The 105,606-nt window shown below is 49.7% G+C and overlaps 8 protein-coding genes and 1 long non-coding RNA gene across 21 annotated transcripts; 3 read left to right on the forward strand and 6 right to left on the reverse strand.

Moving 5' to 3' along the window:
* Positions 1-1,209: 1,209 nt before the first annotated feature.
* On the reverse strand, positions 1,210-13,635 carry ESS2 (ess-2 splicing factor homolog). The gene is made up of 11 exons (XM_035340797.1): positions 13,468-13,635; positions 13,154-13,322; positions 12,019-12,114; positions 11,255-11,421; positions 9,261-9,378; positions 8,526-8,659; positions 8,272-8,374; positions 6,822-6,931; positions 5,769-5,884; positions 1,738-5,308; positions 1,210-1,692 (listed from the first exon to the last, which is right to left on the reverse strand). Exons 1-10 carry the CDS (start codon positions 13,585-13,587, stop codon positions 5,023-5,025), a joined length of 1,419 nt encoding a protein of 472 aa, XP_035196688.1. The 5' UTR covers positions 13,588-13,635; the 3' UTR covers positions 1,210-1,692; positions 1,738-5,022.
* TSSK2 (testis specific serine kinase 2) lies at positions 3,105-4,073 on the forward strand. The gene has a single exon (XM_035340908.1). It carries the CDS (start codon positions 3,105-3,107, stop codon positions 4,071-4,073), a length of 969 nt encoding a protein of 322 aa, XP_035196799.1.
* Positions 13,636-13,688: 53 nt separating the features above from the next.
* GSC2 (goosecoid homeobox 2) lies at positions 13,689-16,597 on the reverse strand. Its single transcript, XM_035340798.1, has 3 exons — positions 15,391-16,597; positions 14,329-14,576; positions 13,689-13,897 (listed from the first exon to the last, which is right to left on the reverse strand). The coding sequence occupies exons 1-3, from the start codon at positions 15,686-15,688 to the stop codon at positions 13,703-13,705; spliced, it is 741 nt and encodes a 246-aa protein (XP_035196689.1). The 5' UTR covers positions 15,689-16,597; the 3' UTR covers positions 13,689-13,702.
* Positions 16,598-18,909: 2,312 nt separating this feature from the next.
* LOC118175053 lies at positions 18,910-21,086 on the reverse strand. Its single transcript, XR_004754858.1, has 2 exons — positions 20,956-21,086; positions 18,910-20,225 (listed from the first exon to the last, which is right to left on the reverse strand). It is a non-coding gene; the product is annotated as an uncharacterized LOC118175053 (long non-coding RNA).
* On the forward strand, positions 20,504-31,955 carry LOC118175052 (thyroid adenoma-associated protein homolog). 5 transcript variants are annotated; one of them, XM_035340917.1, is made up of 31 exons: positions 20,504-20,625; positions 20,925-21,102; positions 21,227-21,313; positions 21,637-21,664; positions 21,759-21,907; positions 22,023-22,145; positions 22,347-22,467; positions 22,720-22,871; positions 23,153-23,237; positions 23,440-23,576; positions 23,738-23,935; positions 24,055-24,736; positions 24,822-24,974; positions 25,061-25,170; positions 25,248-25,408; positions 25,609-25,775; positions 25,919-26,095; positions 26,287-26,432; positions 26,992-27,135; positions 27,273-27,377; positions 27,534-27,734; positions 27,956-28,106; positions 28,369-28,594; positions 28,696-28,932; positions 29,015-29,240; positions 29,388-29,594; positions 29,825-30,063; positions 30,243-30,425; positions 30,550-30,810; positions 30,951-31,156; positions 31,282-31,955. In XM_035340917.1, the coding sequence occupies exons 1-31, from the start codon at positions 20,513-20,515 to the stop codon at positions 31,551-31,553; spliced, it is 5,625 nt and encodes a 1,874-aa protein (XP_035196808.1). In that variant the 5' UTR covers positions 20,504-20,512; the 3' UTR covers positions 31,554-31,955. The 5 variants fall into 5 exon arrangements, 4 of the variants coding, with proteins under 4 accessions (XP_035196808.1, XP_035196809.1, XP_035196810.1 ...); XR_004754857.1 differs by lacking the exons at positions 30,550-30,810; positions 30,951-31,156; positions 31,282-31,955 and having other exon boundaries at positions 29,908-30,063; positions 30,243-30,382; XM_035340918.1 differs by lacking the exons at positions 20,504-20,625; positions 20,925-21,102; positions 21,227-21,313; positions 21,637-21,664 and having other exon boundaries at positions 21,816-21,942; positions 21,994-22,145.
* Positions 31,956-32,191: 236 nt separating this feature from the next.
* Positions 32,192-34,366, forward strand: LOC118174668 (vegetative cell wall protein gp1-like). 2 transcript variants are annotated; one of them, XM_035340140.1, is made up of 2 exons: positions 32,192-33,309; positions 33,943-34,366. In XM_035340140.1, the coding sequence occupies exons 1-2, from the start codon at positions 32,485-32,487 to the stop codon at positions 34,243-34,245; spliced, it is 1,128 nt and encodes a 375-aa protein (XP_035196031.1). In that variant the 5' UTR covers positions 32,192-32,484; the 3' UTR covers positions 34,246-34,366. The 2 variants fall into 2 exon arrangements, with proteins under 2 accessions (XP_035196031.1, XP_035196032.1); XM_035340141.1 differs by having other exon boundaries at positions 32,201-33,304; positions 33,943-34,279.
* Positions 34,367-34,583: 217 nt separating this feature from the next.
* Positions 34,584-37,099, reverse strand: LOC118174671 (somatomedin-B and thrombospondin type-1 domain-containing protein-like). The gene is made up of 6 exons (XM_035340144.1): positions 36,901-37,099; positions 35,976-36,158; positions 35,791-35,881; positions 35,259-35,432; positions 35,020-35,140; positions 34,584-34,941 (listed from the first exon to the last, which is right to left on the reverse strand). The coding sequence occupies exons 1-5, from the start codon at positions 37,097-37,099 to the stop codon at positions 35,035-35,037; spliced, it is 753 nt and encodes a 250-aa protein (XP_035196035.1). The 3' UTR covers positions 34,584-34,941; positions 35,020-35,034.
* A 681-nt stretch (positions 37,100-37,780) lies between these two features.
* Positions 37,781-49,376, reverse strand: SLC25A1 (solute carrier family 25 member 1). Its single transcript, XM_035340143.1, has 9 exons — positions 49,217-49,376; positions 40,815-40,922; positions 40,600-40,699; positions 40,312-40,450; positions 40,132-40,216; positions 39,833-39,937; positions 39,462-39,577; positions 39,240-39,313; positions 37,781-39,052 (listed from the first exon to the last, which is right to left on the reverse strand). Exons 1-9 carry the CDS (start codon positions 49,305-49,307, stop codon positions 38,938-38,940), a joined length of 933 nt encoding a protein of 310 aa, XP_035196034.1. The 5' UTR covers positions 49,308-49,376; the 3' UTR covers positions 37,781-38,937.
* Positions 49,377-56,348: 6,972 nt separating this feature from the next.
* On the reverse strand, positions 56,349-94,123 carry CLTCL1 (clathrin heavy chain like 1). 8 transcript variants are annotated; one of them, XM_035340137.1, is made up of 34 exons: positions 93,896-94,122; positions 85,069-85,276; positions 80,629-80,897; positions 80,219-80,380; positions 79,256-79,369; positions 77,693-77,866; positions 77,172-77,369; positions 76,595-76,795; positions 76,319-76,471; positions 75,555-75,677; positions 74,665-74,802; positions 74,264-74,428; positions 73,669-73,849; positions 73,126-73,289; positions 72,257-72,382; positions 71,792-71,934; positions 70,949-71,183; positions 68,966-69,088; positions 68,390-68,535; positions 67,810-67,993; positions 67,035-67,227; positions 66,393-66,550; positions 66,136-66,300; positions 65,625-65,732; positions 65,128-65,295; positions 64,897-65,046; positions 63,936-64,067; positions 63,456-63,566; positions 62,685-62,855; positions 61,660-61,881; positions 60,926-60,946; positions 58,713-58,788; positions 58,213-58,299; positions 56,349-57,680 (listed from the first exon to the last, which is right to left on the reverse strand). In XM_035340137.1, the coding sequence occupies exons 1-34, from the start codon at positions 93,935-93,937 to the stop codon at positions 57,565-57,567; spliced, it is 5,127 nt and encodes a 1,708-aa protein (XP_035196028.1). In that variant the 5' UTR covers positions 93,938-94,122; the 3' UTR covers positions 56,349-57,564. The 8 variants fall into 8 exon arrangements, with proteins under 8 accessions (XP_035196028.1, XP_035196021.1, XP_035196027.1 ...); XM_035340130.1 differs by lacking the exon at positions 58,213-58,299 and adding an exon at positions 84,412-84,414 and having other exon boundaries at positions 93,896-94,121; XM_035340134.1 differs by lacking the exon at positions 56,349-57,680 and adding an exon at positions 84,412-84,414 and having other exon boundaries at positions 57,748-58,345; positions 93,896-94,123.
* Positions 94,124-105,606: the final 11,483 nt, after the last annotated feature.

Raw genomic sequence — 105,606 nt, forward strand, 5'->3', positions numbered from 1 at the left:
AGCAGAGCTGTGGGGCCAGGCTGCGGCCCCTGCCAGCCCCATGCCACCCCTGTGCTGCTTTCAGGCATGGGGCCTGCCTCCTGCCTCCAGCAAGTCATCCTGATCCTCGCTGGCTCTTCAGTAATGGTTCTCGTAACTTTCTCTAACAATTACAACTTGCCTTTGCCAAAACCAACACTGCTAAAGAGACAGAATGCCCCAGTTTTTCTTCCCACTTATGCAAAACAAGAAGCCCTTGTGCAGGGATCCCTCACCAGCTCCTTCCCCGCAGGGAGCCGAGCCCCGGGCTGCCCGTTCCCACACGGACCCGGTAACATCAGCACTGCCATTACAGCCCCACCTCAAGCCACGGCCCCAGCTCCACGGGGGCCACCGCGATTCCTTGCACGCCAGCAGCGGCCCCTCGCAGCGTCGCTCACTGCCGACAGCCCCCATGGTGCTGCAAGTGCTCTGCCGCTGATTTCAGCTGATTTAGGAAGCGTGCTTGGGCCTCGCACATAAGAAGGTGAAAAATAACACTCAGAAAAAAAAGAAGTTATCAATAACAAGCTGGTTTTTTCACTTTTGATTTGGCCATGTAAAGCACATTATCTGCTAGTGCTACAGTACCAAAAAAATCTGGCAACAAAGAGCCCACTGATGCCTTAATTACAGATAACAGGGTGCTCGCGACGGCAGCAGGAAGCAGAGACAAGACATCAAAGAGAGTGTTACAGGAATAGCCCATCTGAAGAGCACTCCATAGCCTTCAAGAGATCCAGTTTTATAGCGGTTCACTGAAAATAAATTACAGTTCGAGCAAATACATAAAGGCCCTTCAATCTGGCAGAACCAAGCCTAGGATGTTAGTAAGGTTGTGTAGGTTAATTCACTCCAGGGAAGACAGAACCAACACTGTCCCACAAAATATCTACTGCAATCTGCTTTTAAGCATGAATTGCACGATACAAAACAAACAATTCTTGGATACCCTGTGTCTACATGTCATTCTGTGAGCTGGCAACATCCTGGTATGAGCACAACTAGCCTGAAATACTAGGAAGCGTTCAGCCAAGGCATTTCTGAGTAAAGAAATGCCTGTGAGCGTCAGCTGTAACTAGGGACACTGATTGTCAGAACACTGCGAAATAAATACAAATGTTATCTAAGAACTTCAGTTATTTACCCAGTTCGGTCCTTAAGGGTCACTGAAAACAAGGACACAGTAAATAGATGCTCTTTACATTCATTTGTGAACATCTGAGAAGAGTTTTTGTTTGTTTACCCGAAGAAAAAACTCAGCCCTCAGTTATTTCCAAATTCAAGAAACCAAAAACTATTCATTTCATGCAGTCACAAACCCTAGCAAAGCCGTACTGATCAGTTCCTCTTTACAAGGTGCACTATAAAAAGTCTGTTCACTTGGAAGGGTTTCCTGTTCAGGGATGTGAGTTTTGGAAGTGGCAGCGGAAACCGCGCGAGAGGAAGCTCTCCACCAGGACAAGGCAAACATGCCTGACCTTACAGAGGTCCGCAGGCACTGCTCAAAGAGCTGCCTAAAAATTTCCACAGATATTCCCTGGGTAAAACGTCACCTGATTATAGCTAACGTCAAGACTGCCAAGTGTTACACAGGCTGTCTTGTACTCAGGCGTGGTGCAAGAAGGGCACACATGTGGCTACGCCTGCTTCCTGCTCAAAAGGCGCTCAGGGCTTCTCCAGGCTCGACCGCACAGCAGAAGTGGTGGTCTCACGGACATCAGCTCTTACTAGAACACGCACAGCTCCAAATGGTTAGAACTGCTCTTCATCCTTCTGGTTAATTATAAGGATTAGCCAGAAGTTTCCCAGAAAGGGAGGAAAAAAAAGTTTTTAAAAGCCCCAGAAGTACTGTTTCAGTTCTTCAGGATGATGTTATCCATGCGGAGGGACTGCACGGTTGTCCCTAGCCCTGTGTTGTTCCCATCGCCATCAAGTCTTTGAAGTCAGACACATGGAAGCTGAAAAAGCAAGTTTGAAAAAGCTGAAATCAACACAAAGCCCCAGAGGCTGATGTCAGTAAAGCAATCAACACACAAAACAACAAGAATCCTCCGGTCAGCTCTGAAGAAGGTGCTGTTGGGAGCCTTTCTCAAGAATACCAGAAGCTAGAAGTCAGAACCTCCCAATGAGTAAGGGTTTAAGAAAAAGCCAGATGCAAAGCCCACAAAAAGCAGAAAATCATGACCTACGGAATGGAGGGGCTGAATGAAAACTAAGGATATGAAGTTAAGGGATGGCACATCCTGCCCTTCCAAGCCCCAAGCAAACAAAAAACCCACCACAATTCTTGAACACAACCATTGCAAAGACAAAAACCGGTCCATTGTGGAATGGAAGCATTTAAGAAACTTAACAACCAATCTTTTGTAAACTCAAAAGAACCAAAAGAATTGCTAAGATTTCCATCTGTTAAGTAAGAAAGGAAACCTTCAGCAGTGGAAATATTTTAAGAGTTCTACTTCACTAAATTAAGTTACTTAAGACATTTTTTCAATAGTTGTATGCTTTTTTCTGAACATCATTATGAAAAATTCCTTCGTATTACCCTGGGGAGGAGGGCAAGGGGAGGAAGCTGGCAAACCGAAGACTGAAGAGGAAGATACCCCTAAAGTTCACCCCGTGTGTTTACATTCATCTTCCCATTTAAATGCCACAGATAAATTCCCCACACCCAAATGTGTCTACCAAATTATTTACTGCACAGCTGAGCGCCTGGTTAACACGGTGTTAGATGTAAAAAGATGTAGGTACATTTCAGAAAAAAAAAAACATTTAAGCTGCTTCGACCCTATCAGCAAAACTGAACACAAAGACTGTTCTGTGAAGAAGGTAGAGGACAACCGCTGCCTCCCAGACTCGCCTCCACATTTTACCTCGGATGAGGTCACCCAGGGGCTCTGCAGGACTGGAAGCACCGTTCGGACCGCGGGAGCTGTCTGTGACATCACACAGCGCCCGGTGCCGGGCCGGCCGGCCGCTCGCCAGCAGCTCGGGCAGCCACCATGGTGCGTGGCCACACCACCTGCCACCGCGCATGATGCTCACCAGCACCAGCTCACACGGCTCCCCCCAGCTCTCCCACCATGGATGATGCTGCGGTGCTTGAAAGGAAAGGTTACAGCCTGAGTGTCACGCTGGGAGAAGGCTCGTACGGCAAGGTGAAGTCAGCCTACTGCAACAAGCTGAAATGCAACGTGGCCGTAAAGATAATTGACAAGAGGAAAACTCCTCGGGACTTCCTGGAAAGATTTCTTCCCAGGGAAATAGCTGCTTTGAAACGCTTGCACCACCCGTCGATCATCAAAACCTATGAGATCTTCGAGACATCAAATGGGAGAGTGTACATCATCATGGAGCTGGGGGTAAAGGGAGACCTCCTGGACTACATCAAGATCACAGGAGCCATGAAGGAGGACTTTGCTCGTTTGAAGTTCCAGCAGTTGGCTTCTGCCATCAAGTACTGCCATGACTCAGACCTTGCTCACAGGGACCTGAAATGTGAGAATATCCTTCTCGACAAAGACCTAAATGTCAAGTTATCAGACTTTGGCTTTTCCAAATCCTTGTCTCGGGATGAAAATGGGAGAACTATTCTCAGTAAAACCTTCTGTGGGTCTGCTGCATATGCAGCCCCTGAAGTGCTGCAGGGCATTCCTTGCGACCCCAAGATTTCGGACATATGGAGCCTGGGTGTCATCCTGTATACAATGGTCTACGCGCTAATGCCCTTTGATGATTCTAATGTTAGAAACATGATCTATATTCAGAAACAACACAGGATTCCCTTCCCCAAATCAAAATACCTGACTACAGAGTGCAAGGACCTTATTTACCACTTGCTCCAGCCCGATGCATCACAGAGGCTGTGTATAGATGAAGTTTTGAGACACTCATGGTTGCAGACTCCAAAATCCCAAACCCCTACCTCTCCGCCAGCTGCAGAAATCGGTGAGTGTTCCCAAAGCCTGCATGAGGAAAAGCCTAAGCACAACCAGGAAGCCAAAACCAATTCAGCAGAACAGGAAGGAGAGAAGGCAAATGGATTCTTTTAAAAATCGGTCTAACTTGTGGACTGCTGGTTTTCAACTTGAGCTTCTCTGAACCCTTTAAGAAATAGTCCTCGTCTTTTGCTTTACAAAGTACAGAAACATAAAATACAGTGCATCTGCTGAGCTGAACGAACGCTGCTGTTCTAAAAGACCTGTCTCTGATAAGGTTTGCAGGGACCAGAAGTTACGGTCAAAAGCACATCGGCAAACTTTCAGGTCACAGTGCTGCTGACTGACACACCTCTCACACGTTTCTCAAGTTTCTGATTGTACCAGCTGCAGAATTCAGTAAGTAACAGTGCAGGTTATTAGGAAGTGTGAACTGATGTCTAGAACCGCATGCATACTTTTTTCACAACGTAACAATTCTCTTGACAGGTCCACTGTACACTCAGGAGCATCAGTTTGAACTCCACTTACATTAAACAGAAGCCCTCTAAAATTCTGGGTCGTGTCTCAATATATACATGGTTATATCCTCTCTTCTGCAAAGCACAAGACCAGAGAAGTTTGACAAGCAGGAGGAAAGTCCAGTCCAACCTTTTAGGAAGGCTTACCATGTTTTATAAATAGATATATCTGTACAGAAATGTATTTAAACGCATGGCCATCTTAAAAAAGAGAAATATATCTTTAAAAAATTATCGCTGTTTTCTAAGAGTCCAGACTCTTCTCTGCCAGTGCAGGAAGCATCCTTACGATACAGCAGCCCCGTGTAACACATCCGTGCAGTTCAGAGGGAAGTTATACCACAGCAGAAGATATTTTGCCTCCAAAAAGCACATCACAAAGCTACTTCAGCCACATAGTCTAGACCTGCTCCCAGATCTAGTAACTGCTGCTTTCTGCTCTGGCAGCTGTACCTAGACACCCCTTCTACTGATGGCTCACAACATCCAGCTTGCAGCCAGCTGAGCACAGCTTGCTACGGCCTTGCTGATGACTGGAATATTTACAAGAAATCAGATGCCTTCCTTCTCTTAGGAAGCTGCAGTAAATTGTCTGTGATCGATGTAGAGTCTTGAGAGACTGGTGTCTGAGACACTGTCCTAGACTGCGGGGTGCCTGTGGGTGTCTGAGGCCCGCTTGCTGGGGTCTTGTAACCAGGCGTTCCCGTGTGGGCTGGGGAAGGAGTATAGCTGGCTCGCAGGGCTTTGTCAGTGTATTTACTTGCAGTCCTGTTTACTAGTCGCTGCAAAGCCGGTGACATAGATGGGCTTAGTCCTTTTGGAGTAAGGCTGCAATAGAAAAGACAGTTTTAAAAGATTTTACAGTAAAAATTTGTCATTTATCAGGAATATTATCGATGCTTCCACAGGAGAGTTTGGTGTCCACTCCCTCCACTGACCAGACCCACTGGCTGCAGAAGTCCTGCCTGCAGGTAAATGCAGCCTGTCTCTCTAGAGAGAGACCCAGCCAGGCAAACCGTGTCACACCTCCTCTTAGGGCAGTGAGGCGAGGCACTGATCGGGTGCGCTGCCTGGGTGGCGTGGGGCAGAACCGTAACACTCACCAGAGGGAGTACCAGGAACAACCACCACACACCTTGGGAATTAAGTTCCTTCTTAAAGCTTTTGACTTGACTGCACCTCTGTTCTCCCACCACTCTTCTCATTCCTCCCTTTCTGCGTATGTTGATTTAAACCTTAAAACTTTAAATACCCTTTCCCGATTCCACTGTCAGAACAGAAGTCTCACCTGGCCAAGTTTTCTGTGACTTTTCGAAGAGCCTCTTGCTTCTTTGCTCGGTTTTTAGCTGCCACTTCATTGGCCATCTTGAGTCCTAACCTCTCGCGACGCCCAGGCTCCAGGATCTGTAAATACATCACGTGGTTTATTTACCAAGGCACTAGTATGAGTGCTGTATAAGGGAGACAAAGCACCTCCACGGCTGGATTGCAGCTGACAAGGACCTAAACTGGGGAGGAGTGGAATCAGCCCGCTCTTCTCTGCTGCTACATAAAAGCCAGAGAGGACACAGAGACCTTCAACCTGACTTTGCAAGTAACAAAAATGGTAGAACCAGTTCAGTCAAGGAAGCAGCCATTACCTCTGGCATTTCCTCCCTCCTGCTGTCTCTTGTAGACAAACAATGTCACCTGTGTCTTGCCTAGCCTGGCCCATAGCCAGCCGGCTCTCAGGCAAACACAGCCATAGCTAAACACAGCAGGAAAACCAGTCAAGGACTTTGACGTCTGACAAAACGGAGGTGCACACAGAAAATTACACCTTTCTTAAAACTAAGAATCTCAGACAACTCACATTCAATGACACCAGCAGCAGACAGGTGGCATGCAGGGTCAGGTGCCTTTCGCAAAGCCAGAGTACCTTCCCTACCCTCAAATGATACAGCTGCCTCAGACCGTGACAGAAGTAAATCTTACCATTTCTGCCCATTCGTACATTAAAATCAGAGAAACCAGGCCCCTCTCCAGGTTCCTCCAAAAGCCCCTTCATCTGGGCCCATCACTGAACTTCGAGTTTCACTCTCTTGCCAACTGTGTGTTCCACCTCAGGTACCTTCACTAACTAGCTTTCATGTGGATCCATGGCCACCTCCACCCTCCAAGCAGAACCTAGGTTATTAGTCTCAAGGACTGGAACACAGCCCGGAGATGTGTCACACATCCCACAAGGTTAATCTGTTAGTTACTTGCTTGTCTTTCTCTTCTTAGTCCACCCGCCCCCCCCCCCCCCCCCCCCCCCCAAAAAAAAAAAAAAAAGGACATCTTGACTCCTGACATGAAATACCTTGAAAGCTGGTCCAGGTGTTCGGTCCACATATGGCGTTTCCGACCCATCCAGACGCAAAGGGGTGGTTTCGATTTCACCCCACGTCATGAAAGGAGACTCATTCACACCTAAAAACAAATTTGTAAAGTCATATTCACACAGGACATTTGACTATTTGGCCAGTACACACACACACACGCAAAAAAAAAACATCCGGAGAGCCAAATTATGAAATGCAGCAAATTTATCAAGACACAAATGAGCCCTTCTACTGCTGAGGAAATCACAGCCCACTTGAACAGTGACATGTTGTTCCCATTAAAAAGGCATGACCTTAAACTCCCAGGACTACTTGTGGCTGTGACACCCTCTAGGTTACAACACCCAAGCTGGTCTTTCCATGTGTTTATTTTTCTTTTTGGTATGCTTTTGCTTAGTGAAACTTTTTTTTTTTATGGTATGAGAGCTCCTTTAACTTGGGGAGCTATTTAAAAATAGGGAAATGAGCAATGCTTGTAATAAGCCAAATGTACTCACAATTCACCTGGAGGTTAGCCTGTGCCAACCAGTGACAGCATCTTGCCTAACAGAACCTACGCTGTAGTTGTAGCTAAGAGCCCAGCTAAGTCACGGGCTAGAAAATCCGGCTGTCCAGCATTTAGGCCAGGCATTTACACTGAGGAAAGGAAGCACGCTCCGTATGCCACCTACAGGCTTCTCAGAGGAAACGCCTCACTGTGCTCACCTTCTAGCACAGCGATAAAAGGCAGGGAAACCCACACTGGTGAGGAACAGCTCAAAAGGTGGATATCGTATCTGAAGTAGAAGAAAATAACCAGTATATCCTAACCAAAAGTATCCCAAAGCTAATGTATCCAAACAAACTCAGTCTGTTCCACACAAACGTATTGAGATGAAGAGAAGAAATAGGAAGGAGGAAAATACCACGTTACACTGTGAAGCCAGTGAGATACAATATATCCCTATAAGCTGGGCCAAATCACCGCTCAAACTACAGGACACATGAACAGCAATGCCCCCGACTTTGTAAAAGGGCCAACTAAACTTGTTGGAAGTTTAATGTTTGAATTTCTATCTTTAAGCACTAGAGAAGCCTCACCCAGAGATTAAAAGAAAATAATAGCAGCCACTGAATGCCAGGTGCAGGTTGCCTAGGATGGCTCACCCCTCTAGAGGATACCTGTGCAATGGCAGAGCAGCTTGCTCAGAGCCTCTGGTACTGCGTGACTTTTAATCACTGCATCAAACTGGCACACACGGTACACAAGTCACCAGCACATGAGACATATACAGCCTTACCTCATCTAAACAAAAACAATACTCCAGGGCTGAACAAACAAGTGCAGCAGCAGTCCTCTTAAACCAGGGGAGAAAAAAACAAACAAACAAACAAAAAATGAAATAAAAATCCACCACCACCAAAGACCCAGCAACAACGAACTCTTACCAGGGGCAGGAGAGGGAGTAGCCACGAATCCGTATCCGTTCACTTTTGGAGACTCCTGGGGTATCAGCTCCTTCCCATCTGGTCCCACTTTGCCCTGTTTGTACTGAAACAATAAAAGACAATGTCATTCATCTGCCTGTAGAGAAAGGTGCCAGTCAGCTGTATCAAGCACACACACAGTTCTCCTGGTTGACAAACAACATCAAGAGTGCAGTTCTAAAAGGCTTAGGTGAGAAGCAGTAAAATTATCCAACCTGAGCATTGAGGGCTGCAGCTTGCTGGAGCTGGGATTTGCTCACGGCTTGGCTAAAAGGGTCCTTCACAAACCGAGTGTTTCGATGGACAACTTCCCTGGGCTTCTTAAATGTATTCTCCTCATCAGGTACACCTGGAAAAGCAGGAAGTCTTTTATAGGAGGGCTCAGGTACCACCAGGATACGATTTGTAACACAAAAAAAGATAAGTTAAGATCAGGGGTTTTTTAGTTTGGTTGGTTGTGTTTTTGTTTTGTTTTTATTAAAGAAAACAGTCAGCTATACTTTATTTTCTCTACTTCCCTTTTTTGCAGAAATTATCAGTTGTATATTTATAGCCAGAAAGGAAGCTACAAAATGAGGTAGTTTTCTATAATAACCAAGGGACCAAGAAACAAAAGGAGCATTCTTTGAGAAGCAATGAATGAATAAAGATGACAAAAAAATGCTTATAAGATAAACCAAACTGGAAATGTCTATGGCTCCTGTAAACAAGCACTTCTGTAATATGTTCAGTGATCATGTTCAATGACAGAACGTGCTCAAGCTTTGCAATCAGAGGCAATTAAGCAAGATCCCAAGAACAGGGTGGGGCACAGAAGACTAAGGACTGCACGTTTCTGAGCTCCACAGACTAAATAGTGGAAAGAGCTGGTCCGTCATCTACAGAAGTGCTATAAACACTGCTTGGAGTCAACCCACCTAGACCAATGCATCTCCTGAGAGATGCCTCACCTGTTGGATAATACATGAGGGTGTTTCGAGCAGTGTACTCCCAGGTCTCCAACCCAGCTTTCACATTCTCCAGGGCTTGCTGCTCCGCTGAAGGAAGTGCCAGGTTTTCATTTCGTCGCTGAAAGGATGTAAAAAAAAATAAAAATAAAAAAATCAGGTATGAAACAGATTCCTGCTATCTTTTAATCAGGCATATACACCACTTGGAGAGCTCAATCACCAGCTCAGCTACATGTCCTAACAAACTTCGCACCTGCATGGCACGAGCTCCCTCTCTCTAGCAACTGGCACTTGAGAAAACATCCTGTCCCCCCAGTGAGCTTTGCAAACAAAAACTCCGTATGAAGTTCTGGTATAAAATCAAGTGAAGATTAAAGATTTCTCAGAAAGATTATGACAACTACATCTTGCAACAACACTTAGAATGGTTCAAGCTTTTTCTCTAACCTAGTAATCAAAATTAAAATGAAGCCTTCATCACTAAAAAAGGGAACAGCAAGACATGCTATGTGTCTTTAATAAAGGCAGTCAACAAGGCCAAAGAGAGTAACCTTGGGAGAATCTTTGTACCATCCCAGTCTCACGCAAAATGTATTAGCTGACATAAGAAGTAAGAAAGAGCAGAAACTGCTTGAATACTCAGAGACTTGGTAACCTTTTCCACAGGAATACAGCTATGGAAGTATTTGCCATATTCACATGATTACCTGCATGCCAGTACCAGCATAGTAGCATCACTGATACAAGAAGCTAGCAGAATACAGTCAGCCACTGATGAGTTACAACACTTCTTATTTTTTCCACACTACAATTTGACAATACTACCAGAACAGATTAACTGGTATCATCCAGAGGTACCATCCATATACATTTATAAAGCAGCATCGTTGCTGAACGCATCAAATGAGGCCAAGGCGTCTGCTCCACAAGCAGGCATGCTGTGCGAGGAAGAGCAAGGTCCGAACACACAGCGCTGCCTGACAAGAAGACACGGAGCACCAGCACCAGGCTGGCTCTGACAACTTTGCCTTGACCCAAAACAATCCCCTTGGGGATGTTCTGCTGCATGCCTTTTAGTTCTGATTTAAAGCATTCTAGCCAGGAAGACACACAAGGGTCCACAGAGGGCACCGGTACTGAAGAGGCTGAGGCTTCACATCAGCTGGGATTAAAAAAAAAAAAAACAAAACCAAAAACCACAATGGCAAACCTCACTTATGTGTTAGTGCCAAACTTCATTAAAGAGGCATAACAGCTCACATCCACATTGACACACCTGGCAACAGCGTGAGCTGCTCACTACTGATCTAGAAAGACTGACACGGCAGCCCCAAACAGCTCCTGTATTAAGCTAGCTGAGGAAGGCAGCACGACCAGCCACACTCTGTGTGGTATTTCACATCAGCAGTTAAACAGATTATTACTGATAACAGACACAGAAAACTGAAATGAGAAAAACGATCTATCTGCAAATGATAAATGGCTGATGGACAAACACGAGGGGCTGTACTTCAGCTGCTTGTTTGATATTGCTGCTTCTGGAAGAGACTGCCAGGAACACTCACACGCGTACCTAGTGCTGTGCTTCCCAGGCTCAGAGCCCCAGGCAGAGAGAGATCTTCAGTGACTTATGTCACTTATGTCACTGAAGACTATCCTTGTATTACAGAAGGGAAAAACAGGACTTCAAAACGAAGCAGTCAGCTATCACAAAAGCCAGAAAACTCAGGCTTAGCTCAGCTGTAGATGTGATCCCTCCATGCACCTGCTATTCAAAATCAAGTCCTTTCTATTCTAATTCAATAATGAGTAATTCATCAGCCTAGCTCGACAGCCCCATATGCAAAACCAATGAATTCTCCTGTTATTTACATTAGGTTTTGAGAACAAATTAAGATACTACACTATTTAATCAATCAAGAAATACAGAAAAATGGCATTTCCGTGTTGTGCCATTTTGGAAGAGCAGAGATACACGTGAGCCATATCCTTACCTGGGTGTACTCCTCTTCTGCATTGTACAGCCAAGCATGCTTGACTTTCTCCTTCTCTTTGGCCACTTCCATGATCTGCTCAAATGAAGCATTATCTTCACTCGTGTGTTTTGCTAAGAAGCTGTCCAAACTGGGAAGTGCATCTTTATCGTCTTTTTCTGCTTCTCCTGACAAGAGGAGGGAAAAAGCCTGAGAAAGGTTAATACCTCCCTTTCTATAAGGGACCTACACATAACTCGTAATCCCTTCTGAGAGCTAGCCTTCTACTGACCCACTAATAATTAGACCTAGTGAAAAAAGTATACACATGCAGAGTGGTACAATATTAATTTTTTGGAAGACATAACCAATTTTCACGTAAAGGCTTTTACAGCATTTATAGCTATTTGTGTTAAAAGGAAAATGTACAAGTGGACAGCTGCTAGCAGACATTGGTAGTACGCTATACAAATATCTCTACCCCTGCCATCGTTGCTTATTGACCCTAATTTCAGGTGACACAGGAAAAAATTACTACTTTCAAAGAAATCAACTGAATTAAGAATTTACACTACCCTAAAGAGACCCATAACTGATAATTCACACACCTGATACGAAACACTGCATCAAGCCCAACTTCCAAGTTATCCTTCTCACTTATTTAGAAGGTTAAAAGAAACTGCTTAAACATCAGCTAAGTACCCAAAACCTTCCCAGGAGACTGAGCTCACAAACATATCTTCCTGCTGCTGAAGAATTCAGCTACAGGAACATCATTCTCCTACCTTCCTCTGTAGCTTTGATGCCAGCTTTGGATTTATTCCCCAGTGGAAGACCACCTGGATGCATTTCTGGGGTTTCAAATGTGGCTGGAGTAACATCTGAGACAGAAACAAGAAGGTTCACATGGTTACCAGAGCACAGAACTGGACATTTGCTGTGATGTCTTGCCCCACAGTATGGGTCACATACAAAATACTGAACAAGATTTTGCTCTAAGGCTTTTTTTTTTTTTTTTCCCTGCTGAGAAAAATACACAGGAGAGCCAAGGCCCCATGTATTTGCCATCCTATGTACAGCTTTCATCAGAAGCAGCAGCGTGAGCTTGTTAACAAACGTAACCCAGGTGCTGCTGGCACCTATGGTAGGGATAGAAAGGAAGCCACTTGGTGACGTGTGTTCTTTTGCCATGAAAAGGCTAGTTACCTAAACTGTGCAGCTAGAGCTCATCCAGGCTTTAGCATAAAACATAGCTGAACTCAAAGTGAAAGCAAACATACAACAAGGCATCAGATGACAGTCACGAACTTTCAACAACTTCCATCCTAAATATATGAAAATCTTCTTTACCCCTAAATATATGAAAATCTTCTTTACCTACATTTGCAACAAAAAAAAACCTAAAGCTATAATAATGACTGAGAACATACCCTAGAGCTTCTGATACTGTCATATTGCAAGTCAGAACATGTAACTTTCCCTGGAGCACACGAGCTTGACAAAAGGTGGCTCTGAGTTATGGGTACCCTGCAGCTGTTTCTGCCCCACTCCCCCAACAGCACTCCTTCTAAAAGGCATTACTAAACACCATGAAATAGAAATTCAGCACCAGTCATCAGATGCTGGCTGCTGCTGCCCGCGGTATGCTAAAGAATCAAGACTGACGTTACATGGCACTTCAGATAACCACTGCCAGCACAAAGTTAGGTAAAAGAGTAATAATATTAAATATAAAACCTTTCACCTTAAAGCTAATAAATAATAATAATAACAATAAAATAAAATCCCGAACAGTTATACAGACTTTTTTCTTTCTTGCATAGTCCACAGCATAAAAAGACAAAGCGCAAGGTTTTTTTTGTAGAAGGCACCTATGCTCTCAGCTTAAACATTAGGCCGGCCCCGGTGCGCGGTTCTTACACGGCACAGGGGTGTCCCTCGACGATCTGCCCAGCGAGGAGCCAAACTTAATAGCGATTTGCCTCATCTTCTCCAAGTCACCGTTTTCCTCAGCCTCCAGATATTCCTTCTGCGCTCGCAGCTTCTCCACGTCGGGAAAGAAGTCCCGCTGGATGATCTTCTCTAAACTCTGCAAGCAGGGAGAAAAAAAAACACACATAAACAAACCGCGGGGACCCCGGGGGCGGCCGCGCACGGGCGCACGGGCCGGGCCCAGGCTAGGCCGCGAGCACCCGGGGAAGCAGCGAGCTGGGCCGGCCGCGCCCGCCGCCCACCTCGATGTACGCCTCCTCGTCCAGGATCTTCTTGGGGGCCGGCCGGGCCGCCGCCGCCTCCCTCTCGGCCGCCACGGGCACCAAGGCCCCGGCGGAGGCCGCGGGAGCCGCCGCCATCATGGCGCCTCCTCAGCCGCCGTAGCCGCCGCGCGGTGACGTCACGGCGCCCCCTGGCGGCCCGTTGCCGTGGCAACGGCGCGGCCTGGCCCTAACGCCCCCCCCTCCGGCCTGCGGCCTACCCGGGGCGCCCGCCGAGCGCCGTGCCCCGAGCCGGGGCCGGGAAGGGCCGTGCCGCCTCGCCGCCGTCCTCTCGGCTGCCCCGACCGCAGGGGACTCCGGCTGGGGGGTCCTTGGTGCCCTGCAGGCCCAGCGCCGCGGCGGACGCCCTTTTCTGGTGCCGCCACTTGGCCCGGCGGTTCTTAAACCAGACCTGGAAGTGTGAAACAAGAAGTGAACACCCGCTGCGATCAGTGCGATTCCCCACATCAACCTTCCCCTACAATAAATGTAACACAAAGTGTAATCAGCGCTCCCCGAGGGATGGCATACATAAGGGACACAGGCTCAGGTGGGGGCCAGGAGCAGGACCGGGCACATCCATGTTGGTATGGGTGATTCTGTCACAGACAGGGTGCATTTATGGCACCAAAAGCCAGAATAAATAACCCAGCCGAGCAGTTTTGTACTCTTCCATTACTTGCCAAACCTAAACTGTGTTTTATAAAATACCCAAGAAAGGTTTTACAGCGAAGCCCTGCAAAAAAAGACAGCAAAATGCCTCAGTCTGTGTTCTCCCAGGGTGACAGCAGGCAGAGAGGCACAACGCTCCTCCTGGCACCTCTCAGGGCTGCAGGACCTCACCTCCACCCTCTCCTCCTTCAGCTGGATGCGGTTCGCCAGGTGCTCTCTGGTGATGACGTCCGGGTACTGGTTCTGGTGGAAAAGTGTTTCCAGGGCCTGCAGCTGGTCCTCGGTGAATATGGTGCGATGGCGGCGCGTGCGGCGCTGGATCTGCTGGAAAGCCTGCAGCTCGCTCGGGCTGCCCTGGGGACTCCTGCAGGCTCTGGCTGCCGAGTGAAGCAGCCGCATGGGCCAGGGGAACCTGGCGTCTGCAAGGAGAGGGATGGATGGTCAGCGCCATGGGGACAAGGGGCTAAAACGCAGCCCTGGGTCAAGGCAGGTCAGGCACAGACTGCATCCACCCCTGTGAGGTGGAAGGAACACAGCCAGCCAGCTGGCATGGATGAAAAGCTGCACGATCATGATGCATGGGTGAGAAGGGCTTAGGGTGGCACTCAGGGAAAAGTGTACAGGCAGGGAGCACTGGTGATGTTTTCCTTGTTTACTTGCCAATTACACAGTGGCCAGCTCCAGAAAATGACTGGAAACTTACAGAGTGGATAGAAGTTGTGACTCCATCATGACTTGGGGGATTTCTGAAATTCAGGATATTTTTGAACCACATGCTTGAGGTTTTCTACTCTTTTTTTTTTTTTTTTTTTTTTTTTTTTTCTCTCCAGATGCAGCAGTTTTACTAGATGTAACCAAAAATATCTTTCCCTTAAAGGATAAGTGAGGTTTCCGAGGGTGGGCTGCATCATGAAAATCAGGCACAGCTCTGTGCACAGGCAGCATGACCATGGGGCCCCACACTCCCTGAAGAACTTCCACCCCTGGAAAGATCAGACTCTCTGTGTGTTTTACAATAACACAGACATACCTGGTGATAAATAACACCTGTTGTTTTTAAAACCCTGGCAGCATTGCAGGTAAGGTGCCTGCTCTCACCAGCCACAATGAGAACAGATCCGGCAGGCCACGTAGTACTGTGCTGTCACGCAATGCCCAGCATTCCCCCCCTACCCAGTGTCAGCACCAGCCCCTCCACAAGCTTTGCACAGCACATCAACCCCAACCACTCACCCAGCCAACTCGGAGAGTCCTGCAGGGGCCTGGCACTCGTGTGGGAGCAGCAGCAGCAGTTGCAACCCGCACCTTCCAGCTCTTCCTCCTCCTCCTCCTCTTCCTGCAGGTTGCTGGCGGTGATGGCCTCCAGCTGGCACAGTCCTTTGGGTGTGCAGTCCAAGATGCCCTGGAGGCAGAGCGGAACCAGGACCTGGGAGCTCCTCTCCACTGGGCTGGAGAGGATGTTCTCAATGCTGAACGAGCACTGCAGACCCCTCCTGCCCGAGCCGGTGTCTGGTGCTGGCTCTGCAGACATCCTCAGCCGGGAGCAGCGGCCGTGGGAACAGGAGCTCACACTGAGCAGGGTCTGCTCTCTGTGCACTGACTCTGGAGTGGGGTCTTGCAAGGAAAAAAGGCAGCTTACATAGCCTTCAAAGCAGACCAGTGAGGCTATCCAGAATCACTGCTTTGTCCCGGAGTTTCAAGTGACTGTCATTCTTGCAGCAGAGTTTTTATTTTATACACACATGCACTTTTTCTCCCTCTAACCTAACTGCTTTATGACTGAAGCCACCTAAATATATATGGAGAGATATAATCCTTTTGGAAAGAAAACCGTAAACCCCCTTGTGAATAAAATAAATTCTAACTAATCTTGGCGGCTTTGTGAAGGGTTAGTGTGGATCTAAGATTTAGCTAATCCCACAAAAATGACTCCAGAAGGAAATCTGATTTCTCCATCTCGGGTGTAGATTTGAGGCGGTTATGATCTCCATTGTGCCAGAGCCTCCAATTCAGGGCAGGGGGAGGACAGCCGTTCCCAGCCCAGAAATGGACCAGAGGATTAACTCCTTAAAAGAAGCAAATTATCCCTTTCTCTGGCCAAATGAAAGCTTTCCCATCAAAAGAGAGCTGTCATATCATACAATATGAGAGAGAATAGAGTTCAGCTTAATAAAAAGGCATTTTTAAGGATAGCATAGCCTTGGCTGCACCAGAACTCTCTGCAAAAGTTGATTTATTTTCTGCTGAGAGCAGAGAAATTGTATTTTCCCTCCTTCTTCTTTCCCCTACCTCCATTGCCCTAATCAGAGTAATAATACAGATGCTTTGCATATATCTAACATGCTCTTTGTGAGGATTCAAATCCCTTAATAAATTAGATAAGTGGCAGCTCACGGCAGCTCAGTGGCATACAGCCACCTCCATACAGCTGCCTGTGAGGGGACAGTAGAGGATCCTCCCCCTCTACTCTGCCCTGGTCAGGCCTCACCTGGAGTACTGTGTCCAATTCTGGGCTCCCCAGTACAAAAAAGTACAAAAAAGACAGGGACCTCCTGGAAAGAGTGCAGCGGAGGGCCACAAAAATGATACGGGGCCTGGAGCATCTTCCCTATGAAGAAAGGCTGAGAGACCTGGGTCTGTTCAGCCTGGAGAAGAGAAGACTGAGAGGGGATCTCATCAATGTGTATAAATACCTGAGGGGTGGGAGACAGAAGGATGTAGCTAACCTGTTCTCAGTGGTTTGTGGGGATAGAACAAGGGGCAACGGCCGCAAAATAGACCACAGGAAGTCCCGCAGCGACATGAGAAAGAACTTCATGGTGAGGGTGATGGAGCACTGGGACAGGCTGCCTAGAGAGGCTGTGGAGTCTCCTTCTCTGGAGATATTCAAGGCCCGTCTGGACGCCTACCTGGGCAGCCTGCTCTAGGGAACCTGCTTTGGCAGGGGGGTTGGACCCGATGATCTTTCGAGGTCCCTTCCAACCCCTACAGTTCTGTGATTCTGTGATTCTGTGACAGGTGGGCCCTGTACCCGCTGGGCATTTGGAGGTGATGGAAGGGAAGAGCACTGTTTCTTCACGCACGTAGGTGGCCCTGCCACAGCTCGTGGGGAAATGTGGCAATGTACCACAGCTGACATTGCAGAATACCAAGGGCAAGCCCAAAGCAGCCAGAGCCGGGCTGGCCAAGGTCAAGTGCTTACAGAAACAGAATGGCCAAGCAGGATGTGCGAAATGTCATCTGGGGCATCCCTCTTACTGAAAACCCTACTGAGGGTCAGGCCAGACACAGCTAAATACTTCTAAAACCTGGTGGCCCAGAATTTAACCACTGGTTTTATGACTGTAGTGGGGCAACAAGGCTTCTGCAAAATTTGTTGGTTCAGTTACCAACTTCTGCCAGAAACAGGACCTCTGGGGAGGTGATATTCCAAGAGTGGTCTGGGACTCATCACAGGTGAGGTTCTCATGCTGGGCCCTGTAAGAAAAACCAGCCAGGGCTGGTGGGCACAGTCTCTCCAGGAGAGGGGAGACCTTCTGCATCAGCCTAGCGTGAGACACTTCAGCATTAGAAATGTCCTGTTTCTTATGAGGGTTTAGCATTTTGTCACAGCTGCCACAGCATACATCACGGGGGAAAGAAGGGGCTTTGTAACCACGAACAGCATAGGTACCTCCAGTTAAACTAGTGGTGATGACAAAGTGCTTGGGTTCATGACTAAAACTAGTAGCTCGAGCTAAAACAGAGAACCTGTGGTTGAGCTCGGGTTGCTTTGGAAAGTTTAAACCTGAGTTTTCTTGCCCTCAGTGCTGCTTAAGCCAAGAGCTGGCGAGGCTTCGGGAACTCACCGGGGGAGCACTCCTGCTCGGTATTTCTTGGCAGGGGAGGTAAGGCACCAGTCACACTTGTGGTATGATGAGACATATGAGTGAGAGCTGTGAAACTCCTGCACTATAAACATCCCTGTGGCACCTCATGGAAATGGGAGCCTGTCCTCGGGTGGTCCCAACCTCTGGCCCCCCTTCTTTTATTTTTATTTTTATTTTTATTTTATTTTTGTCTTCCACCACCAGAAAGGGATACCAAATTGCTTTTCTACCCTCAAATCTCTTTAAAAATCTCACTTAAAACAGCATTTTTTCTCCCATCCCACTATTTTGCTTCTCTTTCAGCGGCACAGGGGATGACATGGGGAAAGGTCCTGCTCCCCACACCGTGCCACTGCGGGGCAGGCAAGCGTGGCCTGGGCAGGTGGAGGATGCGACCTGGCCTGCTCTCAGCTGTGATAATCATAGAGCCGAAGCAGATTAATTCTCATTCCCCATCCTGCACAAAGGACGTCTTTCCCTGGCCTCCTCGGCCTGGCCCTGCCTTCCCACCACACATGCACTTAGCCTATTAGTATCTCCGCTGATTGCTTTCTTTCATTTCTCCCGTACCTTTCACTTCAGAAAATGGACTGGTAATACTTCTTTTATCAAAGAATTACGGGATTTAGGACCCAGATCTTACAAAGAGACTTTTGATAGCTCCTGGTAATCAAATCCCAATCGGCAGACACTTCTCTGCACCCTGTTACCGGAGAGGAATAAAGGAAAGGGATTACTGATGTTCTGTTTACTGAGCCTCTGAGAGATAGGATCGCTGGGCTATTTCATATTAGAAAAGGCAAGGAAAATAAAACAAGAAAGAAAAAAAATGCAGACAAGGGAGGACAATATAGATATAGATAAAAAGAAAAGAAACAGGCTCTTATCATTTTCTTATTGGTTAAGGAGATTCCAAAGCCATTATAGAGGATTAGCAAAAAGGTTAATCTGCTTTAGCCGTTTGCTTGTCAAAAGTGAATTTACAGGGGTTGAAAATCCTTCCTATGGCAAAACCTGAAAAATCCTCCTCTTCCTCCCTGACCCCTGCCTTCTGCAGGCAGCACAAGGGGAAAAGGAACCACAGCCTCAGAGACCCTGAAACATGGGAGCCCCTTTCCTTGCTTGGGTGCAGGCACCATGGGCACGGGGGATCTGCTTAGGCAGCGCATTCCCTGATTCTTCACCGCAGTGCTGGAGTGGGGAAGGAGTTGGTCTGCGGGTGCAAGCATCCTCCTGTGCCGCCCTGATTTATTGGATGGAAATGCAGGGATGTTTTGCTGGTTTATAATCGCAGCAGTGAGGGCAAACCTGGCCACGTGGCTGGCTTTGGACGTCCAGGTTAATGTCTAAAGCAGAGCAGAGCTGGCAAACATTGCTGAAAACTACGGTCTGTCGGTTTCCAGATGCAGTGCTCTCCTGGGAGCCACATCTTGGCGTCCTCCAAGCTGTGCTCTCCTGGGTGGCTGATGCAGCCATCACTCTCCTTAGTGCTTCTGCAGGAAGCAAAGCAGGAAAAATCACTCCTGCAGGGTCAAAACCAGCAAGGAGCATCCCGGGGAAGCAAGCAGATGAGCTCACCCCATTCCTTGTGACGGAAGGTCCCTTCGCTGTTGACAAGATGGTGGCAGGGGGATGATGTTAGAGCTGGCATACATATCTGCTGGTGATCTGGGAACTGTGGTGAGCAGGCATGAGGCAAAATCTATGGATAATGCTACATGACCTGGTTACACTCCGAGAACCTGCTGCCCCTGACACGTGTGTCCTCCGTGGTGAGGGGCAATGGGAGAGGTGGCTGTGCCAAGCGGAGGTGTTGGGCTTGGTGCGCGGGACACCTCAGTGCCTCCTCTGGCAGCACCTCAGCCTTGCCCAGCTCCCCTCCAGTCCTCCCAGGGCTCGCTCGTCTGCCGACCATGGAAACCGCTCCAGATGTTGTTTTAAGGCTGAAAACTTGTAGGCAGGTGAAGTGAGATCACGCTTACCCTTCTGTCTCACCTCTACTTTGAAAGCAAACACACCGCTTTTTGCATGATGATGGTGTGGCTGTGGCTAAGGGACGAGGAGGCGAGGAGGCGGATTTCAGGGGGAATCGCTCCGGGAAAGCCCGGGACTGGCAGCATGGGTCCGGGAGCAGCTCCAGCACCACTCAGTGCTCACCCGTGGGACAACCCCAGGGCCTGCCGACACCAAGCGCCCGACCTGGGGACAAATAACAAAATAACAAAACAAAACAAAAAGAACAAAGGGAAAGCCAAGCCACAAACAACCCAAAGGAAACAAAGAAGACACGACACCCCACAAAAAACAAACCCAGCAGAGGAGAAGCACAGGACACGCACAACACCGAAGCGCCCGACCCGGGCACCCCCGGACCTCCCACCCCCGAAGCCCCCACCCCGGGCCGGGGAAGCCGCGGGCCCCCAGGCGGGCGCTAGGGGGGGCTGCGGCGCGGCCCAGCGGGGCCTGCTCGGGGCCTGGGCCGCGCCATGGGGGCCGAGCGGGAGGCGCGGGCCTGCGCCGCCTTCTACGGGGCGCTGGGGCACGGCGGGCCGGGGGGGTCCGCGCTCCGCTGCCTGCGCAGCCTCCGGCTCTTCGCCGGGTAAGGGGCTTCGGGGGGACACGGGGGGACACGGGGGGACACGGGGGGCAGGGTTGGGACGTGCGGCCGGGAGATGGGGATGTCCCGAGCTGGGGCACTCCCACCCCACAAGGAGACAGGGCACCCCTGCCTCGACCTCCTATAGCATCAGGGCACCCCCACCCCAACCCCCATCACCTCAGGGCACCCCCACCCCAACCCCCATCAAGCTGGGGTGCCCCCCCCACCCTCCCCCATTGCACCCCCAGCCCAAGCCGGGCCAAGCTGGGGCACCCCAACCCATCCCCGTCCCGTCGCAGGAGCACCGCCAAGAGATGCCGGGACAAGCACCTGGAGGAGGCCCTGCTGCTGGCGCGGGCGCTGAGCGAGGAGCTGCGGGCACTGGGCGAGGCGGAGGCACGGCCGCTGCTGCGCTGCGTCCTGGCTTTCCAGCTGGAGGCGAGCGGCAGCTCCAGCGCCTTCCACAAACTGGAGCAGGTCTGTAACGCAGCGCCGGGCAGAGGAACGCCGGGCTGTGGATCCACAGCAGCCAAAGCTGTCCTAAAAGCACGTCGCAGCTCGTGTGTCCGGGTGGGTGGCTGACTCGGGGGTCTCTCTGCAGATCGTGACCCAGCTGGCGGTGGGCCAGGAGGCCCTGCTGTCCCAGGAGGTGGGCGCGCTGCTGGCCAGCCTGGCGCCGCACGGAGAGGTGAGAGCACCCGGCACGTGGGGCGGCGCTGGTGCTGAGACACCCCAGATATGGGAGCATCACACATGGGGACCGGCTACCGGAGCTTTTGGGGTGTGAGGCAGCTGGGCAGGGCACGCCAGTGTCCAGGGATCAGCTGTGCTCTGCAGCACATCAGCCACGCTGCCTCAGGGTTCAGTGCCAGAACCTGCTGCTGGCCAGTTTCCTGCAGGGGAGGGACTGGGAACTGTGGGGGAGGCTTCTCCCCAAAACACCCACACTGTATACCACGGCTGCTGCCATTGTGCTGGGTGTGAAGGGTGCCTGTCCTTCTGTCCCCGCAGGTGCTGTCTCCTGAGGACCTCCAGGCAGGTCAGTCTCTGCTCCTCGTCCCCAGGAGCTTCTCCCAGCCCCTGCACCACGGTGCCAGGAGAGACAGGGACCGATGCTGTGCCCTCACCCACAGTGTGCATGTTCATCGAGGAGAGCAGCTTGGGCCGGGACCACTGGCGACAGAACCTGGCCCCGCTGCTGCAGCGCCTGGCAGCCACCTTGCGCTGGGTGCTGCAGAGCCAGCTGGCACCAAGCAGCACCTGGGGCTACCTGGCCGTCAAGGTAGGAGCCGTGTCGGGGGGAGGAGCGGTCAGGGAAGCCAGGGGGTTGCATGTTCTTCAGAGACAAGGGATGCTTGAAGCCATCCCTGCAGACCCTCTCCCTTCTGGTCCTCCAGGCCTGCCTCCAGCTCTTCCAGGCGCTGCCGAAGGACGTGGCCCCTCTGGCATGGAGTGCAGCAGCAAAGAGTGAAACCCTGCAGAGCATCCTGGGGCTGCTGCTGGAGGTGGTGGCAGGGAAGGTGCGTGTGAGCCTGGTGGCACTGGGGGACAGTGCTGTACTCCGCTGGTTCTTTCCCTGTACCTGAGGAGACACTGCAGCATCTGGGGATGCTTCGTAGTTGGCCACACGTGTCACAGGCCTGGAGGCAGGGGTTATGCAGGGTGGTTTTTTTCCCATGTGGTGTTTTGAGCCATGCCTTTCCCTCCCCTTCCGAGCCCAGGTCCCGAACAAGGACATGCAGCTGCTGGCAGGCACTGCGCTGAGCATGCTGGTGAACACAGCCCCGCAGCCCCAGAGCGGGGCCAGCGCCGCACTGACCCTCTTCCAGCTAACTGACCAAGGTGCGTGCGCCTCCCTGAGCTGGGAATCACCTCCCTGGGTGGGCAGCAGGGACAGGAGTGCTGGCCAAGAGGGATGGAGGGGACAGTGCCACTCGCCGGCAGTCAGACTGCTGCTGCATCCCCCTCCTGGGGCGCAGGAGCCCTATATGCCATGGTCACTCTGGGACAAGGCAAGCCAGCCCAGGCAGTTTGGTCATGGATAAATAATCGGGTTTAGGGTTTCCCCCAGTTAACACAGCCATTTTCAACCAGGTGTAGGGGAGCTGAGGTTTGGGGAGCTGGTGGTAGAAAACCCCAGAGTCTTGGATGCAGCTGGGCTGGAGAGGCTGGTGCTGAGCAGAGGCCTGCTGACGTGCTGCAAGGCAGACATCCTCAGCTGTCAGCTGGACAGCCTCACCCAACAGGTAGGAGAGCTCGCACCCAGCACCCTGGGGTTCGGAGCCCCTCGCCTGGCTCTGCTTTGGCAGCCACCAGTGAGGGTTTGGGGTAAACCCCCTCCTGATGTCGCAAGCCCACACCACCTCACCCAGCCCGAACCTGGGGCTGATCTCCCAGACCAGCACAGAAAACTCACACTGAGCTGCTGGAACAGCAGAGCAGTGCCGCGGTCTTCTGTCCTGCGATGGGGTTTTCTTACCCCAAAAGCCTGCACCTACCCACTCGCTGGTGGGCTGTGCTCCTGCAGGCGTGCCTGCTGCTGGACGTGCTCTTCCCCGCTGTACGTGCCCTGAACAAGGAGCAGAAGGACTGCCACTACTACTGCTTCCAAGGTAAGGGACGGTGACCCCGCCATGGCAGAAGACTGCTGCTAAGGCTGTTAACACCTGCTTCAGCCCACCGAATATGAACCTCCCTGGCTGCTGTACATCTGTGTGGGCTGGCAGGGAAGCGCTCCCCTTGTGCCCTGCTCCCCAGCCTGCGTGGGCTTTGCCACACGTGGTGGCTGCACCGTGGCTGCTTTTCTTCTTTCAGTCCTGGCGCTGTGGCTGCGGCGCCTGCAGGAGAACCTGCCTGAGCTCTGGCGCCTGCGGGGGGGCCGCATCCTGGCAGAGGACACCGAGCTGCTCCAGCAGCTCACCCAGCTGGTGTGGGACAACGCTGAGACCCCGGTAAGGCTGGGGTGTGCGCCCCCAGCACCACCATGACCAGAAACAGAGCTTTCTTCGCCTAGCTCAGCTTGTCCTGCTGCACATACGCAGCCCTGCTGAAAGCAGAGAGACAGAAGGTGGGAACCACACTGAGCTCTCTTGGTTGCTGTCCTTCCCCCCAGGTGGAGGGGGTGTCCGAGTTCATCCAGAGCTCCTTTCGACTGCTCCTGGAGATCTACGACCTCGAGTGCCAGCACTTCAAGGACCAGGAGAGACCCCTCTATCGACACATGCTGCAGAGGGCGGTCTCGATGCCGTGGCAGATCAAGGCCAGATACGTGCCCCTGTGTGCCATCGTCCCCTACGTGGGCAGCCAGCAGGTAGGGAAGGTGGAGCTCCCTGCTGTACGGAGCCTTTGGGCTGGCAGGGCAGCGTGCGGAGGTGGCAGACGGGACATCCCTCAGGTGCTCTGCTCAGCCATCGCCGGCCTTTCCCCCAGGTGCTGAACACGTACCTGGACCTGCCGCAGCACCTCCTGAACTGCTTGGCCACCAACCACCTGTGCCCCGTGGCCACCGAACTCTACAGGGTGCTGGTACAGCAGCAGCGCTCCGAGGGAGCAGGGGGCACAGAGGAGGCCCTGGCTGAGCGGTGGGCACAGCGCTGGCTGCCCCTGCTGTGCCAGGCGCTCCGCTCGCCCCTGCCCATCCTGCAGAGCAACGCTGCCAACCACCTCCTTGCCTGGACGCTGCGGCAGCTCCCGGCCACCCACGCACTGCTGGCTGCCCAATTTGATGGCCAGGATGCAGCCGCGCTCCGGGCCTGGGTGTCGCTGCTGCGGGCACAGAAAAGCATCGTGGGGACCCTGCCCCTGCAGGGCGAGGCGCTGGCACGGCTCCGCACCTGCCTGCGGGCCCGCGAGGAGGGCGTGCGGCTGGCGGCGCTGGGCCTCCTGTGCTGCAGCCCCAGCAGCGGGCAGGCCCTGTCGGGCACCGAGGAGCAGCTGCTGCGGGAGTTCCTGCCCCTCAACCTCACCGGCGACACCTCTGCCTTCCGGCAGCTGCTGCAGGCAGCCGTGAGGAAGGCGCTGGTGCGGCTGCGGGACAGCGCGCTGGCCCGGCTGCGAGGGAAGGTGACCGTGGAGCCGGGAGAGGAAGCGGGGCAGCCAGACCAGGCTGTAGGTGAGGAGGCTGCTGCTGCAGCACCTCCAAGCGGCCCCCAGGGCTTTGCAGGTGGCTGCCACAGTGCTGCACGCTCTCCCTGCAGGCTTTGTGGAGTGGCTGCTGCAGCTCAGCGTCTCCTCACTAACCCCCGGGGCCAACTACCAGAGGAAGAAGACGGCTCTGCTCCTCCTGGCTGCCATTCTGGAGACCTGCACGGACACCTGGAGCCCCGAGAGGAAGAAGGGCCAGCCCCCACGTGAGTAGGGGCAGCCTGCTTGGAGCGTCCCTGCAGGTATCGGGGTGCTCCAAGCCATCCCATCCCACCACCCGCTGTCCCCGCAGGGACCATGGCTGCGCTGCTGAGCCACGCCAGGCAGAACGGCTGCTGGGACTTCTTCTCTCGGCCCAACTTGTTGGCGCTGCTGAGCTGCCTGCAGGACAGCACCAACGAGGTGAGTGTCAGCAGCCCCCTCTCCTGCCCCGCTCCTGCCAGCCATATCCCCACTCCCTGCCTCTCCTGCCTTGGCAGATCAGAGACCTGGCCTCAGAGCTGCTCGTCCGCTACTTCCCCGCAGCGTTCCCCTCCTCTCTCACCCCAGCGCTGCTCCAGCTGGCCCAGGACGCCCTCAGCAGCCCCCGTGTGCAGGAAGCTGAAGCTGGAGCCGTGCTGATGAAGACGATCCTACAGAAGTATGAGCTGGGGGTGGGTGGTGGCATGGCAGCCCCCTGGCAGTGCCAGGGTCTTCTCAGGGCTGACCACAGCCAGCGGTGGCTTGGGTTTGAGATAGCCTTGCAGTGATGCAGCTGGGGAGGGTTGGGGTCTGCACAGCACGAGTTGGGCAGAAAACTCTTGTACTCACAGCACCGTCAGCATCCGCCTCTTCCTGCAGGTCAGATGGCAGCACCATGAAGATCCTGGCCCTGGAGACCGAAGCAGCCCAGACACCACCAAACCATGGCCTGTGCTTCGCCCAGCACCTCCTGCGGATGCTGCAGGCCCAGCACGCCGCGGCTCGGCAGGACCTGCTGCGGGCAGCAGCCGTGGCACCAATGCACGGTTCGTGCCCGGGCTGCTGGGGAAGAGAGGCCGCAGCTCGGTGCATGCCCTCCATCCAGACGTCCCATGTGGGGGAGATATTTCAGCGGGGGGAGCAGGATGGTGCTGAGCACCGCTGTAACGTGGGTTGGGCATTTGTGCAGGTGTGATCGCAGCCCTGCGGAGGTGCCTGCTGCAGGTGCCAGAGGTGGCTGCCTCCATGCGGGCGGCAGAGTCGGCGCAGAGCTGGCAGGAGTTCCTCACCGGCCTCGTGACTACCGCGAGGGACATCACCTCCCTCCTGCTGGGTGCTCTGCAGAGCCCCGGTGCTGACGAGCAAGGTAAGCAGGTCCCAGGGGAAGCAGCCCTGGGAGCCACCCACACCTTCATCGCAGCAGTCTTGCTCCAGCCCTGAGCTCCAGAGGCTCCCCCCAAAGCTGTGGCCCCAGCAGCCCTCCACACTGCGGGGGATGCCCTTGCTTTGGGCTCACTGCCTCTTCCTCACGCTGCTCGCTGCTTCTCCTCTTCGCAGCAGCCGCCCCATCGTTTGCAGACATGGGGAACGCGATCGGCTCCCTCATCACGCTGGGGAAGGGGCAGCAGGAGGAGGAGGAGGACTCAGTCCTGCTGTCAGAGGAACACAGCCTGATCCTGACCTGCTGCTGGGTGTCGGTGAAGGTAGGAGCACCTCTGCGTGGCAGCACCCACTGCACAGCCTGACCCACCAGCTGGGCTTGTCCCCTCCCTGGGGGCAGGCAGGACAAGCACTGCCCTTACCTGGGGGCTGCTGCAGCCCCCCTGCTCCAAAAGCAGCCTCCTCCCTGCCTGCCCTTATGTAGCCCAGCTGCTTTCCCAGCGCCGATGGACCCCAGCTGTGCCGGAGTTGGGCTGCCCCTGCTCGCAGCCCTGTGGCTGCCTTTGGCTGCTCTGAGAGCTGCCCATCACAGCTCCTTTCCGACAGCCGCCCATCACAGCCTCTCCCCCAGAGCCTACCTGGTGGCTGGCTGCTAAAAGGACATCCCTGCCACGCAGGGCTTGCAGCAGGCTGAGGAAACGCCGTGCGGCAGAGGCTGCGTGCTCAGAGTCAGCTCAGCAGTCGTGGGTTGAGCTGACGGCACCGTGAGCCCTGCGGTGGCAGCAGCGCTTGCCAGGCACCCCTGCCACAGCGAACGTGGGGCAGGACAGCAGTGCTGGGCAGCCCCACTGCCTTTCCTCCAACCTCTCGCCTCTTCCCCAGGAAATTGGGCTGCTGCTGGGAGGCCTGGCCGAGCTGCTGCTGCTGCCGGTGCTGCCCAGCGGAGTGGGGCCCCTCCTGACGCTTGCCAGCTTACAGACGGCCGCGAGGGTGTTCCAGGAGATCCTGCTGAGGTGCCGGCACTGGGTAAGAGCGTGTCCCACCTGGGGGGGGCTCAGCCCCTCTCCTGCCCCTCCAGATCCATCCAGCAGCCCCGTGGAGAGGTTTCAGTGGGTCTGTGAGAGGGTGGGAGCACAGGGAGTCCTGACACTGCTCTGCCCTAGGGAGCAGTGGAGGGCTGCAGCATGGGCTTCACCAAGTTTTGTGCTGCTCTGCTGAACCACCCCGACACGGAGCTGCGGGCGATCCCACAGACCATGCTGGACCAGGTGCTGTGCTTGTTCTTCCCCACGTTCCCTCGTCCCCAGGGCTATGTCTGTGTCCCTGCAGTCCTGGTGTTGGCTGCTGGTCCCCTCCCCGGCGGGGCAGCTGCAGGCTCCAGCTTGCAGGTTTGCAGCGGGGTCTGGATGGGTTTTGTTTCTCAGGGGTTAGAAGCACTGAGCGGACCCCGGAGCAGCTCGATAACGCGCCGTGCTGCCGGCTTCCCCATGCTCTTCCTCTGCATCGTCAGTGGGGAAAACCCAGCCCAGGCCCGGCCGCTCCTGACCCGCTGCATCCAGACCCTGCTGGCCTTGGCCTCCACGGCCCTGCCCCAGGACTGGGACCAGACCCTCGACCTCCCACAGGTAAGTGCAGCAGGCACCGAACCTCGCCATTAGAGCTGGCCTGGGGACAGGGTGATCTGCAGGAGGCTCCCCAAAAGGATCTGTGCTGGGTACCCCAGCACGAGGCTGCATTCGCACAGAGACCTCAGGGTGAGCCAGAGCTCCCTGCTCTCTTCCAAGCACCTCTGTTTTGCGTCCTGGTGCCCAGCGCAGCACAGCTGAGCTCCGTGTGCTCTCCACAGGTGTGTGCCCTGCACGTGCTGCAGACGCTGGTTCGTGGAGCAGGGCTGGGCAGTGCACTGCTGCGGCACGCCACGCCGATGGTGGCCCTGGCGCTGCAGGGCCTGGGGTCGCCTTGCTGGGCCATGAGGAACGCGGCCATCCAGCTCTTCAGTGAGTAGCTGAGCTATGCTCTGCACCTTCTGCCCCTGCTAGCTAAAAGGGCAGCTCCAGCAGTGGGGGTTGGTCCCTGCAGAAATACCCATGGGGGAACGGGGGCCAGATCTGCGCCCCACAGCGCAGTGGGGACATGCTGGTGCCCGGTGCTGCAGCTTGACACTGCCTTTCAGGGATGTTTAATCAGCCCTCAGCGATCCGGTGCCGAGGGCAGGCAGGGGAACGGGGCCTGACTCTGCTTTCTGCCCTGTCCCCGCAGGCGCTCTCACCAGCCGGCTGCTGGGCCAGAAGCGGAGCCGTGCCGAGGGCTGCCCCGCGGAGGGGCTGAGCCTGCCCGCCTTCCTCGGGCAGCACCCGCAGCTGGGTGCCGTGCTGCTGGCCGAGCTGGGGGCGGCCACAACGGGGGGGCCCTGCCTGCGCCCCGCGCTCCACGCTGTCCTCACGCTGCTGGCCCAGCTGCAGCCTGGCCCCGATGGCCCTGACAGGTAGGACGGAGCAGACAGGGGTGGCAGCAAGGATGCTCTGCTCCAGAGCGAGGGCTCACCGTGAGGGTGCATCACCACGCTGTGCACTTTCTGCTTCACAGCCCCTCTGCTCGCTTCCTGGAGCCTCTGCTGGGGCTGGCGGCGAGCCCCATCTACGCTGTGCGAGCCATGGCCGCCAAGGCACTGGTGCCCGTTGTCCCACCGCCCCAGCGCCCGGCGCTCCTCCTGCGGCTGGCCCAGCAGCTCCCCGTGCCCGGAGGGGTCTGCTCGCACAACGCCCTGCACGGGCACCTGCTGCAGATGCGGGCTCTGCTGGCCCCCACCACAGGATCCGATGGGTGAGCGGCCCTGCGCCATCCCTGCGGCCCCAGCACCTTTTTGGCCGGGCCCCGTGCTGAGGCATGCTTGTCCCCCCCGCAGGCTGCCCGCCGAGGCGCTGCGCCCCGTGGCTCTGCAGCTGGAGGCCCGGGGCTGGCTGCTCACCCCCGCCCAGCGCTGCCCGCTCGTCCGCGCTGCCTTCCTGCAGGTCCTCGCCCTCCTGCCCGCCTCCCTCAGCCCTGGCTTCATGCAGAGCATCCGAGAAGCCATCAGCGCCGAGCTGGGCAGCCTCACGCTGGGGAAGGAGCCGCGGTGTGCCGAGCTGCAGGTACTGCTCCCTGCCGGGGATGTCACGGCTGTGCCCTTCTGTGGAGCTGGGGCATGGGACTGGGGACCCGTCCTGCTCGCTCCATGCCCACAGACACGCACCCCGCTCGAGGCTGAGTGCTGGAAGTGGAGCCTGGTTTCCCTGCAGGTGGGCTCAGCTGTCCTTCACCAAACCATGGCCCGCTTCACGTGCAGCGAGGCCGCACGGCTGGCCGACAGCGAGAGGATCGGCGCTGTTTGCTCGCTTCTCCGGCAGCCGAATCCCGACGTCCAGCTTGCCGTCCTCAGCTGGGTGGTCGAAGGGGAGGGAGAAAAGTGCAAGGGGCTGGAGAAGGCTCTCCGGCTGACGCTGCTGGTAAGATGAGGCTCAGAAGTGGGGCACTGATGCGCAGCACCACACAGATGGGTGCTCACTGAGTGGTCCCCAGTGCTCCTGTCCCTCAGTGCCATCTCTGGGAGGAGGCACAGGTCCAGAGCACGTTGCTCAGGCTGACGTGCAGCCTTCCTGATGGATTTGCAGGTGGCTGCATGGTCCCGTGCTCCCAGGGGCACTAACCGTGTACCTTCTTTCCTGTTGTTGACTAGGAGAACTTACAGTCTGTGCTGCGAGACAGAAGGAACAAAGAGTTCCTGAAATTGTACCTTGAGGCTTTGATGCATCTTTGCAGAAACCCCTCATCTTGGTCCCAGGAAGCTTCCCCTAAGCTCCAGGGCTCCTCCTCAGCATGCGTGGAAATGCTGCTCCTCATGATGGAGACGGAGCATCCTGGCCCAGACCTCCTCTTCCAGGCTCTGTGTGCCGCCAGCCTGCTGCTCGCCCTCGGGTAGGTCTGTGCTGCATCCGGAGCATCGAGGAGATTTTTCTTAGCCCTCGGTGGAAACAGAGCCATGGCTCATGACTGCTGTGTGCCTGGCTCCTACGATCTTGGGGCAGTCAGCAGGCTTTGGTGCCCCCGATGGGGCTGGGAGGTGTGCTTGACCTCGCTCTCCTGCCCCCGGACAGGTTTGGGGATGAGGACAGCCCGCTGGTGTGGCGGTGGGTCGCGGCGCTGGAGGCGTGCAGCCGGTCGGTGTCAGCCGAGGTGCTGCGGCTGGCGGCCGCGCGCTCCCTGCAGACGGCGGGCATGGAAGTGCTGCGGCGGTCCCTGGGGGCTGCCCACCCCTGGCTCGTCCCTGTGGCGCTGCGGTAGGTCCTGAGCTGCGCCGGGTGGCCAGGCTCATGGGGGCACCACTGCTTGTGGGCGCTGTGCCTTCCCCGCAGTGTGGGCTGGTTGTGCAGGGCCATTTATTTCCCTCCCTTCCCTTCCCAGGGTGATAAGTGTGGGCATTCACCTCCTGCAAGATGAGGAGCAAGAAGTCCAGCACGAGGCCTCGGGTTTCGCCAGCCTCGTGCAGCACAGCACAGGGGAGCCGGGCGGAGACGGCTGCGTGCAGGGCAACGTGGGGCTGCTGGGCCTCCTGCAGCTCCTCCCGCGGGAGTTCGGGCATCACCCAGAGACCTTCGGCTCTCTGCTGCAGCACCTGCCTGTCCTCAACCTCAGGGGCATCGTGGAGGAGCTGGAGAACAACAAGTGAGTGCACAGATGAAGGGCCAAAAGGGTGGCGGGCAGAGACACACCCTGAGGGTCAGGGAGAGGCAGCGTGGGTGCCTGGGCATCGGGAGCACTAGGTGGCCCCCAAGGCTTCCCTTGTGCCTCGGCTTCCCTCCCAGAGCCCCCAGCCTGTACAAGGAGGACGAACCCAACGTTTTTGCGGAGCCGGCCGTCCTGGCGCAGCAGCTGCTCCCCTTCCTGCTGCAGCTCCTGGAGAAGGTGCCTGATGCCAGCCCACTCCACGCCTCAGCTCTGCGCTGGCTGGAGGCTGCGGGCCCTGGAGTCCTGCAGGACCTGCGGTACTGCAAGCACCTCTGGAGCCAAGGTACAGCGGGCTGGGGAGCGTTGGGATGCCCTTGGGATAGGAAACCTGGTGTCCTCACCCCCAGAGCTGCCCTGCCTGGTGGAGTCCAGCCGTGCTCACCATGCCTTTACCCTCTCTCTCTGCAGAGGCCGTCTCACGCTGGTGGATGAAGGCTCTGGGCTGTGCCAAGCTGCGGGCGGCCCTGGACGTGCTGCTGGTGAGGGCCAGGCTGGCGGCCCACGCGCTGCGAGTGCTGGGCGAGAGCCACGGGGCCGGGCTGGGGCTGGGCTGCAGTGCCCAGGAGCTGGAGCAGGAGCTGGCGCTGGTGCAGGGGCTGCTGGCACAGCACGGGCTGGCCCCCGCACCCAGCCAGGGCGATGCGCCGAGGGAGCCGGGATCGCCGCCTGGGAACGACTGATGGCTCCGGGCATGGAGCAGCGTCACACTAAGCCTCTGGCTCTCGCTGCTGAGTCCCCACGTTTTTTGGGTGCTCTCCACAGCCAGGCAGCAGGTTCAGTGGTGGAACTCAGGGAGCCCCACTCGCCGTGCGGGACGTGCTCGCTTTGGATGCAGCAGCACGTGCTGGTGGCAGGAGCAGGGCAGGTGTTGGCTCTTCGGTTCACACGGGCCGGTAGCTCTGCATCCCGGTGGCACAGCATCACCGCACCGTGCCTGCTCCCTGCAGCATTCCCTGCCCTCGGGCCGGGCCGGGAGGACAGGACACACACAACCTGGTCCCATCCTGGACATCCACCGCCTATTTTCAGCCAGGCTTTTAGCTCTTTTTTTTGGTGATTTTTATCCCAAATAAAGAAGCCCAAAACCACCCCGGTGTCAGAGTCTTTCCGTGGCCCCACGGGGGGGAGCCGGGCGGGGCTGGAGACCGCCGGAGGGCGGCAGCCACCGGGGGAACAGCGGCGGGGTGCGGCCCGAGGACGGAGCGGAGGGGCCGGGGCCGGGGCCAGTGCCGGTGCCCAGCCCCGCGATCCCCGGGGGCAGCGCGCAGCGGGGGCGGCCCCGGGCCCTGCGGGGCTCTGCGGGGCTCCCGCTGCCGCCGCTCCGCCCCGGTACCGGCCCCGCCCCGGCGCGGAACAGGATGCGGCCACATCCGCTTCCCGCGGCGCTCGGCGCGGCCCCGGAGGAAGGTGAGCGGCGGGGGCGGCCGGGGGCGGCCCCGGGCACGGCCACGGCCACGGCTCGGGCGGCTCCGGCCGGGTGACTGGGCGGCCCCGCTGGGTGCCCCCCGGCGGCTACCCGCAGCGGGGGGGCCGGGGTCGGGGTCAGCGCGGCCCCCCCGAGCCCCCCGGAGCCCCCCGAGCCGCCCCCTTCTCGCCCGGCGCGGGGGCAGCATGAGCGCGGCCAAGCCCAAGCGCATCAAGTTCTCCGAGGAGGAGAAATTCCTCATCCTGGAGGAGTTCAGCCTGCGCAAGGACATCCTGATCCCCAAGAGCGGCCGCTACAAGAACACGCTGGACCGGCAGCGGGCCTGGGAGGAGATCGCGGCCGCCGTCAACTCGCTGAGCCCCCTGGTGCAGCGCACGCCTGACGAGATCCGCAAGAAGTGGCACAACATGGTCATCGACGCCCGCAAGGAGCTGGCCATGGAGAAGCACCCGCTGCTCCGCCAGCGGCCCCAGGAGAAGCTCTTCCACAACATCTTCGCCCTCTTCAACAAGCCCAGCCCGCAGCTGCCGGACCCGCTGCTCTCGGGATCGTCCTTCAGGGTGACGGCAGCTGGGGTCCCGGCGGGGCCGCCCGCACCCCTCCGTGCGGCTGGGGGGATGCTGGAGGTCGCCCCGGACTTGCTGCTGCACGGCCAGAGCGGTGCCGCTGCCCCGGCCCGCAGGATGCTCGGCACCACAGGCACCCCCGGCCCTGCTCCCGATGGCTTCCTCGGCGCCCCTGGCGCAGAGCCCGACTCCAAGGAGAGCCTGCTGCCGGCAGGCCCACAGCCCAGCATGGAGAAGAGACTGCTGCCCCCCGGCATGGCAGCCCCTCGTCCTGCCTCGCCGCAGGGCACGGCCCCGGTGCTGCCACCCGGCTCCCCCGAGCCCCCCCTCATCAAGTGCCCGCTGAGCCCGGCGCTGGCATGGCCGTGCCTCGGCGTGACGGCGAGCCCAGCGGCGCAGAGCGGGGACAGCCCCGGCCCCCCGGCCTCCCAGGAGAACGGTGAGGTGCCCACCTTTCTGCATAACCTTCTGCCTCTTCCCCCGTGCACACCCGCACCGCAGGGCAGACCCTGCATGGTGTCAGCCAGCCCTGCGCTGAGGCTCCCAGCCCCGTTTCCGAAGTCTCCGCGATGCTCGGCCCCGACCCGCCGGGGTGAGCTCCCCAAGCCCACCCTGTTCTGCAGCCAGGCTGGCTGCCAGCTCCAGTCCAGGCAGGGGCTGAGCTGGTGAGCGATGCTCCAGCTGCTTGTTGGGGTCTCCTGCCTTGCCATGGCCCATCTGTCCAAAACCTGCGCCTTTTGCCAAGAGAAGGGCCCGGTCTCTCCCCCTGCCAGTGCCACCTCTGTGCCAGCACAGGGGTCTCATCCTGCCCTGCTCCCACCGGACCCGGCCGGCACTGCAGCATGCGGAGGTAGCGCAGGGACAGGCTGAATCCTGCAGGTTTGAGCTTTTGGGAGGCTCACATGGCTCCCCCGGCCTGTCCCCAGCCCACGGCTGTGTGTCCAGCCCATTGCAGACAGCCCGGCTCACCTCAGCGATGGAAACGGCACTGCAGGGGGAATAGAAAGCACGGGAGGCAGCGATTGCCCTGGCTCTGCCTCCCTCTCCTGCTCTAACTCCTTCCTTTGCTCTGTGCAGGCAGCCCCACGGCACCGGCCGAGCCCCTGCTGGGGCCGCGGGGCTGCGGCCACACAGCCCGGGAGGCGTCGGAGAAGCAGAGCCGGCTGCACACGGAGATCCTGGAGCTGCAGAAGGAGACCCTGCAGCTGCAGAAGGAGAAGATCCTGCTGGAGAAGGAGAAGCTCCTCCTGGAAATCATCAAACTCCGCAGGGAGCTGGGCACGTGAGGGTGCTGCGGGCACCGGGGCGGTGCGGGGCAGCTGTCCCCGTGGTGGGAACGGGGACGGGGACAAGCTGCTCGTCCGGCGATGGGCACTGTGATACCTTTGGCCCCTGCCTGCTACGGGCTGGGGCTGGTTCCTCCGGGAGCCCTGTCCCATGGCCACGATCCACCAGCCCGTTCTCCCGGGGGATACGGGACATTTGGGAGCACCCTGGGCGTTGGCGCGGGGCCCACCGGTCCCTGCAGGCACGCGTGGCTGAATAAAGGTGAGCTCTGCGGTACCAGTGCCCCGTGTGTAGGGCAGGGATGGGGTGGGGGTCCCGCAGGCGGGGGGACGGGAAGGGGAACGGCTGCGGGCCGGCACATGGCAGGCGGTGAGCGTGGGCAGCCCCCCGGGGACAGCGTCCTGCGCAAACAGCACCGCCGGAGCCTCGCCTTGCTTTCCATGCCTAGCTTTAATTTCGCTCCACAAACCACACACAGCAGCCGAGATGCCCTTGACGTTTCGCTGCAGTCACGTTAACGATGCCCCAAAACCACGGTGGTCCAGGTGGAAGCACGCTGCTTTCCTCCCTGCGTGCTCCCAAACGCCTGCTCGGGGGCTCGTCTCTGCTGCCGGTGTCTCAGCGGAGCAGGGCAGCGCTGCCTTGTCCCCCCACCTCCTGCTGGATTCAGCCGCCCTTCCCGTGTTAGTCACTTGGCTGAGGACTGAGCAGTTCCCTCGTTTTTTAGTAGTGGAAACCACAAAGGAGCTGCCTCCCATCGCCGCAGGCAGGCAGCGAGCTTGCGGAGGGCTGAAATTAAAGGACGGGGACGTTTCTATTTCATTTCCCCGCTTTTTCAAATCAGAAGGGAGGGGAGTTTCAGCTCACCTTCCCGGGGGGGGGCTACACAAAGACGAGCGCTGGCGAGGGGCAGGTGCAGCCGTCCTGCAGCGCCTCCCGCACCCAGGAGCCCTGACACCCCGCCACGGAGGCGGCCGCCCAGAACGTCCTGGAAGGGAAATCGGGCACACGTTGCCGTGCTGTGAAAATCACAGCGAGGTGCTGCGGGAGCTGCTCTCCGGTTTTTCGGGAGGGGACGCCCCTCGGGGAGGCATAGTGCCGCCTACCTGGCTCCTTGCAGCCCGTGCCCATCGCAGCGGGGGTGCCCGTGGAGCGCGTCCCCCCAGCACTGGACGCACACGCGCCTGTCCCGCTGCAGCCGGCGGCTCCAGGGCTGCCCCCGGCAGGCGGCCGCCACCTGCGTCAGGCGGAAAAAGCCGCAGGAGCTGGGGAGGGGGGAGCTGGCGGGGAGGGGGGAGACGGGAGAAATCAGGTTGGTTGGAGGGCACGGGGGATGCCGCGGGGTTTTCTCGGTGGGGAGGGAGGGGGTGTGTAGGGGTCGTGGTTGTGCAGGGGGTGGGAAGGGCAGTGGGGCTCGGGGGGCGGTGCAAAGGGGCTATAGGTTTTGGGGGGCTGCGAAGGGGCCATGGGGTTTTGGGGGCTGCAAAGGGGCCAAGCTTTGGGTGCAGGGAGCGTGCACAGAGGTCACAGCTCCAAGCAGGATGCATGGGGTCCGTAGCTCTGGAGAGGTTGTGCAAAGGGGCCATGGTTTGGGGAGGGGGGTGCCAAGGGGGCACCAGGACACTGCCCTGCCCCTACCTGGGTGGCTCCTCCGGCCTCTGCAGCCCAGCTCTTCTCCAGGGATCCCTGAAGTCCCGGCTGAAGGAATCCGGGAGCACCTTGGCCACCCCTGGCACAGAAGCAGGGGGGGGGTCACAGCTGCCCCGGTGTGGACAGTGGGGACAATCAAAATGGTGCGTGGGTCTGGGGGGGGTACACGTTACCTTTGGTGGCCCCGCAGGCTGGGTCATCCCCCAGGCACCCGCGGCGCTGCTTGAGGTCGGGACAGGGCTCCCCGCCGTGCCGGGGCGGGACGGTGACCTGGCGGCTGCGGTCCTGGCTGCCGACCCCGCACGGGGAGCTGCAGCTGCTCCAGGGCCCCCAGGGTCCCACCACGCAGCCCACCGCTGCGAGGCAGGGTGGAGGAGAAGAGGGGAGGCAAAAGAGAGAAAACCGAGCTTAAATAGTATAAAGGACAAAGGGGAGAAGCTGCGCACAGGCGAGAGAGGGGACCCCCCTTGGCTCATCCCCCAACCCTGCAGCATCGTGTGCCGCTTCCGGAGGCTTTTATTCTCGTGCCACTGCATCGAGCTGAGCTGGGACCCCGCTAATCTCTGCGGAGATTAGGGAGGGCTGACGGGTGCGATTGTCCCAGGGCCGTGTCCCTCGGCTCTGTGCATCCCAGCACAGCCCCAGCCCCGGGTCCTGCGTCCCCATGCAGCGGTGGCGGGCGTGCTGCTCCCACCGGTGCTGCTGTCCCCGAGGGTCGCTGTGAGCGTTGCGAGGGCAGCGCTGCCATCGCCCCGTTATTTTCGGCTGCAGACCAGACTGCAGGCTCTGTCACTGCACGGGGAGCAGTCAGAATGCCACAGTGTGGAAAAAGTGGAAAACAGGACGTTGTTCCAACAGCAAAAACCTGCCAGCACGCACAGCCACCCAGGCTGGGGGCTCCTTGCCGCTGTCCCCACCACGGGCTACCTGCTGGTAACCACTCTGCTTTCGGCCATCGTTACCAGCTGCGCTAACGAGAGGCATCGCCTGGCCCCTGGCAGCCCGGGGCCAGCCCGAGCTGCACCTGAGAATCCTGAAGGATCAGCCCCACGAGCCTGCTGCCGAGGGGCCGACCCTGATCCCCATCCCAGCACTCACCGGCGCGGCGGCACGAGGCCTGGTAGTCCTGGCAGCAGTCGCCCGTCCTCTCGCAGTAGGAGTCGCAGTAGCAGCGAGCCCGGTGGGCGCCCGGGGCCCAGCAAGCGTTGTTCCTGCCTGGGCAGCAGCGGTGCCGGCAGCTGCCCAGCACGTAGCCGGCGGCCAGCAGCCACCCCCCGCACAGCAGCAGCCCTCGCATGCCGCCCCGCAGCGTCCCTGTCCCTAGCGTGGGGCTGGCTGTCCCCCCCGGGGGGGAGCTGGGCTGCGCCGCCCCTCAGCTGGACGCGGGGATCAAGCACGTTTCGTTCTGCTCCAGCGCCCCGGCTCTGCACTGCACGGGCGGGTGCGAGGATGCCACGGCACAAGCCCCAGCCCCACCGGGGGTCGTGCAAAGCAAAGGGGAGGAAGGGCTTGCTACAGCTCCGCTCCCCTCCCGCAGCCCCCAGCCCCCAGCCACGCCGAGGTGGTGGCGCAGCCCGGGGACCATCACGCTGCCACCCCTGGGACCTCGGACACCTGCACATGCTGGGCAAGTGGTACTGGTATCCCCAGGCATCGCCCCCTCACTTGGAAAAAGCCCCCGGCAGGGTTCAGGGCTTCCCTTGGCTGGGGAGGCAGAGCAGCGATGCCCTGGGGATTTGTCTCACAGCCCAGCACACGTCCCGGTGCACCGGGTACCCCCAGGGAGGCTGGGACCCGACCAACACCGCAGACAAACCCCGTCCGTGTGGCGAGGGGCAGCCAGGCCCCGCAGGGAGCAGCCCAGGGAGGTCAGCAGCAGCCCCCAAGTACCGCAGCACCGTGGGGACAGCGCGGCGCGCATCCTGCACGCACCCACGGCGCCAGGGCTGCCCCGCACAGCGCCGCCCGCACACCAGAGGCCGCTAAAGCCAGACTGATTTTATTCAAATTGCGAATGTAAAACAGAATAATAATAATAATAATAAAAAAAACAACAACTCACTGGCTTCAAAGCAGAAAGCCCCAGGGGAATCGCTCCCAGGCTTTCCTCTTTCCTCCTTGGCCCTCCCGCGCTAGTGTTAAGGCTGTGCTCGGTGCTGACAGCACGAGGGGAGGGCAGCTCGAGCCCCGCGCCCGCTCCCCTGGGGGAAAGTTTTGGCACGATCGCGGAGGGGCCGAGCCCCGGCGCGGGGCAGGGCAAGGCTGCGGCGCGGGTGTTAGCAGCGGGTCGGGGTGAAGCTCCGAAAGCTACGGGGTCACCTACGGGGCCGCCTCGGGGAGCGGAACGCGAGGCGGCGGGAGGGCAGGGGGGGAATGTGGAAGAAGGGTTTTGCATCGGAGGTCGCCCCTGGCTGAGGGGATGTGCCAAGGGGCCAAGTCTGAGACGGGGGCTGCGCCTCCTCGCCCCGTCTCTCGCACGCGTCTCAACTGTAAACCGCAAGTGGAGGGGGCACCCGGCTCGCCCCGGTCCTGGCCCCCAGGTAAAGAAATTAAGGGCCTGGGCGACTTTGGGTGGTGCCTGCTCAGCACCCCAGGGTGAGGGGTACTTGGGGTGAGGTGCTGCACCCCCAGCAGCCTGGGAGCCCGGCGCATCCCAAGGGCAGCGCTGGGGCATTGCACGTGCACGGCTCTCAGCAGCCCCAAGCAGCCAGCAGCTTGAGGGGCTGCAGCTGCTGGCTGCCGGGGTGCTGCGGGGTGCAGAACCAGGGGCTGCGAGGAGGCAGCACCAGGCTCATCCCAACCGGGGAATGGGGCTGGTGCATCCCCCTGGGACACAACGCCACCGTCCTCCGGGCGGGCACAGCCTGGGGCACGGGGGGACAGCTGCCCCCGCCTCCCCGGCCATGCTCGTGCACAACTAATAATTTAAACTGCTCCACAGCTTGTTCCTATAAATAAAGGCTGCCGGGATGGCGGAGGGGGGGGACAGGAGGGCCGGGTGGTGATCCCGGCCCGCAGACACGTGTGGGAGACTTGGGCCCTTGGCGGCGGCGGCAGCTCCGGCCTTGGTCATCGCTCTCCAGCTGCAGCCTCGTGGTGGCGGCGGAGGCGCGCGGCCGCCCCAGCCCGCGCTGCTCAGTCTGTTTTCCACACCTTGTTGAGGAACTTGACCACCTCGTCATAGATGACAAAGACGATGGCCACGTCGAGGCAGACGCGGCCCAGGCGAGGCACCGTGCCCTTGTAGAACCTGCCGGGGATGGAGAGGGCGGTGGCTGCGGGTGGGAGTCAAGGGGATGCCCCACAAGTGCCCCCATCGCCCTTGTCCTACAGCTGGGTCACACCTCACCCCCCTCACCCTCGCCTGTCCCCCAGCTCGGGCTGACCCTGCTGCCACCCATCTCCAGCCCCGGCCCCACGCCTGCGGGAGGGCTTACGCCAGGGGTCCCTCGTATTTCATGATCTGGTAGGCGCAGTCCCAGGTGCTCTTGTACTTGTGCGCTTCCAGCCCCTGCGGGGAGGAAAAAGAAGGGTCAGATACTGGAGTTGGGGCACCCGGGGGGGGGGGATTTAGGGGTGATGCAGAGCTGGAGTGAGTCAGGATGAACTGACTGGTGGGAACAGTGATTGTGGGGCATCTTTGGGCCTTGGTGCCGTACCTGCATCCTGGTCTTCACCACGTCCAAGGGGGTGTTGCCGAAGACGCTCGCAGCTCCTGCGAGGGCTCCGAACACCCCTGTGACGAAGGGGTTGATGACTTTGTTGGGATCATCCCCTGGAGAGAAGGAGAGGTTGACAGGTGGTGACAAAGCCCAGCTCACGGAGAAGGCCACCAGGTTTGGCTGCCAGCAGGCAGGTGAGGTGGTGCTTCAGCACCAGGGCCCTTCAGCCCCTGAGAGCCAGGGCGCCCTTCCCCTGGCTTTTATCACGCCCCATCACGAGAGGCTGAGCCCTGAAAGCTGGGTGATTTGGGGGGAAAGCCCAACGCCTGCAGATGGGCTTGGGGAGCAGGGGGATGGGGACACAGTACCTTTGTACCAGTTCTTGAGGGATGTCATGACAAAGAAGCGGATGGCCTGGTTGGATCCTTGCTTGAGGACGGTTGCGGTTAAGCCCTGGTAGGTCCCCTTCAGCCCTGCGGTGAGGGAAGGTGTTAGAGGGGACTCCCAGCCTCATCCCAAACCCACCCACCCCAACGGGGTCCCATGCAGCTCTGCAGCCTCGGGCAGAGACCAGACCTTGCTGCTGACCTCCTCCAAGCCACGGGTCCCAGCCCCTGCCCATCCCCCAGCACGTGGGTGGCCAGGCTGCCGCTTCCCCGCGACTCACCCTGTTCCCGAACGATCTCCCTGACGCCATGGAAGAAGCCGCGGTATTTCGGCTTGGGGGAGCACTGGTCATGGATAAACTTCACCTGCGGGGAGACGGAGCGTTGGTGCTGGCCAAGACAAGGAGGCCAGGGGCTCCTCCAGGGAGGAGACAACAGCCGGGGCCCCCGTCTGCCCCCACCTTGATGGTCTCCATGGGGCACACCACCACCACTGCCTCGGCCACGCCGGCGCCCAGCCCGCAGACGAGGCCCCGCGTGCTGTCCAGCCGGCCCTTCTCGTCTCTCATCTGGTTGCTGAGGAACTCGAACATGCCAAACCTGCGGAGAGGCCGCGGTGACAACCCCGGGGGTGCCCACCCACCCCGCTGAGGGATGGATGCCGAGCCCAAAGCCACCCTCGCTTTGCTGCTGTGAGAATGCCACTGAGCACAGCCCGGGGACCCCCCCGCGGCGCAGGGGACACCTACCTCACGGCGGCCTTGGGGATGGAGCCGTACACAAGCGAGCTGAGGCCCCGGTACAGCCCCCGGATGCCATGGTCACGGACGGTCTGCTTCACGCAGTCCCCTGGGGCAGAGCACAGCGGTGTCACTGTCACCCAACGCGCCAAAGAAGACCGTGCTCACCCCCCCTAGACCTGCTCGCTGCCCCCCCAGGAAGCCGCCAGGCCCGCCAGCCTCACCGATGCCCTTGTAGCGGGGCGGGTTGGCCTTCTCGTCCAGCTGCAGCTGCGTCTTCACATATTCGGTGGGGAATGTAATGCAGATCTCGATCCCTCCGGCGAGACCACCTGGAAGTGAGGAGGGGAAATTTGGGCTGCAGCAGCGCTGTGCTGGCCCCAGACCTCATGGACATGAGGTCCATGGACATGGTGGCTGTCTGTCCAGGAAGGGCCAGGTTACCAAAAGCACGCAGCGAGCGAGCATTTTCCTTTGGAAACCGCCTGTTTTGGTGCTCGGTGAAACTACTGCTCCCTCACCAACCGGCTGCAGCCCGGAGGCGAGGTGCCATTTATAAATCCAACACAGCCAAACGGCATCACGCATGCCCCATCCAAACCCCTGCTCCTACTGCAAGGCACGGAGCTCACCCCACAACCTCCTCACGTCCCTCTCCAGCAGCTCAGCACCAGCGGGAGCCCACTCGCAGACAATGCGGTGCCAGCACAGAGGCACCATTATAATCAACCCCCTCCGGCTGCCCTGCCAGCAACATGCGGAGGAGGCTGCCGTGTGCTGATTACAGGGGCTGAGGATGTCATCCCCCCTGCACAGCACGGCCCAAGGCCACACCAGCACCTTGGGCACCGTCATCATCCTGTGTGCTCAGAGCTTTGGGAGCAGCAGCACCGACCCCGGGGGGTTTGCACAGGCTGAGGGGGTTTAACCCCAGTTTTGCTGCATGCTGGTGCCTGCTCCTGGCAAACAGCTCTTGCATCTCGCCTCCTCCAGCAGCACTTCGGCTCCCCAGCACGCAGCCTCACCTGCATGGCCCTGGGTGACACCGCAGGGTGTCCCCAGCGGGGACTGGCCCCTGGGGCAGGAGCAGGGTGAGGCAGGCAGTGGGTTATTCTGGTCTGCAGCAAAATACGCAGCCCCCGCGCTGCACAGCAGAACACAGCTCAACTTATCAGCACTGCAACGTGCCCAGCAAGGCGACGCTGATAGGGGACAGTGGCCGCTCCTTGGCTGTGGCAGCGCCCGGGGGTGCTGGGAAGCCCGAGCTGGCAGGATGGGAGCTCGACACCAGCACCGGGAGGGTGCCAAAGTGCTGGGCACATAGGGGTCGTGCCATGCCAGCTCCCAGCGTGGGAGCCAGAGCAGAGCAATTTCCAAAAGCAAGGCCCTGCGGTGTTTCAGTTCCTCTCCTAGCAGACAGACGCTGAAGCCAGCAGCTGCCACCACTGCAGGGTGAAACCTGCAGGGCCCTGGCACCCACAGCCCCCTCTAATCCAGCACAAACTGCCCTTGTCAGCCCCCGGCATGCCAGCAGGCAGCACCCGCAGCAGCACTGCCCTATCTCAGACTCGTCCTTCTGAAAGGAGAGGGAAACAGCCCCGCTGGGGGCCAGCCAAAAGGACTCTTCTGAGTGATGCAGGGGGCAAGAGCATCGTCCCTCGCAGGGGACATGGGGCCAGCCCCAGCACACACAGGGGCCTCTTGTTCCCCTCCGGAGCCGCCCCTGACTCCCTGTGAGCAGAGACGTGAGAGCAGCAGCCTCCGGCACGCCGAGCAATGCGCCGCTCCCCGCTGCTGCTCTGCTGCGGCTGTGAACGCTTCACGAGCTGTCAATATTTGCTCCCACTCGTTCCCCCGGCACCAGCTGCTGCCCCGGCAGCTCCCAGAGCAGGGAAGCGCCCAGAACAAACCGCAGCCCAGGAACAGCAGCACCTGAGGGCAGGGCAGACAAAGCAACCAGAGGCAGCAGGGAGGGATGCTGCTGGGAGGGCCATGCCCAGGCACCACAGAGTCTCTGCAGCACCCTGGCTACTTTGGGACAGGACATACAGCTCTGGCATGCCAGGACAGCGTGGGAACTCTGAGCTTTGGGCAGCTTTTTCCTCCTTTCCTCTGCCTGCAGAGCAGCAGAGCAACACGAGCCAGGCAGGCAGGCAAGCCAAGCAGAGGTCCTGCCCCGCTGTCTCAGCTTTGTCTCCCCACGCTGTTTTATTCCAACAGAAACCTTATTCTATGCAAATAAATCACCCCATCCCCTGCAAGCCAGCCCAGCACCGGGTCCTTCCAACACGCCCTCCCTCGCCGGGGGTGCAGAGGGCCCTGCAACCTGTTTACCCGGACTTTAACCGGCTGCTTCAGCTCTTGCAACACTGCGGAGTCAGCACCAACAGCAGCGATCGCTCAGGAGGTGAAAGAGCAAGCAGGCCAGCGAGAGCCAAGGCTCTCAGCCATTAGCTAGATGAGATGGAGAGAGGACAAGGACGTCCTTCAGGGATGCAGTGGGGGGGCTACGCCGGCACCGGGGCTTGCTCCCCGCCTGCACCAAGCCCGCAGGCGCTGCCAGCACACCCAGACCCAGTGGAAAGGCAGAGAAGGGCACCCGCTGTCAAAAACACGCTTGGCATTACTTCCCCAGAATAAATGCAATTCACTTTTTGGGTGGGCCAGGACAGAGTTGGGCCACAGCTCTTGGACACTGCCACAGGGATTTGGCAGGAAGGAAAAAAAGGGTTTTTGGGGACAGCAGGAGGGCACTGCCCCGCGGCTCGGGCACAAGCACACACAGCTCACAACCATGCCGGGGCCCCTGAACACTGTTAGCAAGCAGCCCCTCGGGGGCCCTAGGAACACCAGCAGCACTGTCACCGTCCCGTCCCACAGGGATGGGTGCTGGGGGCAGGAGGACACAGCTGGGCCTTGGGGGAAGATCCCCAGCACTGCCAGACCCCGCAAAGCCCTGGCAGGCATCCATCGCCTTTTCTGTGAGCCAGGCAGGCACCAGGGGCTGTGCTGACCTGCTTTGCTCCTTGGTCCTGCAGCACCAGCAGCAGGTGCCTGCATGGCTCTGATGAGAAGTAGGCACCTGGAGAGCAATCCCAGACTCTCCTTTTCAAGGGCAGTTTCCCACGAAGACACACAAGCACCTGATTTCCATACAAAAAGCTCCTCCTGACTTCAGCTTTCACAAGCTCCTTTCAGGATGTTACTCCTGAGGCCCTGGCAGCACAGGGCTGACCCATGCCTGGTGCAGGTGGTGCAACGTGTGGGGAACAGACGGATTTCAGCCCTGCACAGGCCCTGGTACATCGGGGAAGCCGAGCCCCATGCTCCCCCCATGGGAGGCACAGGTCTACGCTGCAAGCTGAGGGTCACGGCCCAGGCCGTGTGCCTGGTGCATGCCGTGCCCATGGTTTTTTCCCCTTGCGAGGGGACTTTGTGCCCTTCCCCTTGAGCCTGGTTAGCCTTCAGAGATGGGAAAAAAAAAAAAATCAAAGTCCAGCAGGGCGTTAAAATCAGGAATCATGACCATGGCCTGGCAGCTCATTGTGGCTCCCACAGCCCCAGCAGCAGCGAATCCCCCTGTGGCGCGCCGCCGTGCCGGCCCCTCCGCGCCATCTGATTTACACAACCGGGCTAAACCGGGTGGAGGAGAAACCCTCCGATGTGTGCCGCGGGGGAACTGGTTCAACGGGCTCCACCCTCCGCTGCTGTGAGCCACGTTGTGCAACGGCCTTGGGAAAGCTGGGCCCCGAGAGCCAGGCCCCAAAATCTGGGCCCCAGAAACAGGGCCTTGGCCAGCTCCCTCCAAGGTGATGGCTTTGGCTGGGGCGGCACCAGCACCTCATGGACCTCATGGTCCGCATTTGGCCACCTCCTCCTGCAGCACACCCCGTAAAGCAACAGCTCCACATCTGCCCCTTGGGAGCCCCATCCTTGGGGAAGGCCGAGGCTGGGCTGCTCCGCGGGTCTCAGCGGCGGCAAGAGGCAGGACTGCGCTCAGCACGGCCGCTTCCTCGAAACCAGGTTACCCGAGGACTACCCATGGTGTTGTTTGAATGGGGAAAGTGTCCTGCAACCGGTCAGCCCTTCTCAGAAAACATCCATCCGCTGCCCTGGGGGCCGGGGCCCTGGAAGGTCTCCCATCTGATACGGGCAAGGCCAGTGGGGCGCGCAGGGTTTCATCATCTGCATTGGTAAATACACACGTGGGCACTTTCGTCACCGTGACAGGCTATGGACAGGCTGGAGAAAGCCTTATAGCCCTGGGGGCACGCACAGCAGCACAAACACAAACTGCCTCCGTACCCCATGTCGGCAAACAACCCTGTGCCAACAGCGCTGCAGGCAGTGCTGGGGACTGGGATGGGGGAACCTGTCCCTGATCTTACTGGAGCTGTCGTGTTTCAACAGGCCGGCCTTTCACAACTTGCTCATTCATCTCAGCTGCTTCTGAATGGGCCAATATTGTAATAAAACATTTTATAGTGTATTTTAAGCGCCTCGGCTGTGAGCGTAATGGCAGAAGCTGTTTTCCCTGCTGACAGTCACAGCATTATCTGACTTGGCCCCTGGCTCAACCAGCCCTCACGCCGTCCCCCCCGTGCAGACCACGGTCCCAGCTCCACGCTGGTGTCACCAGCTGTGAGCGGAGTGGTGACAGCAGCACAGGGCGAACACTGGCTCCCTGCTCCACCGCCCCTCTCCAGAGGCTACCTTTAAGTGTCCAAAATCTTTCTGAAGACAGACAGCAGGGAGCTGACATCAGAGCTGGGGGCTGTTCGATGATTCCCCCACAAGCTCCAGCTGGGCACGGATAACGGAGCACTGCCGGTACCTGGGGACAGTCCCTGCTCCCCAGCTGCCAGCACAGGGAAGCTGTGCCATACCAAGCACTGGAGCATGGCAAGACAACAGCAAAATACCAGCTCCTGCTGACAGGGAGGCAACCCAGAGACCCCAGAGGCCGAGCATGGGGTCACCGCTCTCTGTCTGTGCAGGAGCGGGGGCCTCCCATTGGCATGCACCGCACAAGGCCGCCAGCGACGGGAGACACTGCAACATCCCCGAGCTGTCAGCTCGCGCTGCTGAGTGCCGCCGGGAAGACGGACGGCTCTTTCCCACCATTTACGTCAGCCCACAGAAAATGGTGCCCTGCAGAACAGCAAGCAGAGCGTCAGGCGCAGAGCACCAGGCAGGCGGACAGCTTGGTGATGCATGCTCCAAAGGCCTGGGCTGAGCCCCAGCTCACACACAGCTCACTCAGACCACAGCCTCTGAGCACCTCGAGGCGGTTTTGCAGCCCGGGGGCTGTCAGCCTCCTCCCCACCGCGGCCTTGGGGCTGCTGGCAGCTCCCGCAGCAGCTGCACTAGCAGAGGAGCTGGGAACGAGCAGGACCTGGGCAGGATGACTGCTGCCCTCCAGGAGTGCCCTGGTGGACTGGGGACACTCAGGAAGGAGCCTCCTGTAAGGAGCGGCTTTCACACCCAGTCCTGGACTCCTCTCTTCGGCAGGTATAGCACTTCCTAAGAAAGATTGCATCAAGAGATAAACAAAGAGGAAACTAAAGCTCTAGTTGCTACCTCACTCTTAACCTGCCCCTCGACTCCCTGCTGAGGTGCCCTTCCCTTCCTGCCTGCAGGAGCCCCTCTCCCTCCTGCCCCGCTCCAAGGACATGTTGCTGCCGTTTCCAGCAGCACTCGATGTTTGCAGCAAACAACAGAGCAGCAGCCGCGACCACTGCCAGCTCCTTCCAAATCAAGTGCTGCGTAGGACAGCATCCAGCAGCGCTGCTCCCCGGCGAGGCAGGATTACACGGCAGCAGGGACAGTGTGCAGAGGTACCATGCAGGCAGTCCTTCTGGGGGAGGGAACAGACCCCAGGCTTCAAAGCCAGCTAAAAACAGAGTCAGTCTGTACTTAACTCTGGGCAGGGCAGGCAAAGCCTCTCAACAGGCAGCCACTGCTAACCAGGAGCAAAGCTCTCATGAGCAGCGCAGCAGTGCGGGGCTTTGTCTGCTAACTGGGGGCTCTGACGAACCCACTGCGGGTTGGCCTTGAGCACTGCGGAGCCCAAAAAACGTGCTTGGAGAGCTCTGGGTCTGGCCCCTGCCAGCTCTGCGACCAGCTCTCAGTGAGAGGAACGGCAGTGCCTGGCACTGTGGGAGGAACAAGCAGCCCCATGGGGCTTGGAAGCTGGCAGCAATGAAACCAAAAGCTTGCTGTGAGGAGGGAGACGTGGCTGGATTCCCTGCTAGCAGCTCACCCAGCAGTACAGTGCAAGCTGGCCCTCAGACCAGCCAGAGCCCATGGGAAAACCGTGCCAGCTCCACACCAGGTAACAGCCAGCACGCGAGTTAGAAAGAAACAGCTCATGCCCACTCAGCATAAAGCCTGCACAGTTATCCATCTTTTAACCAAGCTTCAGCAAGACAAAGTCACGCCAAAGCTGTACGTCTCACTTCTGATCCGGTTCCAGGGCCCCAGAAGAGCTTTGCAATAGTGGCTCAGGGCCAGGGGGCGAGGCAGTGGCAGGGACCCACATCCTCTCAGCTCACCCCTCGCTGGCTGCACGTGCTGATGCCCACAGCACCGCTAAGGCCAAATCCAGGCAGTGCCACACAGGACGGCCAGGCTGCCTTCGTGCGTCCCGGCCACGCGGCACCAGCAGCGCTCTCAGCAGAGGTGCAGGCGCTGTGGCCTCAGCGAGGTGAACGGCTGCCCCGGCACACAGCAACCACTTGGACACAGGAGGGCCCATCTGCAAATTAATTTTTAACTTTTTGTTTGTCTGCGGTGACAATGAAGAACTCCTGGCCACAAGAGCTTCGCTGGCATCCTTTAAGAAGTGCCAGACCCATGCTGCTCGGGTCTGGGCGGTGTGAGGGAGCAGAGGGACCCATGGCAGAGGGTCTGGGCTATGCAGGGTGCAGTAGCAGATGTGCACCTGGGGCTGGAGAGCAGCAGGATGCTTAACACAGCCAGTGCAAGGCAGATGAAGCACAGCCCAGTAGGAATGGTCTTGCCTGAGCACCTCCAGCTCTCCAAAAAGCAGAGCTCTGGAGGTCACAGGCACGCATGGTACTGGCAGAGGTCAGGGAACGCCCTCGGGTCAGTGCGGGCACCCCCTGACTGCAGCGCGCCCCTGAGCAGCCCGGGATGCAGCGAGTTAACGGCGGCGCTCTGCCTCTGCTATGGTTCTGTAACACAATTAGATGCCACAGAGGCAAGGCTGGACTTCTGCCCATTAACCAATTACTCTGATTTGCTGTCTGCAAGGAGAGCACTAGCATCTCAATAGGGCCCTTCTTCCACCTCCGCAGCCTCACGTGGACCCAGGAGGGCTCCTCTGAGCACAGGCATGTGCAGCGTTGTGCTGGGCTGCACAGCCCAGCGCCTGGATGAGCCCCTGGGCCCCTTGGTTCAGAGCAGAACTGCTTCCAGGAGCCCTGGCCGGGAAGGGAAGGGCAGGCCCGCTGCAGCCTCCTCCAGCACCCGCTGCTAAGCCGCCTACAGCTGATGATCCCCGATCAGGGACGCACACAGGAGCTGCGGAAGCCTCCTGACGCATGGGTCCAGGCAGCAGTAACCCAACACACTGTGCATGGGCAGCAAGCTGCGAAAGACTGGGGTTTTTGGGTGGGAGCAAGCAGCCTGTCCTTCCCCATCCTAAACTTGGGTTAAACCCTCTTTTAAAGGCCTCCAAATAGAAGATGTAAGAGCAAGGCTGAGCTAACTCCCCACTTCAAGGGGGGTGGCAGCACAGATCCAGAGCTCGAGCTGGCAGCCTGTACCCTCACTGGGGTTTTTGCTGGACAAGGCTCCTTTGACTGCAGTTGCCCCCTGCTTGCACCCCAGTCCTCCGGCCGGGCAGGATGTGACCGGGGGAGGTTTTGGTGCCCTTTGCACGCCCCAGCGCCCTCATCCACTTGGGGCAGGGGGCAGCAGGAGGGGAGCAGTCGGAGCTGGGCTCCCGGCACCCAGCCGTGAGGGCAGCCACAGCCTCCCCGGCCAAGCCTCTGCTGCGGGAGGCCGGGGCTCGGCCTCGGCGGGGAGCTGACAGTTGGGCAGAGGAACAAAGGCACCATCGCAGGAGGGGGGAACCGGCTGGAAAACACAAAAGCGTTAGGCGTGCGGATCGGGCGAAGGCGGCGACGGCTCGTTTCACAGGGAAGGTGCTCCCCTCCTCTCCGGGCACCGTCCCACCAGAAGACGCCTGGCAGGGGAGGGACGGAGCCGCGGAGCAGCCCGCGGGCAGCACACCCAGCCTGCCGCCGCCTCGGGCTCCGTCCAGCCCGGGGCTGGGACCGGCCCCAGCGGGAGGCAGCGCCGTGACTCCCGCCGCGCTCCGAGCCCGCCCGGACCCCCCGGGGAAGGGCAGGAGAACGGGGATCAGCGCCGGGGGCACCCACACACCGGGAGGGCGTGCGAGCCCCCAGGGAGGTGCAGGGGGAGGCTCCCGGGGGCTGCCCTCGACCCCCGGCCCCGCTCCTCCGGGCGCTGCCCCGGCCCCGCGGAGGGGCGCGGATGCCCACGCTGGCACCGGCGGCTCCGGGCACGCCCCCGGCCTCTTCCCACCGCCCTTTTTCTTCCACCTGCGGCCACCGGGGACCCCCCCTCGCCCCCTTACCCGCCAGGATGGCCTTGCCGGGGTGCGTGAGCTTGGCCTTGCCGGCGGGGGCGGCAGCGGCCAGGCTGCGGTGCGCGGTGGGGGCGGGCATGGCCGCGCTGCTCCGCGGCTCCTGCGCTGCCCGGCGGCGGCCGGGGCCGGGTTTTAGGGCCTCGCCCGCCGAGGGGGCGGCCCCGGCGGCGTCACATCCTCACGGGGCGGGCCGAGCCCTGCCCAGCCCAGGCGAGCCGAGCCGGGCCCGGCCCCGCAGCCCGCGGGTGAGTCACCGGGCAGCAGGCTCGCCCCCCCCCCCCCTCCCCCCGGTGCCGCAGCCACCTCCCCCGGGGAGTTTAGGACGGGGCTGGCTGTGAAAAGCACCCCGAGCTGTAATTGCTGGGGGTTTCGCAGCGGTACGAGGTGGAGGTGGCCCCTGCTGGCCCAGGGGGTGCTGCTCTGCACCCCGCTTTGCCCCCCCCGGGCGGGGAGCAGGAGGCCAGGCCCGGGGCGGTGACCGCAGGAACGCCCAGCGAAGTCGGAAGAGAAACCCAAGAGGCTGCTCGTTGGGGGGTTGAGATAAATCCCCAAAGTGAAAAGCTAAACCACTCCTAAACAAGCAGCTTGCACGAGTGTGGTTGAGCTGCAGGCCCGGGCAGACAGCCTTCCCCTTGCCGTAGCTGAAAGTTGCCTGTACAGAAATGCCAGGGCTCTTCCCTTCCACCTGGGATGTTACAGAGAGGTGGGCGTGCTGCAGCGAGGCTCCAGAGGCAGGGAAAGTGCACTGTCCTGCTCCACAGAGCAAACGTTTTATGTAAGAAACCTCCCCCGGCCATGCAAAGTGCAAGCTCCTGTTGAGACTTGCTGCCTGTGCGCTCCATGAAATGAGTTTTTCCTCCGCAAGGCTCCGCAATCCGGCAGGATCGCGGCTGGGCCTCGGGCGAAGGTTAAGGCCACATCTCCTGAGCGCTGCGGCCGTGGCCTTGTGGGCAAACCGCCTGCAGAAAGGCTGTTCGGGAAACTGAAGCACCTTTATTCTGCTAGGATTCAGGCATGCACACGAATGCATGCTGGCACTGCCTAACTCATTCCCAGACGTGGCCGGAGGGGTGTGGGGCTTCAGAACAGCTCCGGCAGTCAGAGGCAAGCCCAGTGGGGCAGCCTCGTGGCGATGGCCACGATGCAGGCTCTGCCCGGCTGGTCTGTAGGACAGCAGCAGGCAGGGCCACTCTCATACACACCTGCACTAGGGGCCACTATTGCGGAGCAGAGAGAGGCTGCGCCCAGGGGCACAAACCCCACTCCACAGGAAGGCCATTAGCTCCAAACTCTAATGCACTTGACTGTTTCCTTTGACACGTGTGCTACTAAATTTCAAAACCCCTGACAGAAAGACCTTTGCACTTTCATCAGTACAAGCCCTGTGCCTGCCCCACAGCCTTGTTCTCTAGGTGAGTACTGACCACTGGGCACCTGTGCAAGCACAGAGCTAGGGGGCTTAACAACACCATGAGGCTCACATCTATGTCCATCTGACTTCAACTCAGCTTTGTGGATACAGTCACCCCCACTTCAAATCCAGCACTAGTGAAACAAAGGCAAAAAATTAACACGTGAAGACAGAGTGCACAGAAGGAACAAACACCCGAGAGCAGCTTACTCAGTGCTCTGGTTAGCAGCACTGGTATGGCAAAAGTAAGATAAAACCTTTCAAAGATGGTGATCAAATTGAATTGCATTCAGATTTCTGATCAATCTCTGCAACACCTCACTAACTTTCCATCAATTATCATTAACATTCATGTATGCCTATAGATGTGTACCTACTGTTGTGGGGACACGATTACCTTCAGAACAAAACACTGGCTGTTACACAGTCCCAAGTCTCTAAGGTGCACAATCCCATCCTGTCCAAGAAGATACTTCACCACATGCTTAATAGTAAGCAACCTCATTGGGATTCACAGAGGTGCTTACTTGGCTGAACAGAGAAGGGATTATTCATACTTAATCACATGGATTGCAAGCCATCTCAACTTGACCTCCAAGAAGCTGCTAACAACGCTTGTCAGCAGAAAGCCTGAAGGAAAAGAGCATCTAATAAAGATAAGCAACCTCTAAAATACTAGAGGCTGCAAAAAGCATGTTTTAAATCCTGTGACTTACATGAAAGTAAAGACTTGATGAGAATCATACGGTCAAGAGCATCTCCTAGGAGCTGGGTGGTCAAAACATAAAAGAGCTACTATTACAGACAGGGTGTTGAATCCTCTGTTTTACTGCTCTCAGTCCAGGAATTTTCACGGAAACAACCACCTGGCAATCTGAACCCATTTCCACTGCTGGTGTCTGGCACTTGTTTCTGCTGCCACAGAAACAGATAGGAGAACTGCTAAATACATGGACAGGTGCTAGAGTAGTCCACAGACCTCACAGCACTCCTCTCAGGACCCAACAATCAGAATTGAAAAGAACTGCTGAAGATGAAAGCAACATTCATTTTTTTTTTTTTTTTTTTTTTTTTTTTGAACACACAAACACTGATTGCAGACAGAGCTTTCTGGATTCCAAAAAGCAGGTAAACAATGACCACACCTGATCAGCTCCAACTTATCCCTCCCTTGCCCTCACTCACCCTACCCCAAATTACTTATTCATCACTGGCATAACTTTCATGCACACCATGGTTTTAGAGACCATATGTGACCAATAACTTTCTATTAAATGTCCTCGAACCAGAAAATTTCTTCATCTCACTGAATAAACAGCTCTATCATCAGAATTATTACAACTCAAACCACTACAAGTTTTTCCATGCATTATTAATCCACATCACTTGGGGTCTTATGGTACACTAAGAAACCTTAGTTCCTCTCAGGTTTCCTGACAGAGCAAACAATTCTTTCAGGCGGAACAGATCTTACATGTAACAGACTTCAAGGAGAAGCAATCGTGTCAGACATTTCTGAGTCAGTGTTTCACCAGCTTTTAGGTGTATGCAGAGGGAACCTGTGACTATAAGATAAAGCTTTTCCAAAACAACTTGCACGATTCCCCCTTGAGTACACCATACAAAAAGAGCTCCTGTTGATACTCAAGAGTATTTACTGAGATCACCAGGACTGATTCCCCAGCGAGCCCAACAGAACTCCCTGTGACATTTAACATTTGGAGTGGCCCTGACTCAGAAGATGAGTGAAATCCATGTAGTGCACAAAGCTTTTACAGGTTCTCATTCTCGTACCAGACTGTGGTCACACTTCCCTCTCAGCATGATATATTACTGAAAAACTACTCGAGTTGACAGGCACTGTTTGTTGTTTACTGTAGATGAGACCATTTTCCCTTCCCACCCAAACATCTCCTAACTTTCTGGCTGGATAACCAGCGCTTTGGGAACTTGTGCTCTGCATAATATTGTAGACCTCACTGCTGTGGAAAAGAACGTACCAGATGACTTGGCAATTCTTTCCTTTTATAACCATTAGGGGGGAGGAAAAGGAGAAATACATTTTTTTTAGACAAAGTGTTGTATTTTTTAAGTCTTGATTATAACCACAGCAGAGAGAGAAAAAAATATTGTTCCTTGACTCACTGAACCATGCAGAATGCATGACTGAATAAACTCCAATTTTGACTCAGAATTTTAAAATTCTGACACATAAGAGGAAGACAAGACTTACCCATCGCTGTCTGTATTTCAAGTTCATATGAACTGAATACTTAAAAGCTGGCAACATTACAGTATCTATTTTAGTTCAGAAGAAAAATTATGTTTTTTTGCTACCTTCCTGAAAGACCTAAAAGTCTCCACACTGAAAGACCTAGACTGAAATATATGTATGCTAACAATTTTGCAGCATTTTATTAGTAAAATGTGAGTCAGGATCTATCATTTCCTTTGGAAATATGCCCACAGAAAATACATAGTAAAGAAAAACAAGAAAACTATACTAGCAACAAACTCTTTGAAAGCTGAATGCTTGCTGAAGTAGAAGATGTAACAGATTAAAAAGACCCCAAGACCATTAAGCTAGACTGGTACACCTGCAGGTTGCTATAGCAAGTACTAATTTACTTTGCAGACCACAAGGTAATTACACACCAGTGTTATAAAGCACTCGGGTGTCGTTAAGCATTTTTCAGCTCTGGGTTCCATTATATTTTATCACAGATTCAAGACGTCCCAGTTTGACCTGGTGGAAACAAATGAGATCGAAGCACTCTTGGCGTATGCTGTAAAACAACAACAAAAAAATACACTCAGGTTGGAAACAGCGACAAGCCAAACCACTTACAACAGAACATGAAGGACCCAGAGATATGGGAATAAGTTCTACAGTTAAGTAATATGCCCTATCACAAAGTTTTATGCATGCTTTCCCAACTGCTCATTATGGACACCTGGTACATATAGTGCTTGCTTGTTCTAAGATTTGCAAGTTGTATAGCCTCATTTTTTTTTTCAGTACAAATTTGATCCACTGGCATACTGCTTTAATCACACTAAAAGTTTTTCAGTGGCCAGGCAGGTTCTAGCCTGCCAATTAAAATGTCACGCACACAAGCATTATCTAACTATGCAGCAGTTTAACAATCAGCTTTGCCTGAATATATCTATCATATGTGCCCAAGTGCAAAAGGTATCCACACATCTGAGCCAGTGGACATCAGACAACAAAAAATTTACTTGTCAGTTTTATAGCTGAAGGAACAGAAGCTCTTTATGCTTCTGAATAACAGTTGCTGGTTTTGCTACAGAAAAAAATAAAAATGTTTCTTATTTTATGCAACCTTACTAAGGGATCCATGTCATTCTAAGTGCCAGTTTTCAGCATTGCAGTTGCTAAAATAAATAAATAAATAAATAAATAAATAAATAAATAAATAAATAAATGTCACCAAAAAAGCTATTAAATCAAAATCAAGTTTGGACCTTACAGTCGCTATTTCTTCTATCACTCCCCAAATTAGTACCCACTTGAACAGGCTTTATCCACTCATAATTTTTATTTTTCAAGCAACAAAACCATTTGGGAGCTTTTTCTTCTGCTATGCTACCATTTAATTGTATATCCCTTAAAAGAGGGGTGATGAGTAGAAGTCTTGTAAAACACCACAACTTAATGTAGACAAGAAGCAGAACTTACCCCAGCAACATATTCCTCCTGAGCTTACAGGGTCGGCTCATCTGGCCCAACAGAGCAGACAGCAGCAGCTACACGAGCGTTCTGCTTCCAAGAGCAGCTCTTAGGCATTCTTCCTACCCTCCCCGTTCACTTGGTGTTTATACCAAAATAAACCAATAACGTTTGAAGATGTGAGGGAGCAAACAATAGTGGTAAGGAGCTCAAGCTCAGAATGAGCAGCTGCATACAGGCCCAAATTTTATGCCAAGATCAGCACGTGTCCCTGCAAACATTTGTTGAGAGGTTTGTTTCCACCTAGCTCACAAGACATTAAAGTGGCTGCACAGCAGTGCTTGTCATCTCTGATGCCAGACCTGTGGTTGTCCAGAGTTTGACAGATGGGGAAAAATCCCCCTACAGTCTGACAAATAGCAAGAACTGTTCCAAAGGAAATCCATACTTGGTTTCTTACAGGAAAATCACGAGTATGTAAGACACGCTGTGGAGGTTCTTAAGCAAGTTACTGTTTGACAGTATCACAAGCCCAGAAGTTAGTCTCCAGACACCACTCTCCGCGGTGAGTTCTGCATGAACAGTCCATTCTGCATGACAGCACTAGCCCAGTCTCACTGAAGCAGTGGGAATTAGTGAGAAGCTTAGTTTCAAAGGAGGTTTTGTGCAAACAATTTTATCCGAGTTTTTCAAACTTGGATTAATGCTACAACTTCATCAACCGTATTAAGTCTTCCACGTAACCCACTAAAAGAGGGGTTATTTCCTGCTGAGAAAGACTTAACCATTAAAGAAACAGTTAAATAATCTGGTGTGGAAGCATTGGTTCCACAGTTTAGGTACAGCCACACCATAACAGCAGGGAGTATGCTTCTGGATGCATTTTAGAGTGTAAGAATATGACAGAATTTATAAAAGCCATTTTACTTAGCAAGAGCTTAAGATTCCAGGAGAGCAACTAAAGCACAACTATTTATCAGAGCTGACAGCCTTGCCTTCCTTGAGAACTCAGTCATTCCTGTAATTAGATTTCTCGACTGAAGCAAATTAAGATCCCCAGGCTAGCTCAAATCTCTACAGATCATGAGCTGTTCTACTATTTAATCCAGCAGTTTACTGTATTTCACCATCAGCTTGTAAGTGTTGCTATCAAGTCACAGTAAATTCTCAATTTGAGGGGAAGAAAACTCCCAGTCATATTCATTGTCGAGCTTGTCTTCAGTTCCAGCTGCCTCACCCAAGTACCTGTTAACCCACAGGGAACTGGTTACAAAATGGAAGTATTATTTGCCTGGAAAATAGCATGCTACCTGGCTAATTCCTGCTAGGAAGTCTAGACAGAGTGCAGATTTGCTTGAACTCGTTAGCCGCTCAGCATTTCAAGCTGAGCCATTGAGTGCTGATCAGTACAAAACCAAGGTTAGTGTGTTACATCAGCACTCGCAGCGCTCTGGCCTTTATTAGAAAAGTAGATAGCACATCTCTTTGCCACTGCTATCACACAGTACAGCAAGCAAGGGAGACAACATACTAGTTAGAATCATGCTAAAACAGTCTTCTGTTACTGATTTCACAGCACTGTTAAGTCTCTCCTAGTTGGCACATAAAGATGTTTGCCCCATTCAAGCAGAACGCGTTATGAAAGGTGTAGCTTACCGAAGCTGCTGCTGTATTAATGTATTCCAGAGGAGCAGGCTTAGAAGACTACCTGCAGCATCTCCCCCAGCACAGGACTGAGCTTACATTTTTCCAGTCCTGTGAACGAAGGCACGTAAGCATGTGACCACCTCCTGCAGCATGACCCCTGCACATGACAACGTGTGCTGTGTTCACTGAAGAGACCGCAACTCCCTTTTACGTTGCTAAGCCCTCTACGGTATGTGCTTTGGCACAATTTTCCCTTTTCCTGTCTGGCACCCTTAGCTGTCACAGGTTAAGGAACTTGATGCTTTAAGTGGTAGGGCATTACTACTAACCAGTCCCCAAGAACTAGAAGAAGACTAGAACCACACAGTGGATACTGCAGTTTTACATTTATAGTTGGACTTTTATAATATTCAAGATTAGCACAAGATTCATAACCATAAATTATACATTGTTATCTAAGTACATAAAACGTTAATGATACATGTATTTGAAGAGTGGCACAAAGTAATAATACATCCCTGTTGGAATTCTCAAAGAAAGAGGTGGGTGGTAGACACACCATTGATACTACTGCAGCATAGCAGAACTGAGTCACTGCATCTTGTCAATTCAGATGTTGTTGACTCTGCCCACCAGACAGGGTCAGAACATGGTATGGCAAGAAGCCAATGCCAGAATCAATTAAAGGTGCAAATAAAAAAGTCAGGATGATGGCCCTCCCTACCGCCTCATTATTTTAGCAGTATGCCCCCCTCCCCAGCCCTGACGCTGTGCTCTTGCATCTTTAGTGCTTCGGCAGGCCATGCACACTCCCATGTTCACTTGCCACACATAGCTGAGGTTTCCTTTAGTACCATTTAACGTCAACAAGTAACATGCTCTCCTCTTGATAAACAAAAAGGATCTGGGAAATGTTTGCTCTCTGGCATGAGAAGATTTATTTTCTTTAAGTCTCAGATCTACTCCAGAAAATATAGAACAGACTCCAACAGCATTGAACCCCAACAGCATTATTGTCCAGAAAAGGAAGCTTTCCCAATATTCCTCTAAACATTCAGAGCACAAATACCAGAAAGCCCAATTTCTTTTGCATGTAAGACTGCAAACAAAATGGGGTAGTCAGATGTACATAAGCTTTCAACAATTCATTATTAAGGAGATGCTTCACTGAATTGTTAACAACCCTGCTACTTCAGTAGCTTCAGCTAAAGCTTTAACAACTTGGTGCCAGGCAATTTCCCAGCTGCCTTCAATGGGCTTTGCAAAAGAAAAAAAATATGCTCTTCCCCCTGGCCTCAAGCAGTTATTGCTATATGAGTTAGTGAAATAGTGCCTTAACTTCAGACAAGAGTCTCACAATGTCATTAACAAAAGCTGCCTTTCAGAGGTTGAAATGTAACCGGACAATAATCAATAAATAACAGTAACAGGCATCCCGTTGAAGTCTCCTCACTGAGCAGGGCAGCAAGTGTGTTCAGCCAACAGAAGCTCATCTGTGCCTTTAGGACCATTGTACACTTCTTGGAGAAGTTAAAAAGGGGCGGGAAGGAAGAGAACAGAGACAGCGAAGGTCTGTCAGAGAGCTAGTTACATATTGAAACCATAAACAGGTGGCTGGGTGAATCCTGGTGCTGAGTATCCATATGGGAAGTTTGCCTGGGGAGGTACTGCACTGGGGCCTGCTGTTAGCATCAACTGCTGGCCTGGAAAAGCACGAGAAAAAAAAAAGAAAAAAAGAGTTAGTTTAAGTACCCAAGGTCCCCAGATGCTAGCTGTACTATGGGACAGAATTATTAGGCTTTTAGCTAAAAATCAGCCACTGTGCAAGCACACACTAGCAAGTTACACTATTACTCAACATGCACCACACAGAGTGGGCACTTAGGCCATCTGCTCTCGCTACCAGAAAACTAAGAAAGCAAGGCAAGACTCAGATGGGAAGAGGAATATCAGCTGTTCTTGATGGCAAGATAAATGCAGCTTGTTTTGAAAAGACCACACTGAAAGCCAAACTGATTCTGTTTAAACACCATGCATGGTCAGAACTCAAAAGTAAAACAATTCAAGCAATTAGTTAGGTCTGTTAGGTCTCAGTCTGGAAAGTGCTGCAAAAGGCCTGAATGTACCTTGATAGAAGATATGTTTTCATCACTAGGAGCACACATGCCTCATGCATATATTAAATTTAAGTTAACATTTACATTAGACAGTGAACCAGTCACATCCTTCCCTTACCAGCCACTTCTAGGTGCTTGTTAGCAGAATGCCTCTTCATAGGGGCTTCTAAAATAGCAGCACACTTGGACAGCCATGGTTTTTTGGCTGCATTTGTCTTAAAATGGATGAACTAGAAAGCCAGTCTGCTTTTCTACTTGGAAGAGCAGAAAGCAGACACATTCCTCTTAGAAAGGAACAACAGGAGGAATTAGCATGCTCTTTAAGTTGTTTCTGGGGTTGTGCGCACATTGGTATCCCCTCTCCTGTTACCATACTAAAAAGCTATTCCTAAACTAGGGTTCTGAGCCATGTAAGAGGAGTAATACTTTAGCTGAAGAGTAGAAGTACTGTAAGAGTGAGATGTCACTTCAACAACTTGTGCAGTCCATCTAGCAGAGACGACCATTTTACTAGCTACTGGAAACCAGCTTACTTTGGAGACAGTCATTCAAGTAACCTCCATAAAGAGAGACCACAGTGGCAAGAGGTAATCAATTAAAACCAAGTCTTTCACCTACCAAATACTATTGGAGTGGGTTCAGTTACTTGTTCCTCTTCTTTTCTTAGGCTTTCAGAAGCATCAAGTTTATCCACCTACATTGAAGTGAACAGGAGACGTATGAAGGCCTTGCCCAGGAATTGCACTATCACATGAGGCTTTCAGTGCCTGGTACCTTAGCTATCAAGGGTTCCTTACTGTAGTCCATTTTGGAGACTATGGCTGGCAACATGCAGACTGAAAGTCTGTAAACCTGTCTTCCTAATTGCTTTCGTTTTATTGCAATAGCTGTCAAATGGAGCCGAGAAAGACCACTATTACATTCAAGCACAGCATTTCTGGGAGCCCTGCTCTAGTTACCGTTAACTCTATGACAAAGAAAACAAGTCAGCTTACTGTAATTCCAAAGATCATCTCAAACGAGACTAACCTAGTTGTCTACCTAGTTGTCTATTAACCTGCAAGCTCTCTCCCCTAGGGCACCTAGATATTTGCAAATATTCCAGACCATCTTACCTATAACTACAGCCTAACTCTGGTTATGGAGTACTGGTTTAACTGTATTAATATCCACCTAGACTCCTTTTAGAGGAAATTCTAGATCCATCATAGGAAGTGGTCTAGTTGTATCAGCTTTATATAGAACCCAGTGTTGTGCAAAATACAGCTCTGTTCATGCTAAACTCACTTGTCAGGGTGCTACAGTAGTGCAGGAGCTCTGAAGTTTTCAATTGGGGGTGGGAGGGTGAGAGAGGAGGGCAGAGAAAGCAACAGTACCTTCCATCTTTCAGGTTTTAAGAGTTATATCTTCCATAAGCAAACCATTGAAACTGAAGGCTGCAAAAAAATCACACAGCTTCATCTCCAGATACAGATAGTACTAACATCCTGGGGAAACCTTCTTTTAGCCCAACGCTGTATTTCAGCTGCTCCTCAGCCTCCTTTCCCACTAAAACGATCATATCCAATTTGATGAGTGCTGCGAAAGGGGTCTCTATTATACTGTAGAGAGGTTATCTGGATCTGTTGCTTAACAGTTTCCTGATTTTCATTTTTTTTAAGTTTGCTGCTCAGATTAATAATTTGAGTGGCAGTATGTCTTAACTCATTCCCTCAGAGCTGCCAACCTAACAGCTTTTCAGGATAACGCTCAATATTGGCGTTACAAATGTTGTCCCTTTTACTGTGGGTCAAAGCAATTGAAAGCTACGGCTTTCAAACTAGTTGTATTGCTGTACTTGTGGCCTGGGATTCCCACTTTCTCCAGGATTAGACTTTACTGCCCCTAAAGCATTAAGGAATTTGGAACAGAAGTGCAGTTACTCCCTCTGTTGGACAAACAGCAAGCATGCTGAGAACAGATACCCTGAAGAAGGGACAAAAACCGCAACTCCACCAAAGGCCAAACTTCTTTCCGATTTGATGTCTAGAAGTGAAGTTGTTCAAAAGGTTTCCAAATGAATGTTACCATACTTTTTGTACCCGGCCCCTTCTGGGACATAGGCTATTCTATGCTTTCACACCTTTGGTTTAATGCATAAGAGAAAGATAAGTTCTGGAAGACTTACACACTCTGCTGATAAACCAGTCTATTTTTTTTGTACCTTTGAAGTTAGTTACATGACAGAGTTTTAGACATACTACAACATTTATAAAACCCATTCTCTAATTTCATGTTTGTAGTTAATTCAGACTAAATTAGTTCCACTGTAAACCATTTTCATCATGCAGATTTTCCTTCTGGCAAGTTATCTGGTATTTAGTAAGAGATCACTTGTAAATCCAACCAGCAATTTAAGAACCATGATCTTGAAGGTAAACTTCACACGGAAGAGTACAAGTGAACTTGTGTGGCAAGTTTCACCTCAGTAGAATTTGAGGAGGAAGAGTTTAAGATCAGTGCATGTACTTTTGTTATTGTAACGGTCAAGGCTTAAAGATATCTGTAAAAGATACTTGCAACAAGTTTTCTGTAATATAGTAATTAGGAGCCCAAACAGTCAAGTCCTCAATTACTTGCTTCCATTTCTCATGAAAAAGAGCAGAGTCTGGTTGGATTTTCAAGTTGCTTGTGAATAGTTATCCTTTTAGCATTAGAAAGTGAACAGAAAATGAGTTAGAGCTAAATTACACTGCTTTTCTGGCAGAAGCTACAGCTAGATTCCTGTAAAAGAATCCTAGGGTATTGAGGGACACAAATGAACACAAAAGAGTTTGAAATCAGAGTGTCACCTTATAGAACAGCCCATCAACCTGCAAGAAAATTCAGAGGGGAATACTTAACATGACTGATTAGAGACAAACTGAAGCAGTCACTTCTAGATTACTGATTTCAACAGAACTCTCCACTGTGATGTCCTACACAACACTAGAGCCTTTTAAGGCAGGATCTTAGTTTAATATCCTGGGGCTGTTTGAGACAAGCATTTCAGGACCACACATGATCAGAATCTCTCCCTTCTGAGTTCAAGACTAGCTACTGGTGTCAGTATTGTACAGCCTGACTATGCATCTGAAGTTCTGTCTTCCATAAACACCTTATTTTCAGCAATCTACTCATATGGCTGATGTAAGAACTGTGTGTACTGTTACACAGAGTATAGTTTTTGAATAACTAACAAGAAAACATACAGAGTACTTTCAAAGTTATACCAAGTAAAAAATAATGCAGGTTCTCCTCAGCAAGTCCTTGACTTCAGCAACTATGCAGCTGCTCTAAAAAGCATACAGTTGCTCACACCCATTGTTAAAAGCAAAAGTTAACTACGCCTCTTTCAAGTCCTATGCTTTCTATTTAGAAATTTAGCTATCTAGCCTGAAGTGACTAAACACAGAGAAATTCCCAGAGGACTTAGTGTGAAGAATAATAATACTCTAAATACATGCAAAGAGCTTTACCTGGTTTGCATAACACTAATTGCCCAGCAGACTAAAAGACTCAACTTCTTAGCCTATGCAATACTCACTTTGGTAAGGTACTCTCTCATCACTTGGATGAAATAAGGCATTGCAAAGTCCATGATGTTATGCCTCCATGCCAACTCAAGGACTACATCTGGGTGCAGCAAGTCATAACACGTGAAAAGGCAGGCTGCAAAACACTCCTGCTTGCCTTCTTCCAGGAACCACTGAAGCAGCTTCTCAGCTAGTTCTGCATCTTTGGACTCTGCAGCATACTGCATAGCATCCTAGAGAAAAGGACAACAGTTAAGCTTGACCCTTGTCTGTCAGTTTGTTGTTTTACACCTTATGTATATGAAACTGCTAGCTAGATGAGCCGTGTATTTTGCATACCATGAAGTTAGTCTTTCACATCACCACACATGTTGTGTAGGAGCTAAGTTACAATATATACATCAGTTAAGTCCTCTTATTCCCAGGTGGCCCAGGTGCTCATTTTAAGGAAAGCCTGTTGCACATTCAGTTAAGTACTTGAAGTGGCCCAATGAGATTTTGCTTAGTTTTGTAGCAGCAAAGATGAACTTTCTGGTATCCCACCTACTTCACAATTAGACATTAAGGATTACCTACAGCAGAAGGAACTACTGCATCAGCTGCTTGGTATGTGGCAAGATTGAAGACTATTTGTCAGCTTTCCTACAGAGCACTCAAGAACTGGCTCACGTGAAATCACTACAGGCTTAAGTGCTATACCACTCTCCTCATGTTTCATCTCTACCCTATATGGACAAAGTCTTTAGGTCTACACAGAATGTTCTGCACTGATAAAGAAAACTGTACAGATGCCTCTGATGGATATAGAGAGATCTCTGAGTACAGGACAGCATTATCAAATTAGATTTAAGGTCTACATTTGAAATTGCAAGCTATTCTGCTCTAAGGTTCTTTCCTTAAACTTCAAGGGAAGGGCTAAGACTCATTGGAACCCCAGATTTGAAACTAACAGAATGCATTCAGTTTCCAGGAGCCTATGCTTCAGAGATCAGACTCTTCTTTTTGACAGTCAGGGAGAAAAGCTGCGTTAACTCACCTTATACAGACGGTCTTTCTTGCATAGCTCCACACTCTGTTTCCAGCGGTTGTTGCCCTTATACAAGTATGCTGCAATACGCCTAAATTCAATTAGTTCATGCTTTTCCAGACGCTGAGCCAGTGTTATGTTATCAAAGTTGTCATAGGCATCAATGGAAGCTCTCAAACCCTGTTTGAGAGAGAATTGTTACCCATGCTTCCAGATGATAGTAGGTGAGAGCTACAGTAGAGCAGCATCCAAGGATGCTTCACAAGTGCTTAGGTTATACCAGACAGATGTTGATGCTATGGCTGGCTACAGCTTCTTTCCCTTGCATATTCTGGGCAAGTCTGAAACAGCTTTTCACAACAACTTTCTTCTCCCAAAGACTGTTTTTAATAAAGCAAGATTTTAATTTGTTTGTACAAACTTCACTTTGCAGACTAAATAGAATAGAAAAGCTTATCTTACAAATAGCAGTCAACAGGGCCAGAAGCAAATTTGTTTACAGAAGTGTTGTCTACTGAAGTACATACCCAATGCTGACCTTTGTGAAGTCTTGTTCTGAGAGAAGTAACTGTGGTATCTGCTTTGTTTGCAGGTTATCAGATTGTGACCAAAGCACCCCATGGTCCAAAGGGTCTGATTCTATTCTCTACTACTGTTACACTGCAGAAGTTCCCTTTTGCTCAAGGGAATTACACCTTGTCAGCTGGGAATGAACTAAACCATGGCTATTTATTTATTTATTTATTGATCGGGCCTACTGGTCTCTTTTGTGGGGCTCACCTGGTAGTCTTCCTCCTCCGTTAAAAGGTTATTTAGAGCTTCATTAACTCCTTTGTTGTTGTGGTTCTGGACTGAACGCAAGTAAGGCTTTACTAGAAGTAGCTGATTAACCTGGAATTAAGATATTTTCAATACAAGATTAATTATACTTCTGACACTTGATACTCCTGGAACAAGTTCCCATTTCTTATAGCAAGAGTTTATGCTTACTGTCAGGACTGTGAATGCTTACTATCAGAACTACAGACAAGTCACATTGCATTGTTGCTGCAAGTAAAATAAAACTGCCTCCTAGGCCAGTTATGCTAACTCTTCTAGTGCTTTCCATATTAACCAGGCTTGGACTGCTTCTTAGTCCTTCATACTGGAGGGAAAGCCACCTGACAGACACCCGCCCTTTTTTTCTCCTCCTCAGACAGAGACTACAGTGTCTTAACTTGCATGGGGGTTTTCTGTTCATCCACTATCTCCCAAACTCACCTTTGAGAAAAAATTGACTGTCCTCGTATGATCCAGTCGTGGAGATAATACAAGCAGAAGATCATTGATCAGCAGAGGTTTGTAGTCCAAGTAGAATTGCAAGGCTTTGTAATACAGCTCCACATTGGCCACCTGCATGGTTAAACACTAGTCAGTATTTCAAATGCAAGTAAATCTAAGGTGTTTAGTTCGGATCACTTAACTCAGCAGAAAGTTTATCTGACTCTTAAGTAAAAGCTTAAATTTTCTTCTACTGGACGGTAGCATTACACTTGCATGCAGAAATCTTGTTGAATCTCATGAAAGCTTCTAGTGTCACTTGCTTCTAGATGGTGAAGTTACAACCCAGCAGGAGCAGTCCAAAACAATTCTAACCCATCCACGGTTAAGAGATCCCAGCACTGGCAGCCCACAGGACCTAATGTGATCATGTGTTTAACTCCTAAAGGCTGTAAACTTAACCACTCTTAAGTCATTGCCTTGAAACCCGTAAGACCAGTAAGAATGTGTTCACAGCCTGAAATCTTATCTAAACTATTCATTAACCCCCCTATTCTCCACTGCATTCATAGGACTGCCTAGCCAAATTCTCCCACCGAAACAGCTAGAAACATCTGGAAAGATCTTTCAAGAAATGTTACAACCTTGGACTGAGGCAACAGTCAGGTCAAAGATACTGAAGAGGTTGTGCCCTTGCTTGTGACCTACAATCCTGAACAGTCCCTGAAAACATTCTGTGCTATAGGCTGCCACCCATCAGAACGTGCTGCACAACAGAAAACAAAGGGTACAGGCTTAGATTAATTCTTGTGCTAAACTATTTGCATGATTTGTTTTAAATACTGCATGAAAACTGGGTAATAGTAGCTTAAGCAAACTTAAGTGGGGATTCTGTTGTGCATTTTTGCCTTAGTTCTAAAAGAATCTTTCAGCACCTTGATTCAGTTAACTATCAACTTGCCTTGGCAATTATGTCTTTAAACTGCCCTTCTTTCCAGGCATCGGTGGGATGATTCATCATAGTAATTATTGCATTGTCATACTCCTCGTATTTGTCATAAAGGAATACGAGTTCTGCCCAGAGATGAGCCTGTTCTGCAGCTCTGAGCACCTGATAAAACAAGAAGACAGTCAGTTAGATACATTAACAGCTTCCCTACTTCACTTGCAGTGTAGTTACTTTGCTGCGTACCTTTGGAATATTAACTCGAGACCAAAAGAGCTCCAGATGTTCCCTCATTTTCTGAGGCTTGAATTTAGAGTATAAGATGGCAAGTTCGGTAAACATTCCCATGTGAGCACGCTCTAGACCCAAAGCAGCTTCCAAAAGAGCAATCAGTTCTTCAAAGTAGCCACGATCCTGGATATTAGGAAAATAAGGATTAATCGCAAATTCATAACCAACTAGCACTTAAAACTGGCTAAAAATGAAAAGCTTATTTACTTAAATTCAACAAACTTTTATCTCCAAATTAGAGTGCTTAGTTTTGTAAGACACTATTAGAATAAGGCAACAGAATTGTAAAAGAAGGGACATTTACTGTAAAAGGTTTGCATGCAACTATTAGGAAATAGAGGAAGAATAAATTCAATTTACTTCTGCAGTCATTAAACATTAGTCCCACAGGGTGTCAGGTTTTAGCTAGGACTACATGTATAGATTTTCTAATAAATTAACAGTGATCTAACCTGATAGTAACTAATCAGCTCTTCAAGTTCATCAGCATGAATGACTATGTGTAAGCCACATATCTGTGCCAAGCGGAATTCTTTTCCATCCACACAGGCAAAACATACCTGTAATGAGAGGTAGCAAACAGTCACTTCACAGAATAATACTGCAATGCTTATTTAGACTCCTTATATTAAAAGACAAAGTTGATTAGCAAAGCTTTAACAAATTCAGAGCTTACTACAGTTCCAAATAGGTATTAGTGTAATACTGCTGTTCATTTTACACTGTTCTGAAACTAACCTTTATTATCTTGGGCAAGATGACAGCTTATGAAGATACAGATGTGCTCTGTAGCCAGAAACAGCAAGTCACTATCAGATATCACAGATGGTTATGAATCAACTGTTCTTTAATTCCCACATTACTGATGGAGCAAAGGAGTCCAATTATGCTCAAAAGCAACATGCTCAGAAGCAACAATAGTGTGTGTTCTGCAGGTTATTAAAAACGACAAGTTTCAGTTACCTCCTTCCAAGTCCTTGTGCTGTTGGCTTTGCGGCCACTGTCCACTGCTGCCTGATACTCTCCAAGATGTACCAAGGTAGATGCCAGGCGAGCAAAGTTAGACACATTGTTATAGAGTAGTTTTGCTGCTTCATACATCCCTTCTTCGTAACAGCGATCACCAACCTGGATTAGGAGTCCAAGGTAAACAAGGGTAACAGCAAGAATCAAGTCAGCTAAGCAGCAAGTCAGACATGGGAACTGTGATCAAGACATACCTGCTGTATATGGGCATTATTAGGGCCACTAATAAACTCCTCCAGTTCTGAGAGACGATTAGTTTTTGCCAAGGCAAAAATAAGTTCCGTCTCTACATAAGACTCTCTAGCCTTCTTCCTGGCCATCTGTAAGAACTTGACTAGGTCCTCCCAGTTATCTTGAAGAGAGAAGAGAGATTTCAGATCCTCTATTTAGTTATTCTGTCTTGCTCTCCTTGCTCACATCAGGAACAGTTTTCACCAGTATGCTCAATGATATTAAGCCATCTGCATCTGAGTTAAGGTATTCTCTGCTAAACACTGAGTCACCTTCACATAAGGTTGAACTTCTTACAACTATCCTAGAATTTAATTGGCAAGCAATTCTGCCACGTACAGCTAAAATCAGTACACTACACTTGGTTGTATTTAGACCATAACGGTCCAAATTATCTCCATAGGAACGTCTATCGTTGCTGTAGCAAAACAGACAAGTTTGTTGACAGGAATCTCACTAAACTGACTCATCCACTCCATAGACTAGCTGGTCCAATTTACTCTGAAATGGAATTTGCAAATCTCAAGAATCCTTGCTGCTCAAGGTAAATGAAATAACCCAACTCTTATCCAAGCAATCTTAAGTTTGAAGATAATTTGGCTTACCATTTCTATTAGCTGCTTGAACAACTTCCATGTAGGCAGATGGATCATCTGCCTTTATATAGGAGTCAATGGCTTCTTTCACCAAGTCCTTCTGCAGCTGTGCTCTGGCTAGCTGGCTCCATACTGCTGGTTCATTACATCTCTCTGCAAATTCATAAGCACGGTCTAAATTGCCAATGTGCTCAATCAGCACCTGTTTGAAATTGAAATTGCAAGATAAAAAAAAATAAAATAAAAATCAAAGCCTTGTAACATCATCCTTTCCACATAACTCTTCCTTCAAACACATAGGTTGTTCTAAGCAAGCGATAAAAAGCTAACTGCTTTTAGAAAAGTCCTTTCTGTCCAGCAAAGTAGAGCAGCAAGAATAAAACTCCTGTTGCTATCACTCATCCTCTACCCTGAAAAAGTCAGTATTCTGGCCTGAAGACAATGCCTAGTAGCATTCGGTTCTCCTGCCCCTTTCAGGTGTAAGTCTCCAAGGCAGTCATTCAGAGTCAAATGCAGCATGCACACAAGCGTATAGCTCAACACTCTAAAATCTTTTTATTACTTTGAACAGATCTGCATCTGAACTCATCACTTTGAATGTGTTTCGTGATTCTTTGCACGTATTCCCACTTTTCGCTACAAACTGATATAATTTAGGAACCATACTATTAAGTCTCAATGATTTAAGTTACAATCATTCCAGGAGAATCAATATAACATTATACTTTTTTCCATTCTCTCTATTACTAGCATTCTATATGTTTATATAGGGACCACACCTCACCTGGATTGCTGAAGTATTAACATCAAATTTTCTGAATATAGCAAAGGCTTCTTCATATAGTTCATTACTGATGGCAATGTTTGCAATATCTGGCGCATCATAGTTATCCAGTCGATTAATGTACTCCATCACACGAGTGCGGTCAGCCTTGATAGCAGTCAGGATCAGCAGATTCTGGAGGTTCCTTTGGTTAACAAAAGGCATAGGTTATAAGCAGGTGTTGTGCACTGCTTATGTGACACATATTGTACATGCAACAACAGCTGCATACACCTGCTTGCTGTTGATAGCAACAACCTTTCATTTCCAGATTGAGGAATATTGATATTTGCCTTCCAAATGAAATTGCTTACCAGTGTCAGTGTTGTTTTCTTTCAACGCATCACTGCCAATTGCATAGCATGAACTAGCTCTGTATTTAAATCACAAAGAACCTTAAGTTCTCCTTTTTGGACTTCCTATTCACATTTAGAAGCGCTTAGGTCTTGGAACCAAGAAGCCCACAAATAAGTTGGGTCACTTCACAACCTAAAGAGACGCACTGAATAGGCTAAATTTGTGAACAAAGCTCTCTCCTTACCTGTGTTCACTGAATACAGAATTATCCAAGACAATTTTTTCCAATAACTCAATTAATTCATTAGGCAGGTCTGCAGTCATGAAAGCTTTCACAGTGACAGAAACCTCCTCTGGATCCTGCGTCTCTGATAAAGCTGTTTGGACAACCTGGATTTGAACGTGGGAGAATATTAAGCATTTTTCCCAGATAAGATATTTACCAATCCATTACAGTGAGCTATAAATTAAGGCTTCAGAACTTTGAAAGTACTGCCATACCCAGCGAGAAAGAAAGAACTACTTCAGTACTAGACATACATATTAAAAGTCACACCTTGGGACTGCACAGGGAGCAAATTCACTAGAGACCCGTTCTGTCCTGTGGGTCACTCCATAGGACAGAACAATATCATCTTACTGATGATTAAACTTTCCGGCCATGAAGCTCTGAGCTAATACTTGCCACTCAAACTCTTACAAACTTTTGTACAACTGAGATGGGGCCTCAGAGAACCTTGTGGGGAAGACAGCTACTTCAGGGCTTCACAAAGGTTCTGAGTTTTCCTTATAGTGACAAAGTTTAGCCTTTGTGCTGTACCTGGTCAATAAGCTGCCGCCTGAATGGGTTGTTTTCTTCTAAAACATTTGCCCAGAGTTCAGGGTCCTTCCTGCGTACTAGATAGCGAGCCTCACTCTTAAACAGTGAGTTCTCATTGCAGACCTGAAGGAAAAGTTGCAAAAATCAGAATTAACATCAAGAGTTAGTACCACAAGACAGGTTTAACTAGCTATGAGTCAGACAGTCTAAGAAACTGACTAGAACTAATTGCTGACCAATGCTAATGCCACAGACAAAGTTCTTACCCAACCTCTGATCTGGAAGGCTCATGGAGAAGGTCTCCAGCAGAATTCCTATAGCTTCTCTTGGTTTTGCCCGACACACAAATACTGTGACTGTAACAGTGGCTTCACAGTAACTATTTGCTTCTGTTTGAAGTGAAGACCTGCAGAAGCCTGAAGAACTTAAATTTTAAACCTAAGAAAGGGAGCCACTTGCTTGGGTGGTGTTAAGTAGTGAACTGAGGAATGGTGTTGGTGTTTAAAGCCAGAAATAGGTTACCTATTTGGTGTCATTAACTTTATGCTAGAAATGTTCAGAGTAGCAGGTGGCTTGGTTTCCCCTGTTAAAATGTTAAGGGTACAGAATAAATACGGGATTTCCTATAAAAGTGCAACAAGTTGTTATGAGTTATGACCCTATTAGTGCCACTAATTTAAATGTCCAACTGGAAAAGTAGAAATCTGAAGGTCTATTTGGTCTTCTACCAACATGTAGAAGGTCATATGTTCTGTTAGTATCGCAATTAGCTCTTGAAATCTCAAGTACTTTGCTGTAAGCAAATTAGTAGCAGCATGATTTTCCTTTACATTATACATCTATTAGTTGCCTAGTTTCACGAGTTGAGCCCTTTCCCAGGAAGGAGCAATGCCTCAAGAACAGTTCTCACAGGAGGAAGAGCTTTCATTCATGACCTGAAGCACCCGTTCAGAGCATCAGCTCAAGGAAGAAACTGGTACTGACAGATTTTTATGATTACCTAGGAAGTTAAAGCCTATCCTAACAAAGTCTCCTATGGAAACAATTCAGAGCCACTTTCACATTCTGAAGCAAGAAACAAGCTGAATACAGCCAGTTACTTGTTTTATCTTTACAGCTACAAAGGAGGTATTGCTTCAAAAATAGTTGCTTCAGGCTGAAAAGTCACCCACTTTTAGTGGCAAGTCTAGATTATACCTTCCTTCTAACTACAGTGGGGGTCTTGTCAGGAAACGGCATTTACTTCCTTTTACACAGCGCAAAACAAGCTAGTTCTTACCCCTACACAGCTGACATTCTCTGCATATACTATATAAGGCAGAAGTGCAGGTAGGAGAATGTTTTCTTTAACAGCAGTGACAAACGCTGCAATCTGACATTAAGCGCTGGTGTTCAGTATGAGACACTAGGACATATCTGAAAAACACTGAACTTCACTTGCCCTTGAACTTCTAAGGGAGGTTCGAGGAATCAACAAGCTTAAGATAGGAAAGGAATGCTATCTGAACAAGTCCTTGCAGTTTGATTATCAACGTTTATTTTCCTCATTTCTAGTTGTGCATCAGAACAGCTCTTCAAGGGTCAACCCGAAGTTTCAGGTAGGGTTTTCTTCCTCCTACCGTGTTAAACTAGGTGACAGCCTCTCCTTGCTGTTGATCAAGTGCTCAATGCTCAAAGAAACTCAAGTTAACCGAGGTTTAACATTAGTGTATTTGTCAGCTGGGCCAAGGAAACTTGATCTTATTTTGAGCAGTCTGTGGATGAAAGATATGAATGGTACCTTAAATCTGCAGAGCTGCATTTAGTTTTGACATAACGCATGAGAGCTCCTTGTTATCATAAAAATTACTGTCTCCATGTAGAAGAATCCTGTCTACCTCAACTCCTGAGACTGCAAGACAGGATTCTGCAAATGTTAGACAAATAGCAAGCTACGTTTGTGCTTCAGGCAGCAAGTATGTTTATGAATGTAGTTTTGCCAACCTTTATGAGTTCCAGATCACATTGCCCCCTCTCATACGCAACGCAGGCCAGATGAGGGTCCCTCTTTTCACAATATTTGCCAACTACACGGCTGTCATAGTAAGGATTCTCACGAAGGAACCGCTCTGGATTATTATTACTATCAATGTAGATTTTGGCCAAGGCATTATGAGTCGCAGGTTCTTCACAGCCTTCGTGAATCCTTGATTCAAGCCATGGCAACAGCAATTTAAGCCTTTGAAGAAGAAAACATTTTAGGTTTACGAGTTATACCAAGGTATGCATGACAGATACTAAATAATACCTGGCTTTCCCTTCAAGCAAGTTCTTCTGGTCAAACTCAAAAGCAGATGGAAAACAGCCACCTATTTTTAAACAAGTCTTAAATGAATGGAGGCCAGGTCTGCAGTTTAACATCAGGGAAGCTTGCAGGTGGCATTAGTTCTGTCATTTTTATTTACAACTTCTGTTTTAAGTGGCTCTTCACAGTTAAACCCATTTGCACATTTTACAGGTGGCTACAAACTAATTACACAAGCTGTCATGTGCCTACAATGAGACTATTAAGACAACTTTATCCAGATTTACTCCAAAGGCACAAAGGGAAGATGTTCAGGAACATAGGGTTCAAATGCCATATTATCCATCACGTAGTGCTGTCAGGCATCTTATATTGCCCATATAATTCAGAGACTTGCTAGCAAATCTAAACTGCTTTTCTATAAAGAAACATAAAACAATATTAATATTGTGTCATTCAATAGAACTACATCCAATACAATTTGGGTGTATACCAGGGTCAGGAAAGCCTGACACTGGTGTTTACAGATCAGTTTTCATTACCGATTTCTTTTTTCCACTTCAGCCACCAACTCGTCTGTTGAGAACTGGCCTCTAACCACCATGATCAAGTTCTTAATTACATCTTCAGAACAATCCACATCAAGAAGCCCTCCAACAACTGCTGGTATACGGCTGGGATTCACCTAGAATAAGCCACAATCATTAAAATCAGTTATTAGCATTATTAATAACCCATCCCCAGTCTTCCACATGAAGAAAGTTCTAGTTAACAGTTTCAACTATGTTTTAAGAGCAGTGATTTTTAAGTTACTAACACATCTGTATATGAATTCCAGGAAAAACTACTCTTGTAGGTTTGTGATAGAGGAGGGAGGGCTCAGTGAAGAGACTCTGCATGAGAAGCACGAGCATAGAAGATGTAGCCAAATCTGCTTTAGTCAACTGAAAGGGTAAGTTCCTTAGAAGGAAGGAAAGAGCAAGAGCTTAAAAGTGAATTCTCCTTACCTTCTGTACATATATCTCTATATACTTCTGCAGGTTATTGCGATATAAGTAGAGCACCAGGTCATGAACAAAGTCGAATCGATCACAGACAATGATCAGAGGAAGCTGGTCTGTCAGCTTTGCCTCCTGTATTTTGTGCAAAAAAATGTAAGAAAGCAACCATCCTTTGTCAAAGCATTTTCAAAGCAGTAAAGTCTGACCAAGTTGTCCCAGCACTAGAAATCACAACACATTCAAAAATTTAAGACTGCCAGCAGGCAATTGACTTCAAAAGCAAGTTAGCCACTATGAGTGCCACACGGCCAGTCAGGCAATTGAGTTTTAAGTTTAGGCTCTTCAACAAGTGCCATATCATGCCCACATCCCTAGCTTCAACATGACTATCAATTCACATATCAATTCAGAAGACCATTGCTGGACCAAGAACTTACTGCAAAATTAAATGGCATTAAAATGCCATTTTACCAGTTACAAAGCATGCAAAGTGTTGTGCACAATAAGTCCTGTTTTAATAAGCTTCGTCTAGCCAATATCCTTGATAAAGCTTTGGCTGATACTTCAGCAGAGTATTTCCTTGTGTCAACCTGCATTCACCTACCGTTAGGTGAAAACACAACTTGTACCAAATTCATGAATATCATACTGGCTAGTTTTATAGGAATGGAGAATTTGTTTTTCCAGAGGTAGCACAGAAGGACCTATTATATTCCTGCAAAAGGACTAGATTCCTATTCTGGTTACACAGTAAACTATTCATGGCCATGCCAGCTAAAACTTGAGTTGCTATTTCCCTCCATTTAGAAGGCTGTAGTTCTGCTGCTAAACAAAGCATACAGAGGATTGCTTGATTTGTTAGGCAGAATATTTACCTTCAGAAAGTTCTTCACCCGTTCTGGGTTATAGCAGTTACTTTCACGGCAGATTCTTTCTACTTCCTTTATCTGACCTGTCTTGCAAGCTGCCTGGATGTACTTGAAGTGAACATCTGGATCCTGGCTGAAGTTTACAATGGAACCCAAGAAATAGAAGAGGCCTAGAAAAAATCACATGTTTTTAATATAGTTAAAAGGTGAGTGAAGGAAGTGTACTTATGGGCTTCGTCTTTTAACTTTGTTCAACACTGCTGACAGTACTTTCCCTTCAATTGCAGGAAAAGCAGGGTTTTTTGTTTCTGTTTTGTTTTATTTTCCCTTTCAGGTTTCATCTCTCTCTGAGACTTACTCAGGAGGGTTAAGAAAGTTTCTAGACAAAGTTACCCCCAAAGCTATTCACTGTGTTGAGCTCAGCACTTTGATCAATGCATTCCAAGATTCAGCCATGTGAAGGTACCTTTCCCATAAAAGCTACAATCTTTACTATAAGCTTCAGTTGAGAAGTGCTTCCAAGGAAGCTGCTTCCTTTTAATACTGTACCTTCGTAGCTTTTGAAAGATTCAAAAAGCTCCACAAGAGACTGGGTGCCAAGCTGTTCATGGTATTTAGAAGCAACCTGCACACAAAGCTGTAGATTTTGCCTGATGTTGGCTGACAGCATAGCACGCAAGCACTCCACCGAGTCTTCAACAGAGAGAGAGCCAAAGAAGTTCACAAGCCACTGCAAAGAGAAATTTTACTGAGTAACTTATACAGGATTCATTTGACGTCTCACAACAGGACAACTAGCCAAAGTTTCTACCCCAGGCAAGTCTTTCATGTGTTAAGACCAAAGACTTGAATAAAAACAGACTCATCATCTTTACAACTGCAACAAAAATGCAGTTTGGAAATAAGATCTGAAATGCCCACCTGAGAAACTGAAGGCAGACAAGCTATCAAAAGTATAGATTAAGGTTTAATCGTTAACTGGATAAACGTTCTTGAATCACAGTTACATGTGCTGCTTAGGTACTTGTAAAACATCTTATAGCTGCTGCAGGGATTTTAACAGCTACAGAAGTGCTAAGGAGAGGTCACTTCACCCACTGAAGCTCAGGCTTTCATTTTTTTTTCCTATGCTCAATAAACTTACCTCGGGATTCAAGAGATGAGTATGAACAACAGCACGTTTAATATCATAGAGATCGGTGTAGTGTTCCAAAGCTCGCTGGAGCAAGCCTGCCTTTTCACACAGCTGGGCAATATGAGCACGATCATAGTGTGTAAACATTTGGTTTCCAAGGATGGCATCTGCAACCTGGGAGATTACATTTCGTTTCATACTCAGACTGTTAGAGAATCACAGCAGCTCAAACTGAAGCTTGTTGAAAAGACATAGCAGTGACTCATTAGTAGTCTTTGATGTTGGTAAACTGTATGTAGATATCAGTACCAGACATTAGACCGTTGTAAGAACTTTAGAAGTAGAAAATCGGTACAAGCCTACTAATGTCTCTCCTTCACTTTCTGGAGGAACTAGGTTAAGAGTCTTACCTGTGGGGCATGAATTAAATTCATTTCCAGCAGCCGAGTCTGAAGGTGGCCTTCTGCAGGGCGGTTGTTTTTCAAAGCATCCAACAGAAAGGACGTGCATTGCTGAATGAGACTGTTCTCCATGAACACATCCACAATCTGTTGAGATTGTTAGAAAAGAGGGGTCTGTATATACACGTGCATGCTTATTTGTGTATACTAATGGCCTGGCTAGAAAGGCAGCTCATCACAGCGCTTAACATGCTACATTTCCTTTGTTTTCATAGTATTACTACCATGGTAATAGAGACACAAGTTTCACGCTTTCTTATTTTCTCTAGAATGCAAGGAGCACCTTACTTTAATCTGTTATGCTAGATTTTGCCACCCACTATTCAGTTTTCACAAGGTAAGCAAATTCCATCCCTTGTCCTTTTCTGGGACAGTTTCAGGAAGAAAAACTAATCCTTTTTCTAAACAGCTTCAGTTATATAATAATACAAGTTGTTGCTTTAGTTCTTTGTCAATTTAACCAGAAGCAGCCTCTGTAAGACAGCACTCATTTGAGGTTTGCTTGTTCATCTTCCTGTAATTTCTCTGCTATGGGAAGAGTTCACATCTGCTCCCTTAGAGCCAACAGTAGGAGCTTTCTAAATTGACAGTAACACTCATTGTTTTGACTAAGACTGTGACAGATTCATTATCAAGTTTATTGTAAGAATCCAGAGAGCTTCTACAAGTACTTGAGAGCACACCTGCCTCTAAACACTTTAAGGTAAACAAACTTGACTAGAATAGTTTAGTAACTTTTCTAACCAAGCTAACCTGATCTGGCCTTACCAGTCCCCAGATTGGTACTACGCTATTACCTCTGTCTAAAAAGAGACCAGTACTCTTGTTGTAGGCATCACCTGGTTAATGTTAGCCAGTGGCTCCTCATCCTGTACCAGCATCTGAGAGAACTGCAGGCCTTGATCAGGGCTGACTCTCATCACACTTCTCAGCAAGAAGATCCAGTCTGGGGTATAGCCAACCTAGAGATTTCAGAAACAGTCATGCATGTCTGGGAAGCTTTAAATCTCTTTTAAGCCTTCAGAATCTTTAGCATAAGCACTGTGAACTGTTCTGAGGCTTGCCATGCCCATCCCTCATGTTCCAGGAATTCACAGACAAAAGTATTATCCGTATGTTGACACAAAAATTCAGTATTCACCTACTTAGTAAGTAGTCGAACTTACATTAGGGTACGTTTTTTATTGGGTTAGAAACAAATTTTTATAAGCATCTTAACGCATTATCAAGCAAGGTCCTAAACTTGCAAGTGGACATCAGGTAAATTGTTTTGTAATTCTATACAAAAAACAAAACAAAACAAAACAAACAAACAAAAAAAACCTGTCTTATAGATTAACAAAGAAACTTATCTTTATTTTCTAGAATAAACTTGAAGCAGTTCACAATTTGATAGTTCATATAATTGAGGAGGTTCTGATTTTAACCTTTGTGGATTGCTTTGTTGAACCTTAGACATATACCATGAATTTCACTATTTCTCAATCTTTGCTACTTAACAGTTTTGAGTAAGAGAAATCAAACTTATCTCATGGAAGATAATTTGAGGATGTACACATTAAACATAAAATAGAGTCTAACAGTTTGTGACAAAAACCTTTACCTTTTTAGCATACAGCACTATTTTCTGGAATTGACCAGTTTCAGCGAAGCACTGTATCACTTTGTTTGGCACATTGGCACGAAGATAGACACTGAGTGCAAGGGTAGGGTCAGCTGTCTTCACCAAGTCTCCCAACTCCTCTGAGCACTCCAGCTGAATACAGAAGTGGTATTTTGTCAAGCACAAGTATTCAGAGATGTAGTACCAACAAAAGAATTGTTCACACTCAATTGCTACAAGGCAACAGAATTAAGCTAGTGTAATGATCAAGCCTACCTTGTCTTCCTTTAGCCACTTCTCCAGAAGCTGCTTGCGACCTTGCTGTAGAACAGGGCGACAGAGCTCTAGAGACTCAAACTTGTTCAGCTGTCCCTGGTCAAGCAATATTCCAAAGTACTGGAGCAGGGGAGAGGCCTGCCCAGGCTGAGCTGGTACACTCTGGAACTTCCTGATTGTATCACTGGTACGTAGAATTCCCTGCAGAGGCACGATATACAGAAGAGAAACATTTAATTTTTGAAGGCTGTTAGACAAAATCCAGGTGTTAAGTTCAGCTATGTACTGAGGCATCTATTAACCCTTCAGGGTGGGGATCTTCAAACCCAGGCCAATGATGTTCTAGCTAGAAGTCAGTGCCCACAGCAAGTGGTTGGAAAAGTATGGCAGATGCTCCTTGATATGATACAGGAGAATGTATTACACAGAACAAGCAAGTGAACTGCAGACAACTAAGGCTAGTAGTGCAGCACTTTAACTCTTGAATGCCAAGTGCTGAAATGCAAGTGACCTAAGCAAATCAACTAAGCTAAGGCAATCCTGATGGCTTCTAACCTTTCCCCTTGGAGTTACTTACCTTTGGTGCAGATGCAGCTACTTTAGCAGCATCTGCATAGCTTCCTTGAGCAAACAATGTGTTGAACTTTCTGGCAAATAATTCCTCTGCGCCAGCTAGATTACTACGTATAGCCATACGCAGACCCAGATCAGGATTCTGGAGAACGTTTGTAGCGTAGTTCACTATGTTGTCTTCCTCAACACATACGGAAAGCACCTGGAAAGCACAAAAGGCACAACTGAGAACTACTGTCCCTTCCACAGCTACCACAAAATACAGCAACCAAATGGCTATGCAGACTATCAGTGAAGTGGTATGTTATTAAAAAATAATAATATATATATATAAAAATTATAATCAAAACCCACAAACAAGTTCCTCCCTCTCAAGCAGTCTGTGCTAGAAGAGGTTAAGAAATGATTGAAATCAAGTAGTAACTTGATCCCTTCCAAGATGTTTGTTGCATCAAGTCACTCATTAGGTTTGTTACACTCATCTGAGCTTTAGAAGAATCAAAAACAGACTGATGGTTTTGTTACCTGTCCTTTTTTGTTGACACCAATAATGCCTGAGGTAGGTTCATGAGAAGCTGTGACAAAAATAGTGTCAGCACTAATACGGTTCATGTAGATGCACACTCCGGACTCCAAGTCATACATGTGAATATAACCATACTTCGTGATCAGGTAGATAACACCATGCTTAATTCCAATCTGCCAAAAGATGAGTTTTAATTCGTCAAGACTAAGATTACAACAGTTAAGACAGCTGCCTTTAGCCTAGTTACAAAACAGTATTGCAGTGACGTGCCTTTACACTGATGCTAGGAACAAATATAGCTTCAGGCTTCTTCATTACAGACTCAAAGCAATGAATAGCTTTGCTTGCCATTTGGAGCCAGAGCTCCACTGAACACTGAGGCTGAAGGGAAATTAAGATTCATGTGCAACAAAGGACTTACTACTCCTCATCCTAATGAGCCAGGATAAGGAATAAAGTTGGGACATAACTAGCACTCTAGTCAGATATGTCAGTACAAGTTTCTGTTCAAAAATATTAGTGAGACAATCCCACTCCTTTCCATCAAGGGCTACCCAAAACACCAGCAGAACCTAAACCAAACTCAGCTGCTGAGGACTCCAGTTTAGCTGTCAAGTCACAAAAAAAGGGAGGCTTTTAAACCCAGATGGTATTTAGAAGTATTTTCACTTTGGACAAAGTCTTCAAAAGTTTTGTTAATGAGATCCATGAGTCCTGCCATGAAGACAGCTTGCTTTGTTTTCTTTAGTTTATTATGGCTTCTCTTGGTTTATTTATGAAGCAGGTCTATTAGGCTGGTCAGCAGTTGCATGCTCTAAGATAGTTTGTTTTTCAAGTACAATGTGTAGTCCTGTAGACACCCGAAGTGAAGTTTTGTCTTTCAAAGCAACTAGTCATATTATTTCCCTAAAAAAAACTCCCAGTAATGTCCTAAGGTACCTTTTCTGTGCTGCTACTACAGGAGGTAGGCTAATTTAGGAAACTTCACTCGATTTGTCTTATGACATCTACTGTAGATGATGCCACTTTCATGCCCAGTTACCTCAGGGCCGTACCACTCAAATCTAGAACTCTGATCACTAGTAGACAGTTCAATAGCCTGAAAATGCAGAATTATCTGCTATTAACAAGAATTATCAGTACAGACAAGAACCCATGAGTTACAGTACTGCTTATTTGACTGACTGCGTCCAATACTTGGTGTCTTGTTACTTTTGGACTGCTGTCAATAAGACAGAAGCTAGCCAAACTTGTTAGCTGTTCAACAAGAAGGCTGACCGATGTTAGAGACATTCTACCAGAAGACACTATTGGTTTTGTGTGTGTGTATTTTGTTTTTAATACAACCTTAAGTTGACATGTCCAGACAAATTCTGGAACAGCCTATATATTTGTGTGTGTGTTTCTGTTTTAATGTGCAGTCTGCTCCCCATAACAGTCCTTCCAGAGTTCGGAGTAATAACAGTGAAGCCACAGTAGAAAACATTCTTTATGACAGACACCAGCTACATGCCAGGCTATAAAGTTGTTTTTTTTTTTTTTTTTTTTGGTCAAACATTTACCTGCATTGCCACAGGAAAGTCTGTCTGTGCCTCAGGTGGGAAAAATACATCAACAGCTTTCTTAACAAATGGCTGATTCCCAGTAGCTGGCTGACCCACTTCAATTATGTGAAGCTAGGATGTAAAAGAGTACATGTCACAAGACTGCCTGCAAGACCAACCACATTAAAGAAGTTCCTCTATTCAGATAAGCTACTGAAGTCATCTGCCACAGCTGACTGCTAAATATCTGCCCAGTTCTGAAGCAATACAGTCTGGGCAGCTGTGTTCCAGATACTTATCCAAAGGACAAGTTCCCCAGAACTTGATAATACAAAAAAACAAAACAAAAAAAAAAAAAACCAAAAAAAAACACCCAAACCCAACCAAAAAAAAAAAAAACAAAAAAAAAAACACCACCCACAGAAGAAGCTAAAGGACATGTTTTCTATGAAAGCAGACTATATATTTATATTTCAAGAAGTTTTGAGTGAGACTTCTTGTCAATTTATTAACAATTTGTGCAGTAAAAAACTAGAAAGCATAAGAATTTGTAATGCTCTTTACAGACCACTCAGAAATTGTAATCTATTCAGCTGCTGCTCAGACACACTACTAGCTAGATGCAAACAACCTACCTACTAACCAAAGCTTATCAAATCTCTTCTGTACTGGATTCTAGACATAAGTGGCTGCTTGATGACTTACCTTTACACACAAAGCAAAACTTGGGCATAAACTGATGCTCAATTGGGCTCAGTTCTTATTGCATCTACACTTGTTCTTATGCTTAAGTTTCATGAAAGCAACTCAGACTTTTAGCAGTTTCTATCCCATTAAAATAAAACATTTTCATACTGACCAAATATGCTGTATATGAGGTCCACAAGCTTCAGACAGCATACAGTGAACTGTGAGATCACTAAAGTTCTACTAGCACTGGGTTCTGCTATACCAAAACAAGAAAATTGTTGCAAACTTTACCTTGCCACCTGCAGGACTCCTCACAGCAAAACAAAAGAGGGTGGAAGGTTTGGCATTTCCCTCTATTTTGAATTCTGCAAAAGCTGCTGCATGGCCCTCAATAGGTTGGGAGACTTTTCTATCAACTGAATACAGCTGCATTGCACCAACCACACGATTTTGCTGGGGGAGAAAAAACGTCAGCTTTTAGAGGCAGGATTTCAAATGCAAGACCACTAGGACAGTTAACTAAAAAGAGACAAGTGTCTCTCTCATCCCCTCTCCCAGTGCTTTAATCACATTAAAGGTCAGGTTATTCCTCCACAAAAGGCATTTTTGAAGAAACCAAACTTAAGAAAACACAGCAGCTATTAAGTAAGGCCAAGGCTCTCCTGATCATTTTCATAGTGTGATATTTACAGGTAACTTACCTGTGCTGAAATTCCTATCAGCAGCAGCCATTTTTGGTGTTCATCAGTTCTGTAATTGATGATTTGGCAGCCCGCAAGACTAGCATGCCTGTCAAACATCTTTTGGGGTTGAGATTCTCCCTCCATGCTCCAGTGGTAGACTGCTGTCTCTGTTACCAAGGCAACTGTATTCACAGATATCCATTTCCAGAAGATCACCTCCTCCGCCATGGTGTGGGCTTTCATTTTACTTTTCATCTCAATGTTAAAGATCTGTAGTGTTTTCCCAGCTAGTATGACAAAACCAAGAAACATCATAGATCAATTACTACGACAGCCATCCTGTAGTCTGCCTACCTACAAGCATCCTCCAGCCCACTATTCCAGTGACGTTACAGACAGGGTCAGTGTCCTGTCACACCAGAGCATCCTTTGATACTTGACTCATACCAAACGAAATCTCCTCCCAGCCCACAACCTCCTCCAGCCCTGATGCAAAAAAAACTTGTTATGGACACTTACACGGCATTCCAACCAACGACTGACAAGCATAGGTATTCTGACTAACTATAAAGAGTAGTTAAAGAAAAACAACAACAACAAAACAATATAAGACAGAGCTTGAGTAAACTAGCTGATGTAGCAGCACTAGTGTATCAACTTACAGCTGTCTAGTTGATGTCATTCAGTGTAATTAATAGAAAGAGTGGCTCCAGTTTGTGCCAATTTAGTAGCTGCAGTAGCTCACCTGAACTGAATCCAACAGCAAGAGACTTGCAACAGCTCTTGAAATAGCTAGCCAAGGACCACAGCTTCCACTCTGTCCTGTTGGAGCAGAACAGGCTCTGCACTTAACTGGGAAATGGATGGGCTATGTAAAACAGTAGTACAACAACTGCCTATTGAAGAGGACAGTAAAAAGGTCGGGAAGTTTACAGAAAGGCTTGGAGTTTTAGTTCCAGTTAACAGTGCTGCTTCATGATTTGGGTAACCATATTGCAGGTTTAGGCCTGACTTTAGCATCTGTTTGAACCACCAGAAGCAAGTAGGGGCAGAGTATTAAAATTGATGTAATTGAGCCAACCCAATGAGCTGACTAGTCAAAGAATACGGGATTCCATCCCCTTCAGGAAGTCGGTAATATTTTACTTGACTGCAACTAAGACTATTCAGCTCTAGGAATATTGTTTTCTGTTCACAAGACACCCACTCAGACTGCTACAGTATTGGCTTGTAATGCCTTTATTTCTATCCACATTTCTGAAGTGTTTTCCCTGCTAGTAACACTTCTGTTTGTCAAACTGGTAGATGTTGCTTCTGCTCGGAAATCTTGGTAGATGAAGGCTGCTGGCCACTGTGGAATCATTTCCAAGAGACAATAAACCCAAGTTAATATGCAACTCAGGCTGCTCTGTAAGGCTTTAGTATAACAAACTAATATGATCAATTTACTGTATAACAGTGCCAAGAAACAAAGCAAGACACTTCAGAATTCCCACATGCAGCATTTATGTTCCCTGTATTAACAGCGTAAAGATCTGTTATCCTGATCCTTGGACAGCTTGCTAGTTTTCCTGAGACAGAAAGCAGGCTGTTTCTGATCATCCTGGCACCTCTGCACACACAGTTCCTGTCTTATACAAATGCAACAAACCCAGGCCTAACACCTGCTGTAAACTGATAGTTGGAAATAATGTATTTGCTATGTTGGACATTTTGTCCAGCAGTAGACTGGTGTTATCAAAGGACTGATTTGGGAATAGTGCCTGGCATCCAGAAGGCAGACAAGGAGTTCTGGAAGGGCTCTGGTTCACCACCTAAACAGGGACACCAGAAACTGCTCTTAGTCTTCCTAAAAACAAAGCAAGATGTCCCTAGTTTTAAGAACATAGAAAGAACCGTTAAGCTGACAAAACAAGCTAGAAGCTCATGCTTATCTATTGTCTAGAATAAACTGAACTGCTGTGTTACAGTTGGAAATGGCTTAAGAAGCTTCAACAGCTGGCTAGCTCTTGATGATGGGTGGGGACCGCAAGCTCCAAAGCCATATTGCTTAAGTATGGCAACATGAGTTTAAGGTTCAGAGCTCTAAACTGCAATTAAACTACAATAATTCAGTTACCTGGATTACGAGAGAGTGGAACATGCTATGCAGTCACAGACAGCAAGGTTGGGTGAGTTTGAGTATTACGTGTACTTGAGTACTTTCTTAGGCCAAGATCTGAGACAAAAAGCCAGACTCTTACATAGGTTTTCCTAGCCAAGATACAGACTCATCAGTATATTTAAGACTATTCTCTGCAAGTGTAGTCAGGCAAGCACGTTTTATTGTTTTTTTTGTTTGATTTGTTTTTATAAAACCGGCACAAGAGTTTACATTTCAGTTCACTGGAGCATGAAGTTTCTCCATTCCACAAGGAATGGAAGCATCCCTTGAGTGCTGCATTCTCCACTGACACCGACTGGGGATTACTCTCGGTACAGAGCAAAGCAAGAGAACCACAGACACAAGGACAATGCATAAAGCTTGGTACACCGGGAGAATGCCACATGCAATCCAGAAATGAAATTGTGCATACTCTTTCACTTTAACTCAAGAACCATTTCATTTCTTCTTTGGGAGTGGGATTGTATATTTATTGCTCAATAATCCACAGATTATGAGCAACTCCCAATCACGGCACACTCAGTCACAATACGCAACAGTTTTAACTACTAATACCTCCGTTAATCAGCAGGGAAAGTCTGGTGTGGCAGACTGACTTAAAACCATGTCCTCAGTGCAGTTTACTGTAGTTACACTGGTTATCTTGGGTAGCAACAGCATGTGGGTTAGGTAGCTCTATTTATTCTCTTTTCCCCCAAAACCTTTGGCCATTACACTACTGATACAAGAAAAGCCCTAAGTTTGCAATACCTGACAACACAACTTTGCATGTCAATGTGAAATCACACACTTAGCCTTGTCTGTTCAGAGGACAGGCTTATTCACTCTGCATGGACAGAACAATGCTCCTTTTGAGCAAGTCTAACAGTGGCAAGAATAAAAATATATTCTTAGAAACTGATGATAAGCTGTTTAGTAAGTGGTAGCAGGTAAGTTTTAAAAACAGATGCTACTGTTTCCTTTTAGGAGTTAAATGAAGTTCTGCTAGTATAGAAAAGGCACTTTCCTTGCCAATAAGGTTTGTTAAAAAGGGGTCCAAGATTAAGGACAGTGAATGCTAACAGATCTGAAATAGATCTTTTCATCGTTACCTTTAACCACAGCCAGGTAAAGCAGTCCTTTGCAAGATGTATTAGCACCCCAGGTGAACCACAATTACAGCTAAAGTCAAATGTTAACACATTAGTTTTCACCTCTTGTCAGTGTAAGTCTGATATCGTAGACAGCAAGTTATATGCTTTGTTATTTCTTGGACCCCTAAGCAATGCCGTCACACATTTTCACACCGAATACCACACTTAGGCAGAAATGAATAGCACACAGGACATGCTAGCAGAGGTCTCTCATAAAAGTATTGCAACTTGGTTTTGTCTATCAACTGTACTTCCATCATATATATACACACACAAACTAAGAACACACTTCTCCACTGGGTACAGTCAATAGTCAAAGCAGCCAAATGGTTAGCAACAAGCCAATGGAGAACGCTTCCACTGTAATACCAGTTGAGGATTAAGATCCCCTCTACATGGCTGTGAAGTAAACTGTCAAATGGCTACCTCAAAGTTCAGTACTTTTTATGAGATTAGACCATTCTGTACTATTGAACATGAAATGTCATGACAAAGTTCACTCACCATCTGTTTAGATAAGATGCAGAAAGAAAAGTACATAGTCAGTAACAAACAGTTATTGAGAGTAAATACTAGAAGTTACCCATTTAAGAAAAGAGATATACTAAAAATTATTTCTTTCAGCTCAGTGTTATTTAAAGCCAAGATCAATGCCACAGGTACTGATAAACAGGTGTCTTCTATCTGCAGGTTCTCAGTTACCAAACTTAACATTCATGCTTTTGTATGTTCAGACTCACATAGTTACTGGCCAGCCTTATAACAATTTGTTGGCATCTAGTAAGCTCTTCAGAGCTACAGGAAAGGGTCAGCACAGAGAAGAGAGTAAGAGTGGTTTTACTCTCCCCCAGTGCATGTCTACAAGTGTCCATTATGCTTCGAACATCTGCTTTAAGGGAAAGTATACCATACGTTCACCTGGTCCTCAGTGAAAATAGTAGGCTGCAGTGCCCAAGCATCTCACACCTACTTGGAGGCAAATCATCCAAAGATTACTGAGAAATCTACTACCAAAATACGGCATGCAAGTTCAGGCAAGACTTGTTATTCTAATAGACATTCTTCTTAGAAAGCTTACACAGCTCTACGCTTAAGAGCATACATAAGCAGTAACACAGCTAAACCGTAGGTTTCATGTTACAAGAATAAAGGGTTACTCACCTTTTAGCGCAATTACTTTAGAGGCTGGATTCATGATGGCACTTTCAGCAGAAATTGGACGTCTAATGGGTGTTGTTGGGTCGCTCATGTCAATTATCACTACTTGCGCCTGCTCTCCCACTTTCTCCCTGATGCAGATGAATTTGTCAGATTCCATTGTTAGGGTGCTGAATCCAATGTTTGCTGGGTTAATGCCCAAATTTTGGAGCTAAAAAGAGGAAACAGAGTGCTTTACTATTCTTCTCATGAAAACATGTCTAACTTAAGCCTCTACATATAAAATGTCCTGCAGAAGGAAATGCAAGACTAGCATATTTATCTGAGAACATTTTGAAACTCTAATTTATCATCTATTTCTCTTTGCTTTGTTCCACCTGTAAAAAGTACACAAACATCAGTTTACAGAGATTTAAAGACATTCCACAGTTATATTATTGACACAAACTAAGGAATTTTAAGTATTTACTGCTTAACGTGGTTCTAGTAATTTGATAGACATCAGACTTCCCTCGTTTTCTCCTTAGATGGGAATTGATATTGCAGTATTCCCATAGCATTTAAGGAAGCATCAGTGTTTTGACCACCATAGTCTAATGTGGACTATTGCATTGACAAGAATAAGTTCAGGAATTGTTAAGTATCGCTTATCTTTACAGGTTTTATGCCAGCTGCTCCACTAAAACAGATATTCTAACAAGCATACCAAGGTTGCAATGTTAAGTACGAGTTCCTTTCCAAGGAAGGGCCTTAAGATGTCAGAAATACTCAAGCGAAACATCTATAGTATTTATAGCACAATTAATGAAGCAGTCTTAACTCCTTTATCTTTACATCCTCCCAAGCTTCAACTCCCTATCATCTCATTAGGAAAAAGAAAGCTGAGGGACCAATAGACAGATGAAGAACATACATCACTCCAGGGCCTGTCTTAATTGCAGAGACCTCACCATGTCTACCTTGGCAAAACTGGAACACCATGTTCCAGCTTTACAGTACTGCTGGAACTGAAAAACAGGATATAAACCGACTAAGAGATAAAACTTCATCCCATTTTCACCTGGAAACAAGCTACATGACTGGCAGGTCCAGGAGTTCTCATTTAGTTTTAGAATATCTCCGATAACTCTTTCCTCTGAGATCACTCCGGCACCAACTACTTCCCTGGAAGCACACGTTAACCTCGAATGCACTGGATTACAGTCATAGCTTGTGTTTAGACAGTATTTATGCTCTTTCTGTCTTTTCTTATTAGCTAATAGCTATCACGGTTTGGTAAAATCTATCCTGTCACAACAACCAAAATACTATACAAAGGAAAAGTCTGAATTCTGCTGCCAAACAATGGGTATCGTGGTGGTATTTGCTTCTTCCCTCAGAGGACCTCAGATTTGTTTCAGATAAACCTCCAGATATAGCCCCTGTGAAGCTGTCCCAAGATGACAGAAACTCTTAAGTTACAGTGGTACCAAATTTAATCTGCTTTTTTTTTGAATTGCAGCTACTTCCTGCTGTCCAGCCTCTTACTTCTGCCGTAGTCTCAGAACACGAGCATTAAAGCTGCCAGGTTATTTCAAAGCTTTAGTAGAAATGCTGTGCAACCGTTCACACAAAGAGCTCAGTGCAGTTTTCAATGGCCTATTTTTATAAATGGACTTGTTCATCTTGCTTCTCTGAATTTAATCCTTACTAGTGCAAGCTAAGAAAAATGTGTTAAAATAATCAATTATTGCATCTTCCCTTGCCCAGGATGCCACAGCATTTGGCTTAACAGCAAAGGCAGGGATTTCACTGCAGACCTCCCCTCCGAGTCCAGCTCAGGCAGAACTTGGGCTCAGGCATCTGACCATACAAAGTAGCTATTCTTAATGCAACTTTACATCATTCGGTGTCACTGCCCTAACAGATGAGTATTTCTTACTTTGATCTGCCTGCGTTAACTTTGTTTCCAGCCACTTCCAGTTTCAGATTAACAAGAAGAGTGAAGGAGGATCTGCTTTAGGTCTGGAGTAAATCAGATTTACCTATGCAGCACGCCCCGGCTGGGCAGGGATGTAAGCTGCCTTTTGTGCAGCAGTAAGTGTGACAAGCCCAAGCACCTGCTTCATGCCCCACAGCAATGATTTCCAAGCAAATGAACAGAGGCTTCAGCTTCACTGAAGCTTCTTAAGGGATTAACCTATACTGCTTTTCAGTGCACTGCAAGTGAAAAAAAGACTGCCCTCAGGCAGAGAGGATAGAAATGCCATCAGCATCACCCAGTCGTTAGGCTCCTTCCATGCACACCACCAGTACCCTCACACAATCGAGCAAACCGCTTGGGCAGCGAGGGGCACACAGCTCAAACTGTTCAGTGTGCTTTGATCTGGCTGATCACGGCTCCTTACGGCTTATGCAAAGCCACTCGCCAAACCAGAAACCGGGTACCTAAGTGAGATACCGAGCAGTGAGGCGGTGTCAGAGCTGTGCCCAGGATGCCTCAGGAGCTGTTTTCTGTTCAGTTTTCTGATGAGGAGCTCTTCAGCTCAGTAACTGCTCATCTCAGCATACTGAAGGTTCGGTAACACAACACAAACCAAATGTATGCACATATAAAAAGACGTTTGCTCAGCCCCAGAAGTCTGCCAGAACAGTGCACAGGGCATGCAGCTATTACAGGCTTCTGTGTCAGGAAGGAAAACCATTTACATATGAGGAATGCAGAAAGTTTTGGTACCCAGTAAACACAAGTTGTAGCTGCATCATCTGAGCTTGATCAAGAGGAATAAATGATCATCCCTTTGCTACAGGGCTCTTGCTCACATGCCCGAGCCTGGACAATGTCCGCTTACTGACAAATTACATGTTCACACAAGCAGACACTTGAACACTTTAATGTTGGGCATGACCCAAGTCCATCTACCAAAGTATAGTCCATTATAAAACACTGATAAAGTGAAGTGTCGTAAGAGATTTAACTGCAGCATAGGCAAGTTTCTAACTCGATTTAATTAGTCCAAGCTCAGAGTACTGGAGCAGAAGTGCAGGCTCTCCGATGTCTCCTCTTGGTTACTGTGCTTCGGCTCGACATCCTCTCCAAGAAAGCTGCTTGACACTCAGTCTGTACGCTGAGAATCTGGAGGCGTTAGCCTACTTCAAGTTCAGCTTTAAGCCCAAGTTTATTCACTTCAAAACCTGATCTATGTTGGCTATGTCAGAGAATCATAATCCTTTAGGTACCTTCACTAAGAGAAATAAGATTTTGCATCAAATTCTGGTATTGTAACTTCCAGATTTAACTGTCGTAACATCCAGCAAAGGTCTCAGTAACTGACAGTACTACTGCACGACTGCTGCTGGCATTACTACGGAAGTCTGTCACACCTTTTAAAGGCACAATCGTAGTGCTGCCTAAAGGATGGCCATGCAAATACTGCAGGCTTCAGTGAATAGCAGCTTCCTACATTAGCAGTGTGAAAACACTGAAGACTCCTCCTTCCATCAGGGCAGGAGTAAGCATCCTTCTCAGAGGACACGCACTGCACAGAAGCAGTGCAAGATGCACGTTCCTTATGACTACACCTAAGAGCAGATTCCCTTTACAACCCAATAAAGGCATATTAGCCAGCACTGCTTCTAGCCTGGGTAGGACTGCCTGCTGGGCCAGTCTGGACTATATTATCCTAAAACACTGTCTCCGTTTCCTCAGGTACAGAGCTAAGAAAACTTTATTACAGTAGGTAGTATGCATTTAGCTCTACATCTTAAAAACCCTCAAGTAAAGGCACTACGTGTCAGTACTGCAGCTTACATACATTAGAGATTTTTGCAGTTTTTTGTAAGGGAGTAAGCAGGCCTCTACTTGCTACTGAATTTCCATTTTCTATTACACTGCTTACGCAAGCAGTACTCTCAGACCAGTTTTGCTTTCTTCTGAAAAGTAGGACTCAATATTACAGAGCCGTTCCAGAGGCATTTATTATGGGGTGCACCTCCTTGATGATTTTACCTCCCACTTTACTTTTTGCTAATCCAGTTGAGAAGAACTCCACCAAGCACACCCATGTAGGTCTCACTCTAGAGGAAGGGACAGCACTCTGCTCTAACGTAACAGCCTGATTCCTCCTCCCCTGCCGTTCTCATGCCCTAATGCATGTTATCTATGTGTACAGTGAAGGACTCTTCACTGTCAGGCTGAATGAACCAGATAAGGATTTTTGCTTTGCAGATATCTAGTATTACTGCAGGCTGGATTAGATCACTGCCTACCAAATGTATTTTTAAGCATCTTAGATACTGAGAACTTCTGACATGGTAAAAATTAACCTGAGGTGTATTATTTAAATCCTACACTTAGGATGAAATCACTATTCATCTGAAATTTAGTAATCTTTCCTCATCCCAGTTTACTGACACTTTTACATGAGAGTTCTACTAAAAGCTGGGCTTTCTAATGCAGTTCTTTCTGTAGAAGTGCAGACATCCAGACTGAGCAAGCAGAGACCAACGCAGACACTGGTACAGAGTCTTCAAACTAAGCCCATTTCTCTGTTGGGAAATACACGAGCCTAACTTACTGTCTGTTCAGTACTGACACCCAAATATTTGGGCCATATCATCAGTTAAGTGCTGGAGTCTAAATGACTTGGGGAATTTAAGATCCATCCAGGGTTCACTAAATATCCCATTTGAGCTTAATGCCACACAGCTCTAGTGGAAAAGCTTTTCAGCATTAATCAATTGCTGTTTTAAGCCCATTAGAAAAGAGCACGGCTTGGACAGAAGCTATAGATATCTAAATATTAATCACTGCCTACTAGAACAGTAAGAACGTGCATCATCTAAAGCATTATACAAACCAGAAACACAGTAAGAGTTTCTCAGAACACTTTATTTCACTTGTGTGGCTATATAAAGTTATAATCACATGCCCAGTAAGAATCACACACAGTTGTTGGGCATCCCACTCCCACTCTGTCTCCTGCTATAGTTGTTCCCATCTTGACAGGCAAGGGACATTAAGGACATGCAGGAGCTGAAATGTGCAAGACCACGGGATCACAGGTTTTAGTTTTAGTTCCAGTTACACTTCCATTTTAAATGTTGGTTACTCCTAACACAAAACCCTGTTCCTGTATGTCAGTGATGACGACTAGATCTATTCAGTAAGCCTCTCCACCACATGTAGGGCACTTTTCAACCCAAATATGAACAAATATAGTCTCTTCTACACTAAACAGCCAAATCATGATATTTAGCCCTACCTTTTGAATACAAGTCCAAAGAATTCACTTGCAGCTTGAAAACATCCTGAGTGCTTTTACACCCACATGTCTAGCCAAAGCAAATTTCTGAAATCCATTTCAGTCCAGCTCAGTCATGCCTATTGCACAACAGATAATTCTTAAGATGACATCTCAGACTATTCAAAAAAAGTGGTTTTGTCCAGAACTCTACACCCTTTTATGTTTAAGACCAGGATACTTTTAACTTCTCAGTGCTGCACCAATACGCATAAAATTTATGCATCAAAGGTGTAAATCATGCATACTTTTTTCTTTTTCAGTTGTTTGTGCTTAAAAGCCTTTATTAGTTACTCAGCAGAAAGCAGAAGCCTGCCTACAGATCCATGTATCTGTCCATCTATGGGACAAAGCTCCCAACCGAGAAACCTAAAAGTTGTCATAACCAATGTTTTCTGCACAGGCTAGCAGAGATTTCTGCTAGTGTGAACTGAAAGAAGCTCACAAGGGGATTAAGACAAGCTTTTTAAGAACAAACCTATGACTATAGAAAGAAAAACTTTGATTTTAGACCAAAAACACTTTGTTCACTGAATTCTAGTCATATTGGTTCCAGTTTATGAATGTACCAGCATAGTTAATCTTTTATGGCATTCCCACTCTAACTATAATCCTGCTAGAAGAGTTCAGTCTGGTAAATTTATAGTTTACCACTCCAACAGAAACTGTAGCTGGTTGACTATCAGAGGTAAGTCCTTAGTTTATTCCCACCCCTTGCTGCAGTACTTCAGTTAATTATGATAACCTCTGTGGGAAGGATGAGCAAAGTGCTGGTTCTTTATGGATTTGTGAAGAGTTCACACCTAAAAACAATAGTCTGATTGCATTAAGTGGACCTAAACAAACAGTAAAACAGAGGGGTTCATTCTCAGCTCGAGTATTGCCCCATCCGTACCTGGATACCTTTATTTAGCTGCTCTCCCTCTTACAGCTCATATGCTCATACCAGAGGTGAATGTACAAGCTATAAGAACTTGGGATTCAATGTGCACTGTGACTGACAGTCATTTTTCCTGCACAAGCTGGGAGCTACAGTTCAGTCAGAAGAATGATCAATATAAAGCAAAATGAGCTTCACAAGGAATGTAAACAGTCTACTGATTCCTAGTACTCCTCCAGTTTTATGTGGACCAAGATCACTGTTTCAGTTCACTTTATCGTTTATCCACTTCCAACTAGAGAGTAGAAGAATTCCGTATTTAGCACTACAACTTCTGTTTAGCTTCCCTGAAGAATGCTTTCTGCATCCTTCACTTCTCCATCCAGTAAAGTACAGGGGAGTCTTTGAGGATAAGCGAAATAATGTTCCATCAGCAACAGGCTGAATTTGGAACTGAGTTAAAAGCTACTCCACTTAAAGCCATATTTAATTAAAATAGCTACAGATACAAACAGTACACAGTTTGACTTAAGGTTAGAAAGACTCAATACAGGACCACTGATACGCAGCATGGTTATAAGAAATCTTTTTATTTAACATCATAAAGCAGTGTAGAAGATCTGTCATACTACTCCTTTTAAATACAATTTAACTGCTTCCAAGGAAGTCGCTTGGCTACAATCTGGAAAAAAAGAAAGATTAAGCTGATAAAGGCAAACATGGATTATAATGAAACATTATGAACAGGAGTGAAGGCCCAGTCCTTTCATAAGAAAATTCCCTACCAGCCAACAATAAGCCGCAAGTCTAGATGTTTAGAACATAGTAAGAAGTTAGAGCTGATAAAACCATACTTCAGATATCTAGCCAGAGCAAACACTACCAGTTCCCACATTCCTTCTGATCTCCCTCCCCATTTCTCCTGCCATGCAGAGACAAATGCAGAAGCAACACCAAGGAGGCTGACTGCATTCCTGTTCCCAGCTGCTAATCTCAGTTCTCCATCCACAGAGCACTGCTTTGGAGCTACTGCTCTCAGCTCGGGGGGGGCGGCAGGGGGAACAGGAAAGGGTGAATCCTGAAGAACAATTTGGTCCCAAATGCTGGTGGCAGGGGTCCCCTACACAGCTTCCATGCTGGGGGAAAGTCCCTTAAGCACAGGTTCAGTCGGTCCAGTAAGATCAAATTCTTTAGGAGAAAAAGCAGGTGGTAGCAAAAAATAGAATATGACTTCAGTACAGCTCCCTTGAGATGTTGCTAGCCCCCCACCCAAAACAGAAGTATTGCAATGCTAATATTGGCAGTGTTGCAAGACACAGAACTAGCCCTTCACAGAAACAGTCATTTAATATGGAAAGCAGCATACTTATTAGGTACGATGCTCTCTCATCATTACTGTACAGACCAAACACAACCAGCAGGACTGGTTACATTTGCTAGCTTTAAGTTGTGAGAACTATATGCTTCTTCCCTAAGGAGAGCCTGACATCAAAAATGCTTTGATCCTAACTTTCTTACTCAGACTGCTGCACAGTTGCTCTCATGAATTAATTTTATGTTACTACAATCGCTGCTATTCCGTGGACGTTGGCAGGGGGGAAGGGGAAGATACTGTCTAGTTCTCCCCTGTATGAAACCCTTGACTTGTGAGAGCTCTGGGGAGACAGGTGTGCGTGCTCCCTCTGGCACAGATTAGATATTTCTGGAACTCGCTTGCCCTATCATTGTTTTTCCAGGGTTGGTCTCCTTCCAGAAAGGCCAAGACAGTTCTCACATTCAACCAAAAAACCCTTCCCAAAAGGAGCTGGACCTGGCCGTAACCATTCCCCCAGCTGCAACGCCTGGGGTGGCAGCAAGCCCCCCGCCGTGGGGCCGCCCGGTGCGTGTTTTGAAATGGATGCCCGATTTGACAGAAAGGGGCGGTGCGGAGACAGAAGGATGACTTGCCAAGTCCACTTCCTGTTCTCTCATTCATTTAGCAAATTCCTTTAATTCCTGCCTCAAACTGCACGTTCGGAGGCTGCTGCTCCCTCACTCCATGTACAACCCTCCCTCACCGCCGCTTTACACGGGAACAGATAAACCGGTTTGTCTGCGCCGCATCCATTAGGCACGGACCTTTTCCAGTGCTGGCATTACGCTTTCCACAGGCTATTAAGAACAGAACCGTGTCATTTTTAGTCAGTTTCTTTCTGTGGTTAACGTCGTTACGTTTGGAAGGCGGACAGAGGCCGTGCGGCTGGGAACCCCGAGCGGTTTCTCGCAGCCCACCTCACCGCCCTCCTCCTCCCAGCCAGCAGCCGCACGGCGAGGGGGTCCCCGGCACCCCCGCGACCCGGCGGCCGCTCGGGAGCGTAGTTCGCTCCCCTCCACGGCAGCCCGAGCGGGATGCGCCCCCCCCCCCGGGGCTGAGGAGCCCCCCGCGGCCCTGCGCCCCCCCCGCCTCCGTCCCCCCGTGACTCTGCACAAATCGCGGCCGCCCCGCACGCCGCAGCCGGGCGATGAGGGGAGGCGGCAGAGCCCCGCAGCCCGCCCCGGGGCTCCCCTCACCACAGCGGCCCCGGCACCCACCGCCCGGCCCCTCACATCGCGCCCCCCCCCCTTCACTTCTGAGGGGCAGGGCGGGACCGAGCCGGGGGGAGCCCCCTCCGCCGCCCCCCGCGCTCACCTGGAAATGCTCCTGGAAGCGAATGGGCAGGATCTGGGCCATGGCTGGGGGCGAGCTCCCCGTCGGGGCGGGGGGTGAGGGGCGCGGGGCAGGGGCCGGCGGTGGCGGCAGGGCGGGCGGGCGCCGCGGCACCCCTCACAGGGCGGCGGGGAGGGGAGAAGGGGAGGGGAGGGGGAGGCGGCGCAGGCGCAGTGCCCTGGCGGGGCCGGCGGCCCGGCGGGCTCGCCTCCCTTTTCTGCCTCAGCTCGGGGCCGCTCACTCCGGCCCGGGATCACTCCGCCCCTCACCAGCCTGCCAGGGGCTCCTCGAATAAATAGTCCCTTCTCCCAGCACCGCCTCTTCTCTCTCTCCCCCTCGACCTACTCGTCCGCCCAGCCCTCAGCCCACCCCCGCGTCCTCGACGCCTCTCCGCTGCCACCGGGTTCCCGCTGCGTGGCGGAGCCGCTGAGGCAGCTCCTAGGGGAGGGGGCTTCCCCCTCCACCCCCCGCCGTTCATCTCCCGCGGCCAGGTATCCTTCCGCAGCTGCCACACGGTGCCACGTGACGCGCCCCCCCTCCGGTCCCCACAGCGGGTGGGCGCCGCGGTCCCCTCACGAACCCCTCAAGACTCCCCCCGGGATCCCCGGCCCCTTTTTTCCAACCCCCGGCGGCACGGAGCCCCTCCGAGCTCGTCCCCAGCACGGCGGGTGTCCCCCCCGGAGCAGGGCCGGGGGCGATGCTCAGCCCTCCGCGCCCCGAGGCTCCCGCCGCTCGCTGAGGAGGAGGGCGGGGGGCTCCCAGGCTGCGGCCCCCGAAACACCCCCGCGGCCTCTGGGGATGCCGGCGGTGGGTCCCCAGGGGCGAGGAGCTCGGGAAGCGGCTCGCAGGTAGGTCGGCAAAGCCCCCACGGCTCCTGTGGGATTTCCGAAGCGAAATGCAGAGCCTTCCCCTGACAGTTGGCATCGCAGATTGGAAAGGTACCGAGTAACGACGTGAAGGGTCCAACACGGAGGTGTTCCAGCACCTTTTCTCTCTTTTTTTTTTTTTTTTTTTAAAGCCTCGCTCCCAATTAGCCCATTGGCACCAGGTGGGGGAGATGTAGGTAACGTTGCTGGTGTTTCCTCTGAAATTACAGTAATTGGTTTTTACCCTTCGAGATGAAAACTGGTTGCCGCTGTGTTGCTAGCTCCAGCAGTTTTATCCTGAGCATCGTGCTATTTGCATTTTCCCAGAGCCCAGCTCTGGGAAACATGAAATTATGGGACAATCTCTGGTTTATTTTTTTTTAAATGAGTTTCTCATGCTGTGGGTTGCAAAGAAAAACTGAACAAGGGACCCCTGAAGACTCAAAACCAGAAGGCAGACTAAAACAATTCCAAATATATTGCAATTTAAAACCTCATTCATTTTATTGTAACCTCATTCATTTCAGTGCATGGAGCTGGGGATTACCAAAATTGGGTTAGGTTTCCCAAGGAATCACAGGCACGGCAGTGCTGAGACACATTGGTTTCTCCTGGAGCGCACAGCCACTGGCGTTGATTGTCCATGGGGACCCTTTTGCTATGTGTGGGAGACCCAAAGGTCTCAATAGACCAAGGAAATGCCTTAGATGGTGGCAGAGGGTGCAGAGACTGAGGTGCTGCTACTGCTACATTCCTAAGGAGATCTGGGGTCTGTATCCCCATAGGTACCAAGATCTGTGCTTCCAAAAGCAAGGAAAAATGGAGCCAGGGTAGAGACTGTTTTTTCTTTTCATGGTCTCAGGAGATGTTTGAGTTGCACCTACTCCATTGGTTTGTTGATAGCAGTTTATTTACAGTGTGTTAGCTCTATCTGTTCCTAAACAAAGGCAAGTCAAACATGCTGTAGAGACAAGATCATCAGCGTGACATCAGGACATGTATCACCAATCCATTTTGGTACACTAAACACATTCAGTGTTTGCCTCTGTCCAACTGCACTCCCTCACAATCACTTTATGGACGCTAATTATTTTTATCTAGAGCTCCAGTCACTAGCTTTTGCTCTCAAATTGTATAGCTAACTAGCTCTGTTTAAAAAACAAACAAACAAACAAAAAGCCACAGTCTTTTGTCATCTATTCATCATAAATGAAGTAGGACCTCTTAAGTAATGTGAGTAGTTGTGGGATGCAGATTTTTATGTTACATTTGTATTTTAAAGAAGACTGTGACAAAGGACTGCAGCAACAGGTTTTTTTTTTGATACTGTTATTAGCAAGGATTACAAAATCACTGTTTACTCTGTGCAGTCACTCTTAATAATTTGACGCTGAACTGCAGACATGTATGAGAGGAATCACTGGCTAGGGGAGTCAAGGCTCTTTCAAAGTATAGTCAGAATGAAGGGTCTGCTCCATTTCTTCAGTCCAGTTCTAATAAAGCAATGCTTCCTGCCCACACCTAGCTCGCCAAAGCCTGCTAATTGCAACATCCCCTCCTTTCTGTAGTAGCAGAGGCATCTTACTTTGTATCCACATTTTGGCACGCTTTTGTCTGCTGATGTCTTCCTCTTCATTTGTACCTTCTTTACACTGTTGTGTTTAAATACCTGTTTTTTATAACACCTTGCTTTGCTGATCGCAGGGACTAGATTGTCTGCAGCCTGATCAGCTCCAAAGAATTAGTTGACACTAATTCTTTGTTTGGAAGATTGAAATTTTGACACAAATCAAAAAATAGGGAAAGTATTTTGCCATTTTTTCTCCACTTTGCAACTAGCTGAGCTTCCATAGTTAAGTATCTCGACCTTTGTACAGCTGGTTGGGTGTGTGGATGATTTAGCTGAGTCTTCTAACCTTGTTTTCTGTATTTAGTTTGGGATCTCTCAACTGAAAAGCACTACTGGCCTTATTTAGGCATTTCTTCTACAGTTTATAGTCTATAAAAAGAAAATATAAAGGGTCTCAAGTCTCTACGTGTTTGCTCTGGTAGTACCCCTCAGACTAAGTAACTCCTTACTTGTTCCTTCCTAACGGGAGAACCACAGCACATATGAGCTGATGAGGGTGTAATCCCTAGCAGTCCTTTAACAGCACAAATGGAAAAGCTTCAAGTAAATGTTTCTTTCTTTTTTCTTTTTCTTTTTCTTTTTCTTTTTTTTTTCTTTTTTCCAGAGGTTGCTCTCCTCCAGAGGTTTGGTTTTCTGGCTCCTCCTATGGATGGCAGCCTGATGCTCCTTTTCAGTCTTTGGGAACAGCCCTGAGAAGAGCTACATTTTTGACATGGAAGGGCTGTTATTCAAATGGAAAAATGTTCCACGTATAGTGCATTTTCCCGCTCTTCTTCCCACAGAATCAGCCAAAGAAGTGTCACTGGAAAAGCAATATGCATTCCTCTTAAGTGTTTGCCTCAGAGGCTTGCTCCACAACATCAGTTCAAATCACGGTTTAATTACAGAAGTGCTCAATTTGCAAAAGCTTGGCCACTCTACGGTTTTGAGTAAAGAAATGAAATGGCACTTGCACATATCTGGCCTAGATGAGAGGGTGCCTGCTGGCTGACAGCAGAGCCTATGAGCTGCGAACAAAGAAAGCCTCATCTACAGGGAGTCTGCGGGTTGGCCCTGCACATCCATTTTGCTGACCAGCTACGAACTGCTGGAGAACCGATGCACATGGCACAGCAATGAACGTAGAAGGTTTGATCCACGTCTGTTTCCAGCCTCATGCTGGCTGGAGCAGCCTGAGTGTCAATGTGTGCCCTGTCAGGTAAATGCTGATCTTAGGAACGCCGTATCAGCAGTCACAGCACCAAGGTGTGGCGGTGCCGCAAAGCCAGAGCATCACAGCAGCTCCAAAAGTTCTCATTTGGTTTCTCACAAAGAAAATTTACATTTCATGCATCTGAAGGTCCTTACTGACTGCCCTATTTGCTTCAAGATCCAGTCTGAAATTGTATTCCTTGTTTTTCAAACCACACCCTCACTCCTTGGACTTTTTTCCAGTTTGTCTCCTGGAGACCGTGGAGCCCTCCCCTTTCCTTCCGTCCGTCTCTTCTCTCCTTCCAACAGGCTCCTTGCTGCTGAGTTCAGAGCTGTCTCCTCTCATCTTCTCCTAACCAGAACCAACTCCCTGCATGTGTCCTGGAGTCATTCTCCATTTTAGTACAAAATTCCAGTCCTTTTCCCTTGGAATTCAATTTTCCTTGCCCCATCTGTTGTTCTTATTGAACACATTGAACTTTGGATCGTATCAAGCACTTTGTGGCTCTGGATGGGGTTCTTCTGTGGTTGTTGTAAGACATTGTGCAAATTCCTGACATGGTAAATGGTAAAAATTGTACATGGAATGTTTTGGAAAAGGCAACGTGAAACGTAAAGATTCTGCTGCAGCATTGTTCAGTAGGTGAGTGTTTAATGTTTAAATTCCCTCTAGTTCGTTCTCTGGTGGGGAAATGTCGCTGTACACACTTCACATTTAAAGGAAATCCCCCTTTATGGTGGATTTAACTCCTGACTGCTCTCGATAAAGGTCACTTCATGAATTTATAGCTTGGTATGTGAAGCCCCATCCTGTGTTCCCTGCGCATGGAAAGCTCAGCTGGAGATGATAAATTCCGATGGTATTTAACGTCAAAATGAACAGAAGTGTCTAGAGGCAGTAGCAGTGCAGGCTGGAGGTCTCCAGACTCCCCACAGAGCTGATGCCATGATGATACATAATTTAACTTGTAAGCAGTACAACCTTATTTCCTCCCAGAAGCTCTTCCATTTAAAGAAGCCATGTCTGTCTTTGTGTAGCGCACTGACATTCATGCTCTCTCTGCATTCATACAGGCGTTTGGTTCTTCTTTGGACACCTGCATCGTCCAGAGTGTGCAGCACAGATGCTGAATTACTGGCGTGGCAATGTATAAGGCAGCTGAAATTGCAACTCCTTCAGCCTAACCTTGTAAAAACAGAGTTCTACTGGTCAGTGACGCAAAGCAGAATAAATGGCATGGGAGTCAACGTCTGTCTTCAAAATCGTGACAGTCAGGGCAGGGCTGCTTGCTATGTCAACATTTTTAGCATCTGAATTCCTCCAGAGTGTTTTCTCTGGCAATGTATCAATTAAATGGATAGAGGGTGAGCGTGTTCTTTGAAAATATAACTAGTGAAAAGAAATGAGGTAGCTAATATGAATCGAGTTTGCATCTGTTGCTAATTTCACTAGTTCTGGAATGACAGAAGCCTAGCTCTAATTCTAAACAAAGTCCTGGCCTAAACTGGCTGAGAGGTTAAATACCATTCAGGAGAGTAACTAGTAAGTGAGCGTAAATGGGATATGAACATAAGAAGCTGGAAACAATCTGAAAGGGTCTTCTGGTTATTACCTCTGCCCTACAGTGAGCCCGAGTAAGCCACTATTTTCTAATCACAGATTAATAGGGTGATTTGGGCAATACTGAATATATTGGCTGTTAGGGCCTTTTAGCCATTTCCTTTGAAACAGACCCTTGACAAGGAAACCTCAGTATTCATTTTCTTAACGTTATTCTATTTTCCAGGAAACAGAATAAAGCCAAGAAAAGCAGAAACCCCATTACATTTTAGAGGAGAGTAGTAAAACATGCAGATGGTAAACAGACTTTTAATTTTCTGTAGGGCCTTTACAATGTATTTTCCTTTCTATTAATCCTGGAAAGAAACACTTGCTAAATTCATCAGCTGCAAATTCCCCCCATCCCCAAAAGGAAACGAGTCTTTTACAACTATGCTTTCAGTATGTTTTCCTGTTTCTTTTTCCCTACCATAGTAAATTTTAAGACCACTGGACAAATTCAGCCATGTGATAGAGAGGAATGGGCTCACAGACATTGTATTTCTGTGAGTTTCGTGAAAATAGGCAGCGAGAATGTGGATAGAGACTTTTATTTAGACAGAATGGCTGAAGAGAGAGTTCAATCCTTACTGGAAGATCTGTGAAACAATGAACCCAAATCATGGAAAAAATAAAATATTTGACCAAGGTTTGCATCTTCTTGCATTAGATTAGCTACTCATGAAATACTTCTGTTTGCTCTACGCCCAGATTCCTGTTTTTGTAGGAAGCCGTACCTTTGTCTTCATTAACTTTAAAGATAGATAGGTTCAGAAATCTTCTCCCGAAAACACCATTGTGAACTGTTCTCCCCTTCAGAAGCGGGCTCCCATTGTACTGTGTAGTGCTAATTTACGTAACACAGAGGTGTGGTGTTTTTTTTCTTCTATTATCTTGTAGGATTTCAGGAAGCTCAAGACAGAAGTCATCCTAATTTTCTTACTGCCAGCTTTCTCAGTCTTGAATTGTTTGTGGAACAGGTTTTAATGGAAGTTCTTTGCATTTCATAGTTCCTAGTGACGTATATAACCTGAGTAAAATAGACTGGCTTTTCTGGACCTTCAGTCTTAGCTAAAATTTTTGAGACACAAACACAACACAAAGGCATTTCCCAGGGAGGTTCAACAGCTGTATATTTACTGCCTTTTAGATTGTTTCAGAAAATAACAAACAAGCCTGCTAAGCTAGAATAAAATGTAGGTAAGTACAGATTTATGTGGTCAAAATCCTCATAATGAAATGTCTAAACAAAAAATTTGCCTTTAAAAGTATTCCTACCAGTGCTACCAGAAGCAATATGATAGCAGTTTTGCTACCTGTCACTAGAATAAATTTAGATGAGACAATGATTAAAGCAGCTGCGCCCCTCTACGCCAGTGCTTTCAGTGTAACTGATACTGCTTGTTTCAGGGATGTTAAACAAAGAAAAAAATGGTGCAGAGGCAGCCTTTACAAACACAAGAGGGAATCTGCAATCCAATCTTCTTAGAAATGCGTATCTTTTAGAAAGAGCTTCTTGAATTTACAAAGTATTCCGTACTTCCTGCTTTTCTAAAGGTCTAAAAGGTGCCTGCAACATAAAAAAGCAGTACCATTTTTTGGCAAACTGTGCTGTTCCAAATGTGCAAAGTGTCTTTAGCAAATGCAAAAATAAAAGGGGGAAGCATACGAAGTGCTAGTTAAAACATTTATTTAGCATATTGTGGTCATACTTTGCAGATGTTTGGTCGTAATCATGGAATATTGCGATCTAATAGAGTATTGATTTCAAAAAGAATGTGTCCACCACTTATGCAGTGGCTTTTTGTTGCCTCCCTCTTTCTGCATCATGTAATACTGCATCCAGGAAGCAGAGAGATGATTTCTAGTCGCAGTGTCAGAGTTCTGTCTTCCTTCCTGGCTATCCATAAATCATTTGCTCAAACTCAACTAGAGCCTCGTGTAGGCGTATTTAAATACTGGATCAAGTAAGGCTGTGCTGCCAGAACACATCCGAAGTTGTCTTTGTGTGTTTCTATGCATTTACATTTTATGAGGACTGAAACATAACTGTTAAGAATAAGCAGCTCTTCTTTTGTTTCTTTGGATAGGCTGGAAGAGGAGAGCTAAATAATTGAAAGAACCACATTTAGCATTAAGAAACACCGCTTTTGTGAGTCCTCCCAAAGATCCTTAAATATCTGCATGTTTCTCTTCTAGCTGAGAATGTGACCGAGGCAGCACATGATGTGTTGCCTGATGCAAGAACTATGCTCAGTTAGTGCATATTGCCAAGTTTGTGTCTGCAGGCGGGAGCTTGGTTTGCTATGTCTGGGCTGTGACTGATTGTACTCATTCACAGAGCAGGACAACAAATGGATGTATAGACGTCTGCTAGAATACAGGAAACTCACTGTTGAGCTGTTTGATCAATGATACCAAAACAGAGATGGTCAAGTACAGGCCATGGGATTAAAATACAGCTTGAATCCATCCTCATTTGTAATACAAAGTTAAGCGTTTTTGAATGGTCTGTCCCCTCTCAGTCTAACCGCTCTCCTCAAAACTGATGCAGTTGTGTTCACTGGTGGTACCAAGATTCTGGTAAGCTATTGCCATGGTCCTGCTGTGGTTGGTCAGGGCTTTCTGTTTGATCAGTGTGTCACCTCCTCAGCTGTTGGGTTACGAAGCTAGCATTTATTATACTGCTTATCTCAGATATCACTTCCTCTCTATTCATCTCCATTCACAGCTACATACGACATGCAGTATTATTTTCAGCTATATTTGGCTTGCACTTAATCCAACCTTCCAGCTCCTTTCTCTGTTATGTAAATAGAACAGCAGGGAAAAGAAGCCTTTTGTCCCCTTGTGCCAGGAGGATATGCTGAACATCAACATGGACATGTTCCTGAAGACCAAGCTGTTTTCTGGAAGTCTGCTCACAGATTTCATAATCCATCTGTTTTCTGTAGAATGCAGTTATTTAAAGCCACAAAGTTCACTTCAGAGACTTTGTACAGTAGCTGTTGTTTATGTTGGTATTTCTGACGAGGCTCAATATTGTCTATTTTCCATTATATCTCAACACTGCCTTTAATTGCCTTTTTCCACAAGATTTGCATATTATCCCTCCCGGCTGTTCTCACACAGACTTCCCTGTTACTTGGCAACCTTCCAGTCACTCCATACTACAACAGAGGTACTAAAGTGGCAGAGCAGTTGATGAGAATCAAAACTAAATTATATATTTATACTACACGGCCTATGAATAATTGAACAATGAAATAACAGAACATCTGAGACTATCATCAGAAGTTCTCATCCTTTTCCTGAAAGACAGTTCATTTTAAGTACTCTTGGGCAGGTATGTAACAAGGTGGTAGAGGCTTAAGAAATCTCTCCAAATGTTGTCAAATCCATTACTTACCACTATCCTGAGGAAGGATAAACAAGAATTAATGGTTCTCTCAAATACCAAATTAAAATTGTTCTTACAGGACTTGGCTTCAAAATCCTGATGCTTGAGAGACCTGAGGAAGCAAAGACGCTCCCTGCAGATTCACACAGATCATGAACACCATCAGACTGACTCAGCAAGTATGTCTGCATATGCCTAACCATAGAGGTATAAGGAAGTTTAATGGTTTTACTGTGACTCTCAAGATGCTTAAGAAATGTGCACAAATTTAAGCACGCGTTTTTCAATTAAGGACATAGCTTCTTGCCTTCTAATGCACCCAGGCCCCACTGCTCTGTTATTGCCACTGGCTGCTGGTGTCTAATGATACAAGGAAACCAGTAACGTCCTGCAGTACTCCACAGTGAAGAGCTGCTTTGGTTGTGCTGTTCATCTTACCTCTCCTGGGCACTGGTGAAGTCCTCAGGCTTCTGGCAGGTTGCTGCTGTAAACCCAGCATAGCACGTTACCTTGAGAGGGGAATAAGGCCTCAAAACTGGGTTTCAAACACCCGTTAGTAAAGCAAAGTTATTAAAGCTTATGGAGATTGCAGGAAGGAAAACAGCTCCAGAAATTTGAAGCTGGAAATGTTAGAGCAGTCAGGTGCATCAGATTCCTAAGAACAAGCTTCTTTTCCACCACGTTCAGCTGCAAGGATGACAATCTGACCATGCACTTTCATGCACTGAGCTGGACAAGGAGTGGAAACAGCTCAAAGAGCCATTCAGAAGGGTCAAGAGCAGGGGTTTAGTCCATAACAAATAAACACCTGGAGATGGAAAAAAAAACAGGCTTTATTTTCCCTCCCACATGTTTTGGGATCATTGTGCCAGGAAATTATTAAATCATACAAATTTCAGTAATGAATGCATTGCTTGGATGGCACATGAAATTGCTGAGGTTTATGGCTAAGGAAAAATAACACACTTTCCAAGGTCAGTAGTGTTGTAAAATCAGATAGAGGAGTTGGACTATAACTTAAATGGATTTCTGAAAATAGTACTGATATGGGAGGAGACTTCCCTATGTGATACAAGCAAGCATTAAGAGGCAGTACATACATAAAAAGCAGAGCTGCATCTGCTGCGATTCAGCACAAGTGTTCCCCTTGATATTTTTGCTTGATTGGGAAGACGCTGCCACCTAATTAAGAGAGGGAGGAAGCACCAATACTAAAGCACTTCTTTGTATCTAGAAAGCTATTTTTAAATATCGAGAACAAGGCTACTTTGGCTGTGCCATAAATGCCAGTTTGTAGCACATTTGATTTGTTCTGTGGTTTATTAAAGGTTGATGCACTGGTAAAAGGACTCTGACAGTTATCCCACCTGCACTTTGCTTATTGTTGTAGCTGAGTTTTGGTGCAGTAGTTCTTGCTAAATGTATACCAACAGAAATTAAACTAACACATCACTGAATTATGGCAACTGTGTCCCTTAGGAAACAACATCCTTCTCTCCATCTTGTGCTACAGTATTTTCCAATTAATATTTTCTCTGCATCTCTGTGAGCCAAACCGAACCTGTGGACTAGAGGTGGGAGGCCACAGCTGGCAGCCTGGCCAGAGCAAAGCAGGCTGCGGCATCGTTACTGGCTGCCTCTGCTGCCACTCTGAGCACATCAGGTGAGGTGGGGATAATGCCAAAGGTGAGGATTGAGGATCAGCACCCACAGATACTGCTAGCTCCTATCTATACTGCATGACTTCATGCCACTTTAGGAATAAAAATAAAAGCCAGAAATGTCAACAGCCTGTAACACAGCAAATGTACAACGAAGCAGATGAAATGACTCACAGGTCTCCTCTGCAGTGTTGTTAACAGCTCAAGTATTTTCAGGGCAGAAGGCTGCAGAACTTTGAATCTGGAATTATCTCACAGTCTCCATCAAATTCCCACCTTTAAGAATTCTTGGATTTCCACAAGAGTCAAATTACAAGTGACAAGTCCTTGGATGTTCAGTCCAGGTCATCCCACATGCATTGTTCCCCAGGTGATGCAGTTCCTCCATCCCAAAGCTCTTTCCATGGGCAGGTGGATGCAATCAGGTTTTAACCTTTGCTTTCTTACACAACTGTTTTGTAGCCTCAGTATTCATGTGTGTCTGCTGGATTTCCTGGCTGCCTTTCTGCCTAGTCATCACTTGAAAAGGGAAGGGACATCCTGTCATCATCATCCAAGTGGACCAGTAGGCAGAGACATAAATAGATTGACCAATCCAGACACCAGGCAACAGTGAAAATAAGTCAGTAAAGACCGACTTCATGAGTGTTGGTATGCAGTAACTTTGTGCTGCCATTACTGCGGATCCTACTGGAAGCCAAGAACAGACTGACTGCATTACCTCCCTTCTCAGTTACCTCTCACAAGGGAATTCCTGCAGGAATTTTTCTTCAAAGGCACTCAAACATACTACCCGGTCAACCCCACAGAGCAGATGGATATTAGATGCAAACAAACACTGGTATCACACAGAAATTAAGAGAAATCTAAGGCCCAAATCCTAGGGCAAAAAGGTCAAATTTTAGTACCCCCATAACTGAGCTCAACGCAGCATTAGACTGGCAGAATTAGTATACCAATGAGACTGCACTGAATACAAGCACCTTCAGTTAGCGCTTTCATTCCCCTAAGATGGGCAGTAGATGAATGTAAAGAACAAGGAAGAAGTTGGAAAAGACGTAGGAAACAATCAGCTACAAGAAGCAAAATGTTACATTAATAACTTGATTGAATGTAGGGAGAGGTTAAAAATGGAGTAAATAGCTTACATTTCATCTATTTTATAAAATATGTGATGTCAGTAAGAAATTTTGTTGAATAAAGCCAGAGGAAGACAAATTCCAACTTTTCCTCAGAAGTCTTAACATATCTTTTCTTAGATTATAAACTTAGGGGCAGGGTTTCCCACTCTCTGGGGCAGATGTGCACCTGGCTAATTGACAAACGCATTCCAAACGGTATCTTT

The sequence above is a fragment of the Oxyura jamaicensis genome, chromosome 15, assembly GCF_011077185.1.
Source record: "Oxyura jamaicensis isolate SHBP4307 breed ruddy duck chromosome 15, BPBGC_Ojam_1.0, whole genome shotgun sequence".
Taxonomy (NCBI): domain Eukaryota; kingdom Metazoa; phylum Chordata; class Aves; order Anseriformes; family Anatidae; genus Oxyura; species Oxyura jamaicensis.

Bases quoted from the DNA above. Each gene is read 5' to 3' on its own strand.
- TSSK2 (XM_035340908.1), top strand. From the start codon at position 3,105: ATGGATGATGCTGCGGTGCTTGAAAGGAAAGGTTACAGCCTGAGTGTC.
- ESS2 (XM_035340797.1), bottom strand. From the start codon at position 13,587: ATGATGGCGGCGGCTCCCGCGGCCTCCGCCGGGGCCTTGGTGCCCGTG. The intron at 12,115-13,153 runs GTAAGAACCGCG...TTTCTGTCTCAG, and splicing joins GAGGGACACCCCTGTGCCGT to ATGTTACTCCAGCCACATTT. The intron at 8,660-9,260 runs GTGAGGCATCTC...CTGCTTTTCCAG, and splicing joins CCTCATGTATTATCCAACAG to GTGTACCTGATGAGGAGAAT.
- GSC2 (XM_035340798.1), bottom strand. From the start codon at position 15,688: ATGTCTGCAGAGCCAGCACCAGACACCGGCTCGGGCAGGAGGGGTCTG. The intron at 14,577-15,390 runs GTGAGTGGTTGG...CTCTCCTTGCAG, and splicing joins GGACTCTCCGAGTTGGCTGG to ACGCCAGGTTCCCCTGGCCC. The intron at 13,898-14,328 runs GTGAGGTCCTGC...TCACACTTCCAG, and splicing joins TGAAGGAGGAGAGGGTGGAG to GTCTGGTTTAAGAACCGCCG.
- LOC118175052 (XM_035340917.1), top strand. From the start codon at position 20,513: ATGGGGGCCGAGCGGGAGGCGCGGGCCTGCGCCGCCTTCTACGGGGCG. The intron at 20,626-20,924 runs GTAAGGGGCTTC...GTCCCGTCGCAG, and splicing joins AGCCTCCGGCTCTTCGCCGG to GAGCACCGCCAAGAGATGCC. The intron at 23,238-23,439 runs GTAAGGGACGGT...TTCTTCTTTCAG, and splicing joins CCACTACTACTGCTTCCAAG to TCCTGGCGCTGTGGCTGCGG.
- LOC118174668 (XM_035340140.1), top strand. From the start codon at position 32,485: ATGAGCGCGGCCAAGCCCAAGCGCATCAAGTTCTCCGAGGAGGAGAAA. The intron at 33,310-33,942 runs GTGCCCACCTTT...TGCTCTGTGCAG, and splicing joins CCTCCCAGGAGAACGGTGAG to GCAGCCCCACGGCACCGGCC.
- LOC118174671 (XM_035340144.1), bottom strand. From the start codon at position 37,099: ATGCGAGGGCTGCTGCTGTGCGGGGGGTGGCTGCTGGCCGCCGGCTAC. The intron at 36,159-36,900 runs GTGAGTGCTGGG...CCTGCCTCGCAG, and splicing joins GGCCTCGTGCCGCCGCGCCG to CGGTGGGCTGCGTGGTGGGA. The intron at 35,141-35,258 runs GTAGGCGGCACT...TTTCCCTTCCAG, and splicing joins CACGGGCTGCAAGGAGCCAG to GACGTTCTGGGCGGCCGCCT.
- SLC25A1 (XM_035340143.1), bottom strand. From the start codon at position 49,307: ATGCCCGCCCCCACCGCGCACCGCAGCCTGGCCGCTGCCGCCCCCGCC. The intron at 40,451-40,599 runs GTAGGTGTCCCC...GCCTCTCCGCAG, and splicing joins ATCCCCAAGGCCGCCGTGAG to GTTTGGCATGTTCGAGTTCC. The intron at 39,938-40,131 runs GTGAGTCGCGGG...CCCTCACCGCAG, and splicing joins GGAGATCGTTCGGGAACAGG to GGCTGAAGGGGACCTACCAG.
- CLTCL1 (XM_035340137.1), bottom strand. From the start codon at position 93,937: ATGGCCCAGATCCTGCCCATTCGCTTCCAGGAGCATTTCCAG. The intron at 60,947-61,659 runs GTGAGTATTGCA...ATTTTCTTGCAG, and splicing joins TGAGAGAGTACCTTACCAAA to GTTGATGGGCTGTTCTATAA. The intron at 57,681-58,212 runs GTAAGGGAAGGA...GTGCTTTTCCAG, and splicing joins CAAGCACCTAGAAGTGGCTG to GCCAGCAGTTGATGCTAACA.